This window comes from Cupressus sempervirens, chromosome 9 (genome assembly GCF_028749045.1).
Source record: "Cupressus sempervirens isolate cs-2001-9-10 chromosome 9, ASM2874904v1, whole genome shotgun sequence".
Classification (NCBI taxonomy): domain Eukaryota; kingdom Viridiplantae; phylum Streptophyta; class Pinopsida; order Cupressales; family Cupressaceae; genus Cupressus; species Cupressus sempervirens.
In genome coordinates this window covers 296998308-297133228 of record NC_143126.1, presented here as the reverse complement: position 1 = coordinate 297133228, position 134921 = coordinate 296998308, and the positions used below count along the sequence as shown (strand labels likewise).

Here is a 134921-nt window from a genome sequence, read left to right as displayed (position 1 = left end):
TGTCAAGAATAATGCAGATTTATCTGGTTTAAAGAATATTGATTTTGATAAATTGGGAAGAGATGAAAAGAGTCAAGTGGAAGAGGCATTATATGCCATGATGTCTAAATTCAAGAATACTCCACTAGAGTTTGCCAACACTATACCAAAAGGCTTATATGATATTCTTGAGCAAAAGTGGCATTATTGTTTAAATTTAGAGAAGCAAATTAGAGAAAAAACTTTAGCTCAAGTGATGCCAGGGCTAACCAAGGGTCAAATTGCTAAGGTTGTGAAGAGATATGCTATTAGGTTTACACCTAAGTATACAACCTTCAATATACTTCAAAATGATATTGAAGATGTGGTTAAGAAATCAACCCAGTTATGGAAACTAATCTACTATGTAAACCATTTTTCAGCTGACCTAAGGATAGATTATGATCTTTTGAAGATAAGGACGAATTTATATGTGGATTTCCTATGTAATTACATGCAACCAATCAGAAAATGGGAAGGTTTAAGCGACAAAATGGATGAATCCTAGCTATAGATTCATACCTAACCTTAAGTCTCCTAGTCTTCTTAAAAAGGACATAACCCTAAACTTCTTATGAGTGTGTAAGGGATTAAAGGAGAAGTATAGAGAAATTTGCATGCGAAAAATAGGGCATTCATGGAGACTTAGAAGTTATGAAGAAGGAATGAATTGCAAAATTAGTTAGAGAAGAACAAAGGATAGAGAGAAGGATACATCATTGACACATCTAATCATAAAGGATCAATTGGACTTTGTGTAGAGGTGATTCATTATCAAGCAAGAAAGTGCTAACTGTAGGATCTATGCTGAGACGTTTTCATAGGTGATTTCAGTTAAATCTCTTAACAGAGTAGTCTTAACAGATTGTATGAAATCCTTTAACAGGGTGCTTACTTAATTGTGAGTTGAAGTCCTCTAACCAGGCACACTTCTAACAAGGTATTGAAATCCTCTAGCAAGGTGGGACTTAACAGTCTTTGTAAGCCTTTAACAAGGTAGGCCTTTCATAGGGCAAACCATGATTCATGGTCAAAATATTGTAACCTTAATTGGATACACTTTACAACTGCAGTAGTGAAGATTTGTGGGTGTCATCCCCAACCTATCTGGTGTTAAGTGTGTGTGTTTGATTACATGCTTGCATAATTTAGATGTATGTGCTTTACAAATTATTTTAGTTTATCTATTTAATTCATGAGATGGATGTGTGGTGAAAGTTTTATGGGTTCATGTTGTAACTACTAATTCACCCCCCACCCCACCCTCAGAAGTTTACCTTTCCTATTTGTAATTTCAACAATCTACCTATAAACATTAAAGAGACTCTTTCAACTTTATGGGGTAAGAATCTGAGTAATTATAAAATTAAAATTAATGGTAATCAATATGGAGGATGGAAATTGAAAACCCTAGATGAAACTCCATTTTCATAACTAGAAAAGTATAATTTTAATCAATTTTTAAAAAGTAAACAGATAAATAATAAAGATAGGAAAGATAAATTAATTTGGGGAGTCTTGAAGGAAGGAAATTATAAAGTCAAACTAGGGTATGAAAATATAATAAAATCTTAACAATGGGATAAGATTGATATCCCCTTAAATCTATGTCAAGATCTGACATCTCTTCCGAAAGAAGGTATCTTCCTTTGGCCTACTCTTCAAACAAGAATTCTAACAACAAATAGATTTCCCAAAATGGGTTTTGAAGGACCATCTAGATGCCCACTGTTAGAGTAATTAGATATTTTCTAATTAACTCTATTTTTACTTAATCTAAACTCTAGGGATCTAATCATTAATTATTTTATTAATTATTATCATGCAACCTAGGTTTTACCTTTTAGGGTTTTGATCTCCTTTACAAGGATTGATCTCTTTGTAATTACGCATTGATTCACTTTGATTAATAAAAAATTATCCTTTTTCTCATCAAGAATGTCTCCTCTATGGATCTGGGAATTCCAACCTCCATAGCTTTTACTCCTCCTTTTTGTGACAAGTGTTTGCATGTAGGTGATTATTGGAAGTTGTGGGGTTGATCTTTCATCAAATTGAACATGGTGTCAAAGCTCCAAATATTCATGACCATTTTCTATTTATAAAAGGTTTGGCTTGGTTTTCAAATATGTATTTTCTCTTTTAGAGGGTTTAAGTTTTTAAAAATGTTTTGTATTGGATCTGGAGGGGACCTATTTTACAAAGTGCTTTGAGCCCAAATAGACATTAGTGTTGAGCTCAAAGCATTTGGAAACCCCTATTTCCATATAAAATAGGTTTAGTTTGGATGTTGTTGAAATCTAAGGCAATTTTTTTGGCGCTCGGGTCATATTGACCTGGGCACACTTCTTCAGGCTATGATATTGTTTTATCAAAAAGAAATATTTTTTAAGCACTCATTTGTTTTTTTGTTTCAAAAAAGTCAAACAAAAAAGAGGGAAGCACATGAGATTTTTTTCAAAAAACCTTATGTAGGAGGAGGTGCAATTTTTTGTAAGGCCTTCATTGCCCTCTTTGGTAATTGTACCAACAAAGGCAGTGGTTGAAAGATTTTTTCTAGGCCCCATGTGGGTTGTGGGAACCACCACTGTACACTACAAGATGTATCCCATCACTAGTAAGTTCCAATGAGCTCCTACTAACTCACCTCTACTTGCACTTTGAAGGAATGCATATGTTTTTGCATTTAAAAAAAGAATATTGACCCCTCCATATGTGTTTTTCCCTCCTAAGTCCACGAGACTTACCCCATCAACAAGGCTCTTTTTTGGATTTTGCATATGAAGGACAAGTCTCTACTTTAACACCTGCACCCATTATCCTTGGAATGTGCATCATGCACGGTCATTTGGGAGAAGTTATGGTATTTTGGCCAATGTGCATTGGTCCAAGGGATCCCTGCACCTTTTTGGGGATGCAACATTATTTTGGGGTCTTATAATTTTCAACATTCATGTTAGAGGGTGACGTCAGCTCCCAAATTTGTGCACGCCACCACATTTTTTACTCCTTTTAGTACACACATTTATGGTGGTTTGGAAGTCAATTACATTTAATGCACACAGATGTTTGGTTTGGGGCATCTAGTTGCCTCTTGAACACACCTTTGGAGAAATACCCCACCATGTCATCTTTTTTTATAAAATTTATGGTTATTTTTTCCACACTGTGATAAAGGGCTATATTCCTTCTATATTTTTTTTTTAGTTATTTTTGTCTTGTTTTGCCCTCTGATTCGAGCAATGTCATCTAAGGATAATCATGCAGATTACTATATTCTTGGGATTCATCATATCTTGTGCTTTATTGTACATGCACTACTAGGATTAAAGTGTTATGGGGGGTTGATGTTTTGCCTTCTTCATTTTTTTGATGAGTTTTTCTTTTGTGATATTAGCCTCATGACGTGTTTGAGATTGATCATCTCAGTACACACATATTTATTCTTTTGTGCATATTGATTGTGGTTCCTTGACATGCATTTCTTTTGGCCCACTTTTCCAATTGCCTATCACCTCACCCTTGTCTACACTGGGGGGTGGGGGAAGTGTTCTATTAGTTTTTATGCTTCCTTGGTTTTATGGAGTGATCTATGTATTTAGTACTTGTTCCTATGTACTAGGCAGATGTAGTGGCTGGGTACCTATTCATTTTCATGAGATGAATCATTTACAATATCGACACTCTTCTTTTTGTTCCTACTTTTGGTTACAACATTCCACGTTTGATTGATCAGTTCTTTGGGCTTTGGTGTTTCATGCCATTTGTATCTTTGAGTTTAGTTGTTTTCCTTTGTGTGCCTCCTAATTCAAGTAGTGTATTCTGAGAACACTCATTCAAATTACAGTCTTCTCTACTTGGTTAGGTTCTATTTTAGTGGAGGTTCTTCATATTAGTAGTTACTTTTGATAGAGCTTTACAACTTCTACATGCTCCAGTGGTGTTCTGCATGATCATCTTTTGTTCCTATCTTCTGGAACATTCCCTAGTTTGGAGGCCTCTTAAGTCCTTCACTAGTTCTTTCAACATTATTTCCATCTCTTTTTGGAATAGGGTTTTTCCCATGTGGTTTTCTCCATTTATCCTCTTTACAGAGATTTGGTTGTGCTTAGGTACCTCATTAGACTTTGTTGTTAGGACCCAAATCAACTTTCAGTAGCAGTTTCTAGGTTTTTAGCTACTCCCTAAGTTTATCTTAAGGGGGGTGTTAGAGTAATTAAATATTTTCTAATTAACTCTGTTTTAATTAAGCTAAACTTTAGGCATCTAATAATTAATTATTTTTATTGGAAATATGGCTAGGCAAGATGAGTTAGGGTTGTCATTTATGGTAACATATATTTTAGGATGTAAGGACAATATATACTGCTGAAGATTCTACAGTCAGAGATAGGAAGTTGTCTAAGTGTTAGACAATTTTACTAGTAGAACAAAGATTATTTTTGGTATATTGAAGGCTACAAAGATATTTGGCACATGTAAATTTAAGGGAAGGTATATCAAAGTGTCATGATGATGTACCTAAGTGTGCTAGTTAGTATGAACAACGTTACAAGCTAAATACCAATTAAGATAGTATGCACAACAAAACAGAGTACAATAGGAAAAGAGATATAAAGTGATAAGGAATTATTTTGGTCACAAAATAATTAATTATGTTTGTAGGGATGACATCTTAGATGTTTACCCTCAGTTAGTGTAACATGTGTTTACATTAAGCCAACTCCACAAAAGCTTTGTGAAAAGAAATAGTATAAGTAAAGAGTTACTTTATGCGAAGTGTGTGAGATGTGATATATCTACAAATGCAAAGTTTATGATATATATGTGAAATATTTATATGACATGCAAAGTTATATGATAGATTTGTGATGCAAATTTTTATGTCAAACCAGGTTATGCGGAGTATGATAGACAACCATAAAGAGGTTTTTGTATCTATCTCTTTTGTATAAAGACACTATATTGTATAATTGCATGTTAGGGTAGTGGGCTCTTCTTGCATACAGTTGTAATTATTATACCAACTCCTAACAGAGTTGATGCTTTTAATAGAGCCTAGTCCTTTAACAAGGATTGAGACACTATATGTAATTCACAGACTCCTAACAGGGTTAATATCCTTAACATGATTCTTTTATTTAGTGGATCATCTTGTGGGTACCATCCCCACCAGGGTTTTCCCTTAGCCAGGGTTTCCCTAGTTAACAAATAATGGTGTTATGAGTTCTCCTTGTGTATAGTTTTATTTATTGTTCAACATTATTGGTTTACTTTATTATGCATGTTGCAAAGTAATTAATAATAGCCAGTTGTGGGCAAATGTTTGTAGAATACTGATTCACCCCCCTCTTAGTATTATCTATTTCTAACAATTGGTATAAGAACCAAGTTACTCAGATGATGCTTAACAACTCGAGTAAGATCCCCATGAATATGGAACAGTTAAAGAGAAATCTTAAAGAAGCCCTTGAGCAAATTGATCTTCTTACAAAAGAAATAGACAACCTGAGAGAAAGGTACAAAGATGCGAATATTACATTGGTAAATTGAAAGATAAGATTGACTATCTAAAATATAGAAAGGAATCCAAGGAACAAACTAATAACAATGATGAAATAGTAACCCTTAAGAAATAAAATGAGATCTTGAAACACGAGTTGAAATTTTTTGAACTTGAGTTTGAAAAAGGATGATAGTATGATTGAATTGGATGAAATATAAGAATGCAGACCTAAGATCCCATCTGACTTAAGTAACATGTGAATTAGATTCTGTTAGAACAAAGCATGCAAAATTGGAAAAGTACAATACCATTGTGAAAGGAGAGTTAACTCAGGTAGAGCAACAGTTAGAAAAACTTTATTCCAATAGTGAGAAAATTGATGAACAACTATTTTTCTAGAGATCATCTTATGATAAGACAGGTCTTGGATATCTTATTGGAGAAAAATCAACCAAGAAAACTAAAGTTAGGAAAGAACCACATCTAGTTGTTGAAAATCTTAAACCTACAAAAACTAATCAAAATAGGATTGAACCAAGCATATCTACAAAAATATCCAAATGAGTTGAGAAAGTTAATCTATCTGAGAAACATGATGAACCAAAGAAAGAAGAGCAAGTTGAATCATCTAAGGAGGCTAGATATGAATTCCAAGCTAAATATTTTATATGTAATAAAGTTGGTCATACGAAGAGAGATTGCACAGGTAAGTCTTTTAAACCTATCACTAATTTCTATTGTTACAATTGTCATGTTTTTGGACATAAACTAGTAGATTTTAAGAAACCTAAGTTTAATAGTAATAATGGAAATAGTAGAATGTTTAGGGATACTAACCCGACAGGTAATAAAAGAAGGAGATCACAAAGTAGATCTAATGATGGAAAAAGACCTAATGGAGGAAGGAACCGGATTGTATGTTACAAATGTAACAACCTTGGACATATTGCAAGGAATTGCATAGCACCATATAATTAAAATGGAACCAATCAAGGAAGGAATACACTTGTATGTTAGTTATGCAATAAATTTGGACAGCCAATGAGATTTTGCAGAATGGATAGAAGAAATTTCAATAGGAATTGTAATTATAGAAGGAACAATAATAGATACGATAGAAGAAATGACAATGATAGCACTAACAGTCAGAAGGAAGCACTCAAAGAGCATGTTGAAGAATTCAAGGAAGTATTTGTGAGAGAAAACAATCCAGAAAGTTCACATACAACTCTAGAAGAATAATTTTTTGATGCACCTGAAGGAAGAATGAAATCAACCATATTGTATGATTCATCTTATGTGAATTAACCACCTTTTCTCAAAGACAGAGCATCAAAAAGATGGAACAAATGTAAGAAGTTGAGAAAAGAGTTACAAAGTTAACATGAAGTACAAAAGGTACTAAGGAAGCTCTAGTTAAGAGCGCAAGTCATTTGGTGATCAAATGAATGAGAACGAAGTCAAACAAGTTTATTGGTTAAGAGAGTAATAGTTTCATGAATTTTGGTAGATGTGCAATTAATGCAAAGTTTAATTTGGAGATTTGTAAGACATATTGAAGGGAGTTGAGCCCCTATTAAGGAAGACAAAAAGACACATTCTTTTGATGGGAGGAAACTATAACGAAGTAAACAGAGAGACAGAAGAAGCCATAGTCAAATATATGACTTCTGTACCAAAGGAAGTGAGCACAAGGTCAAGGGGAGCCAACCTTGTATCTGTTGAATAGAGTACTCCACCATCAGTAGCAGTAGAAGCCAATAAAACTCAAATGGAAGATCTATCTTCATAGATCTCCATTGGAAAAGACACGATGCAAATTGGTACTGCAAGTGTGACTGTAAACATCATAGAAGATCCTTTCAAGAATCTTGGGCCAAACATTGTTGGTAATATCATTGACTACTCTAGTTTTGATGAGGAGGAAGAGAAGAGGAAGATTGAGGACAAAGAGAAAAAGAGGAAAGCAGATGAAAACAAAGAAGAAGAAAGAAAGAAGAGACAAAAAGCATAAGAGAAAGAGAAGCAAGAAAAGGAAAAGAAAAGGAAAGAACAAGATGAAAAGAAGAAGGAAGAAGAAGATGTGAAGAGGAAGAAGGCAGAAGAAGAGAAGAAGAGAAAAGAAGAAGAAGAGGAAGGAGGAAGCAGAAGGAAGAAGAAGAGGAAAAAGGACAAAGAAATCAAAGGAAGATGAGAAGAAGAAAGAGGACAAGGAACAGAGGAAGAAGGAAGCATACAAGAATGAGAAGCCTAGTGTACCCAACACATGTCTCACCCTTACTGCTCTTATAGGTTCATATGATGATGATCAATCATAATTGATATCATTCCTTAGTAAAATAATCAGTAAGAACAAATAGGTAAAGAGTTTACAAAAGACTCTAATGGAAGTCATTGACAAGTTGCAGGGAGTTATGACAGGTAAAGTTCTTGATCCTAACCCTAAGGATAGAGCAAAAGCTATGATTCAAGCATTTAATGTTGAATTCACAAGTTTGTCAGAAGTTGTAGTAGCACAGTCACATACAAAGCATGATGCACAAACCTTTAACACCATTTGTTAAAACATAAGAAATGACTTATTGACCCTTGATGCTTGCATCAAGTCATTAAGAAAGTGTGAGCTTGAAGGCAAAGCTCTGTATGCGAAGTGTGCAATTTCTTTTAGCTTCAAAAAAGATATGAGCATTGAGCTTAAGGACAAATGAGAAAAAGTGGAAGTATTGACAAGTTAACTTAGTCAATGTGGTGTCCAAATTGAAGCAATTGAAGCACAAGTTAACAAGGCTTGTGATGAGATAAGTCTCATTGTAGACAAGAAATCAAGGGTAACCAAGAGGTTCTCACTTCTTAAAGAACATGTATCTATGAAGTTGAGCACAATAGAGCATCAATTGGAGGAACGTTTGTCAGTTAAGACATCTTTTGACAATTTTGTGTACTCAGATCTAAATGCAATATAGATAGGATCTTATGGTTTGTGCGCTCTGCTTAATATTTCAGAATGAGTCAATAACTCATGGGAAAAGAATATGAAGAGTCTTGCAGTCAGTTTTGGTGATTGTACTTCTCACTTGTCAGCCTAAGAAGAGGTATGGGACATTATTTTGACATGTAAATAAATTTTGACACCTTTGTCATTAATGTCAAAGGGGGAGAAGGATGTAAGAAAATTTTATACATATGTAAGGGGGAGCTTAGCTATGTATATAAGAAATAATTGTAAAAGGAGAGATAAGGAATGCTGGTAATTTGATATGTAATAATCCAAATGTGTAATGATCCATCAGACTTTAATAAAATTTTGGAGTTTTGAAGGCCAATTTTTGAGAAGTTTCTTTTTGTGTTTATTGTTTTTTGTATAACATTTTGGGACTTAGCCAATTTTCCCATATGTTGCCATCAATGCCAAAGGGGGAGATTTTTGGAAATATGGCTAGGTAAGATGAGTTAGGGTTGTCATTTATGGCAACATATATTTTAGGATGCAAGAACAATATATATACTGTTGAAGATTCTATAGTTAGAGAGAGGAAATTGTGTAGGCGTTAGACAATTTTGCTAGAAGCACATAGATTGTTTTTGGTATATCAAATGCTATAGAGATATTTGGCACATGCAAAGTTAAGGGAAGGTATATCAGAGTGTCATGATGACATACCTAAGTGCCCAGGTTGGTACAGACAATACATACAAAGTTACAAGCTAAATACCAATAAAGATAATATGCACAACAAAATAAAGTACAACAGGAAAAGAGATATAAAGTGTTAACAAATTATTTTGGTCATGAAATAATTACTTATGTTTGTAGGGATGACATCATAGATGTTTTCCCTTAGTTAGTGTAATGTATGTTTACATCAAATCGACTCCACAAGAGTTTTGTGAAAAGAAATGATATAAGTAAAGAGTTACTTTATGTGAAGTGTGTGAGATGTATGATATGTGATATATCTACAAATGAAAAGTTTATGATATATATGTGAACTATATATATGACATGCAAAGTTATATGAGATAACTGTGATGCAAATTCTGATGTCAGACTAGGCTATGCGAAGTACAACATACATTGATAAAGAGGTTTTTGTATCTATCTCTTTTTTATAAAGGCATTATATCATGTAATTGCATGTTAAGGCAGTGGGATCTTCTTGCATATAGTTGTATTTATTATACCAATTCCTAACAGGGTTGAAGCAACTTCTAATAGGGTTGAGGTTTTTATTAGGGCCTAGTCCTCTAACAAGGACTGAGACACTATATGTAATTCACAAACTCCTAATAGGGTCAATATCCTTAACATGATTCTTTTATTTAGTGGATCATCTTGTGGGTACCATCCCCACCACCATCCCCACCAAGGTTTTCCCTTGGCTGGGGTTTCCCTAGTTAACAAATAATGGTGTTATGAGTTTTCTTTGTGTATGGTTTTATTTACTATTCAACATTATTGGTTTACTTTCTTATGCATGTTGCAAAGTAATTAATAATATCCAGTTGTGGGCAAAAGTTTGTAGAATACCGATTCAACCCCCCTTCTCAGTATTATCTATTTCTAACACTTTTATTTATTATTATCATGCTTTACCTTTTAGGGTTTTGATCTCCTTAATAAGGATTGATCTCTTTGTAATTACACATTGCTTCACTTTTGATTAATAGCAATTTATTATTTTGCTCATCAAGAATGTCTCCTCTATGGATTTGAGAATTCTAGCCTCCATAGCTTTTGCTCATCTTTTCTATGACAAGTGTTTGCATGCAGGTGATTCTTGGGAGTTGTGGAGTTGATCTTTCATCAACTTCAACACTCACTTTGTGCAAAAGAATCTGAAACATTTGAATACTTGCTTTATGATTGTCCGTTTGGTAAGAATTGTTGGTATTGGTTATGTAAAAAATTAGATTGGCAAACCACATTCCTTGATAACCTATTAATTTTTTAAAAAAGTTGGTTGAAACATGGTTGTTCTAAGGTTTATAGTAATTTATAAAAAATTATCCCCTTTCACACTCCTATGGGATTTATGGAAAGAAAGGAATAAAATAATTTTCCTGTAATCAATAGATGGATCTAACATCTTTTCTAATAAATTGGAGGCTTGTATTATTGAGGTAGCTAACAATAATCTCAAAAACTCATTTAAGGAGGAAGGTTCCTTTATTTGCATAAAAAATAGTTTAAACTAATCAATCCACCAATGTAATACACAAAATTCAACAAGATCGCTAAGAAAGAATGTAAATGGGAACCTCCTCCTGTAGGATGGTCAAAAATAAATTTTGATGGGGCCTCTAGAGATAATATAGGAACAATAGGCTTGTGATGTATTATTTGTTCAGATAAAATATTATACCTAATTAAACACGTAAAAAAATTAGGAGCAATGTCTAATAACTTAGCTGAATTAGAGGCCCTGATAGAAGGCTTAACTCTATGCAGAGAGGTAAGTATTAAAAAATTAGTTATTGGAGGAGACTCACAAATTATTTTAAATGCATTAAGAGAAAGAGAGAACCCAAACTGGATCCTTAATTCTAAACTTGAATATGCCCTAGCCATTGTTGATCAATTCAAAGAAATAATCATAAAACATATTTATAGGAAAGGTAATAAAGAAGTAGATAATCTCACTAACAAAGGAGCAGATGGAGAAGATATTCTAATAAGACAAGCTAATATGATAAGTATAAGTTAGACACTTGTTCTTGAAGCAAAATTGGTTTAGAAAGTTTACTATCAAATAAAAAATGTTAAATTTAGTTGATAGCATAAAAGTTTAATGTTAATAAGTGACATATTTTTGATTATGCAATTTTTTTCCTTGTATACTATTTGATTTTAAAAATAAGTTAAATAGGAGATAAGTTTCATTTTTTATTATGAAGCATACTTCTTTTCGTTGTAACAACTTGATCGTAGCCAAGTTTAATTTTTAGATTATTTTCACAAGGAATTATCAAGAGCAAAGTTATAAATTCTTAAATCAAAACAATCACTAAAATTGGTTAAATTACTTTGAGATATTTATTTAGGGGCTACTCCAAGGATACCTATCCATCTCTAATCTTTGGTTCCCAATTGAGATGGAATCTTGGGCCTCGTAGTCTTTTACCTATCAAAAAAATAAAAATTCTTTAATGACTTAATATATATTAGATATGTAAAATATTTATTTAAAAACAAAATTATTTATATTTAGTTCATTAATTGTTTATTTAAAAAAAAATTGAACTATAGAATAATTAATGTTCAAATAGATTTACATAGTAATCATTTTTTAAAAATACAATAAAAATAAATAATAAAATCAAATATAATAAGATATGTTTAAAGTAAAAATATTATTATTAAGTCAACAGGTTTTATGTCACATCTTTGCTTTCAAAATGAAAATTTAAGTGTAGAAGTTGTTAGTCTTCTTGATTGACATTTTTTTTTTTCTTTTTCTGACTTTATTTCTATCTCTATTTTTTGGCACCTTCTCTCCATATCTTATGTGATATATATATGCACAAATTGTAGTAAATAATATAACAAAACACAGGACAAAAAAATTCCCGATCAACAAAGTTATTCATGTATGCTCAATTTGGAGAGTTGCTCACAAACCTGATTCATGTATGCTCAATTTGGAGAGTTGCTCACAAACCTTTTTATATGTTTATAAAAGCCTTTCAAAACGTGTTAATATTTTGAGTCTAGTGATCCCATTTTGTTTTAGCCTAACATGTTTATGCTCAAAATATAGTGCTCCTATCAATCCCTTTGGGTTACTTATAGCTATACCCTTAAAGGTTCATGCTTCTTATAAAGTTATTTTTGAATGGGTCATGAAAATTATACTCTTATAACAATTTGTGTTAAATTATGTTAGGATTACTCTACTAAATTCACAATCACATCTTTTGAGCTTGTATTCTATAGTGTTTTTATGGAATTAATTGACACTCATTTTGAAATTAATGTCAATTAAAACTTAGGTTTGGTTGTGTTACTTTATAAATGTGCAATTCAATTTGGGTAAGAGATTTGTTGAGAGTTTTAAGGTTTTCTTATCTTATAAGTAATTTTGATTTCACCTTTAACTTGATTGAAAATCAAATTGAAAATGTGGCATTCAATGATATTTTTCTATTGATTTAAAATCCAAATTTAGATTATGATTTTTTAAATCTTCCATAATGCACTATCAACCTTGAAATGTAGTGTACAAACAAAATAACCTCAACTCTAACTTAATATCCATGTCTTACAACCATACATAATCAAACCCTGCACGTTCCAACATACTTGTGTTCAATTTTTGCAATTGACATCAAATTGGAAGAACACCAGTCTTATTAGGAATACCATTAATTACAAGAAAATTGACAATTATATCCAACAAGTCAATATGAACTGCATGCTAAATTTGTCTCATGTAAGACATTTCTAAGCACTAAATTTTTAAAATTTCTATAAATACACTCTATTCAGTGTTTATAATTAGAAAATGAATAAATTGAAGTCTCAAATTCAATCTATGCTAAGACAATGTTGTTATTCCAAAGTATTTCAAAGTTTACACAAATTATATTATTTTGTCTCTACTTTTAGAATCAACTATATAATGAGATGTATGGCAAAAGTTCAAATTTACATGATTGTAAGAATATATCATTTAAGTTCTTTATTATATTCTATTTTACATTTAAAAATAAAATCTATCATCCTTAAAATTGTTAGTATTTAAAATATTTAAAATATAGAACTTAAATTTTAAATTCTTAAATTTTTGTATTTATTTAAGAAATTGGAACTAATAAGTACCCTATCATTTTGTTGTCAAAAATGTAAAGGTGTGGAAAGTCCCATTCTAACGATCATCCAGAGTAAATCCTTCCGATTTCGATCATTTTTTGTGGAATTTCTTGTAGCAGGGTCGATCTGCAAGCCTTCCATGAGGGACGAATAAATTTGATGTATTATGGGCGTTATCTCGTTTTACAGAGGCAACCTGCACAAAGTTCCTGATATTCCCAGGCGATGGCCCATCCCAAAGCCTTCCATTTCCCTTCACGAATTCAAAATACTCTTGGAAAATCGTAGCAGAGCCCTTGAACGCTTGCAACAGAATGCTCACGACGGTGACAACGAAGAAGCTGAGGGCATGGGCGACAATGACTGCACAAAAGAAGAAGATCCTTCGCTTATTCAAGAAAATAAGCGCAAAAGAGAAACCGCTGAGTTCGAGGATCATTCTGAGAGGGCCACAAAGTGCTCTAAACTCAATGATGCGGAAGAGGAGAAAGGGCTTGCTGATTCTCCTATGGATTGCGAGCCCCAAATTGCTTCTAAAGATGGGAGGTACGGTTCGCCTGAATTACATCCAACTTTCGCCGACTCTGCCAAATCAAAAAAATCCGATGCAGAAGAAATGGATGTGGACTCCCACAAGTCGGAGCCTTCGGCGCCTGTGCCGGAGGACAAGACTATAAAGGATGTTAAGCCTGCCCAAGTGGTATGCCTACTTTCCTTAACACATTCCAAACTTTATTTTTATTTGGAACTGAGTATGTTTTTGTTTTTTTCCCTTTCTTAAACCTCACTTGGAAAATCTGGTATCCAGTTGCGGATGCCTCGAAGCCATGTGGATTTAGATTCGATAACGTCTGTAAGGATTATATTCATAGCTAACCGTGGAAGGTAGTGTACAGTCGTTAGATCGCAACCTTATTCCATGTTTACTGGAATTATGGGCAACCTTATTGCGTAAAGCCTAAATAGCTGGTGCGTTGTTTGTTATATACCAGTTCCCTCCAGATTTTTTCTCTAATTTTTTCAATCTTGAGGTTTATCTCCAAATCTGTCCTTCGGATTTGATGTGACTGCGGGCAATTGCAAAACGAGCAGCAGAAAGAATATTCGTTAGATCACTGGCCATAGGAAAAACAGCTAAAACTTTTGAGAAATGACCAAATAGGAAATTACGGAAGTCCAATTTTATTATAACAGGGTGGTACAATTTTAGCTGTTTATCAAAGTTTGCCGCTTAAATTCTAGCAGTACAGATGGTCCTAAATGAATTTTGAATCACAATTAGGGGATAATCCAGAACATTCTCCAATAATGGTGAATCTGCCACAGTTCATTGATTGAAAATAAGCTGCAAAAAAATTACAGGGGAGTGAAAGTACGTAGCCACCGTTCATGGTTTAACACATTTCTTTACGTCTTTTATATTTTCCTCCACATTTTACCTCCAAAATTTTCCTTATTGACACAAATAAGTACACATACCTGCAATTTATTTACTCCATGTTCTATATTTAATTTTCGATTTCCGTTTAGACTTTAGTTCATTTTGCAACAATTTTTTGTTGTTGAAGTTATTATTATTGTGGGTGCTGCTCAGACATGCTTCTTCTTTACTGAGGAGACGGTTTGTTGAGAGGCATATTCTGTTGATGTAGAGTTCTTGGCTGTAAAATGTCACCCCGTGACATAGAATAGCTTTTTCCGTAGCATCAAATTTCCTTGCCAAGAATGTTTTTATTTTCATCATAAATGCTTCAAATTAGTAAAATATTCGATTCTTAGTTTAGATCTTAAGATTTTATTGGATAATGTTCTTCTCTACACAAATAAAACGTCACCTTCAAAGTTTAGTTGTTGTAAAATTCTTTTCATCGCTGATTTTGTTAGACTTAATATTTCACTGAAAGAAACATTTATCCTCTAAAATTTTAGCTGTAAAAATTGCAGTCTTATGGAAAGATGTTAACCTAATAATTTTTGGTGTAAAAAGATAACATGCATCATCCGGGTTTGGCATATTGAGTGCTTCTCTTGCCATGGAAGATGTAATGTGCTCTCTAACCTGCTGCTTGTCTCTGTGTGGTTGTTGTTAACCACTAGGGTTGCTTTTACCAAAAGATCAACCTGTTAATGCTCGATATAACCACTACACTTATAGAAGACATATGAGGCTGTTAAATCACATCATGAATCTAGCGAGGGACGCTAGCCCACTGCCACCAATCCCTCTCCCAACATTACTTGCCGCGACCCACAAGGTTTCAAACCTGTGACCAAGCTCTAATACCACTTGTGAACCACTAGAGTTGTCGTTACACCAAAATATCGACTTGTCAATACGCGTTACAACCACTGGACTTATAGAAGACACAAGAGGCTGTCAAACCATGTCGTAAATCCAGTGTGGAATGCTGGTCCACTGCCAACAATTGTACCATCTAGATTGTATTATGGTCGTGCACACACAATTTTGTTTGGGTTTTTCTTCATTACGAGTTTGTAAGCTAAATGTATATTGGGCAAGAACATTAAATTTCCATTGCTACTAGGAATTTATCCTAGGCAAATAAAAGAGGAATGATCTATGAATAATTTGTTTTTTGAAAAAAAAAAATAATGGTAAAAAGAATTACAACATAAAACAACTGCTTGAAACAAGTAGAAAAGTCATTGGAGTAATAGCTACACAAAAAACTTCTAAATTTTTTTGGCTGACTGTTAAACAAAAAAGCTAAGCAGCTGCATGGGACATTCCTCTAAGGGTGTCAATCATGTTCAATTACCCTACACCACAATAATGCACCTAAAATTAGAAGAAAACACTACAATTTTTGTGCAGTCACTGCATAATTTTTTTGTTGCTTTTTCTCTGGCCACTGGTCTAATGAATGTTCTCAGTGGTGTTCATTTCTTATTTCCACATCATATCTGAAGGAGATATTTGAAGGTAATATCTGAAATTGAAAATTTTTGAGAAAACTTTGGAGGGAAGAATATTTAACCGATAACTAAAAAGCTATAATCTGTGGTTGCTTAATTTCATCTCCTTGTCACTATCTGCATATGAAATAATCCTTCCAAAGATGTGTTCATTTCCGATTGTTAGAAGATTCCTGCATATACATTGAACTGTTACAAAAAATCATGTAGGACTATCCAAATCTTAAAAAGAGATGCAATAGTTCTGCACAGTGACCATGCCATAACATTATCTTGTATTCTAATTTTCCCACAACTCTTTGGACAATCTTTGTGCACTTTTTCAAATCCTACCAAATGTTTTCTTTGCTTGGTAAATATTTCTTGAGGTGATGTGTTATTGCAAATCTGGTATTAGGGTAAGCTTGGGCCACATGAATAAGATTTAAGGGTTGCTTTGAAATGCACCCTATTGAAATTAGGTTATACATACCGTTACAACCTCACCATACGTGCACAGAGTTATAAATTGTCCTATTGTGGTGGGAGGGACTTTAGTCTGCATCAAATTTTCATACATTCTAATCAATTGGACAATCATACCCAAATTGTCTCCTAAGATTTTTTTAAAGATCATACTACAGATTGAGTTGTAGCATGACATTGTAATGACTTTTCCTCAATTAGTGGCGAGCATAGCTTATATTAGAGGTGCCATGCCCCAAATAATTGGTTTGAATAATTTCATGGGCTGGTTAACTTTTCCAGTTAACAAGATTCAGTTCAACTCAACCAGCTTAGCTAACACTTATGCCTAGTGATGGCAATAATTCAAATTGTCATTTTTCTTGGAAATTTGATGTATCCCGTATTCATTAGTTCACAACCGTACCACATGGCTAGTTTGATTATGGGCCACCTTTTAGTGGTATGAGAAATTTAATCTCAGATCAGACTGTAAGTGTACTAACCAGCGTTATGTAACAACCTCTTGTACAACTATACTCAAATTGCCTCTGTAAAAGTTTCATCAAAGTTATTACCGTTCAACTTAGCGTCTAGAAAAGGTATTATACTTGCTTTGCACTTATTGCTGACAAATAGAGCTTCAGTTTGTGGTTTTATACCTATATTAGTAATTTCAGGAATTTGTCTTAAACAAGGTCTTGACTCTTGATAATTCTTAATTGGGCAAGAATCATCCATGACAGCTCTAGAAGGCAGGGCATGGACATGTCCATGAAAGACAGATCATAAAATGTATCCGAGGATAAATGCAGCTACAATTATCGAAATGCACTCTTGAATTATCCTGGTTTCTTTGATGGAATTCTCAACTTGAAATTCTTTTAAAATGAGAACTCTAGCTAATTGTGTGTTGGACTTTGCTTTGTGGGTAAAATTTGCTGGAAAATGTGTGTGAATAGGCACATAAGAACCCAGAGGAGATTGCCAACAAATTGAAGAGGAAACTTGAGTTGGAGTCAAAGTTGAAGGATTTGACAGAAGAGAAACATCATCTTGTTCAGATGCTCAAGCATGTTGGTCTCACCTTTAACTTGCTTCTCAAATTTTCATGTGCCTTGCCAATTCCTGCAGCTGGTTATACTATAACAAAAATTAATTACAGTGGTATTGATGCTATATGGTCTCACATTTTTTAATTTTTATTTTATTATATCCAGCTGTAGGATCTTTTCTCATTATGGACGGCTCACAGTAGTTCTTTATTATCTTCTTGCAGATTCTTAGTACTGAAGAAGAAATGAAGAAACGAAGTCAGGTGACAGTACAGACATCTGCAATGAATTTGTCCCATCCTTCCCAAGGAGAAGGTACAGTTGATATTGGCTTGCACACAAAGCAGGCTGGCCGTAGAATACGCACAGAACTGAACTGTTATGGTGATCTTGAAGAAGGAGAGCTGGAGGATGCTTGCACCCCAAGCCCACATTCACACAACCTACATGTTAGTGGTCCCACAGGTCCTTTAGGTTCTGTACCTGGGCGTCAGCCAAATAGCTTGCAACAACCAAGCCAGGTATGCATTCATTCTCGGTTCAATGAATATTGATTTACATAATGGATGGTCATTTGAAAATAGGTAATAACTGCGTGCATTTTATGGATCTGGGGGAATGCCTAATCTATAATGTGTAGGGAAAACATTACTCATTGTCAAAACGTTAATATTATATCAACAGAAAATGAATTGCTGCTGAAAGAGAAATTAATATGCTTAGGATACTGTAGATGAGTATCAAACACTTGAAAATTGGTGTCTAGTTTTTGCCATAGTGCTACAATTTGTGTTGCATTAGATGTCTTACTATTTCATTGTCATTTCTAGGGTTATTGAGGCATTTGGTAGCTCTATCTTGGTGTTTTGAATGACAATTAGTGACCTGAATGTGTACATGAAAGGTAGTAGTATCACATCAACATATTTGTTTGAACAGCTACATCTACAGAAACAACTCATGACTGATCTACACAAAAAGTTGAACCTTATGTTTGGTGTAGGTAGATTGATAAGGACAGATTTACTCTTGATATGCTCATGGGTTCAAAACCCAAGGATATAAAAGTTGAACAATGTAAAGTCAAATAGAAGGAGATCTTTTTGTAGTCTTATATTGTATAAGTTATTACCTAAGTTGCCGGTTTGGATACACATACGGATAGGGTACAAGAACCTGATATGTGGGTACATGCAAAACTTATTTTTGGGGATTAGATGCTTATTTGCAATCGAGCAATGTGTGGAAAGAATACAACAGTTCCCTCGATCAATCACTATTACAAACTTTGTCAATCTCAGATATGTGGATATCTGCTTTTCCACATTCTTATCACATTGACTTCACATTCAATCCATATCCAATCCATACAACTGCATATATCAGCTTGGTCATCCAAAACCACAACTAGGTTGGTTACAATAGAGATAAGCATTATTTACACAAGGTTGGCCACCTTAAACACATATAGTCAATGCGGTCCACCCCAGAAGATTAAGGGGACCTAAGTGCATCACAATGCGCCTCCCAGAAATGATTTGATTAAAGCAGACACAACCTATTATCCTCTAAGGTTAGTGCCAAACATAGCATATAGCAAGACATTTAGAACATGTTCAATTGTTGGCTTAAAAAAATTCTTCAATGCTCATGCCTTACTGCGGATCTCAACATGACACAGCAAGATCCATGACACCCTCTTAACTCTTCCTCCAAATCATATCTGAACCAAAGGCTCATTAATCAGATCAATATAATCCACTGAGTCCATCAGGCCTAACATAGATGATGATGCCAAACACAAAGCAACATACCTTCACCTATGAAGTGAACCAACATAAGATATTTGAGTTGGAATACTGTACAAATGTTAGGAATATGTCGATCAAACTGCAAACCCAGAAACCTCAATACGGAGCAATGTAGAGCATTGTGCGAACTAGTCTTGGCTAGACTTGACAACCAACCTCATTGTCAACAAAAAACGAAACATGACTTCAACCTCTGAACTTTTATAGACTTGAAAACAACTTAGTACAACATTCATACAACATACTTATTAGTTCCAGAACCACAAGTGACTAACTTTGTATGCAGAGAAAAATGGAGCATTGTCCCGTAAATACTTCAAATACTCTTTCTTGCATATTTCAGTTTCCCATAGCGTCACCTTCTGGATACACCATAAATTGGCTTGACATCATCACTAGCCATAAAAACAACTCGATACTGACCTCTATCAGCTTCCATAAGTCATGCATCACAACTCTTCATTAGGTTGATATCAATGCAAACAATTAGTTGACATTAATTACAAGACCGAACACATATTGCTAATAATCTCCCTCTTTGTCATTGATGGTAGCAACAATGGCAAACACTAATTGTTATCTCCCTCATAGTTATCAATATTAACATGAAAATGTCTATGAAATGCTAAGAACTCAAAACTCAAACTGGCGTGATAGTAGTGCAATGATAATGAATGATTTTCAAAGGAATGAGGCTTCTATTTATAGATTTTTGGAGAGAAGTTGGGTGATGAGGTGAGGTGGAGTTTATGTGGAAGCCACATAAGGGACACAGGCAAAGAGTTTGGTCATGCAAAAGGCAAAGTTGGTCACACATATTTCTAGCTTATTGCACCTGTTTGATATCAACGAGAACACAAAGCCGACTGCCAACAATCTCCCTCATTGTCATTGCCAACTTTCTCTAGTGTATCTCTCTCCCCTTTAACATCAAGGATAAAGGGCACAAGCCTGAAAATTTTCTAACTGCTTCTCCAAACAGCTTTTTCCCTTCTTGGTACATCTTTGACAACTATAAGATTCCTCTCAGGGATAACTCATTTTTGCAAGACTTTCCTGCAACCGAGAAACCACAACCTGGACTGCTCTCCCTGAGAGCAACAAACACATCAATCTAGGAGACAGAGATAGGCATTCAGTTTTGCTGTGGAAAGATACACCACTCTTATGCATCTAGTCTGAAATAGGGTAATAACCTCTAACTTCTCTTGGAGATACTAAAAAATATCCTTCGACAATGCCTTAGTGAAGGCATCTAAAATCTGATCATCTGTGGGCACAACTCTAATCAGATTTCCTTTTCTGCATCTTTCTCCTTCAAGAAGTGATATTGGATAGAAATGCGTTTAGTCCTTGAAGACATCACCGGATTCATTGAAATGTTAATATCACAAATTTTTGGAATTGCCTCATCACATATATTTACCAGACATTGACATCTCAAATTCCTTCTGCATTTCCTTAACAAACTTCTTGCATACATTGTCATCTCCACCCAATATAATATCATCAACATATTCAACTACTACGTAATTTAGCATCTTCAACTTTAAAAGAGAGTCCGTGGTACCTTTCTTAAATTTCTGCTAAAACAAATATCTGTCCAACCTTGTGTACCAAGTTCTCGGAGCTTGCTTGAGTTCATAAAAGATAATTGAATACCATCTGATTGCTCAATGTAAATCTCTTGTTCTAGCTCTTTAAAAAAATGCAATCTTGACATCTGTCTGATACACCTTGAAGTTTTCATGTGCAGCAGACACAAGAAGCTACCTTATTGCTTCTATTCCATCTATTGGAGCAAATGTTTCCTCAAAGTCTGTACTTTCAACTCGTGTATAATCTTTACACACCAATCTTGTGTTGTTTCTTGTGACCTCTCCATCTTCATTTAGTTTGTTCTAGAACATCCACTTTGTTCCAATCACATTCTTGTTTGCTGGTCTTTGTAGTTTTTTGGTTCACTTGCCTTGGCAAGCTTTCTTGTTTGAACACCTTTGTTTTTGTCTCCAATGATCTGATCTTTAAAGTGATGTCTCTACACATGCTTTGCTAGTGTCTTTGGTGTATTTTCCGGTTCCTTTTCATCTTCATTTGGTCCTCCTTTGTCTTCCATAGGATTCTTTCCTCTTTGTAAGGACATCAAGAACTATATCAAATTCAATCTTAAGCTCCGGAGCAACTTGACCCCATTCCTCACTTACTTGGACATTTGTGCTCTCCACAGTCTTCTTCAACCTCATGTTATAGCACTAATGTGCCTTGCTTTTTTATGGACTATACCATAAATAGTCCTTCATCTGACCTTGCATCAAACTTCCCATATTTTCCTCATCTCTCCTGATGTAGCTCAAAGATTCTAAAATATTTGACAGTAAGTACTTTTTCAAACCACAGCTCATACGGTGTCTCTACGTGATTCACTCTTACTTGTAGCCTGTTAAGAAGATAGATAACATTATGCACAAAATCTCTTCTGTACCTGTTAGGCAGGTTAGTATCTTTCAACATATTTCTAGTCATCTCAATAGCAGTCCTATTCTTTCTTTTAACAACTTCATTTTGCTGCCGAGTCTTACGAGTAGATAGTTTTCTTCTAATCCCCTGTTCTTCACAAAAACTATCAAACTCATGAGATGTAAACTCACCAGCTATATCAGACCTTAAACACTTGATCTTAGCATCTATTTGATTCCTGACTAAATTTTGAATATCACTAACCTTTGCAAACTTTTAGATTTATATATTAATGAAACCATGACATTACAGAACAGTCATATCAATGAATAACATGAACTACCTTTCACCACGTAGTCCGCATGTCCTTGTAGGTTCACTGAAATCAATATGTATTAGCTCCAAAGATCTTGTGGTTAAGCATTCCTTGGTCTTGAACTTATTTCTAGTTTTCTGTTCCATTTGACATTATTTGCACAATGATAGTAGTTTTGATAATTTTGGGCAGATCTCTTACAACATTTGAAGAATTGGAACTTCATCATATTGCCAAAATTAATGTGTCTAATCCTATTGTGGCATTGCCAATGTTCAGTACTTTGCACTTACAAACAATTGCTTCCTCTGTTTTCCTTAAGATAGTAGCCATTGTCATTTGTCCTTATGCCTTTCGGAACTAACCTTCCAAAGCCTTTTTTGATATTACATTTGGATCTATGAAAATTAAGCTTGTAACCTTTACCACACATCTCACACTCAACAGATTTTGTCATTGCCCCTTAACATAGTAAACATCTATAGTCTTATGCTTATCTTCAATGGATTTAACTCCCTCACAGTAGCTAGGTGTAGCTTCTTTACTAGCATTAATGCGAGTTTTATGACCACTTCAACATATAGGATAGAATACTTAGTATTCCAAGATGAAGCATTCAATTTCTAATCCTCTCTTGGACACAACTCAAGTTTTATGATGTGGTTTGCTAGTAACAACACAAGGACTTACAATATTCATTCAGTGGACGATCTATCAACTTTGCAAATGTGAATGATTTGGCAATAATGACTCCTTAGATACTTAAACAAATTACAAAAGACAAAGGGGTTTAGCAAGCTAATCTGATTCTAACAATGCAAGACAACATTGATGGTGAGGTGGAACTAAATTAGTCCTTACTTTGCCAAATCAACTATGCGAAGGAGGGTGCTATCTTCTAAGGATGCATGGCTGATCTTCATTTTGTCAACTCTCATTCAAATGCCCAATGAAGACACTGTTACAAAGTAATTGCAATTTTTTTGCTTCGTATTAACAATGATCAAGAGATCAATTTATACAAGAGACTGAACGATGTTTCTAGGAAACAAGCGTAAAGAATAGAAACATTCTATTCTAGAAACAAGAAACTAAATATTAGAAACATTCTAATATTTACAGGGGTTTACAATAGATAACCATTAGATACTAAACAAAAATAATAGAAACTATTTATTATAGTAATACCCTGCCTTAATGGTTAATCTATCCAGAGTACAAAGCTATCAAAAGGTGTAAAAGACAGATTTTGTCTACTTAGTGTGCTCAACACTGTCCGTTGTGGGCTAGCTTAGATAGGGAAGCTAAGCGCTTCTGACATTCAAACTTTATGTGCCCATACTTGTGGCAATAGTTGCATTGAATGTTCTTTTTCTTGGAGCCTTCTGAAGCTGGATCAAAGGACTTCTATTGAGAAGACTGCTGTAAATGAGACTTACCCTTATCCTTGTGAAAGGATTTGTCAACAAAGGCTTGCTCTGTGGAGGGGGAGTTGGAATTGCTATCGAATTGTTGTTTCCACCAATCTTGCTGAAGCAGAAGTGCATAGAGATATATGAACTTCAGGTCAACAGCAGTAGAAGTGATGTTGAGAGTCTTGACAAAATGCTCATAGGATTGGGTAAACTCCTGAGGGTTATGATCACAATGTCCTCTTCCTCCATCTTGTGTCCAATGGCAAGTAATTGATCATGAATTTCTTGAATCCTATTTAGGTGATCCTTGTGCGATTTCCGCTCATCCATGACAATGGAAAATAGAGTGTTCTTGAGAAAGAAGGCTGTGCTTTTGTTCGAAGTCTCATAAAGTGTCTTGAGATGCTCCCATATTTCGACAACTGTCTTGCGGATGGAATCCGAGGGAGCTGATCATTAGCTACAAATAATTTGAGAAGCATCACCATCTGTTGATTATGCTGATCATATGTAATTTGACTAGGACCATCTTGAGTAGGATGAGTTGTAGTACCCAAAACCACCTGATCGTTGCTGTGATAGTCGAGGATGGGTAGCATTCATTGTTTCCATGTGCCATAATTGCGACCGTTGAACTTGTAACTTCCCTCGAGCAAAATATTAGTCAGAGATGCCATATAGCACGTTTGGTGAAAAAGCGTGAAAATCTATTAAGGTATGTAGTTTAAGGTAACAAAGAGGAAGACCCATAAAAAAAGAAGAGGTACCTAGAAGAGAGCTCGAATACCCAGAAAGAATATGTTGTCGGATTTTGGATTCATTGGCTCGAAAATCAAGGCACAAAAATCAAGGCACTCAGAAAAATGAATTAGGAATAGCTTTGGTAGTATATTGGAAATAATTTATATCTCTCCCTTATTTACAAATGAGAAGGCCTTGCCTTTTATAGTTCTTCCGAGTACAATAAATGATCTCGATTGATTTAATATCAATGTCCAAGATTAATTCACCAACAACAATATCTTACATACATCTATTGAACATAAATACAATCCTAATCTAAGTTAGGTAATGTAGAAATTGTGCGACACTTGAATATCAAAAGTATTCGCCATAATAACAACAATGAATTAGGAATAATCTTGGTAGTCTCCTTTTTCACAAATGAGAAGGCCTTGTCTTTTATAGTTGTTCTAAGTAAAATAAATGGACCATATTGATTTAAGATCAATGTTCAAGATTATTCCAAGCCAAGCCCAATGTAACTACTAGCCACAAGCATTAAATACTTTTTGTTCATGTGAGTTTTGTTCCACTACAACATGCAAAACCAAATACTTAGTAGTTTGAGATGGAACACCAAATCTCCAATTCTCTCTTGAATAAGGATGCTCATATGCTAAACAGTGTAGATAAATTGTGTGAACAAGGTTCCATCTTGATTGTGTACTTTCACTTAGTAATCAATAATCTACCAAATAAAAGCTTTTACCAAGAACACTCAAAAGTTACTTTTCCCAACAAACTTCCAAGACTCCAAGAAATTCGATGACAACAATGGAGCGAGACCATATCATCATTATACATGCTACTGCTACATCGCCACAACACTTTGATCATGAAAAGATTCATTGGAGTCGGCCACAACATCACTAGTTAAGATCCAACATAAACTATTCTAAGTATTTTATTAGTGCTTTACAAAATGATCTTCAATCTATTGAAACTATGTCTTCTTGTACACCAATCAACATGTGATGGCAACAACTATCATAGTCTAGATAATGTAGACTGAACCACAACACTTGAAAGGACACTAATTTGAGCGTCCAATCAAATCATTTATCATCTGGCATTGACTGTTCAATCTGTTGCAGTGTCATCCTTCAATAGACAAATCTCACAGTCTCTCAGCTGAGTCGCATTTAAATGCAATCTTCAACACTATTGCAACACTGAATTCAACTTTGCATATACTGAAACAATGCTCCTGCTAAACTATTGATCAACATTACTTAAGTTGACATCAGTGACAGCACAATAACTAATCTATTGGGCACCAAGCTTGCACAATAGCATTCCTCAATCCAATTTTCATCAGTTACGCCAATAGGATGGACTTGATTTCTACTAGATGTAATCTTGTCAGCTACTCCACCCATCTAGTGCAAGCTTCTAAAGAATAGTCAAATGGTTTTCACATCAATATCTTCTCTTCGATCCATCAAACAAATACAACTAAAGATTGAATATCAATTGATATTCGCCATGAAAAACCAGCAATGAATTATCAATCACTTTGACCAAGTTACGGATTGACCAAGTCTCTTCTGTAGCTGACCTACTTCTATCCTAGCTTTCTAATCTAATCTTCTACCGATTGTTACAAAAGAGAAGGCCTTGGCCTTTATAGTTGTTCAATCAGAATGAAGAGCAAAGATTGATTCAAGATCAAGGACCAAGATTTATACCTACAAGCCCTAATTAGGGTTTCCATAATATCAAATAATTACACAAAGGCACCAATTCATAGGCCAATAAATTTTTTATAAAGGTTTTGATAGCGAATGAGAAAATTGAACAAATGGGATGATTTGATTGATTGTGCTTGAAATTGAATTTTTTGATTGGCAGTGCAACACCAAATTAGGGAGATGTGGGGACGAAAATTTGGGATGGGAAAAAGGGCCTCGATTTGGGTACAAGAGGGGAATGACAGGGGATTGGGGGTTGGGTGGGGTAGTGCTGCATTTTATACATCTGAAAAATGAAATGTTAGCTATGAAATGATGTTTTAGTATAACATACCAAATTGAAATACTTGCACATAGCAAAATTGCAACACGAACCAAAACCATTGAAAATTCAACATAGTAAGATAGTGCATACCTAATAGTAACATTCGTAAATCAAGATTCAAATAGAAATCCAAATTATCAACAAATATGATTTATATTAGTTCTATCAAATATCAATTATATCATAATGATAAAAATGATTACAATGAGTAGCATCATGCATCATACAAATCATGGTCAATATCAAAATGAGTACAAAATCATGTCAAAATAACAAAATGCAGTGATGGAAAGCCTCTAATCATCCCCAAGCCAAATTCCTCACAATTGGAACTACGGGACTCCTCACGCTCAAGGAACACCAACCATCCCTTCATTTGTTTCTACTGCAATCTCAGCCTCTAATCAAGTTCTGCAAAAGGAACACCAACCATCCCTTCATTTGTTTCTACTGCAATCTCAGCCTCATCAATATGACTCAGATCCTCTAACCCTACATCCCATTGTGCCACTAGACTCTCTTTGTACATGTGTGTCTTGCGATCTACAATATGCAAGACACTGTACAACTAGTTTCTTGCTCTTTAGAAGTAAGGTTGTTCCTTTTAAGAGAGTTGATATAGCACCCAATTCGAGATAAGTTTGTTCCTCTTACTAGAATGAACCAAGTACCCAAGCACCCAAGTGGTGCGGCAATGCTTTGGTAACAATGGGGGTACTTGGGTATGCAAAGTACTCGCCTTGGGACGTCCCTGCACATGGTACTCCTAGGTTTTGGGTGGGGTCGTGTCCCTGGGTTTTATTGCTGAGAAGACAACTAGGTGCCACCTTATCAACTTCATCTTGTAGATTTGATCAAATCTTCTGGTGATGGAAAAACATCTCCTGATACTCAACATTGTTAAGCTCTCCTACATGATGGCATATTCCCAAATCGCTTATCTTTTAAATCCTCTTCATCCCTTGGAAAGTTTTCATTGATGTGTCTTGATTCATTCAGACTCTTGAATTACTTGCATCTTGAACATTAAGTAGCCGTTTGCTTGAAATCTTGAGTTTGAGCAACCTCCTCGCATCCACTTGAAGCTGATCTCTATCTTCTTCTCTAATCTCTGCTTTGGCAGCAGTGGGGGTACTTGGGTACGCCAAGTACTTGTCCCGGGATGTCCTTGCACATGGTACTCTTGGGTTTTGGGTGGGGTCGCATCCCTGGGTTTCATTGCTGAGAAGACAACTAGGTGCCACCTCATCAGCCTCATCTTGTAGATTTGATCAAATCTTTTGGCGATGGAAAAACATCTTTGGATACTCAACATTGTTAAGCTCTCCCACATGACGGTATATTCCCAAATTGCTTCATTTTTTAAATCCTCTTCATCCCTTGGAAAGTTTTCTTGATGCGTTTTGATTCATTCAGACTCTTGAATTACTTGCATCTTGAACATGAAGCAGCCGCTTGCTTGAAATCTTGAGTTTGAGCAACCTCCTAGTATCCACTTAAAGCTGATCTCTATCTCCTCTAATCTCTTTGCCTCCTGAGCTTCCCATTTGGCAACTCACCTTGTAAAACAAAAGAGAAATTGCCATAAACTCACAAAGTAATCGATAACATGTCTAAGAAATCCTAAAATTTCATGAAAAGAAACTTCATCATATCAAATAAGAATGGATGAAGTTGTAAATTATCTCAAGTTGGAAGTTAGATTTTTTATTTTTGTTGCAGATTCTGAGATAAAATCTTGCTTGAAAAATCTGGAAAATCAGTAAGTTTCTCATATAGCACATACCCAAATTTGTTTTCTTGTCATCCTTCATCTTTGAATCAGAATCAGATTAATCAGAGGAATCTCAGGGTGGAAGGTTTCCTCCAATCAGAGGAATTCTGCCAAATTTGGCTCCATCTATCATTGACATCATTTGACCACCCCTTCATCTATTTTTTTTGCAGCACTTAAATATCCCTAACCGGATATTTGCTGATTTCTTCCCCAGATAACATTCAGAACACACATGTGGAGTTGCATAATAAAAGCCGGTAATAGAAATATTAGAGAGCGTCCCCAATAGTCGTATATCCAGTAATTTTCTCAAAACCAATATTCAGAACTTAAACCATAGGTAGATGTACAATGAACAATAATAGACAATCAACAGATCTTCCAATAGATATAAACCCGTCTTTTTCACAATAATGTTCAGGAATTCAAACATATAACAATGCGTACAAACTAATAATATCAAACCCAGCAAACTCTTTAACTTCTTAAAATATGTTATTGCATCATACAACAACAATACAATAACCAGCACTAACAAATCCAATCTTAAATACAGATTAATAGTCGGATTGGAATACTAGAATAAGAACCTGTAAGTGCATGTGAAATACTTGAACTGATGTCTCCCTAGACAATGGGTTTGCGTCCACTTTTTGCGAGCACAAGGGGCTATGTCCTTCAACTAGCAGAAAGCTGAAGCTTTCTAAATAACTCTCACAAGAGAGAAAAATGGAAATGAATCATAAAACAAGCATGCCCAGGAATGAGTTTCCTTCCCTTTTTAATACACAAACCGAGACTCTTCGACTCCCCCTTGGCTTTTGTCTTATTCCCCGTGGCTCTTCAACTTCTGGCTTTTCGTCTTATCTTTCCTTGTCCTCTTTAGCCCACGTCGAATATTACATTGACCTTTCATATTAAAAGTCCACGCTTTCATAGTCAATTTTAATATCATATAGATGTGTCCTTTAATATTTCTAACGTCCCAAAAAGGGGACATTACAAATTTCCCCTCCTTATAATTGCTTGTCCTCAAGCAATTAGTACCAAGATCCCATACGAGTCTGCAGGTAGCCCTATAGCCCAAACTGAAAACGATTCTGGCCACATTGCGAAGCAAGATGTCACGCTGCAATCTATCTCTCCACGTCGATCCTTGGATCCCATATAACTCTCTGAAAAAACTCTGCGCTTGTAAACTAAACAACTTTGATCATCACTGATACCACTGAATCCAACCTCAAGCTGAATAGAATTACAACAAGGTCCTCAACAAGCCAAAAATACATATGATCAATACCTAGACTCCAAACCCTGTTGTCATAATCAACCGATATGATAACATAGAAATGTATCAGTGAACTATGCATAACCCAGTAGATGATGACAACCCAACCTAAATAGATGATGTAATAAAAAAGTTGCTCAAAAACTGTGTGTAACACCCTGGGCGCAACAACTGCGAAACCGTCATCTTCAATCGAGAGAATTTTCGAGTACATAGGTACTATGAATAAGAATGAAGCTGAAAGAGCATTCCCTATGATCAATACATAACTCTCCTCAAAACTACACCAAAAACTATCCAAAGGCAGATGTAAATAATCCAACCAACTCCTATATGGTGTAAAATTAGGAATCCAATGTGGACTGATCCAATGATGCACAACTGTAGTCAAATCACCACTTCCATCTTGTGACCCATATTCCTTGCTAGGAATCGTACCAAGATTCCATATCTTGAGATCAGAATTATCTCCTTCATGATAATCAAAAGGAGTGTCCTCGTCTACCTCAAACAGGGGATTATCGGAAATCCAATCAGCATTAATTTCAAACATGGGGTTATCGATAAGCTGAAAGTGATTTGAAAATTTGGTACTTGATCACTTGGGGCAATTATCCAAAGCATACGTTTGCTGAATGCTATCAAGTTCATCAATTACCTCTACGAAAAATTCCTGCCTTTCTTTATCCTCCTGCTCCTGAGAGTGATTCGTGATCCTAATCTGATTTTTTGCTTCCTGAAGGGAAATCCGAGCTTTGTTCAATGCCTTCTGTGTTTCCTTAAGCTCTCTATTGAGTTCCTTAATCTCATTCATTTCTTTATTCAACTAATCAACATGTGTTTCAGCAACCTTAAGAATGTTATCCCTATCGGAAAGCAAATACAAATATTCTGATTTCATAGTTTCAAGGCCTGTTTTGATCACTTGCAAATAAAAAACAAGTCATTCTTCTTCCACTCCCTTTTGAACCTTCTTGTAGAGATCCTCAATCACCTTGTGAGTGCTGTCATAATGTACTACAGATGCCACAACTCTACCCTCATTAACATTCAACTGGTTCTTTAAGGTGTGCATTTCATTATTGTCATTTTGAAGCGGTTCATTGTTTTGTAGTGTCAGCTCGGTATGTTCCTCTAATTTTATGATATGGGCATCATAAATATAAGATTCATCGTACAAAAATTCCAATCTGCTATTATCTCATGTGCAACCGACCTCATCAACTTGCTTGTCAATACTAACCTCCAATTCACCAACATAAAAACTTGCACCTTGTGTAACATTTTCTACATGGTCGCTAGAAGGTTGTAAATCAATGGTAGTTGACTACTCTTCTACTTCTTCAAGAACTTCTATTCGATGATCTTGATCTGTTGGAAATTCTTCATACACATTTTTGCCCTGGCCCCTTGCAAGAAGATCCTGAACCAATTCCACATACTTCCTTTTTGCTGTATCAGACTTATTTTGCTGCTCTAGATGGAAATTCAAGTAATCATTCATTGATAAATCATTCTGAATTCGGGTAGGAAGTTCTTTATACTCTCCATAAATGTCGAGTATGTTTGTTCTTATATCGGATTCGGAACTCTGGGTTAACCTTTTTTGTCGCTTCATAATATTTTTCTTGATTCAATCTTAGCCTTGTGTTTTTCCCTTAGGTAAATTACTTGCTTGAGCAATTGAATGTTCCGAAGTGCTCACCTGCGACACCAAATGTAATCACTGAAATTATCCACTGCTTAGGAAACCTTTATTTCTTACACGAGAACCTTTCCAAGATTTCTGGTTTGCAAATCAGATTTTAACATTGCAGGTGCTGGACTTAAATCCAAATCAATGTTACTGCTGCTCATTCCAATTCCTGTTTGGTCCTCAAATGCTTTGTGACAGTGAGCCAATGACTGTTATAAGATATGCTGATGGCTGAGTTCCAATTTTTAATATGTGGAATGAGTAAATATTGAACATGCCTGTTATTCTTGGTGGGTGCTGATGGAGGAAATCTGACTGTGCTGAAGTGCCCGCAGCTGTTTGATTCCAAAATTTCTTAAATTTCTCAAATCTGGCCAGAATGATCTCTAAACTTCTGGTGATTAAGGCTCGATAAGTTTGAAACAAATCTTGTTGCTATAATCAAGCGACCAAACCTTTCTATTCAACTCAACAGGTTCCCATATTAAACACACGGCTCAGTTTAATCAACAAGGCACCACAACAATAGTTAGAAAGATTGTCCTGTAATCAGAACTTAATGTGATGATTTGCAAGCAATTTTTACAAATAACCAGTGACGTCCATCTACAGTAGACTCTGTTTTCAGTTGGACGTTGTTATATTTGACAGGAGGCTTCCAAAACCGTTACAAAACTACTTGTTACTATCAGTATACTTGTATGGGCATCTTTTAGATGAAGAACATTCTGTATGCTAATTCTGGCAGACTACTTGATCTCTTTTGTAGCCTGATGTAAAACTGTAAAACTTCCATCCTTCATTCCGTTATTCCATCTACTAACTGTGATACCCTTGATTTGGCTCATTGCTCCAGATCGTATGATACATTTTACTGTCATGCACCAAGATTTAGCGTTAAGAAGAATCAAATTCACACCTTCCTCTGTTGTTTTTCTGCTTGCATACAGACACATATAGAGTGTTTAAGTATTCAACAAAGTTAAAACATGACTGTGTGCATTATGATTCATTTAAACACAATTGTCCCCTTTTTCCTTATCTTGGAACACCTGTACTAGTCATGATTCAATAGTGCTGTGGCAATACAAAATGTTTTAATCATTTCCTATTCTCTCATTTTCAACTGCAACTCTAATTTCTTCATGTAATGTCAGGAATCGAGCACTAAAGGGAATTGCCAGATGTAGCTGTCATAATGTGAATGATGAATTAGTAGTTTGCCAACTTCCAGAAAGCAAGCAACAAACCTTACGTGCCAGCACATGTACTTTATACTGAACTGCAGCACATCTTATCTGCTAATTTGTCAGGTTGTCGTGTCTGTGTGCTCCCTTATGCATGTGTTATAATGCTTCTGTGTGCTCGAGACGGGGAGGTTTGTATCCGAAATTTTCAAAAATCTTAAGAACCTTCACTATCCCCACCGCTTGGGAGTACGGCTTAGTTGCTAGAGATGAAACGTTATTTTCATCTTGAAATCGAAAGAAGGCATCTATATTATCTTTGACTTTTGTTGTTCAGTGGAGTCACTGTGGAACAGAATCTAAGGCAGAAGAAATCTGTTACGAGCTTTTTCGTTTCACTCGAAGATGCAGCTTTGTGTTTCACGGGTATTCCAAGAACCCGTCATGGTGTCTTGTTACTCAGTAATTCTGGAGATGGCATCGACTGAACTCCTGTTCCCTTATTGACTTCTTCTTGGTTCCGGAGTCTAATGTGTGATGGTCTGGTGTATATGATCTGTCGCGGTTGCTCCTCCAGTAGTGACTGGACTGACTGATGCTTCCTATCCTTGGAGTGAAATCAAAAGAATTGATGCCTAGATTTGTTTAGACTCCTGTGGCTAATGATCCAGATCTTTACAAGGAGCTGTACAAAAAGTGGAATGCTATTCACAGGCGCAAGATACGAGCTTGGCAAATGATCTGTATTGTATCGTGGTTTGTGACTGAGGACTCAATGGAGATAGTAACTTCTATTGTACATCGATGCATTTGTAGGAATAACCTGCCTGCAGTTTGTCAATATATTGAAATCTTTGCCGTTCTGCTATTTTTAAAATTTCCATCATTGATAGTGGAGCAAATGGTTCCAATACTACATGATTACAACATGAAGCCTAAGGCACTTTCTTCGTATGTTTTCATTGCTGTCCATTTGTTGATGCACATTTCACCAACCTTACTCCAGTTGGAGCTTCTAGAGAAATTGGTACCTCCAATTTTTCCATTTTTGACTTCACATCACCACAGCTTGTGGGCCCTCTCTCAGATATTAGTTTATCAAGTACTCTGTAAATTCTTGATTGTTTTGCAATCCTGTACACGAATGGAGTTACAAAACTTGTCTTTGGAGAAGTGTTGTTTGCAATGTATAATGGTATACTTGCCGATTGTGCAAAAATAAGACTTCAATATAATGTCCCCCTTTTTATCAATATTTTGGCTGTCAAATACTAGTTTAATGGGTCGGCTCCAGAGTTCAATCAAAGCCCACTGTAAACAAAATACAGTATTGCTATTAACCAAGACATTAGTCACCAATAATAAGAAATGTGCCACATCTTTGCACAAGTCTTTTATCAACACTCATGAGTGTGAAAATATTCTAATTCTGACAATGTTATTTATTGAGGTAAACTTTTCCGCAATGATAATCTTGTAGATTTATCCAACCTGTTTGAAGAAATCATTTTGAAAAACTGAAACCTTGTTATTAACTAAACATTCTGATTGTACCTGACAGGTTTGCAGGTTCGAGGCTCTGATACCACTGAAATATCCCTAACCGGATATTTGCTGATTTCTTCCCCAGATAACATTCATAACACACATATGTGGAGTTGCATAGTAAAAGCCGGTAATATAGAAATACTAGTGAACATCCCCAATAGTTGTATATCCAGTTATTTCCTCAAAACCAATATTCAGAACTTAAACCATAGGCAAATATGCTATGAACAATAATAGATAATTAAAAGATCTTCCAATAGATATAAACCCGTCTTTTTCACAATAATGTTCAGGAATTCAAGCATATAACAATGCGTACAAACTAATAATATTAAACCCAGCAAACTCTTTAACTTCTTAAAGTACGTTATTCAATTACTACTTCTCTCACTTAGGCCCGTCAATTACCGTTCAAATCAAGGACCCAATGCTGAGTGGAACTTTGGGAAATAGAGGAATTTCTTAAGGTGAAATTCCTCTAATCAGAGGTATTCTGACCTGCCTTCTGTGGTCTCAAATTCTCTACCAACTTTTCCACTTCACCACCTTGATCCTCACAAAAATTTGCCTCTCCCAAACCTTGTGATTGCATCAAAATTCAGGACTTTAGGCTGGGCTGGGCGGAGATTCCTGAAGTCGAGGAGTTTCCCTAGTGGAATTCAGAGGAATTTTGACCAGAATTTTATCGAACACCAAAACCTTCATTCAAAACCTCAAAATTTTACTAATTTGCCCAATTTATTAGTTTGATTCTTGGTCCTTACTTAGGCAATTTTGTTTGCTATCAAAATCAAGGCCTTCTAATTGGGCGAAAATTCCTGAAATTAAGGAATTTCAATGGCAGAATTCCTCTAATCAGAGGGCCAGAATTCTTGATACCCAAAACTTTCCCCAACTTATCAGGTCATTCAAACTTCTTCAATGTTATCCCCTTGACCCCCAATCTTCACTTCTTTAGAGTCAAGGACTTGGGCTTCCTCAAGATTTTGCTAATTCACGAAGGTAGAGATTCTTGGAATACAGGAAAGCTTGAGAGTGGGATTCCTCTAATCAGATTAATTCTGACTAAAATCCTCTTCACTTAGATTGGAAACAAGACCACACATTGGGCCCTAATTAATCTTCTTTACATGCTCTTGATGAAGTCTGCTTTGGCCTTTGGTTACCCTTCTCTCATTTTGATTGTCATTCACTCTCCATGTGACCATGGGACTTCCCCACTTGAATTCTAAGATGATTGGTTTCAAGCTCCATCTCCCTGACCATAACCAACAACTACATGACCATCATGATTGGGCATACTTTTGCCAAACTTTATGCCACTGTGGTAAACACTACTTTATCTAGAGAGTTTGATAGGAGACGTTGTCGGGCGAGAGGCTAGACTGGTTATCGAGCCTATCTCTAGACCATGGACCATATCTTGATGCTATGGACTATCATTGCGGAGGCTACGCGCCACTTGGCGAAAGTTTATTGTTGTTTTGTGGCCCAGGGTTACCAAAGGGCTGGGTTGCCTAGACATGTTGGAGAGATAGTGTTTCAGACATCATTTCAGGACATTACGTCCAAGTTGCCCCTTGTGGACTTCTTAGTCAGACTGACAATTTTATATGGCTTTGTGTATGGGGGCCCTCTCTCTTGGATTCTAACTGGGCCTCAGTTGAACGGGTTCAAAATCTTCTCCTTCAATGGATCATCAAATGCCATTAGTCCACTCCACACAATGTTATTCTTGCTAAGTTTGGGGCTAGGCCAACCCACTCTTCACCTCACCCCTCCTCCCCACTGCTACTTATTCACTCCCTTCAACATTTATGAGGCGGTTGGATCCATGAGATGTAGCAGGGTGACAGAGTTAGGAAGGGTTCCAGGCGGAGTTCTTCAAGTTCGATATCTCAGTCTTGGGCTCCTTCCTCCATGTGCTCTTTAAGAGAGTGGTTTGTATCAATTTTCTAGATTCTTGGTCAAGGCATGTGGTCTATACAATCCATAAGACTAGTTTGAGCCCCGATAACTACATGATCACCATGATCGAGCATATTTTTGCCAAACTCTACGCCATTGTTCTCAACACTATTTTATCCCGAGAGCTTGACAAGAGACATTGTCAAGCGCGAGGCCATACTGGTTTCTTAATAATACAGACTATCATTGAAGAGGCTAGGCACCGCTCAACAAAAGTCTACTATTGTTTTGTGGTCCAGGGTTACCAAAGGGCTGGGTTCCCTAGCCATGTTGGAGAGATATTGTTACAAGCATCACTTTTAGAATACTATATCCAAGTTGTCCCTCCTGGACTCCTTAGTTAGACTAACAATTTAATGGCTTAGTGGTATGGGGGCCCTCTCGTGGATTTTTACTGGGCCTCAATTGAGTGGGTTCAAACTCTTCTCTTGCGATGTATTATCAGATGCCATTGGTCCACTCCATAGTGTTATTCTTGTTGAGTTTACGGCTTGACCAACCCACTCTTCACCTCACCCCTCCTCCCCATTGCCACTTATTCACTCTGTCCAACATTTATGAGGCCGTCAAATCAATGAGATGTAGTAGGGCGATATATGAGGAAGGGTTCTAGGTGGAGTTCTTCAAGCTTTGCATCTCGGTCTTGGGCTCCTTCCTCCAGGTGCTCTTTAATATAGTGGCTTGTACTGGCTTTCTAGATTCTTGGTCTCTAATATGATCTATCCGATCCATTAGACCAGGTTGGTTTCGGGCCTTGACAACTACATGACTGTCATGGTTGGGCATACTTTTGCCAAACTCTATGCCATTGTGCTGAACACTATTTAATCTAGAGAGCTTGAGAGGAGACATTGTCAGACAAGAGGCCAAGCTGGTTTTTGGGCTGATTTCCAGATCATGGACCATATCTTGACGCTTTGGACTGTTATTGAGGAGGCTAGGCATGTCTCGACATAAGTCTATTGTTGTTTTGTGGACTTTCGTAAGGTGTTTGATTATATCCCTCGAGTGGCACTTTTTTAGAGGCCTAGGGATATTGGGATTTAAGATTGTTGTGGGTTGATTCAAGACTCCAAAGGGTTTCTCCGACCCGGTCCAGAGCACCATTGGGGTGAATCAAGGCTTCCCTCTCTCCCCTACCTCATTAAGCATCTACATTGATGAGCTTGTGACCTTTCTCAAGGGTTCCTCGCTCTCTGGTGATGGTTGTTACTTGTACCAGGTCTTGATCTCCATTCTCCTCTTCATTGAAGGTGTGGTTCTTTTGACATCTTCCCTGGAGGGCGTTCGGTGACTTCTCGATGGGTTGACCTCGTTTTGTAACTTACGACAGCTTGTTGTGAACTTGGGTAAGACTCAATTTATGATCTTTAGCTGTTTGAAGACCCTGTATCTCCATTTTTACTTTCAGGTATATGAGATTGAGATTGACTCCTCATACACTTACCTCGGTGTTAAGCTCTCTGCACCATGCTTTAGTTTGATACCTGCCTTATGGCGAAGGGTTACCATAGGCCTGGGTTCCCTAGCCATGTTGGAGAGACAGTGTTTCAGACATCACTTTCATGACACTAAGTCCAAGTTGTCCTGACTCCTTGGTCGGACCAACAATGTTATATTGGGGCCTTCTCTTCTGAATTATGACTGTGTCTCAATTGAGCGGGTTCAAACTCTTCTCCTCCATCTTATTATCAAATGTTATCTGTCTACTCCAGAGTGTTATTCTTAGTGAGTTCGAGGTTTATCCCTTTAGGCTCGGGGCTATCTTTGATTTGATTTGGTTTCTTCACTGTCTCTGAGGTTTTGCAAACTCTATTGATGGTACTTCCGTCTCCAATCACACCACATCCGTGAGGCCTTGTAGTGGGTTTAGTCGATAGTGACACTCCATCTCTAGTGGTACTCAGAGATGAACCTAGGCTTGTGGTCGCCTAGATCGTACCTTTCAGTGCTGGTCTTCTTCCCATTGAGAAAAGACCTCTAGTCCTTTTTTGGGCAATTTCTTTTGCTTTCTTGCTTGCTCTTTCCTAGACACCATTTGGTGCTCTTGTTGTTGGTTGTTTCCTTGTTTGTAACCGTTCAGTCCTTTAGACCCTTTTGGTGGTCTCTTGTTGGACATTAATAAATTTATCTTATCTTACCTTATCTAAGGTTTGGGGATTCAAGGTTGCTGCCAGCTAAGATTCCTGGATCACACCACTCCTACAATTACTAAAGGAAAAAGAGGGGGGTCTCCATTTGCAATGGGGCAATGGTGTGAAAACCTCACAACACAATCCAATTATAATAAGGCACCAATTCACTTGCCAATGAAAAACTACGTTGCCTTGATGGACGAATAAAAAAATTCGTTAAGTAAAGACATCAAATACATTCCACATGTACACATGGAATAACTTGATTGGATGATGTTGGACACATGAAACTGGAATCCTCTAATTGGTTAAAGATGTGTGGGCACCACCTTAGTATGTTTTTCTTGTAAACTTTTTCAATTCATGGTAATGAAAAGATATCTCTTGATACTCAACATTATTAAGCCTTCAATCAATTGTAATGACTCATATTTCCAAATTGCTTCATTTTCGTGAATTTTCTCCATCTCATAGAAGTGATGATCTGGGAATAACTTGATCGGACGATCTTGGACATGTGGAACTAGAATCCTCTGATTGGGTGAAGATGAGTGGGCATCAACTCAATCTATTTATCTTGTAAATTTCTTCAATTCATGGTAATGAAGAGATATCTCTTAATACTCAACATTATAAGGCCCTTCAATTTATTTAAATTGTAATGACTCATATTTCCAAGTTGCTTTTCTTCATGAATTTCTCCATCTTAAGCTACTTGAATTTGTATGTTGTCTTGATCTTATAGAAGTAATGAGGTCATTCATTTAGCTGGATCATTCTAATTGATCTTGGATTTGCGGAGGAAATTCTCACTTGATTTGGATTTATTTTCAAACTCAAACCATCTTGCTAACTTGATGAATGACTTGAAAGCCATCTTACATCTTCCTATCCTCGAGATTTGCTTTTCCATTTCACCTTGTAACAAGAAAATAATTGTGTTAAATCTGTGAAATGGATATGTGAAACCCTTCATAATCCTTGCATTTACTAATTTAAATTATAAAATGCCAATTCATCAAAGATCAACTAGTTTAAATTCTATGAATGATGTAAAAAAAAATTCTTGGAATTTCATTTCCATCGTATTAAGATCAGATGTTAGTTCTAAGTTCAAACTCAACCCCCTTCTTTAGATTTCTAAACCTCGTATCAGATTTTCAATTGTCCTTCCAAATCAGAACTTAGACTACAAAACACACCCACTACTACTTGAATTTAGCAAAGTGTTGAATGAATGATTAGAACTCATCAATACCCCTTTTCTTTTCGTCAACTTCAAACTACTTTGACTTCTACGATGCTTGATATTTCATTAACTACCTAAGACTTGCAAATCATTGCCAAACAAAAATCAAGCCAACTAACCACTAGCCTACAAAACAAAAAAAATATGGGGTCCTTATTTGCAATCGGGTGATGGTATGAAAACCGCACAACTAGCAAATTTGACTGATCCTCCATCATACTTCCCAAGCTCAAGGAACTTTCCTGTCATCGACCATATGATTTGAACACCTGAGTCAATTATCCAAGGCCTATGTTCTTTTTCATGTAGGGCAGTCATCACAATTGTTGACCTTTCACTATTTTTTGCAACATTTTGACTTTTGGATCTGGGACATACATTCTCTTCAATAGCCGGAAACAATGCTTTAGTGGATCATTTCCATCTCCATCTTCTAAAGAATGGGTCTCCACTGAACAAAGACTCTTTTTGCCCTTGTATGTTCGTTATTTCTTGTATATCTATTATTCCTTCTATAACTATCCTCTTTCATTGTGATTAGACTTGTTAAAGTGATGTAGGAGCATCCTGGGGGAGTTAGCAATCCTGCATGTTGAAGGTATTTTGGCTTTGGAGTTGAGGACTCGGTCAATTCCTGGTGTCACTTGGTCGTTGAAGGTACTCGACATACATGGGGAGCTCGACTTATACTGCATGGCTCGGTTATGCCTGGTTGCAGTGTTGACCAAGTAGCTTGGTCAATGAAGGGGCTTGGTTGCTGGTGGACTTGGCACATACTAGTGCTCGACAATGTTTGTGTGAGCTCGGTTATGCTTGGTGGATTTGCTGATACTCGGAAGTGGTTCTTTTGATGCTCGTATTACAATAATAGATAAGACGTCTATTATTAGTTAATGGTTATCTTGTAAATATCTTTAGCTTTAGTTTGCTTTCGTTTTTTGCTTTCTCTGGAATAGAATATTTCTATTCTTTATGATCGTTTCCTAAGGAAACATCGTCTCTTCCTTTTGTATAAATTGACCTTTCGGTCTCTGTTATTGATAAGCAAGTATTTACCAATTACCTTGTAATATGGTATCAGAGCTAAATACTTAAAATTTTTGCGGAAAAATTTATAATTTCTTCTTGAAATTATTTGTTTAAATTTTTCCAAAATTATTTCAGCTAATTTCTCCAAAACCCACCTAGGGTTTTTCTGCTTGGAGAAATTCCCGAATTACGGGTCTGCAAATCGCGTGGAAATCGTGGCCTTTTTTTTAAGACTCGCGTTTTTGGGGTGAAAATCTGCATGTTTCTGTATCAAATCTTCATGCTCTTAGCCGTCTCAGTCTGTCATCGTGCTCTGGGAAGTAGATTCGACCATTTTTCATCAAGAAATCTGAAGTTTTTTCAAGCTTTTTTCAGCTAGGGCCGTTTTTTTTCGAAACCCTAATTTTTGGGGTCCAAAATTTTTTTGTTTACAGATTCTTGGTGGGTTTTTGGAGAGCTCAACTGGGTTGTCGTCCGTTTTTTCTGGGTGCCTTGATTTTTGTGCCTCGATTTTCGAGTCAGCGGATTCAGAAAACGACAGCAGATTCCTTCTGGGTTTTTCGAGCTCTCTTTTGGGTCATTCTCTGATTCTTCTGGGTCTTCCGTATTTTTGCCTAGAAGAACGTGCCTTCACAGATTTTCACAATTTTTCATTGAAAAACGTGCCATGGCATCTTTGATAAATATTTTGCTCGAGCATAATTCCAAATTCAATGGTCACAATTATGGAACCTGGAAGCAGCGCATCATCGCAATCTTCGAATATCGAAACACCGATCAACTTGTTCTGGGTGTTAAGCAGTGTCTGACTTCTCCGGGTCCTGATCAAGATACATGGGATCTGAACAATCGAGAGGCAGTAATGCTTCTCAAACTATCCGTAGCTGATGACCAGCTTTCTCAGATTCCATCCGGCAAGACAGCGGCCGAAATCTGGACACATCTAAAAGGTCTTCATGAGACTTCCGACAAGAGCAGAGCCTTCTTTCTAAAAAACACTATTTTCTATTGTCATGGATGAGCGCACCTCGCTCCAGGCACACCTGAATCGGATTCAGGAAATCCGTGATCAGTTACTTGCCATCGGTGATGGAGGAAGAGGATATTGTGGTAATCACTCTTCGGAGTTTACCAAATTCCTATGAGCATTTTATCGAGACTCTCAACATCACATCTACTGGTGTTGATCTAAAGTTCACTGATCTCTAACCCTGCTACTTCAGCAAGATCGGTGGAAACAACAGTTCGGTAGCAGCTCTAGTTTCACCTCCACTGAGCAAGCCTTTGCTGCGAAATCCTTTCAGAAGGATAAGGGCAAGTTTCAGCAACCATCTCAGCAGAAGTCTTCTGCTCCAGCATTCGATGGTACCAAAAAGAAGAACATTCAATGCAACTATTGCCACAAGTATGGTCACATGAAGGTTGCATGTCGGAAACGCTTAGCTGCCTAGTCTAAGCAATTAAGTTCGCAACCCAAAGCGAACAGTGCAGAGCACACTGAGCAGGTGGAATCTGCCTTTTATGCCTTCATGGCTAAAAGACCCGCAGATCATGTACAGTCATCTGCCTGGTACATTGATTCAGGTGCCTCTCGACATTTCACTCACCGCAGAGACTGGTTTACTGACTACCAGCCTTATTCAGATTCTGTTATCTTTGGTGGTGGAGAAGAGTACACGGTTGTTGGTAAAGGCAACATTCAAATTCAGCCTGTTGGGAGGAAGCTCATATTCCTTGATGTGTACTACGTTCCAGGGATGGAACTAAATCTACTCTCGGTCAGTCAGTTGCTGCGACATTCTCCACACTTGGCAGTCACCTTCAGTTCACATCAGTGCACCATCACTGATCGGGCGACTAAGTCTACTATTGCAGTTGGTCTTGAGGATCATGGTCTTTTCAGACTTACTGATTCTGGTGATTCTCAGGACTTAGCTATGGCTGCTCGGCGATCTTCCATCAGCTCACTTTGGCATCAGCGATATGGGCACTTAAATGTGCATTATCTCTCACAACTTGCTCGGGATGAGCTTGTTCTTGGTTTGCCAGAGATTCAAACCCAACACCTTGGAGTTTGTGACGCATGTTAGGCTGGGAAGCAACATCGCACACTTTTACCCAGTGGCGATTCTTGGCGAGCTTCTCAAGTACTTCAACTTGTTCATGCTGATATCTGCGGCCCTATGGCCACTCCTTCTGTTCTTGGGTACAGGTATTTTCTTTTGTTTGTAGATGATTTCAGTAGAAAAATGTGGGTGTATTTCTTTGAAAAGAAATCCGATGCATTTATTGTATTTCAGAAGTTTAAACCCTTAGTTGAAAACGAGTCTGGGAAATCTATTATTACTCTTAGATCAGACAATGGGGGGAATTTTGTTCTAATGTTTTCTCCAGCTTCTTGGATACACATGGCATCCAACGCCAGTTCACCACACCCCACACGCCACAACAGAACAGTGTAGTTGAATGTTGGTGAAGGACAATCATCGAGATGGCTCGTTCCATGCTCGAACACAGACATGTTCCGAAGCGTTTTTGGGCAGAAGCAGTTAACATTGCAGTTTATCTGTTGAACCGGTCACCCACAGTGGCGGTCAAAGGTAAAACTCCGGAAGAGGCCTGGTCAGGTTGCAAGCCCAGAATCAGTCACCTGAAGGTTTTTGGCTCTCTTGCTTTTGTTTGGATCCCTGATGCTTCACGCACCAAGTTGGATGCCAAGAGGCAGAAACTGATGCTTGCTGGATATAGCAGTCTTCACAAAGCCTACCGCCTTATTGATGTTGAGACATCTCGTCTCATATACAGTTGCGATGTAGTCTTTGATGAGCAGCGAGGACCATTCATGCCTATTTCTCCTGTTCCTGATCCAACAGACCAGCCTATGCAGGTTCATGATTTGGGAGTTCTGCTTCCATTAGGTCCACCTGATGGGAGGGCTCCAGTAGCTCCTACAGCTCCAGTCCTGCCAGTGATACCTGTACAGCCACCTCCGGCTTCTCCTGCAGGATTACCTCGTTTTGAAGATGCTTCACCTGAGTTTGATCCAGATTCTTCTGATCAGGATCCTGCTGATCAAGCATCTCCTAGTACTACTGTTGGTCATTCTCCTCTCCGGCCTAAGTGGTGGGCTAAGACACTTGCTGATCTTCATGATGATGAGCTCATTGATGGGAGAACTACTCGGAAAAAGAGCAAAACTATAGATTCTGTTAACTTTGCCCTTATGGCCAACATTCACAGTGTGTTTGAACCTCAAACATATTTCGAGGCTAAAGGAATTCTAGAGTGGGAATAGGCCATGCAATCTGAACACCAGAGCCTGCTGAAGAACAACACTTGGGTCCTTTCTGATCTTCCCCCAGGGAAGAAACCCATTAGCTGCAAATGGGTCTACAAAATCAAATACAAATCAGATGGTACTTTGGATAAGTACAAAGCTCGTTTAGTGGCAAAGGGCTTTTCTCAGCGTCAGGGCATTGATTATGAGGAGACCTTTGCTCCTACTGCAAAGATGAGCACCATTAGATTAGTCCTAGCCATGGCAGCACAGTTTGGCTGGAAGGTCCATCAGATGGACGTAAAGAGTGCTTTCCTGAATGGTGATCTCCATGAAGAGGTCTACATGACGCAGCCTCCTGGTTTCAAGGTTGCTGGTAAAGACCATCAGGTTCTCAGATTGGTAAAAGCTCTCTATGGTTTGAAGCAGGCCCCTCGGGCATGGTACATCAAGATTGATACGTACCTCAGTGATCAAGGCTTCAAGAGGAGTTCTTCAGACTCAAATTTGTACATCAAGACTACTGACAGTGACATCATCCTTCTGGTTATCTATGTGGATGATCTGATCATCACTGGCAGTTCGGCATCTTTGATTCAGGGAATCAAACGACACTTATGCCAGTCTTTTGATATGACTGATCTTGGGCTCATGCATTATTGCTTAGGTGTTGAAGTTTGGCAACAGTCTTCTGGTATATTCATCTCTCAGTCCAAATATGCCAGAGCCTTGTTAGACAAATTCCGAATGCAGGATTGCAAACTTGCATCTACACCTATGGAGAAAGGTCTCAAGTTATCAGCCAAGTTTGATTCTCCTTCTGTTGATGATACTACGTATAGACAACTAGTAGGCAGCCTCATCTACCTATCTGCTACTAGGCTTGATATCAGCTTCGCAGTCAGCTATATTTCACGCTTTATGACAGCTCCTAAGGCTGATCATTGGATGGCAGCAAAGCGTGTGCTTCGTTATGTGAAGGGCACTTCTGATTATGGACTTCTGTATTCTCGGAGTTCTAATCCTAAACTCAGTGGGTTCACAGATTCAGATTGGGCAGGCTCTGTTGATGATAAAAAGTCAACATCTGGATATGTGTTCAGTTTGGGATCCGGTGCAGTCACATGGACCAGCAAGAAGCAGCAGGCAGTTTCTTTCTCTTCTACAGAGGCTGAATATAGAGGGACTGTTAAGGCAGGATGTGAAGCTGTCTGGCTTCGTCGGATGCTTGGGGATATGCAGATGTCACCAGCAGGACCGACTACTCTGTTTGTTGATAACGAAGGCGTTATCAAGTTAGCACGGAATCCAGTCTTCCATGAACGAACCAAGCATGTGGATGTTCATTGTCATTACATACGACAGCTGGTTGAAGACGGGACTATAGATCTGCAGTATGTTCCTACCTCAGATCAGACTGCAGACATTCTCACCAAGCCTCTTGGTCCTGATAAGTTTGTCAAATTCAGAGGACAGCTTGGTGTGTTAGATAGATTAACCATTAAGGGAGGGTATTACAATAATAGATAAGACGTCTATTATTAGTTAATGGTTATCTTGTAAATATCTTTAGCTTTAGTTTGCTTTCGTTTTTTGCTTTCTCTGGAATAGAATGTTTCTATTCTTTACGATCGTTTCCTAAGGAAACATCGTCTCTTCCTTTTGTATAAATTGACCTTTCGGTCTCTGTTATTGATAAGCAAGTACTTACCAATTACCTTGTAATAGCTCGGTCAGGTCTTGATCTTGCTTTAACCAAGTTGTCTGTGATTAATTTCTAGTTTGAGCCGACCTTTGCATTTAATTTGGTTATATGTATTTAATGGTTGTTGCAAGCCAACTTTGTAGCTTTAATATGTATTTAATGTAAGGGTTTATTTAATTTGTAACTTGCTAGGCCGACTTGTGGCTTAGTTGGGTATAAGTAAGAGGTCTTGTGAAGTCTTTAGTTAGAATCATCCATCTTAGAGAAGAGGATGTGGAAGAGGAGTGAAGTTTGAGAAGAGTTAGTAGCTGAGGCGTGGGAAACAAGGAGATTGCTTGGTGGGCTTGCGAGTGCAAGTTTAGAGTTTCCTTGGAGGTTTCTACTAGAGTGTGAATTTGGACTGGCTAAGGTTTGGGTTGGATCTTGAGGATCTTGCAAAACTATTACTTGCTTGGTATTTGGCCGTAACCGAGAAGGCCTTACAGCCCGACACATTGTATGTAATCAATTATTTTATGAATAAAGAGTTGTGTTTGGTATTAGATCTGTGTGGTTAATTGTTGGGGGCTAGGACATCTCCTCTTGGGATTCTGCTGCTTTGTACTACGTCAGGTGGTATCAAAGTGAGTTTTTTTGAGTGTGTAGACAGATCGCTGAAGTGGAGGCAGTTTGAACCATGACTTGGGGTGAAGATTATCAGAGTTGAAGGTTGAATTTGGTTAATCATGTGGATTTATCGCAGAGGGTTTGCAAAGATCTTGGAAGATGCCTCCGAGATAGTTGGACCCTAGGGCGATTGAGGATCTTAGTTGAAGCTGAAACATAAGATGGAGGTTTCTAATTTCTTAGGTACTTTGAATCCCGAAGACCTGATTGATTGGTTTGGCGAATTGGAAGACTACTTTGAGCTAGAGGATAGTGGAGATCTACTCAGAGTGAGGTTGACACAGACTAAGCTTAAGGGACATGCTGCTCTTTGGTGGAAGGAATTGCAAAGAGATAGAGAAGAGCAAGGCGAAATGAAGATCACTCGTTGGAAACTGATGGTGACAAAACTGAAGGCTAAGTTCATACTTGATTATGAACTTGAGTTGTTTAAGAGTTTGTAGAATTTGAAGCAAAAGGATATGTCTGTGAAAGAATATACAGAGGAGTTTTACAAGTTGACTATTCGGTCTGGAGATAGAGAATTGTCTAAGGAGAAGGTGGCTAGATATATTAATGGTTTGAGATTCAATATTTAGGATGAGGTTGGTATGCTGAAGATTGATTTGGTTGAGGATGCTTATCAGTATGGTTTGAGAGCAGAAGAGAAGTTGAAGAGGGGAGGACATCAAGGTAATCCTCGAGGGAAGGAGAAGTAGGATTGCTAAAGATGAAGGGAAACCTGTTGAACAGAGGAAGAGGATAGACAAAGGTGCATTGAAGGTACTTGCTACGGATGTGGTGAAGGAGAACACAAAGCTTATGAATGTTGATAGAAGGCTGGTGATAGGAGAGCTGCTATTGTAAATGAAGCTGAAGATCGTATAAGTGAACCTGAGCAGGGAGATAGTTTGTTAGCTCGACGAGTATTGTTTGGTAAGAGGACACTAGAACCTTGTCAAAGGCGTAATTTGTTCATCGTTGCAAGTCTGGTGGTAAAGTTTGCAATGTAATTGTGGATGGTGGTTGTATGAAAAACCTTGTTGCTGAAGAGATGGTTAAGAAACTTGGTTTGAGGAGAATGGGACATCCTTGTCCTTATAGGATTGGCTGGTTGAAAGATGAACATGTTTTAGAAGTGAGGGAGCAATATCTTGTTGATTTTCAGATTGGGGATCAAGTGTTGTGTGATATTGTGGACATGAGTAGTTGTCACACATTGCTTGGTAGACCTTGGCAATATGATTGTAGGACCCTGCATGATTGTGTCATGAATGTGATTATTATTGAGAAAGGTGATAGGAAGCATTCTCTGGTTCTTTTGTAGAATGGACTCGGTAGGAGGAAACTGAGTATTGGTAGCCGAGTTGAGTTGTAGGATTCCGAGTGGGTTAGTGATCAACATGGAAAGAAAAACTTGTAGTGCACCGAGGATGGATGTGAAGAAGCAAAAGTGGAACAAGGGAAAGAGTGTGCAAGTTGAAGACTTGGAGGATATGTATGTGAAGAAGTTTGGGATTTATGTGTTGAATCCTAGAAGATGTTCTTCCAACTATTGAGAACATCTTTTTGCACCTAGGGTGTTTGATGCAGAGCATCCTGGGGTAGTTAGCAATCCTGCATGTTGAAGGTATTTTGGCTTTGGAGTTGGGGACTCAGTCAATTCCTGGTGGCACTTTCGTTGTAGATACTTGACATACATTGGGAGCTCGGCTTATACTGCATGGCTCGGTTATACTTGGCACATATTGGTGCTCGACAATGCTTGTGTGATCTTGGTTATGCTTGGTGGATTTGCTAATACTCAGTAGTGGTTCTTCTGATGCTCGGTCATGTTTTGGTCTTGCTTTAATTGAGTTCTCTGTGATCGGTTTCTAGTTTGAGCCGACCTTTGCATTTAATTTGGTTATATGTATTTAATGGTTATTGCGAGTCGACTTGTGGCTTAGTTGGGTATAAGTAAGGGGTCTTGTGAAGTCTTAATTCAGAACCATCCAACTTGGAGAAGAAGATGTGGAGGAGCGAAGTTAGAGAAGAGTTAGTAGTTGCGGCTTAGGAAACAAGGAGATTGCTTGGTGGGCTTGTAAGCACAAGTTTAGATTTTCTATGGAGGTTTCTACTAGAGTGTGAATTTGGACTAGCTAAGGTTTGGGTTGGATCTTTAGGATCCAACTTGGAGAAGAGGATGTGGAAGAGGAGTGAAGTTTGAGAAGAGTTAGTAGTTGTGGCTTGGGAAACAAGAAGATTGCTTGGTGGGCTTGCGAGCACAAGTTTAGATTTTCTTTGGAGGTTTCTACCAGAGTGTGAATTTGGACTAGCCAAGGTTTGGGTTGGATCTTGAGGATCTTGCAGAACTATTACTTGCTTTGTATTTGGCTGTAACTAGGAAGGCATTACAACCTGACACATTGCCTGTAATTAGTTATTTTCTGAATAAAGAGTTGTGTTTGGTATGAGATCTTGTTTTTTTGTGTTGTGTTTCCGCCATGTAGTTATTTGCTGGGGGCTAGGACATCTCCTTTAGGGATTCTCCTGCCTTGTACAACATCATAAAGTAATTTGCCTTAAAAGGGAAATTGGAAGCATGATGGCTTGTTCCTCTATAATTAAAACACTTGGAAGGGTAACTTACCTTTATACTTTCTGAATCGATTATTCAATCTTATAACAAAGCTTGCTTCTATATCATCTGGGTCATTACTTTTTTAAGAAACATCTTCAATCTTCTTTGTAGTCTTGAGTCATGTTTACATTCCTCCAGTTCAAAGATCTCAAAAGAAGAAACTGTTGGATAGATCTTATCAATATATATGTGTCCATATCATGACTGTGTTTAATGGCATATAGCAAGGGCTTGTAGAATCTTAGCATAGTCTCATTACGTTTCACACAACTTCATTGCCTTCTATAGTTCCACCAATACCTTTGATTGCATTTACAACCTCATTCAGTTTGTGGAGATAACTTACAATGTTTTCATTCTTAAACATCCTTAGTGTTTCAAGTTTATGCTTTAGGTTCTTCAGCTTGACTTGCTTGTTCTTCTTGTCTCCTTCATAGAAACTGCTCAACTTTTTGTAAACATCCTTTGTTGTTTTGCAGGGCATGATCTTTAGCAATTCTAAATTACATATTACTATGATGATAGAATTTTTAGCCTTTGCATTGTTTTTATATGGCTAGATTTCATCTGGAGTAGGAGTACTAGGTGGAGTGTATCCTTTCTTCACAATACCTCAAAACTCTAACCATCATACAATATAAATATGACTCCATCCTTGCCCTTCAAAAGGTATAATTGGTTCCATCAAAGTTTGGTACTCTGTGGCTTATTTTCATGTGCCATCTTGTATGATCCTTAAGTGGTTACACTTCTTCAAGAGGAATTCAACTCCTATACTAAGTGTTGAAGATGTCACAAGATTGAGAGGGGGAGTGAATCAGTCTTGAACAAAGCTTAAACTATTTTGCTACAAACACTCATCAATTATCTTAATCCAACTAACCGACAATGAAATATATTGAAATGACAACACAAGCATATGAACACTAGTTTTTTATGTGGAAAAGACAACGTAGGGAAAACCACAATGAAAATCACACTCACTATATGAATAAAAGATTACAATGTTTTAGGCTAGCGGGTAAGGAGCTCACAACTTTTGAAAAGGACTTGTAGATTAAGGCACATAACTTTAGGGCAAGATACAAAGGACTTGCAAAGTTGAGATGCACAATCCAAGGGCAAGATATAAGATTCCACAAGCTCTCAAGAGGACTCATTGTCTTTCAGCAGGTACAAGGAAACAAGGAATTGAAAAGATGTAGTATCTCCTGATCAATCGCTACTACAAACTATGTCAATCTCATGTACCCACACATGTTCTTCCACCTTCCACATACAAATCACATCAACTTCACATTTAATCCATACTCGATCCATATTCAATCTATACAACCATATGCCAATATGTATCTCAATTCGATCAGCCAAAACCACAACTAGGTCGGCCATGGAAGAGATACGCATTAGATACACAAGTTGGCAACCATGAACACTTCAACTCAATGTGGTCCTCCCCAGGAGATGAAGGGGACCCAAATACATCATAACAGCCTGCCACAAATGATTTGAACGAATCACTGTATGTCCCCTTTTTTTGGGACATTAGAAATGTTAAAGGCATATTAATATTAAAATTGACTTGGAGAGTGTGGATTCAAAATTATAAAAGTTCAATTTAATGTTATAAAGTGGGCAAAAGGTTAGGGAGGAATAAGACAAAATGTCAGAGGGAAGTTGAAGAGTCACAAGGGAATAGGACGAAAGCCATAGGGGAGTCGAAGAGTCTTAGTTTGTGTATTAAAAAGGGAAATATACTCATTCTTGGATATGATTGACTCATTCTAACGCACACCTGCCGTTAAACTCGTGAGCTTGAACAAATAGGTTCAAAGGACCCGTCATGTTTGGGAAGTTAATCATTACTTCACCATTTGGCAACAACCGTTACATCTTTAGATACTTCGTGTGTTACAAAAAGACAAGTGGTGTTACCTACCAATGGCTTGAACAAGATAGCACCAAGGTTGGAAACAAAAAGTCCAGTCAAGATGGGATGCTGTTGTGAGGTTTTTACACCATCGCCCCAAAACATTGGGGACCCCCTTTTTTTTTGATCGCCTCGACAATAGTTTTTGAAGTTGTCCAAAAGTTTGTTTGAGTCTTGGACGTCTTTAGGGCCAGTGGGAGAGACTTAGCTTATTTTCACCCGGTTTTTTCACCCGGTTTTTTTAGCTTGATTTTCGAGAACCACCAATTCTATCCTTAGGCCGAACAAATTTCAAAGTTAATTCCAACTTGGCAGGGTAAAATTGTGAATTTTGTACTTCGACATTTTCTTTTGAAAATTTGGATATAATTGTCTAAATTTGGATAATTTTCAAAAAATGAAATTTTTGTTAAATTTGGTCATTTGGAAAATCTTAATTATTTTTTGGTGAAGAAAAATAATTTTTGTGATGGTGAAGTCAAATTGCAAAATCAATTTTTAGGCTCTAGAGAAATAATTTTATTTGTGTTAAAATGCTAAAATTGCAAAATTTGGCTTTAATTGGATTAAAATTGCCTTGAAAGCTTTTTAGTCTTTAATGAAATTAGTAATTTAATATTGAAAAATGGCTTTTGGCTAGCCAAAATACAATTTTAATGACATATTAATTACTAAGTCTTCATTAAATGGAAATATTCAACATCTCCAAGGCATCACTTAATTTCTTTTTGCAATTTGGAGCTAATTGGCAATTTAAAAAAGACAATTTTCATCATGGCAAAATTAATTTTAGCTAAGTATTTAATTGTGGGTCATAATTTTGCATTAATTATTTGTTTTTTCTTTCTACCAGGGTCCAAGTCGGCTAGCTTGGGGGCAGTAAGAAAGTTGGGTATAAGAGGAGGCCTCTCTCCCATTTCCTCCTCACTTCTCACTTTTCCTTTTCAGGGTGCTGGCGATTTTGCAACAGCAGATCTGCACTCTTCTTGCTTGGCAAAATTTGTGGAAGGCCGAAATTTGTGGGGGCCGAATTTTGTGGGAGCCAAATTTTGTGGGAGATAAAATTCTAATTTTTGCAAGAAGTTGCAATTTTTGCCCTAGGTTGGGTAATTTTATTTGGAGGTGAATTACATGATAAATTTATGATTTGCAAGTGGATTTGAAGTTCTTGAGGTATAGTCCTAATTCTGAAAAATCGCTGTACGATTATTGAGTAAGGTGAATTTTAATCATTTAGAGTTGAAAGGGGTCCTTAAGCTGACATCCTTCATTCGTTTTAGTCTAAAGATTGCTTCCCTTGGTTCTACTTGCCTTCTGGTCCACCACTCTACCATCCTATAATAGGGCGACGAGTATGGAGGATGTTAGTGCAAGTAAGAATCCCAAGTCGACAAACACTAAGAAAGATAGAGGATATGATGCCCAAAACACCATTCTTCTTGAAAATGAAGCGAATAACCGATACCAATATCAATGCAGTGGACATGATGCAGATGAAGGACAGAGTAAAGGAAGGACAATCCCCCTTGGCTATTGGTAAATGTAATTTCAAATCATTTAGAGTTGAAAGGGGTCCTTAAGCAGATTTTTCTCTTTCCTTCTAGTCTAAGGATTGCTTCCCTTGGTTCTATTTGCCTTCTGGTCCACCACTCTACCATCCCGTAATAGGGCGACGAGTATGGAGTATGTTAGTGCAAGTAAGAATCCTAAGGGGACAAACACTAAGAAAGACAAAGAGGATATGATGCCCAAGACACCCTTCTTCTTGAAAATGAGGCGAATAACCGATACCAATGGCGGTACAATAAAAGGATATACATAAGGCAGTTGCACATCACAGCCCAAGCATCGACACTTCCATTACAACCATGATGAGCAACAACGGAGCAGCCCTTGAGTTTGAAGACATCAGAGAAGAGGATTTCAATGAGACAGATTTTGGATCGAGGTTGGATGAGTTCGGAAAGGTTGCTATCAAGAAAAAGCATTTGGGCACCCTTTCCTCTCTCAGTGCTTTTATTGGATTTGCGAAAGAATATGAGAAGGATCAAGAAAAGATGCTACAAGCAACAAGCAGCGTGGTGAAGTCAGTGGAACTTAGGGCGAAGCACACACCTTGTCCTCCTATGGAAGAGGTTAACGAAAGGCTGGCTATGTTCATTGGCTTAGCTAAGAAAATGAAAGAAAAGGGAAGATTTATATTAGAAGATCATTTGATGTATGTAATGTCCCCCACTTAGCCAGTCTGGATGTATGTTGTCGTTAGCCCATTCTTGTATGGTCCCGAGGGCTAACTAGGACTTAAAAAGGGATCCTGAGGTGATTTGGCCTAGTCAAATTTAATTACAGGCCAAACGGAGTTCGTTTGTTGGGTTTTCGAAAAGACTTACTATTCTTAGTAAGCCAACAGGAGGATGCAGTGCTTTCAATTTTAGTGATAGGATGAGATGTGTTTTGTTGGGCTCTTTCCAATGAGCTATTATATGTGGGATTCCGAGTTTATTTGGTATATTATTTTAATGTTTGAAGTTATAATGATAAAGTGACTATTTAAATTAAATATTATAATGTTTCATAAAGTCACTTTATAAAAAATCAAGATTCCCCCTTTTGAGTACATACATGGGCTTTGTATTAGAAAAAAAAGAAGTAATATTAAAACTCATGTATTATCCCACATTGGCAAGACGGAAGCGTGGAACAAGTGAGAAAGGGATTAAAAGGAAGAGGATAGCATTCATTTATTTATGCTTGGATATTATGTGAATTTGGCAATTGTGAAGATTTTCTCCTTGGGCTTGGAGGACGTAGACCCTCTGTGCTATCAATCTTGATGCCATTGAAAGACATGGTCTTGAGATTTGTGTTGGAATTTCAAGGTAATTTATATTGATATCTATTCTCTTTTTGGTTGAATTTCACTGTGCCAGGAAGAGTTCAGTTTTGGTAGTCGGGAATGAAGAGCCAAATTATAAATTTGGGTTGCTGATAGAGTTCGAAGTTCATAGTAATTCCCAGGTTGCTGTACATGTTACTGGACGTCTTTGTTGAAGGCATCATTTAGCATGGCTGGGTTTGTGGCCAAGCTACAGTGACAATGCTACAATGACACGGCTACAGTAATTGCTGCCTTGTGGAAATCAGATTTTGAGGGGCTGCAAATCAGTGCTGTGGCTGTCTAGTGACTGCATAGAGGCACAAAACCAGTACAACCAGGTCTGGAGTTTTAACATTTTTCAAAGCGATCTGCTGTTGCTATTGCTGGAGCTGTTTCTTGTGAGTAACTGTTACATTCTTGTCAAACTTGTGTGAAACTTATGTTGGTAATTACCAAGTTTGCAATGGTCTGATACTCTGATTTGAAATGCAAATTTCTGAGATAAATCTGAATGTTGGAAGCTTTAAAAAGTTGCATTGAAGTTATGTTTATGTAACTCTTGAAGTATTCAGCTTATTATTTAATTATTTATTACTGAAAGTAACTGTGAGCAATAATTTTATATCAACAAACATTTCATCCATACTGGAAAGAGACGAATCAGAAATTTCAACTACCAGATTGCTTGCAAACTGTTTGACAAAATTTCCACAAGTAGACGGATTTAAAAAACAAGTTGAAAACGGGGTGGCCTATTACAATGTAAGCCCAAGTGGCAATTTCCCTTTCTTCTAGAATAGGACAAGTGTCTATTTTTGATTGGCCACCATTTTGGTGCCTTCTCATTGGTTGCCACTTTTTGCACTTTTTTCATTGGTCCATTGAGGAGGTGGTAGCTTCTCATTGGCCAATGGGGTGGCAACCCTAATTAGGGTTTTTAGGATCCAATTTGGATCGTTGATCTCGTTTTGATCTACACCGTTCATTGTATTTTTGGCCCCTATAAAAGGCCATTTGCTCTCATTTGTAAAGTGTTGGAGAAAATGTTGCGAAGATAATACCAAAATTGCTCTCTTTTTCATTGTTGCGATTTGCATGTTGATTAAGAACATTGGGTATTATTGCATGTTTTCTACTTCCACTTAGTTAGATTTCCTTTTCAAGTTGTTAAAATTGGTTGCATTTCAAGTTGTTTAAGTGAATTTCAAGTAGATGGATAGTTGTATGGCAGCATTGGTAGATGTTTGATAGGGATCAATACTAGACCACTACCATCCTAGCGGCTGGTTGGGAAGCCTTGGGTGGTAAACTAGTTTATTATTCCTTTGAATCATTGCACTTATGGAAGTGAGGCCGCTGGTCAGCTTTCATTAGGTTCGATCCCTGTCCATTTGCTAACCTTCCATTCATAGGAGCAGGAGTAGAATAGTAACTGGGTAGTCGAAGTTTAGAGAGAGAGAAGTTAGAGAAGTAAGTTGAGCATTAGAACACGCCCATTCACCGTCCACCACCATCACTTTCCATCAACATCATTTAGCTTTCACAAACCCATTACCATCACCATCATTCCACCAAAGTCCAAGTCATCATTGAATGAATAGCGTAAGGCCGCCTACGTGATTACTAGCAAATCACATCGATAAAACTGAGCGAGTATCCACAAGACTAAGGAACATTGGAGTTATTCTCATATCCCATGAGCAATAACTTTTCAAGAGAGGAATTGTATGTTTGATACTCCGTATCGAACATTCAATTACTAATATGTTATGTAAGTGATACAAAACTCGCATCAACATTATTTGGCGCTAGAAGGCGGGCTGAATGATTTTCATTTTCGGATCAACTTGGAAATTCGGAGCGGAGATTGAGGAATGAGCTTTCAAGGTTAGATTTGAGATGAGAGATCTCTTTTAAAAATCAAAAAATTCAAAAAAATCAAAAATTTCAAAGAAGAAAGAAAGGTTTCTCAATGGATAGGCGAGTGGACGTTCATCCCATTTGGTTTGATTTGAACAAAAGGTTAGCTCCATTGAATTTATCTCAACTTGCAGCATCAAGGAAATGTAAGATACTTGATACTACGGATCATGGGGAGATGGATTATTTGGTGTTTCTCTTAAGAGTGGACATGGCATTAAGAGGAAAATTTTCTTTTTCACAAATACATGAGCCTGCGGTCTTTGTCAATTCAGAGGAAGATTTTCTTGTTTTCAAAGAAGATATCAATAAGGAACCAAAAATCATATGTGGAAAACGTTATTGGTGCCTTGCACATAGTCTTATATATTCAGAGTCTACTTGCCCATCTTGCCAAGACACCATTGACTTGGTCAAGTTTCAATTGGGTTGGTATGAGGAAATATCAGTAGGGGGTGGTCAAAATTTCTTTCAGCGTTCAAGTTGGACACCAAAGAATGAAGAAGATAAGATTTATCAAGAGGATATGGTTGATTCTGATATTCAATATAACCGAGTGGATGAACCTTCACACATTATATCAGGAGGTGGAGAGGTTGAAAAGAAAATCAAGGAAACAATTGAATTTATTCCAAAGAGAGAAAGGATGGTAGGCAAAGATCAACAGATGAAGACACACGAAGAACTACAAATGGAACATCGAAACGTGGACGAAGAGAAAATCTTTGGTGGGCCTTCACGCATAATTCAAGGGGTGACTCTTGAGGATGGCTTGCAAGAAGTTCCAAATATCCTTAAAGAGGAAGACAATCAAGTGGGAAAGTTGAACAAGGAATTACAAGATATCACAAGAGAGTTCAAGTATGAGGAAAGTATTGATAAACCAATGCAAGGCGCTATCTCCACTACATTCTTTAGGGGGATGCTTGAAAATCCTATAGAAGAAATACAAAAGGAGTCATTGCCCAAAGCCTTTCAAGGTGATCAAGTTGTTGCAGGTGGCATGATTCACCATCAGCTTCAACCTCTAGAAATTTTGCCACTTGAAATGGAAGTTGATGGGCGACTTACAAAGATGTATGATGGTTCTCCTACCAGTCTTGAAGGTGCTATGTTTAGTGAGAGTCTATAAAGAATTGCAAGATGTTCCTAAAGAGAGTTCAAAGGAAAATTACATGCTAGATGATGGAGCTTCTATTTATGAGGATATGCAAGGATTGTTGAGTGATGATCAAGTTGCTCCCATGGAAAAGGAAAACAAAGAACAGTTGGGGTTGATGCTACAGTTGGATATTGTGGCCGAGCAACTTGGAGAGGTGTTTGATGAGAAAAATATCTAAGAATCCTTGATTTTTGAGGATACACTTCAGGAGATTCACAAGGATTCATGGTTCATTGTTCACAGGGACAAGCCCCCAAAGACGATATTTCATGAGGATGATTCCAAGATTGATCTTGCCTGGGCTACCAATGAGTTTGATGTTGATGCTATTGGGATGGTTCACCACCAACTTCGACCTCCTAAGGCCATGGAGAATTTGCAGGTTCCACTTGAATTTGAGTCATGCCAGGTTGTTTCTTTCCGTGCTCTTAACGATGAAAGGTTTGAAAGTTTTTATTTTGATTATGGAAATTCTGGAGAAACAACTTGTATTTGGATTAATCATGGACCCTATGAGTTGCCTCAATTGTTGATCTTGCATGATAATTTTCTAGAGTTTGAGTTTAGGGTGACCAATTTTTTTTCAGAGTATAAGGATGAGTTTGTGAGATTGAGAACTATCACCCAAACCTTGTTACTTTTGAACATCTTGAGAAACCATGTTAGAGCCAGTGTATATAATAGATTAGTTAGTATTGTCCCTTTAGAGTCTTGTACATAGTTAGGGTAGTTTTGTCTTGGACCATTTGGTTTGGGAGAGTAGTTTAAGTTTCCTTTCAGTTGGGTAGATCAAAGTTTCCCTTTTAGTTGTTTAGAATAGTTATCTTTTCAGTTCTTTAGAGTAGTTTTCTTTTAGTTGTTTAGTTTAGAGTTGGTTAGAATAGTTTTCTTCCAGTTGCTTAGTTTAGATGTTGTGAGGGAGCTCGAATTAGGTTTGCATCAAGTCATTTGACTTGGAATCTTTTAGCTTCCCTTAGTTAGAGAGCAGCTTTGGTTTTGGGCCTTTACAAGTGTAAAGGGGGGTCCATGTTATCACTTGTGGGCGAGGTGTGTAGATTTTACGTTTTTGGTGACAAAACGGAGTCTGTCTTGTTCATTTCTCGAATACATTTGACAAGGTTCAGAGATTTAAGGATGTGCTTAGTCGTTGGTCTATGGTAGGACTTGTACTAAATTTGGGTTAGACCTGATAGAGGTTCCTAAGTTATCTTTGGCATGGTTACAACATTCTACTCACACTTAATTGCTTTGAGTTCTTGGTATTTTGAAGTGAAATTGACTTAGTAAAACTCATACACCTGCTTCAGTGCCATTGTGGTCTTCCAAACCCTCCGCAAGCTTCATTCCTTGCAAACCAAACAAAAGATTGAAGAGAAAAGAAAAAGAGAAAATATCATGAGAAAAGAGAAAAGTAGTATCAAAGTGAAAATAAAAGATGAAATTTGGTTCAAGGGTGTGCAATCATCTCTACCGGTGCTACAAAAATAATCACTAAAGGTAGAACTGTGATTGTGGTGCCACAACGATAACTCCGTCGGGGCTATAGATGCTGACTAGTAGCGGGGCTCTATCTAGGTTGCTTTTGAAGTAAGGATACTATAATAGCTAAGTTTGATGAATCTGAGAAATTATCAAGTTCTTGTTGAGCGGGGAATAAATCATTTGCACACACGTGAGTAACTTATGGTCAGAGTGCTTAGGTTCAACTTGAGAGTTCTTTCCCTTGTTGAGTGCTTGCCCTTAAGTAGATTTTCGGATAGGCCATCCTGAGATTTTTGTTCTAAGTTACTTATTTCTTGTAATGTTCAGGAATATTTCTTTGGGTTGATGCTAGATGTTGTTAGGTTTTTACACCATTGCCCCAAAACTTTGGGGACCCCCTTTTTTTTAATCGCCTCGACAATAGTTTTTGAAGTTTTCCAAAAGTTTTTTTGAGTTTTGAAATTTTTTTGAGTCTTGGAAGTCTTTAATGCCAATGGGAGAGACTTAGCTTATTTTCACCCAGTTTTTTTAGCTTGATTTTCAAGAGCCACCAATTCTATCCTTAGGCTGAACAAATTTCAAAGTTAATTCCAACTTGGCAGTGTAAAATTGTGAATTTTGTACTTAAAGATTTTCTTTTGAAAATTTGGATATTATTGTATATATTTGGATAATTTTCAAAAAATGAAATTTTTGTTAAATTTGGTCTTCTGGAAAATCTTAATTATTTTTTTGGTGAGGAAAATTAATTTTTGTGATGGTGAAGTCAAATTGCAAAACCAATTTTTAGGCTCTAGAGAAATAATTTTATTTGTGTTAAAATGCTAAAATTGCTTAGCAAAATCGATTTGAATTAAAGTTGCAAAATTTGGCTTTAATTGGATTAAAATTGCTTTGAAAACTTTTTAGTCTTTAATGAAATTAGTAATTTAATATTGAAAAATGGCTTTTTGCTAGCCAAAATACAATTTTAATGACGTATTAATTACTAAATCTTCGTTAAATGGAAATATTTAACATCTCCAAGGCATCACTTAATTTCTTTTTGCAATTTAGAGCTAATTGGCAATTTAAAAAAGACAATTTTCATCATGGCAAAATTAATTTTAGCTAAGTATTTAATTGTGGGTCATATTTTTGCATTAATTATTTGTTTTTTCTTTCTCCTAGGGTCCAAGTCGGCTAGCTTGGGGGGAGTAAGAAAGTTGGGTATAGGAGGAGGCCTCTCTCCCATTTCCTCTTCACTTCTCACTTCTCCTTCTCAGGGTGTTGGCGATTTTGCAAGAGGAGATCTGCACTCTTCTTGCTTGGCGAAATTTGTGGAAGGCTGAAATTTGTGGGAGCCTAATTTTGTGGGAGATAAAATTCTGATTTTTGCAAGAAGTTGCGATTTTTGCCCTAGGTTGGGTAATTTAATTTGGAGGTGAATTACATGATAAATTTATGATTTCCAAGTGAATTTGAAGTTCTTGAGGTCTAGTCCTAATTTTGAAAAGTCGCTGTACGATTATTGGTTAAGGTGAACTTTTCGAAAAGTCGGCTAGCTTGGGGGGAGTAAGAAAGTTGGGTATAAAAGGAGGCCTCTCTACCATTTCCTCCTCACTTCTCACTTCTCCTTCTCAAGGTGTTGGCGATTTTGCAAGAGGAGATTTGCACTTTTCTTGCTTGATGAAATTTGTGGAAGGCCGAAATTTGTAGGAGCCAAATTTTGTGGGAGATAAAATTCTGAATTTTGCAAGAAGCTGCAAATTTTGCCCTAGGTTGGGTAATTTTATTTGGAGGTGAATTACATGATAAATTTATGATTTGCAAGTGAATTTGAAGTTCTTGAGGTCTAGTCCTAATTTCGAAAAGTCGCTGTACGATTATTGGTTAAGGTGAATTTTAATCATTTAGAGTTGAAAGGGGTCCTTAAGCTGACATCCTTCATTCGTTTTAGTCTAAAGATTGCTTCCCTTGGTTCTACTTGCCTTCTGGTCCACCACTCTACCATCCTGTAATAGGGCGACGAGTATGGAGGATGTTAGTGCAAGTAAGAATCCCAAGTGGACAAACACTAAGAAAGACAGAGGATATGATGCCCAAAACACCCTTCTTCTTGAAAATGAAGCGAATAACCGATACCAATATCAATGCAGTGGACATGATGCAGATGAAGGACAGACTAAAGGAAGGACAATCCCCCTTGGCTATTGGTAAATGTAATTTCAAATCATTTAGAGTTGAAAGGGGTCCTTAAGCAGATTTTTCTCTTTCATTCTAGTCTAAGGATTGTTTCCCTTGGTTCTATTTGCCTTTTGGTCCACCACTCTACCATCCCGTAATAGGGCGACGAGTATGGAGGATGTTAGTGCAAGTAAGAATCCTAAGGGGACAAACACTAAGAAAGACAAAGAGGATATGATGCCCAAAACACCCTTCTTCTTGAAAATGAGGCGAATAACCGATACCAATGGCGGTACAATAAAAGGATATACATAAGGCAGTTGCACATCACAGCCCAAGCATCGACACTTCCATTACAACCATGATGAGCAACAACGGAGCAGCCCTTGAGTTTGAAGACATCAGAGAAGAGGATTTCAATGAGACAGATTTTGGATCGAGGTTGGATGAGTTCGGAAAGGTTGCTATCAAGAAAAAGCATTTGGGCACCCTTTCCTCTCTCAGTGCTTTTATTGGATTTGCGAAAGAATATGAGAAGGATCAAGAAAAGATGCTACAAGCAACAAGCAGCGTGGTGAAGTCAGTGGAACTTAGGGCGAAGCACACACCTTGTCCTCCTATGGAAGAAGTTAACGAAAGGCTGGCTATGTTCATTGGCTTAGCTAAGAAAATGAAAGAAAAGGGAAGATTTATATTAGAAGATCATTTGATGTAAGCCCAAGTGGCAATTTCCCTTTTTTCTAGAATAGGACAAGTGTCTATTTCTGATTGGCCACCATTTTGGTGCCTTCTCATTGGTTGCCACTTTTTGCACTTTTTTCATTGGTCCATTGATGAGGTGGCAGCTTTTTATTGGCCAATGGGGTGGCAACCTTAATTAGGGTTTTTAGGATCCAATTTGGATCGTTGATCTCGTTTTGATCTCTACTGTCCGTTGTATTTTTGGCCCCTATAAAAGGCCATTTGCTCTCATTTGTAAAGTGTTGGAGAAATTGTTGCGAAGATAATGCCAAAATTGCTCTCTTTTTCATTGTTGCGATTTGCATGTTGATTAAGAACATTGGGTATATTGCATGTTTTCTACTTCCACTTAGATTTCCTTTTCAAGTTGTTAAAGTTGGTTGCATTTCAAGTTGTTTAAGTGAAGTTCAAGTAGATGGATAGTTGTATGGCAGCATTGGTAGATGTTTGATAGGGATCAATACTAGACCACTAGCATCCTAGTGGCTGGTTGGGAAGCCTTGTGTGGTAAACGAGTTTATTATTCCTTTGAATCATCGCACCTGTGGATGTGAGGCCGCTGGTCAGCTTTCATTAGGTTCGATCCCCATCCATTTGCTAACCTTCCATTCATAGGAGTAGGAGTAGAATAATAATTGGGTAGTCGAATTTTAGAGAGAGAGAAGTTAGAGAAGTAAGTTGAGCATCAGAACACACCCATTCACCCTCCACCGCCATCACTTTCCATCAACATCATTTAGCTTTCACAAACCCATCACCATCAGCATCATTCCAGCAAAGTCCAATTCATCCTTGAATGAATAGCGTAAGGCCACCTATGTGATTACCAACAAATCACATCGATAGAACTGAGCGAGTATCCACAAGAGTAAGGAACATTGGAGTTATTCTCATATACCATGAGCAAAAACTTTCAAGAGAGGAATTGTATGTTTGATACTTCGTATCGAATATTCAATTACTAATATGTTATGTAAGTGATACAAAACTCGTATCAACAGACGCTAGGTGGAAAGCTACATGGAGTTTGAGGGATCGAAAAGTTGACAGGAGACATTTGTTGCATTTCGCCAAAGGACAGCTTGATAGGCATTTTTAGAACCTTATTTAATCTGACCACTTGCTTGAATAGGCTAAGTAAGAACAGTTTAGCTAACAAGTGGTCTCCACTATTTGACACAGGATTTATAAACCTATTCGGTCTTTCATTGATATTACCATAACAAAATATATCTCCCCATGAAAGTAGATTCTGCATATATAAACAGTGACAGTGATTTGTTACCCTTCATATTTCAGTGTAGTCAAAGTGTTCAGGAAGATTGCATTGATTCTTTTCAACTCTTTGACGAAGATGATTGGAGATGCTTTGAGACCACATTTTTCTAGACTGCAATCAGTATTTGTAAAATCGTTGCAAGATGAAAGCAGTAATCGTGTTAGAATTGCTGCTTTAAAAGCAGCTGGATCTTTTGTGGAGTACACTCAAACTGATAATGAAGTTCTGATATTCCGGGAACTTATACCAAGCATATTAATGTATCACGACAATGTCTAGCTAATGGAGATGAATAGGTAGCTGCTATTGCCTTTGAAATGTTAGATGACTTGGTAGAATCTCCAACGCTTGTACTTGGGTTATCTATACTGCCCATTGTTCGGTTTGCTCTTGAAGTGTGCTTAAGGAAAGATCTTGAAGCAAGTACTCGTCATCAGGCAATACAAATGATCTCATGGCCAGCTAAGTTCAAACCTAAAGTTTCATTATTTTCAGTGGTATTCGGGTCGGAATATGTTTTCGTGCTCCTATTTGTGTTAAGTGGAGTCCAAGAGAAAACAAGTTTGATGTTGGAAGTGGAACTGCATATATATAATGTTCTAAATTCAGTCTGCATAAAATTGTGAAATTAATATTGTGAACAGCTTTGGAAAGGTGTAATGCATTAAGCATTAGGGGTCTCGCAAAGATCCGGTTGACAACCCTTCAAATATGAGATTAAGCAGTGGTGGTGATGAAGATTTCAGTCAAGTTAGTGGCTAGCATTCAAACTGAAATAGTTGTGCAGGAGATTGTCACAAATCCTAATATCCGACATGGAGACTTAGGCATCTATTTATAATTGTCAAAGATTTATGCTGTTGTAAACAGTGTGTCACAATGTGATTGCTATTCGGGGGTAGCCTATAAATAGGATAACAACATTCAGCAATGGGAAAGGATTTGGATAAGATCAAGAAGGGTACTATGAACCCACATGAGCAGTTAGCCCAGAATTCCGAATCTGATATAAGATCAGAAATACTCGGCATTTATGGAGAGTACAAAGAACTTCCTAACCGGGTTCAAAATGACTTACCGTTCAGCGATTACTTGGAGTTTCATCTAGAGCAGCAAAATAAGACAGATATGGCAAAAAGACGGTACTTTGAATTGGTTCATGACATCCTTGAAAATGACTAGTGCAAAGGTTTGTACGAAGAATTTCTAGCAGGCCAAAATCATTTATGGAGGATCTTGAAAAAGAAGAACTATCAACCGCCTTGTTATACAGCCTTCTCATAATCCAACAGATGATATTACCAGGGTGTAAGTTTCTATGTTGGTGAATGGGAGGTTAGTGTTCAAAGGGAGATTGATGAGATAGGTTGCACACGAGGTAATATTCTCGATGCCCATGACATGGAATTGGAGGAACAAACTGAGATGACACTGCGAGACGATGAACCACGTCAGCATGACAACAATGAAAGCATACCTTAATGAACCAGTTCAAGGTTAGTGAAGACATGGTTATGGCCTCTTTGGTACGTTATGACAACACTCACAAAAAGGTTGAAGATCTCCACAAGATGGCTCAAAGGGGAGGGGAAGGAGATTGGCTTGTTGCTGATTTGCAGGTGATCAAAATAGCTCTTGGGACTATGAAATCAGATTATTTGTATATACTTTCCGATAGGGATAACATTCTTAGAGTTGCTGAAATACATGTTGATCAGCTAGATAAAGAAAGGAATGAGATTATGGAGCTCAATAGGGAGCTTAAGGTACTCATGAGGCATTAGATGATGCTCGGTTTTCCCTTCAGGAAGTAGAAAGTCAATTTAGGATCACAAATCACTCTCGGAAACATGAGGATGAAGAGAGGCAGGAATTTTTTCTAGAGGTAATTGATGAACTTGATAGCATTCAACAGATGTATGATTTGGATAGTTGCCCCAAGCGACCAAGTTCCAAAACTTCAGATCACATTCAACTTATAGACAACCCCTTGTTTGAGGTAGATGTTGTTTGGTTTTCCGATAACCCACTTTTTGAGCTAAAGGAGAGAGTTCCTCTTGATTGCCATGAAGAGGATGATTTTGATTTCAGAATTTTGGAATTGAGTACAACTCCTAACAACGAATCTTGGTTATAGGATGGGAGTGGTGATTTGACTACGGTTGTGTGTCATTGGATCATTTCAAATAGGATTCTTGATTTCGCACCATAGAGGAGTTGGTTGGCTTACATACATCAGCCTTTGGATAGATTTTGGTTTATTATTGATGGGAGTTATGTTTCAATCTCAAGGAATGTTTTTTCAGCTTCATTCTTATTCATAGTACCTATGTACCCAGAAGTTCTCTAGATTGATGATGACAATATGGTATTTGATGTGCCCAAGGTGTTACTTTCAATTTTTGAGTGACTTGTTTATTACATCGTCTATTTAGGTCGAGTTGTCACCATCTATTGGTTCATGCATAGTCCATTGAAACATCTCTACCTTGTCATATCGATTGGTTATGACAATAGGGTTTGGGATTTGGGTGTTGACAGTATGCATCTGTGGTTTATTGAGGAGTTGGTTACAGTTCTGCTTAGTTTGAGATTGGACGCGAGGATAAGTAGAGTTGTGCAATCTACAAGTGCAGTGTTATTTCATAGTTTTATATGGGATTTGGGAATCCGGGTGATGGATGGGTTGTAGAGTGACACCTTGCTTTGCAGTGTGGCTAGAATTGTTTACAGATTGGGTTTCAGGGCTACTTGTAGATTCGTATGAGATCTTGGTATTGATTGCTTGAGGACAAGCAATTTTAAGGAGGGAAGATTTGTAATGTCCCCTTTTTTTGGGACATTAGAAATGTTAAAGGCGTATTACATAATATTAAAATTGACTTGGAGAGCGTGGACTCAAAATTATAAAAGGTCAATTTAATGTTATAAAGTGGGCAAAAGGTTAAGGAAGAATAAGACGAAATGCTAGAGGGAAGTTGAAGAGTCACAAGGAAATAGGATGAAAGCCAGAGGGGAGTCGAAGAGTCTTAGTTTGTGTATTATAAAGGGAAAGAGGCTTATTCTTGGATATGCTTGATTTATTTTTCCAGATTTCAGTTCTCTCTTGTGAGAGTATTTGGAAAGCTTTAGCTTTCAGCTAGTATGAGGACGTAGCCCCTTGTGCCGGTAGACAATGGACACAAACCCATTGTCCGGGAGACATTGATTCAAGTATTTCATATGTGCTTATAGGTGTTCTTATTCTAGTATTCCAATCTGACTGATAAACTGTATTTAAGATTGGATTCATTAGTGCTGGTTATTGTATTGCTGTTGTATAATGCAATAACATATTTTAAGGAGTTAAGGAGTTTGCTGGTTTTTATATTACTGGTTTGTAACACATGGCTATAGGCTCGAATCTTGAATGTTATTTTGGAAAGAACTGGTTATTATCTTGTGGAGAATCTTCTGGTTTTATTGTCGTATCATTTTACATTTGCCTACATTTGAATTTGAATATTATAATCAAGAAGCAGCTGGTTAAACATCTGTTGGATTTTCTACCGGTTCGATTGTGCTCGCAATACATCTGCATGTGTTTAGTTCTAAATATAGTTAGAAAAGGGAAAAACGAGTAAATATCTAGTTAGGGATATTTCAATCACACAGAACCCAACATCCTCCAAGTTGGCATGAAACATAATGTGTAGCAAGACATTAAAATATGTTCACCGCTTGGCCTGAAAACATTCTCCAATGCTCATAACTCAGTGCAGATTTCAACATGTCATGACAAGATTCTTAACAACCTCTTAACTCTTTCTCCAAAGCATATCCAAAGGTTCATTAATTAAATCATCATAATCCACTAAGTCAACCAGAGACCAACACAGATGTGATGCAAAACATAGAGCAACATATTTGCGCTCATGGAGCAAATTAACATAATATTTCTGAAGTGGAATACTGCAGAAATGGTGAAAACATGCCAACCTAATTGCAAACCCAAAAACCTCAATTCAAAGCTTTTAATGAAAAAAAAACCAAATGTGACGACAACCTCTGAATTTCTTTGAACCTGAAAACAAGTTAGTGCACATTTACAGACCATAGATATTAATTCCTGAACTGCATGCCACCAACTTCTTATGCGGAGAAATGTGGAGCATTCTCCCATGAAGACTTCAACTACTCTTTCCTGCATATTTTCAGTTTCCCATCCCATCACCTTCTGGATGCACCACATACTAACTAGACATCATCACCAGTCATCACAACAACTCAATATCTAACCTTATCGGCTTCTATATGTCACACAACACAACTCTTCATTAGATTGATATCAGTGCAAATACCTAGTTGTCATCAATCACAACATTGAACACATATTGCTACATTATCATTGATGGCAATATCAATGGTAAACACTAATTGATCTCTTTTTCATGGTCATCAACATCAACAAGTTTGACATCAATGATGAAACAAAGCCAATTGCCAAAAGGCTATGAAGAAAAGCCAAGAAGGCAAAGAAGTAAGGTGGATCCAAAACAATCACATGGTTTTCAAATGTTCATGAGCTCCACTCATGAAACATTTCTTCTTACCTTGGGTGTTTGATGTAGGAGCACCCAGGTGCATTTGCAATCATATGAACCCATCAAGTATGCAATATTAAGGCTAAGAAGGAAACCCAAGAAGGAAAAGAAGTAAGGTGGATCCAACACAAGCACATGGCTTTCAAATGTTCATGAACTCCACTCATGAAATATTTCTTCTTACCTTGGGTGTTTGACATAGGAGCACTCAGGTGCATTGGCAATCATGCATAATTGAAAACAATTGCCTCTTTATTTAATTCCCTTTTTGTTGTGTTTTTAAATTGTTCAAATCCTTATAACTCCCTAGGTGCCAAAATGAAGTCAGTTTATGAAAATGACTTAAACTTACTCTAACCCTCTTTATGTCCTTGTATCATAAAGTTGTTTAATACTAATAAAGTTAACACTGATTTAATTTTAATGATTTAACTTAAATCATTAAACCCTTGATAATTGCTAATACCAACTCATGTGAATAATCCATTCACTTACTTGAGGTAGATATAGTATGAGCAAAACATCAAAGTGACTTGCTAAATAGTAAGTGTATATCAAAGTGTCCTGTGTATGAATTGTGGATGGCACACCACAAATAAACTACACTGAGTGGAAGAATACTGAGTAGCACCAAAAGGTTAGTTAAAGAGCCATTGGCATTAACTATGGTTCTTGGACTTGGCCCCAGTGTGCACTCAACAAGGTTGACCCGACTTAGAAATTGACAAAAATTTGGCCACCTCAGAAACTCACTATTAGTAGCAAGTATGAGCAAAACATCTAAGTGACTTACTAAATATAGTTAAGTGTGAATCAAAGTGTCTTGAATGATCTGGTGGAAGGCACACTGCAAATAAACTAGGACGTTGAGCTGAAGAATACTGAAAGAACCACCAATAGGCTAGCTAAAGAGCCATTAACCATAGTTCTTGGACTTGGACTTGGTATGCACTCGGCAACACTGAACTTGACTTAGAACATGGCAAAACATGTGCAAGACTAGACAAAAAACAGTTTCTAGCGAGTCTTTCTTAGAGTGACTTTGTGGAGAGTCCCAGGTCTGTGGGACTTTGCTAGGGTCACTCGAATCAGGACTCGCCAAGACTCCGAGAGTCCCGAAGAGTCCAGAAACTATGCATAGAACACCATTAGGAGGGTCCCCTAATCCCCATGTTAGCCTGCAAGCACTTGAATTGTAAAGGCTAATTCGTTAGTAAGGGGGCTAATATCTATGTAAAAATCACTATGTTTTAGCTAACAATATTGGATATTCTACTGCATACCTAAATTAGTAAACCAAGTGGATTAAAGGGGTCTAGTTTATATGGCTGAGATGCACTCTTTATATGATCTTCAAGTATGGAAGTGGTAACATTATATTAGCATGGCATCTTCTTTATATCTGCCTTGGCAATAAAGAGCTAGTCAAAATTGACTTTGTTGAAACTTTAGGTTGCAAAGCATAGGAGATTTTTTTTTTTTGATTGGTAACATTATTGGTATTGTATTGATAATTAAAGAGAGTTACATTATAAGTGGTATGACCAAATACCTCACTGCCATAACTACCCATTTCCTGGCCATACCTATGCCATTACACAAAATTTCAGAATATGAACACTTTGGCATAGGAGAAATTTATCACTTACAGAATGAAGAGGTATAAAATATAGTTTAGGAGGGGATTATTGTCTGCGTTTTGGTTGCTATGATTACTTCTTAGCTGAATTTTTGGTTTCCTTGTGCACTCACTTGTATTCATGAAAGCAGCCTTCTGCTTGACCAAACTGGCAAGAAACTAAAAAGAACAGTATAATGAAAAAAAAAAATGTGGTTAATGTGTCTTGTTTTTTAGCACTATTATTATCAGCTTAACACCTGAAACATAAACCATACGTTCTTGAAAAGCAATGCAGCAAAACAAGGTTGCTGGCCCTATATAGCAAGCCACGGGCAAAGAAGCTGAGAAAAGACACTAGTAACAGAGTAACATTGTCAGCAGGCCGACAACCTCAGCAAGAAATCAAGAGCACATTAACTATTACAGATCACCCTAGCACTAGTATCCAAAACAAAATCAGCTGAACCGTAACTAGTAAATAGCATATCAACCAGTGTAGTAGCCAACTTCATATCATAAAGAATAAAAAAAACCGGAGTCTATCTATCATAGTATCCATCACAGGTAAACCAAACAACATAAAAGTAGTAGTTCTAGACATTGTCCAGACGAAAATAATCAGGCAAAATAGAATAAGCCCAGTAATATTGTCTTTAACCCAATAAACATGACAGGGCCATGGAAACCCAGAAACCACCAAAAACCTGAGACTCGTAAAGAGCCCTAATTGTATGCGCTCCTCCATTCGGAGGTCAGCATTAACGAGGTCCAATCCTTGATGAGGAATTGAAACAGTTCCTTATATTCCTCCACTCTTCCTTGTCTTTCTCGTCTGCAGTCTGCATCAGACAGAGAAGTTGCTCACTTTAATTGCAAACCTGCAAACAATATACAATTTAACATCCAAATTTTCCATTTTCCTGTGCAATCTTGGCCATTAAGGCGTTTAGAGTGGTGAGGGGTGTTGGTCTCTTCAGTAATATTTCCACAACTGAGTCCACATTTAGTTTAACCCTTTTGAGACATTTAGGCTTAGTTGGGGGGGGGGGGGGGGCGGTGGTAACACATTTCAAATTCTTTTCTTTTTTGCACTTGGCTTCATTCTGAAGGAATTACACCTTGCTTTTAGGAGGGTGTTTTGCACTTTGGCTAGGACTAGGGGTGTCCTCATTACGGCTAGGACACTGAGAGTTGGCTGGGCTTGCCAAGGTCGGGGAGGACTAAGTAACCTCTTCCACAAAGATCTGGCAAGGGGGACAAAGGGCGAGATGGAAGTAATAAAGGTGGAAGATTAGGACTTGGCGGAGGTTGGTAATTTTTTTTTCTGCATTCTTAGCCTCACTAACCTCCTTATTCTAGCAATATGTTTTATATCTGTCTCCAACTAATCAGAAGCTCAAAACAGGTTAAAGTATGACTTGAAACCTTAGTTACCGATCCGTATGTAGATCTGGAACTGGATATGGGAAGAAGGTGCGCTGATCATGAAATTTATTTTTGGGAGATGTGGATGCATATACACACACACACAGTTATACTATGTATATGCAAAGAAATGAAGAAATATACAAAATTAAAACATTTGATAGCTTGTAACTTCACCAATACATGAATGTTCAATTCAAAAGAATTCCAAGGCTAACAACAGTATATATTTCTTCCCAAAAATTACTGCAATCAAAATATATTCAGACCACCTTATTCAAAACATCTTCAATTCAAATGAATTCCAAGGCTAACAGCAGTATATGTTTCTTCCCAAAAATTACTGCAATCAAAATACATTCAAACCACCTTATTCAAAACATCCTTTATTTTAAGTCACTCGCCATATCAATGTTAGGATGAATGGGAATATATGAGTTTATAAATTGATTCAACCAAAATTTGGTTGCAATGTACTCCAACTGTCCGTAAACTGTCGCAATTGGTTGTATAAGGGAATTCGATATAAGTCTTGTAAGCACCAAATAAGACAAATTATGAATTAATGAATTGACGCATTAGGCATATGTTTGACGTGTAACGAACTTTCATTAGTTTGACAATCCAACAAACTTCCTTTATATTTATTAATTAAAATAATCATTCACACTTCCCACAACCAATCCAAACTGATGCGATCATATGTATCTGAAAAATCTGGAAGATGCTATTGATTATGAATAGATTGTTGTTATAGTTTTGCACAGATGTCTTTATTCAACCATATTTTATTATTATTTTCATTATCATTTCCATGCGTTATCACCACTGGAGGACGTTCATCCTGATATCGTCAGTCATCTCCCATACAATCTGACAAATCTTTATGTTTTTGTTATAAACCGGAATGCGATATTTGCACCTGTTTGAATTTCATGAGGCAATAGTGGTGGCTTCCAGCTGGCTGGGAGTGGCTTCTGGACGCATCTGCACTGGATTCCACTTCCACTAGCTTCTGCCTCTCTCTAGTCTGCAGACAGACATATCGGTATCCAAGTGTGAAACCTAAGTTACTGATTCAGGTGCAGATGTGGATGTGGGCATGAGAATCAGATGTGTGGATGCGCAATTTTTTTTTTTCGGGTGGTGGCTTTGGATGCATTTATATATATACACAAAAAATGCAAGAAATATTCATAATTTAAATCATTTGATAGTATCTCTTTGCACATTCTCATCCCAGTCACTTAAAGCGAGTACATTTGATGCCAACATAGCTAGTCAAGTGATGCGAATTTCTGCACATCTTTATCTTTCAATGGGCTTTATACATTCTCCTGTATATAACTCTAATGTTTGTCTCAGGGATCCAAGTTGGCCATTCTTAGATAACTATTATTTAAAGAAAAACACAGAGAGGGAAAAATGCTACATCTCAGAAAATTCTGTGAGATTAACAATCAGTAGAAGAAATTTCACCTAACAAAACTGAGAAAATTGTGTCCTCTTAAATTAGTTATATTTCACAGTACAACTTACTAGGACTTGTAAGTGGAGCTTATTGACATTTATTAGATAGCAATGTGCAATGTTGACATTTATTCATTTCTATGATTATAAAATATAACTTATGATACAACAATGCCTTCCAGCATTTTATATGATATGAAAACTATTGCATTAAATGATATTTGTGTCATCAACTGAACATATCCCTCACTCATCTTTTTAACCTCTGTTACAAACACCACATAACTTCTCTATTGAACCATGATTTGACAAATCTGATTGATAGTATGGATAAGTTAGCACATGTCTAAGGTGAAAAATGTTTTTTTTTTGCTTTTGGGCTTTTTTTTGACATCCTACGCCCCAGATGCTCGGGGATGCTGGAGGATATCCATAGGAGCAGCCACAGGGTGCTGCAGCACTTCCTGTGGCCACCAAGACATCACCCATCTCCGCATCAGCACCCAGATGCATCCGCATCTGCATCGGGGAGGTGGCAGAGAGCATCTGGTAACGTAGTTTGAAACATCTGAAGTCATGTATTGAAACAATTTTCATCCAAAAGCTCCATAATGCATTTTGGGAACTTGAAGTCTGATCTTTCCTGGCTTGTTTCGAAGTCTCTAGAGGCCTAGCTTATTTCTTGAAGATGAAATTAATGTAACCTAGCTATGCCATTCACTACTTTTTGTTGTATGTTGAGGTGGCCTTTTGGGATTCAATATTGATGTAGAAGTGCTGAAATGGGAAAACTATCCGCTATTTAATTGACAAAAAATTGTATAAAAAATTGGAAGAAAATCTCAGAAGTAATGTGTAATGTAGCAATACCTGAAACTGAGAGACAAGACCCACAAACTGGATGGTTTATTAACCGTAATTATAAAAACACCAAAAATGACACGATAATGATTTCTGGCCATTGGCCCTGGCCTGTAGAGCTTCTAAAGTTTCCCTTTCGTACTCATGGTCCATTCAGTTGCCTGATGCAAGTGAGAGCTCAGCTTGTGTTCATCCTCAGATATTATTTATATGGGATCAACCTCAGGCTGACAGTAATGTTTTAGACTGGTAATGCTTTTGCAAGGTACTTGAGGGTCATGCAGTTTAAGAGATTAGCTGGACACTTTGAAAAAGAATAATCTTAATAAAAAACAAGGCCTGGGAAGAACCAAGGAGTTGAGAATCTTTGGGTCCCTGCAAGGCATGTGATTCAATATAAATTGTTTTCCTGGTAGTTATTTGAGAAATATGATGAAGTACAATCTCCCTTTTTATTGAAAGGTTTGTATCGACTCTTTGATATAGGAAGGTGCTCGGATTATACTTTGATATTTAACAGAAAATTTGCTGCTTCATCATACCTATGAATGAATTTAGATTGTGTACTTCATATTCTAGAGCTTTAATGCAAATTTAATCTTTTTTATACAAAAGTTCCCATTGATTCTGTTACTTCATGATACTCATCGTTTTGCAAGAGTCCAAGGGCTTAATTTGATATCATATGAAGCATGGAACCTACTGCACGGATTTATTGATGCTTTTTAATAAACTAGAAATATACCAGACCAGTGAGAGTTTAGATTAAATATTTAGCCTTGGATGATGTTTGTTGATCAAAACACTACAAAACTATTAGCCCAGCAAAAACTAAAAGGGATCAAATATTCAACTTTCATGAAGTAATGTGCATGGATGGTTTATTGTCATTTTCTCTATTGAAACTGACACAATGGGTCTATGCAGTTATCCCAACAGTTGAAGACCAGCTTATCGGCTTCTTGTCATTCTCAACATAATACAACTTCATCATCAGGCCTCATGCCTAGTCCGTCATTGCTTGGAGCACATGGATCCCACACACAAAATATACATATCCCACCTGTATCAGTTTCTGCCGCTCAGATTGGAGTCTCTTCACCGTCTCCAGCAACATCAAGTGGCACATCTATCTTTCGGGATACACGTCGGACAAGTCCATCATGGAATCAGAGATAATTACGATTAATAGGTGCTTACTGCTTACATTGGGAAGTAGATTTTATAAGCTATATGTGTCATAAATATTGTAGTGTATTTTGGCATTTCTTCAGAAACTTAAACCAGAAAAGAACTCTTCAATTGTAAAAGACTTGTCCAAGGAACACCTTTTTAAATGCGAAGATGAATGGATCATTTGTTAAAATAATAAGTATATACAAATAACTAGAGATGGATAAATACTGGCATGTTTATGACTGCTGCAATTATATGTATCTATTTACTTCTACAATTATAAAGAATTTTTTTATCTGTGGATGTGGATGAGAATTTGTGTCTCAAATTTGTAAATGTAGTCATCTAGATCAATATGGGGATATTGTTCGTTTGCCATGCATAAATTTGTGTATAGGGTAACATTTTTAATCTGTTTTTGAGTGCAGTTTACTCTAGACAATTATTACTGAATACTAGCACGTAATGATAAAATGATATTGAGGTGGTGAATGATCAACTGGGCCAATTTTTGAGGTCAGCATTTCACATGGCCTTATAGATAATAAGGGCCAATGTCATGATGTTAGAGTTAGTGCAATGAAATGAAAATTTAACATTGATGAAAAATTATGTGGTTTTTTGGTTGTAAATACAGAACCACCTAATTGACTTGTTCCACCATCTTAACATAATTATCTGCTCCTCGTTTTTGAGTTTCTGAAAACCCAAACAAGAGTCAAGTCCATTGGGGCTTCGGGTGGCTCCTCGGAGGACACTGCTAGCTCAGACTCAGGGGAAGTGCGCGTTGTGAAATCTGTCAAGTCTGAAACCCCAAAAGCCAAACCCTCTCCCCGCTTCCCTAGCAGGAAGAGCCCCAGGTGCCCTCCCCCTAACCCCCCTACCCCTCATCCTAAGGAGTCTAGTGAGGAGTCGGATACGGAGTCGGAGGAGGCAGATTCGGTGGCAGAGAAGGAAAGTGAGTTGGAAGACGACAAGGAAAAAGATAATGACAAGGAGGCGACCCCCTTGGTTACCTAGGTTAACCCCAAGAAAATAAAATTGGACCAAACCCCAACCCATGATCATCTCAGTGTTAACGCTGATTTGCCCCCCAGCCCTACTACGCCCACCTCCCCCCTGGAGGTCCCCATTTCGCCCCCAGAAGAGATGATAGAAATTATGGTTGAAAAGGGAGGGGAGGCCATTAGGAAAAATAAGAGAAGAGCCTGGCGAAATTTCAATATGGATAGTGTTAGTATGGGCATTGTTAGAGAACCTGCTAAAATCCAGGTGTTGGGGGATCTCGACAGTAGCACCCACTATGACGAGCTCCTTGACCCGACTCTTCTGGTTCTCTCTGACAATGTCCAAGAAACGGGTTTCAACTTCCTCAACAATGCAAAGAACAGCTTGATTGACAATTTCCGCTCCATTAAGTTGTTTTTTCAAGAAATTGAGACTCTGAAGGACAAGTCCAACCAGACCAACAACAGGGGGGAAGTCAAGGATCATGAGGCCAAAGGCAGTAAAGACCAGGTGGGCAGCCAGGAAAAAGACAGAAGCAAGGACCCCAGTGACAATCAGGAGGACAGAATCACCCGGCTTGAGTAGAAGGTCCAAAGGCTGGATTCCGATCCACCAGGTTGTGACTAAACAGATTGTGGATACCCTCCATACCTTGAATGAAAACATTGTTAATCTAGGGGACTATCTGACCAATGCCGGTCTTGTGGGGAACGTGGTGCAGAGTACAGAGCACGGAATCAGCCGGGAGGATCCTCAGAATGAGACTAGAATCCAGGAAAGCCAGGGGGACCAGATACATTTCCCCCCCACGATCCAGGAGGAAGAGGCCATCCAGAAGGAAAGTGACACTGCAGATATCCTGCAGGCAATGGAGAAGAAGGGACACTAGTCTGCCCGCTAGGCTCTGTTCCTAGCCTTTGTTTCCCAGGCTTCGGGCCTTTCTGTTTCGGGCCTTCTGAGGCAGTTTTTGTTTTTTCTGACTATTATGCTTTAAGTGGTTTAATGCTGTAAAGCTTTGGGTTTCAGGATCCCTGTAAAACCTGTTTTCCGAATCAAAAACATAATTATCTGCATGTCTGGTAACTTCATTATGTAAAATTTGAAGCATTATATAATTTTGTTCATGAAAAATTAGGAGTAAGTTCATGTTGCATAAACGAACCTGATCCTGCTTATTCTCTTGCATTCTATTTTTTTTGAACAGACTGCTAATCTATGATGCTGTCCAAAGAGTTTTATATTTCTGGGAGTCCAAATGTAAGTTCTTATGGCTGCAGATCAAGCTTTAAGACATTTACTTATCTGTATTGTGTGAAGAATACTTATTTTCATTGCATGCCTTGGAAAGTTTTCATTGAATGCTAGATCATGGCATGTTAATTCAAACTTTTGTTTTCAAGTTAAATAGTGTTGAGGTTCTGGAGTGCCTTTAGATACCTTGTTATGGTGTGTTCTAAAATAATGTTGGAAAAATAACGAGTATGGTTATGTATATCAACTGGTCTAGTGTTATTGCAGTCAGTTTGCAAACTCTCCACGTACTTCCCAAGTTGCTGAGTACTCTATTTTTTTGCTGGGTGAGGAGTGCTCACAAGTTTAACTCGTGCATTTTTGTAGACACAAAAAATATGGGTAAAAATGTAAATGCACTAAATGCTAGTTAAAATGTGTTTTTCATGTGTTAAAACCAAATAACCAAAACTTTGAAATTGGCTCAGAATCGGCAAGGCATACTCAACTTGTGAATTGGCTGTGAATTGCCCATGAGTTGACAAAGTGAAAAAACCTTTGAAATTTATAGATTTTAACGATTTGAAACTTATTTCAGGCACCTTTATTGAATATAACTTTAACACACTACAACATAATCAAATAGAAGTTAACATGTATAAACAAGGAACATAAATGATAAACCCATCACATACATAAAATGTGCTTGAAGGAATTAAATAACATAATCATATGACATAGAAATTATAGAATTATCAATGTTGTCAAATCATAATTGTAAGTAAAATCCATGAAACCAATGACATCAAATGTTCCATGAAACATGTATATGTAACAGTGAAGTGTAAAATTGTAAATAGTAACACTGTAACTGTAGTTCCTAGAGCATGAATACACTGAAAATTAATGACTGCAATTTTTATTGCTTTGATAATATGAATAATCATATATCTAATCTAATGATAGGTTTTAAATGCCACATATGATTGAAAGAGGTTAAGGAGGATCTAATCAATCTTGTAAGAATATTGGAGTTCAGGTATGTTCAGTCAAGGAAGGTATTCTCGAAGTTATTTGTAAGTATATATATTATGTGCTTCTAAAACACCAATATTTTCTGATTGAACAATAAAAAATCTTAATAATCAGAAATCATATTTGAGATGCAACCAACCAATTTTTTTTTGAAAACTTTTTTTTTTTTTGCTGAATCGCTAGGCAAAAATTGCCCAAAATTGCTTAACTCAGCGATTCATGGCGATTTATAGCAAAAAAAAAAGTGAGTTGATTCAACGAGTTAGAAAAAATTGGCAAGCTCAAGCCGAATCATTGAATTGTCTAAATCAAACGAATCACGAGAATTCTTGTTACCTTGGTTAGAACCATGCATTTTCTTTTTCAAGGTGTCAATTTTTGAACTTAATACATTTTGTAATTGAATTTAAGAGATTTTAATTTTTGCTTCTTTCTAAGTTGCCAAATTTTGCAAACTATGATTGTGGTGTTATTTTGTAATATACACATCCTCAAACTTTTGATGATTATTGTCCATAAGCACAACTTCTTGTTTCCTTGATTCTTCCATGACCTTGGTTAAGTATGCTTTAATGATTTCCGAGAAAGATTGAGAGAAGTTGGTAGGGAAACCATCTAGTCCTAGAGCTTTGTTTTCCTCCAGCTAAAAGGTAGCATTTTCTAACTTTTCCAATAGTGACATTGTAGAATATCTTGGATTACGCTTATGAGATCAATTTGGGGATGCAAGCAACAATCTCCCTAGATTGATCATCACATCCTCCTACTTTATTGATCAATTTTTTGAAGAAGTTTGCAACTTGCATCTCAATCTTGACTTCAAAAAATACCTCCGTCCTATGCTGTGAGAGTATGTCATTGATCCCATTGCATTTTTTTAAAATTTGGGGAAGAACTTTGTGCTTTTGTTTGCATCCTTAAACAAAGTCTCTCTTGGCCATCACCTCTAACAAACCTCCTCTCTAGCCAAGATCTTTTTCCTTGTCAATATCTTCCACATTTGTCTCCATCTCTACCATCTTTCTATTCATCTACTATTTTTAGGTTTGTAGAGTTTGTTTAATTCATCACTTCTTCGAGTTCTCCCACCCATCCTTTCATGCCTTCCTCCTTATTACCTTACTTTGGGAAATTTTTATTGCTGCTTCCTCAATTTGATCTTGTCTATCTAGTTGATTGGAGCCTTATGCTAATTCCTATGTTGATGTTCACTAGAATAATTAGTTTTCTTTGGTACTTGCATTTGATTGTTAGAGTTTCTTGGATCTCTCCTTGCTACAAGCATTCATCCTCTTTAGAATGACTATGATAGTGGATGAATTTAGCCTATTACTGGGTCCTTGTAGGCTAATATTGGTCATTAGAGGACCTAGTTGAGGGTTATGACTTTGTTTGGTGGGACTTACTAGTAATAAGTCAATGGATGGTTTTGATGAAATCAAATGAGTTAGAGGAGTTGAATGATGTTCTTAGTTTTTATTTTTGGCTTCTGGTTTGGGTTTCGAGAATCTTGGAAGGAGTGTCTATTTTTAGTAAGTTGCCCTGTTGGGTTCATTTATTGTTCCTTATCAATCATATACTGTCAATTTTTGATTCTGACACTTCTTTAATTATTTTTACAAAATGAGTGAATTATGATTATTATTTAATTAAATACATTAAGATTGATATTTTTGTCGGTATTGTAATTGGTCACCATAGTGTCATAGCTCATTGGAACTGGGTTGAAAGGTTTTAAATATTGGGCACATGGAACAATGACCTTGTGTGTCAAAGTATCATGATATTGATGAAAAGGGCATTTCTACAGTCAAAATGAGTTATTACATTATATTATTGAAAATGTGCCTAAAGAAAAGTGCATTAAAATGAAAGTGTCTTTATGAAGCTAACTGTTGGAGTGATAAGGAACATTTGTTTTATTATTATAAAAGCAATTGTTTGTTGCAAATTAAATCATTCTTGGATATCTTTTGTTTACATTTTTTTGGAGAAGTTGGTTGTAAGGGTTTTGAAGAAATTCCATGGTTGGCCGCTATGTCTTTGCTTGCATTTTGAGCCATTTTTGATAAGGGTGAATCATGCCAGGACTGTTGGGAGATGATATGACAAATTTTCTGCAATAAATTTGATATAAATAATTGTTGGGCATTGGGAAATTGATCAACTATCATTGGAGATCTTGGTTCTATTGTCATAGGTGGTGTTTGGAGTTATTATAGACAAAGGAAGAGGCTGCCATCATATTTGTTGTAGTAGTGTTAGAATTTTTTCGAGTGTGTTTTATTCTAAGGAGCAACGTTTCATGTTTATGGGCTGCGATTTGGGTTGTGGTGGTAGCGTTTGAGTAAAGGGAGATTGTATTCGTGATTTCAAGCATCATCAAAGGCTCCATGTTGAAGAACTACATTTGCTAAGTTCCCTAATTTGATAACTTTATGCATTTAGTTTGGCATTCGCAAATTTGCAAAGTCAATCAGAGAAAATAAGCTTGGCGTTGACGATGTTGAATTGTAATTATTTCCTTGCATTTTCAAGCATTGTTATGTATTTTGAAAAAACCAAAAAGACATAAAATTTTAAAATACAAAAAAAGAACTCTACATCATAGATTCAAAGTAAACTAATAGGGCTCATTACAATGGTATCAGAGCAGTTTTTTGCCATCACACGGGTTGGAAATTTTGAGTTCCCACGCTTGATTTATGAGTGATTAGCAATCTTGTAGGTTATTTTAGTCGTGGACAAATTCAGGAAATTCAATAAATATGAAAACCGGTCGAGTAGTGTGTCATGCTTCAGGAAATAAATAGATGCCCTAATTAATTAAATGGAGAAATTGATTCAAACACAAAAAAGGCCAAATGCAAGAGTTTTAGATCCGACGGTAGTTCACCAGGAAGTTAGGTTCATGATATCCTTTTTCGATAAATCCTCTTTACAGAGAATGCATGAAAAGAAACTAGAGATTTTCATAGAGGAGACATCCATGAGTCATCACAATGAGTTTTTAGTAGATAGTGATGATGCTAAATGTGATCCTATGCTCAGTGGGTCAACTACTAGTCATATCTACAGTTGTGATGTTGGAAACTACAATTGGAACAATTGTTATGTTGCCATTGATGCCAAACCTTATTGGTGGGATAGCTGCTACCTGAGTATAGTGCCATATCAAGATGATTGATGAAGAGGAGATAACAAAAGAACCTAGAAGAAAGGTTGAGTTATGTGGAATTACAATGGGCACTTGATCAGTTGACTTTGGCAAGATAATGTGTTGTTTAATCATAACACTATGTGGAGAAGATAATTGTGATAAAGCTTAGAAGAGATGATAAATAAAGAACAAAGACTTAGGCTTAGCCGAGCTTAAGAGAAGAAGATTAAGGAACTAGAAGTTTAGGCCAAGTGATGCTAGTGTTGACCGAGTGATAGTATAAGCCGAGCAAAATATAGTGTTGACCGAGCATTAGTATTGACCAAGTATTTGAAAATGTGCCAAACAGAACAATTAGTATCGACTGGGTAATTTAGTGATGATCAAGTGTTAGAATACAGTGTTGGCCAAGTGACAACATTTCTCAATTTGTGAAGGAATCTCAATTCTTGGCCGACAGAGTTGAATTCTAGGAGTATGGAAAGTGTGTTGAAGATAAGGATGGATGACTTGGAGCATTTACTTCAAGGGAGATTGTTTTTGAGAATTTATATGCATGGATTCAAAGAGAAGTTTGGAGAAGTTTCTAGAAGAGGAAGAAAGAAACACAAATATGGAAGGATTCGATGAATTCGATCAAACCCTAAGATCTATCATAGTGTTTAAGTAGGAAAAGATCAAGCTACCTATTTAAGGAGGCATAAGGGTAAAGGTTGACAAGTAGATGTTTGTTGATGTTATTGATTGACAAATTTAAGTAGAAGGCTGAGAAGAGTTGTGATGAGTAGAAGTGTGATTGCTTGAAAGATTGCCAACCAGATTAGAGACATAGATGATAATGGAGGTCATTTAGTGGATCAACATATCAGCTACATTGTGATCTGTATTTGCAAAGTGAGTTGTATTTATTAGATCAACTTGCTGTTACTTTCTAACCATTTTATCAGTTTAAAATCCTTTAATCAAGGTTGACCTAACAATCATTTGTAAATCCTTTAATCAAGGTGACATTCTAATAAAATATTCTTAAGCCATTTAACAAGGCCACTCCTAACGGGGTGATTAAATCCTTTAATGGGGTCAAACCTAATAGTGTGTATTGTAACCTTTAACAAGGATGACTCCTAATAGAGCTCACTTTAGAAGAGTGAAAAATTGGTGACATGTTGGTGGTTTTTCCCAAATTGGGTTTCCACGTTAAATCCTGGTCTCATGCTTGTGTGGATGTTATTTGAGATGTTTTACTATTAATGTTTTACATTTTGCAAGTTTTTTATTATTGGGAGAGTGAACTTCAAGCTTATGTTACTAATTATTTGCTATAGAGATGGAGCTACTTAAGGGTTAGATTTGAAGTATTGAAAGTGTTTAAAAGTTTAATTGGTACATATTGACATGAGGGTAGCTGATTCAACCCCCTTTTAGTTATTCTAAATCATTCTAACAAAGGATTCCAGACATGGACATGTGGATATGTCCATTTCATTAGAGGATAACACTGAGTTCGAATAGTTTGAGGATTATAGAGTTAGTGATTCATAAAATGTTGAGGATATGCTAAGTCCATTTGATTGTAGTCTTACATTAGTTGGTAGTAGTGGGGATATAGGTAATATAGGGTCTAATTTTAAGGATAGTAGTCCCTTATGTCAGTGTGTTGGTGATGTTGTAGATAATGCAAGTGTAAAAGATGCAATTGATACCATTGGTACTCTAGATGATGAGAGTGTTGTTTTTGATGACTAGGAGGAGGATATAAGTATTGGCAATTCTAATTTTTATGGAAGTAATCGTAGTTTTGGGTCAGTACATGGGATGAGTCTTCTCATGTGTAGAAGACTAAGCCATTAAGTCACTTGGCGATATCACCCATGATTTGAGTGTTGAGGAAGAGTTACACAATGTAGATCCATGCCATAGTGATGTTGATCTAGATGTTGACATTGAGTCATGTATGTAGCAACATGAGAAAGTGAAGGAGTCTCAATTAGATGATGTGGATACTTGTATTATGGACACCTCTTGTGATTTGTATGAGGATGCTTCATGCTACAAGAAGTCTAGATTGTCATGTCAGACACTGAGTGATGACTCAAAGTTGTCATGAGATGATGATAGCTCCCAGGATCATGTTTTACGAGGACTTACAATTGAGGAGGAAATAGAGATTTGTGAGAAGTTTAACAACAACTTCCACTTCAAATGAGTTGTTTGCAGAGGTAGCCATGTGCAAGGTTGAACACATGATATTAGTGTGGTGGGTAGTGAGGATACATTTCCTATCACAATGTCATTAGTGAGTCAGGGAGCTTATGTAGGAGCCAAGGTATGCAGAGACATCGTGTGACCAGACAACATAAGGTGATATTTTTCATCTCTTAAGCATTATGATACTATCCAAAATATGTTAGCTGTATTTGATTGGGGTTCTATCAGATGAGTAAAATGGTAGTTGCCTTTCCCTAGTAGAGATTCATTCACTTTGAGAGGCTGTTAGGATCTTGAAGCATAATTATTTGCAGTTGGTAGCTTACATAGATTGCCTTCTTGAATGAACAACACTTGTTATGAGGAATATTTTTCACTTAATAGTAAAAATAGGTTTTGAAGGGATCCCATAACCCACTACACAAAAAGGGGGAGAAGAAAACCCCACAACAAGATTAAAGCTACCATTGGAAGACATTTCACATCTAGTAGCCCCAAAAAAGAATAACCAAGGATTGCCTAGGATAACTCCATCCTAGACCAAAATTACAAAGATGGTAAAAAAGGATAAGCTCCGAGTCCAATTTTTCCTAGAGGGTTAATCAACCCATAAACAACAAAAAAAGGAAAAGCTAAGTTTTCCCTTTACCTCCCTTCTTTTGGGATCAAAGGGTCATATCTAGATGAGGAGGAGACTTCTTTGAGTGCTTTGGAAGTATTGGAATGCACCCCTCCTCAACCATAGCTTCTTTGTTTTGCCACACATGTTTTCCAAGAATAGGAAAACAAGTTCCAATGCAATTTTGAGAACCCACTTCAGTAACAACACAAGAATCACCTACCAAAAAACTATTTTGGACAGGGCCATCAATCATGTAATTGCAACAAGATTCGCAACACGCTAATTAGAACCAACAACATCAGAACTCCACTTAACAGCTACAACAAAACTAGTCACCATTATTTCTTGAAGATCCACACCCATTGCAATAACAGAGCTATCAATCTTCTGAGAACTAGGCGTATCATTGTCTTTTCTTTTCCAATGTAAAACCAACAATAGGGGACTCACCCGCAAGCCAAACAACCTATATTTGATCTATTCCACTTGATTCATGATTCTCATTAGCATGAATTACTCCATCTCGAGATATATTTTTAATAACCTTGTAATGTTGTGATAAATATCCCGTCCACCATGAGGAGGGCCTCTTATATCTAACTCTGACAATGTCACACATAGCTTCCAAATGACCAATTTTGAAACATTTTTTAAATCTATAAGGATGCCCTCATAATATAGAGATTGAATCCAAGATCCCTTTGGAGTAAAAAGTTTGATCTTGGTTGAAAAACCTTTGGAAGCTTCAATGTCAACAAGAATCTGAGCATAGGTAGAGTGTAACAAATAAGAAGAGACATAATCTACCATTAAAAAATCTCCTAAAGCTTCACTTACTTCCTCAAGAGAAAAATCCATCCAAAGATGAAGGAGATGGTTAGGAAGATGAAATCATATAAGCATCTTAAAAAAATCTTCAGAAGAAGGATTAAAACTCTGATGCTGGGGCTTAATCATTAAGGGAAAATGGTTCTCCTAGGTATAAAAGTGGTCACAAATAATGATCTTTCTATTCTTTGAGTTATTGAATCTTGCAACAAAGAAACCTTTATCCAAATGGTGGACCTACTCTAAATTAATGATATGTCATTTCCATTACTTAGAAATCCAAGGATGGAGCTCCCCAAGAGCGTAGGCCAAAGACCCCTAAATTGACAGATAACATCCTTCTTAGTGAGAGCATCTGTCTGATGCTCAATATCCAAAACTATTTCTTCATCTAGAGTCAATAATAGAGATTGAAAAATAGGAAAGAGTTTAGATTAAACCCTTCTAACAACTTTCAAACCCCCACTAGTGATAGTTAGGGCATAAGAGGATCTGATGTTACTAGCATGCTTTCTTGCATTATCTCCAGAATTGTTCATGGACTTGGCTGTAGCAGGGGACACGTGACCAACATGGAGCCCTAAATCAATAATGGTTAACCCAAAAATCATAATAGGAGCAATAGAAGTTTCGATGATACCAAGAAATCTTCCAACATTTGCACCAAAACTACTCCCAGCCTTGGGCACAATGGGAATCACCTTAGGCAAGCCCTTCTTAGCCTCACCTAAAGTAGAGAAAGCAGAGCCCTTCACCATAGCCAAGTCAAGCACATGACCTCCCATGTTGGCTGAAAGTAGTGAATCCTGCACAACCATAGAAGAAGGCTTTGAAGAGTGACCAACAATGAACCCCAACCTAACCATAGTTGTACCATCACTAGTCATAGTAGGAGACAAGTCTCCCATGAAAATATCTAACGCACTAGTAGAAGATGGAGAAGGGTCCTTACACAGAACACCTCCAACGTTCACTTGATGCAAAGTCTCTGCAATATTAACCCTAATGCATGTTGCATGCATAAGTAATCTCTGTTATTACTTTTTATCTTTAGATGACTATTATGAGGCATTGCTAGAGAAAGAGGAGGAGGTATTTTGGATCACCCATAAGCTTAAGGAAACTTTTGGGGTGTTGGAGAACACCCAATTAGCTCTCTAGGAGTCACAATTGCAGTTGAGAAAGGTGGTCCTAAAGTTGGAGAACTGTAGAGAGCTTCCTATTGTACCAAGTCTCCCAATAGTTGGCACACTGATAGATGATACAAAAAAGGTTATTGAGAGTCTTGATGTGAAAGTGGTGGATTCTTTAGAGAGTTGTGTACTAGTTCCTTATACTACCTCTTCTTCACATGATTTGGGTAGGGTATCATCTGATTTGGAGACAAGCTCTCATGGGGATTTGTTTCCTTTTGCTAGAATAAATTCTATTACTTCATCTCATACAACTAATAGTGATAAACAATTGAAAGTGCCATAATTTCAGAGGGATCATTTGAGGCTTGTAGGGGATTAGGTTAATGCTTCTTTATATAATTTCTATTACATGAAGTCATTTATTGAGTACCTTCTTGAGAGTTTCGAGCTTCAGAAGGCACCCTTGAGAGTCATCGAGGCTACTCTCATCTGAGGTTCTAACAACATTTGATGTTTAGTGTGAGCAATTGTAGAAAATTTGACTACAATGCTTCCCCATAGGGATTTTATGGTTGGGTTTTTTGAGAGTGTTGACATCCAATTCAACTAGTTGCTCAAAGACAGAGATTGGAACCACACCATGGTTCTTAGTTTGATAATGATGAGCATTTGACAAAGATCAAAGAATTTTATTGCAACTACATAGTGAGGAGTGCTCATAAATTATCTTTTGACCCACAGGTAGAGCAATTGGTTTTGTATAGGTGTGGGTTGGCTCTAGGTTGATACCATCTTTTATGGAACTGGTTTGCACCATTTGTAGTTAATAGGCTTAGTTGTTGCAAGTTAGCATGAGGCTACTTGTAGAGTCAACAATGTCCATGATAGTTTTGTAGAGGATAGATATTTGGGTTATGGTACAAATGCGTTTGGGAGTACTAGTTCTTGTGGCACAAATAGACTTTTTACTCATGGCATATTAGTAAGGTAAGAAGAGTAGTTGATGGGGTTAGTTGTTGCAAGTTAGAAGGAGGGTAAATGGCAATGACAATTTTGTAGAGGATGGATATCTGGTTCTGGTATAGATGCTTTTGGGTGTACTGGTTCCTTTTGCAAAGATAGACTTCATACTCATGGTAGATTAGTAGGGTGTGTATGGAGTTTCGATGTAGCAGATGATATTGGATATCCATTTTTCCTTCTTATGGATGGATATGATTTTTGTTTCTACTGGGATCTAGGTGGAGACATGATTAGTACCGCAAATTGGGTGAGTCACCATTATTGGTATGGTGATAATATGTTCAAGATAGTTGTTTGGATAGTGTTATCATCACAAGTGTAATATCCCCATTTTAGCATGAACATGATAGTGAATGGATTTAGCATATTACTAGGTCCTTGTAGGCTAATACTAGTGATTAGAGGACCATGTCGAGGGTTGTGGCTTTGTTTGGTGGAACTTACTATTTGAAGTAAGTCAATAGATGGTTTCCAATGAGTTTAGATGAGTTTTTATTTTTGGCTCCAAGAATCTTGGATATAGAATCTTTTAGTAAGTCACCATGTTAATTTAATTCATCATCTTTCTCCATTAGGATCACTGATGTGTTGTTAGATTTTGATTTGAATGCTTCTTTAGTCATTTTTGCAAGATGAGTGAATTGCAATTATTATTTAATTAAATATGCCAAGGTTGTTATTTTTACTAGTGTTGTATATTAGTCATCTTAGTGACATAGCTTGTTTGAACTAAGTTGATTTTCTTAAAATCTTGGGCACAAGAAATAATGACCTTCTATGTCGAAATATCATGATATTGTTGAAAAGGGGATTTTTTGAGCCAAAGGGAGTTAATAAATTATATTATTAAAAATGCACCAACTATAAAGCAAAGGGCATTTAACTAAAAAAGGGTCTTCATGAAGCTAATTTTTGGAGTGATAAGGAAGATTTGTTTTATTATGATTATAAAAGAAATGACTTATTGCAAATGAAATCATTCTTGGATATTAGTTATTTTCATTTTTGTAGAGAAGTTGGTCTTGAGGGTTTTGAAGAAATTCCATCGCTGGACGCCATGTCTTTGCTTGGACTTTGAGCTATGTTTGATAATGGTGAATTATGCCATTACTATTGGGAGATTATCCACAATTTGATAGGATGATTGGGCATTTTTTTCTACAAGGAATTGTATATACCTAATTGCTAAGATTTGGGAAATTGAGTAACTATCATTGGAGACATTGGTTCTACTATGATAGGTGGTGTTTGGAGCTATTATAGGCAAAAGGAAGATGCTACGATCATATATACTATAACAATATTATAAATTACTCAAGCTATGATATATTCCTAGGAGCAACATTTCATGTTTATGGGTTGTGATTTGGGTTGTAGTGGAAACATTTGAGTAGAGGGAGATTGTATTCATGATTTCAAGCATCATCAGAGGCTCCATGTTGAAAAATTACATTTTTTAGGTTCCCTAATTTCATAAGTTTATGCATTTAGTTTGGCATTTGTTAAGAGAATTATATCAAATTTAGTTGGTGATGAGTTGTAATTATTTCCTTGCATTTCCAAGAATTTTTATATATTCTAAAAAAACCAAAAAAAAACATAAACTTCCAAAATACAAAAAAGAAATGTACAACATATATTTGGAGTGAGCCAGTAGAGCTCATTCCATCCTTGGTACTTGCATTGGTTGTTAGAGTTTCCTAGATCTCTTCTTGCTGCAAGTATTCACCCTCTCCATGTCTATTCATTTTTTTCCATTATTTAAATTTGACCCTCTTTCCACTTTTTTTTGCCATCCACAAATTTTGTCGCAATGTCTAGTTCTACTGAGATGTGTAGGGGATTGACTTGTTAGGTTTTTATTGGCCTTCAAAAATGAAATTAAGTTATGGTTTGCTTTTATGTTGGTAGTTCATTGGCAATTCTTTAGTTATGATTTTTTTTGATAGGTAAAATGCATGTTGGCCAAATAGTGCTATAGTGATGTCTTTATACTTGAGTTATGATTTTCATTTATTATGTTATTTTGTAAATAAACATTTCCAAGAATTTTGACTTTTTGTTGTTGTAGTGTGAGAGTACTGTCTTTCTTTCCATTTTAGATTCTAGATTAATTCTAGCCTATCTTTGATTAGACACTGAAATTTTCAATGGTATTGAGTGTGATCTTGGGAAGTTGAAGATGGATGATATTTGGAAAGAAAGAGATATATAGGCTGCTATTTTTGATAAAATAAAAAGTACATTTTGAAAGGGCTCTAAAACCCTTTAAAAGAAGGTCATAATAGATAATGAAATAAATCTCACTACATGAAACAAACTAAGATTAAATAAAGGGTTTAGACATTAGGCTCCTCGAACTTGGGACTAACACAACATGGAAAAAATAACATGCCAACAATAATGATTAATATTTTCCTTTACCCCCCTTTCTTGTGGGATCTATATGTCATGACAAAAGAGGAGAAATATCTCTTAGAATGTTTTAGCTTTCACCATAAGCTGACTCTCTACCATTATCGCATTTGCATTTTTCCAATCTTAAGAATCCATCTCAAAGGACTTGACTATGGAGGCACATTGAGAAAAGCTAGATATAGGACCAAAATCTTCCAAAGACATAGAGATAACAACTTCAAAGGAGACACAACCATCAATAGAGGTAGTAGAGAAAGCATTCACCTTGGAGATAGGGCCAACAACTGCTAGAGGGACAACATCAACAACACAATCACCAAAATGAGCTCTATGAAAATATGTCTAAGACACCATCGAGTTAGAACTAGCAACCAATACATTTCTAGAATCCATAACAAAGGAGTGCATATTTGCATCAATAGAAGGCATAGGTAGCTCATCCACAACCACAAAAAGAAAAGCTCCTCTAAGAGAAATTCTTGAAAGATGTGTAATGCTGGGCACATGGATTTTTACATCATGAAGTGGCCCTTTTAGATTTTTCCATTTACATTTAGCCACTACATGACCATTTCTAAAATACCTCTCGCACCTGAAGGGAATCCCTTCATATTCCAAAGGTTAAATCCAACAACCCTTAGGATCGATAAGTTTAATCTCTCTCAGAAGCCCTTTAGAAACATCCAAGTCCACCAAATTCCTAGAAAAAGTAAAGTGGTAAATATGATAGGAATTCTCATCCATCATCAAAAAGTCCCCAAGGGCTTCACCCACTTTGGAAAGAAGAGAATCCACCCGAAGATGAAGGGGAATGTAGGGAAGTCTAACTTCTTCCGACATCCTATTGAAGGTGTTTGAAGAAGGATAAAAATTCAGATGCTAAGGTTTAACCATCAACATGAAGCAATCTTTCTAACTAAAGAAATGATTACATAAGACCTTATTTCCATTGACAACATAGTCAAAATTGACAATAGAAAATACTTTAGCCAAATGGATAGTATGGACTGTACCAGTAATAATGGGCTCCTACTCTTGAGAGATCCAAGTGTGTAAGTTTGAGATATTAGGCCAAAACTCTTGAATATGCAAACAATCCTTGAGAAGAAAGGTCTAAAGTGTCCTGATAAATTTTAGCCATTGTTTCATCTTTCAACAAAATAACAATAGACTTGAAGACAAGGAAGGGTTTTGTCTCCACCAACTTCTTTTTAAAACTAGGCCCTACAACATCCTTATCCCTAGGTAGGAAAGTCCTATTAGTCCTATGAGATTAGATTACTAAAAGAGGGGTGATTTAGTAATCAACTAATTAAAGAAATTTTTAACTACGAAAAAATTTAAGAAATCCTCTCCCTAGAAAAAGTGTAAAATCAAGGCAAACCCTAAATTATTTTGGGCCAAAAAAATTAATTTGCATTGATGATTTTTTTAAACTTGAAAGAAAAAATATTTTGTAGTGGTAAATGTTGTCACAAAAGTTTGCACCCTTGTCCAAAGTTTTTACCTAAGGACAACCTTGTGAAACATGGAAACAACCTCCAAGCTGTGGGACTTGAACTATGAGGTTGAGTCTTCGGAGAAGGCTGGCTTCCTTTTCTATCAAGATGCACCTAACTACTCTTGGAGAATAAAAGGGAGAAGAAATGCATTGAATAAAACTACCTAATCTAATCTAAGGAGGTGATGCACCAGAATAGAGTGTTTGATCTTATCTCTGCCCATAAATGCACAATTAACTAGTTATAACCTCAAAGAATATAGATTCAAACTTTTCTTAATTCAACAACCACATGTAGATCAGACAACAAAAGAATGATATAGGAAGAAACTTCACTTAATATCATTCAAATGCCATAAGCAGATACAATCATGCAAATTGCAGAATATAGACAAGAACATTAACCAAAGGCAAATAAATCTTGCATAGTGTGTTAATGGCTAAAAGAGACTCAATAGAGGATTACAATGGCTCAGAGGCATGAGAAATTACTATAGTATGCATAGAAGTAATATTAGATAATAAGAGAAAGATCAACAACCTTTTACAAAAATTACAAATTCTGCCTTGCTCAAGCATAACTAAGATATTTTTCTGCCCTAAACCAAATGCAACCATTACACCCAACAATTACTGCAAATCTAGAAGAAATCTAATCATGGAGCAACCCTAGACACAACATAATCATTAAAACCCTAGTTGGAAGGACCTTGGAAATGACAAAAATAACGTCATTCAATGCAAAAAACCCAAAAATGGGTAATCAGATAGTGGGATGAGTGTCCTCCGTGTCATTTTTGGCCTTGCATTTATTTGGAAGTAGTTGGGATTGATCAAGAAGATTAGATTGCACAAGAAAACCTAATTCTGTTTATTTTTGGCATATGAATAAGCAAGGTCAATAGGTCAACCTAGTCAAGAAACCAAAAACCTCCACGTGGACCAACCATATTATTTATTTTTTCCACCTCATGGAGTCTTCACACATTTGACCACATCATTTAACTAACTGTGCCACTCTTTAAAACTTGACCACGATAGCTTACAATATTGTTAATTTTAACTAGGATGTCAACTTAACTGTACTTGCCAAACTGGGCCCATCGGGACATGTGGAAAATCCTTGCTATGTCGCTATAACTAAAGATCGATCATTTTCCTATAATGACATAACGAGAGACATTGATCTACCATCATCTAATGGAGAAAGCAAAAACTAAGAACATGCGGCCCACCAAACTAACCATGTCAGAGACTTGGCTAGTGAAATGCCCACCGTACACCAGTTCAATCTGACTCATCACATTGTCACATTATGGCCCACACAATACATCCTGGTCCACACATACACGTGGTGCAATGTCACTTTTTCTCATGAAATAAAGAATGAGCACTTCTACAAAGTGACAAAGTGATGGTTGTGGATCAGGAAAAGATCCGACAGTGGTGAAATACTGGTGTGCAAAGTTATTAAATCACACAAACACTTAGGAAAAAAGGTGATCACCTAAGTTTAATATAAGTATTTTTGTGCTCCATATTTAAATATTTGAATATTATGAACGTTAACTCGGTTTGAATTCCAATATGGCAATTTTGGCGAGAAGGCACAAATGACCAACAAATTTGGTAACTCAAGGGGGACACAAGCCAGTTGTGCATATACTAGTAGCCTAGGCATCCAATGGGAAACAAAGTCATAGAAATCATGAAGATCCACCCAAAAAAAATCCTAAAATTATAGAAAACATGCCTAGGAACCTTAAAATTTCCTCTCTACAACTGAAACCAAGAACCAAAATTCTTTGCAACCTTTGCAAAAAACACATGTGCCTGTGCACTTCTTGGAAAACAAGAAACCATAGGAAGGAAGCTAACCTAACCATATACATGAAATACTCATCTTTTATTAGAAGCAAGACTTTAGATATATTCCATTAACTAGAATAGGTAGAATTTCACCATTAGACCTTCTTAATTGAAAAACATTGGCCTATTTGCAATTGATGACCACATAGGGACCACTCCATAGTGCATCAAATTTTGAGTGCCTCCCTAGTTTTACCCTATCTGCATCCCACTTGAGCACAAGGTCACCCTTTCCAAAAATTCTAACCTTAGCCTTCTTATCAAAGCTCTTTTTCATCTGTTGCTGATGTGCTTCTAGGGTTTACGTAGCTTGGTTTCTTTTCTCTTCTAGCTCCATCAACTCTACCATTCTTACTGTCATGGCATCATTTCCATTAGTTCCAATTGATGAGCTAATTTTAGAGATAAGAATTTTAATGAAATTGGAAGCCTTGCTTCCTTTCCATATACCAACATAAAGGGTGAATTTCTAATTTCCCTCTTAGGTGTTATTCTATCATCCCATAGTGTCATCTTCAACTTTTGATGCCAACACCTCTGCTTATCCTCTATAGTCCTTTTCATAATTTTGATTGGATTTTTGCTAGATGACTTAGCCAATCCATTGCCTTGAGGATAGTAGTTTGAAGATGTGCTCAAGTAGATATTATGATCAACTCCCCATGCATAAATCTGAGCTCCTACAAAATATTTTGCATTATCTAAAATAATGATCGAAGGGGCACCAAACCTAGTCACAATTCCATCAAGGAATTCAACAACTGAAGATTCTGTGGCATCCTTCAATGAAACTACCTCTGTCCATTTGGTGAAGTAATCTATAGTTGCTAGGATCCATTTATGACTAGAGCTAGAAGGTGGATTGATAGGGCCTATGAAGTCTAATCCCCATTGAGTAAAAGGTTGATCTACCTAAATGGGATGAAGTGGAAGAGTTTCAAGCCTCTGCTTACCTAAAAAGAAAGCACATTTTTCATATTTCCTCACATACTTATGATAATCATGGAATAAGGATGGCTAGTAGTAACCAACTCTCATGATCTTCATTGTAGTTGTCCTTGCTAAAAAGTGGCCACCACCAGGACCATCATGAAGCTCTTTGATCATTCCTTTAGCTTTTTATGTATCAATACATCTCAATAGGGATCCATTGAAATGCCTCCTAAAAATGATACCATCAACTATGGCATAAGGAATTGACTGCAACTTATATTGTCTCCTTTTAGTTCTATCCAATCCTTGAGGATATCCATTTCCTGACAAGAAGGTCATCATGTAATCCATCCAACACTTTGGATTATCATTTTTTGCTTCTTTCTATTATATTAATACCACAGTGACTTCCTCATCTGATTCCTGAGATGAGATCATCTATTTGCACAATCCTTTTCCCCTTACCAACTTGGTAATCTGAATGTCTACATCATACTTCATTACCTTAGTGATCCATCTAGCTCTCTTCTCACTAATATGTTTTCTGAAAAGAAAGTCCTTCACACTAGCACAAAGTACTAACAAGTGCATCTTGTTATGAGACATAAGGTGTTTGAATTTCTTCAAAGCTCTTATAACTGCAAGGGTTTTCTTTTCTACATAACTGTATTTGTCTTCATATTCCTTAAGCCCTTTACTAAAGAAGGCAATAGGTTGTTCTTCATTCTTATCATTTATTTGAGTTAAGACAACATAAATGCTTGACTCACTACCTAAGGTATAAAAAATGAAATCCTTCTCAAAATTTGAATTGATGAGAGTAGGGGCTGAGGCTATGGCTGATTTGATCTCTTCAAAACTTAACTTCCCTTCCTTGGTACATGCAAAGACCATATTCTTCTTAAGCATGGCTGCAAGAGGTTTCACCATGGTAGCTAAATTAGGGATAAATATACTCACAAAATTTATTCTACCAAGAAAACTTTGCAGACCTTTCTTATGACTAGGAAGGGAGAGAGAAAGTATTGCCTTTGTTCTTTCTAGATCAATGGCTAAACCATCCTTTGATACATTGTGTCATAATAATTTTCCTTGATTGATGGCAATGACACACTTGCTTGGTTAAGGGACACCCCAAACTCTCTACATCTTAGGAATACTTGTCTGAGATGGCCAAAATGACCTATCACACTCTTGGAATATACTATAATATCATCAAGATAGACAAATACAAAATTTTCAATCATATTCTTGAGGGCCATCTCCATTGCCTTTTGAGATATGGCACTTGTATTTGTTAGCCCAAAGGGCATTTTACTATAGCATAGGTGCCCCATTTGGTGGTGAATGCAGTCTTGTATCTGTCAGACTCCTTGACTAACACCTAATTGTAACCAAAGAACCCATCCAAGAAAGAGAACCCCTTTGAACCATTGACCTTAGACAATATTTGTTCCATGGAAGGGAGAGGGTGATGATATTTAAGGAAAGCTTGATTAAGATCCCTAAAGTCCACACACAATCTAATTTCTTCATACTTCTTCCTGACAAGGACAATGTTTTCTACCCATGATGTATGCTTGATAGGGAAAATTATATAAGCCTCAATCAACTTGGATAACTCTTTTCTCATCAATGGTTCAATCTTAGGTTTCACTAGCCTCTGCTTTTGTCTTACTGCTTTGACATTTTCTACTAGATCTATGGTATGCTAAAATAAGCTTGGGTCAAAACCTTGTAGATCATCATATGTCAATGCAAACACATCACTAAATTCTTGACATAGATGAATAAAATTTTCTTTCTCAATTTCAGAACATTCCTTTCCCATGTTTAAGGAATTTCCATCAGCAATCACAACTGGTGTATAATTATCTTTGTCAGTAGCTAGGTTCATGCTTTTGTCTCTTGCTTGGTCATCAGGGTTGAAGACACTCTCTAAGGTAATAAGACCCTTAGGCAACATGTTGGAACCGAGATTGGTGATTTGATCCCCATACTAGACATGCAACCTAGATTGGTTTCTCTCTAAGAATTCTGTTTCATTCTACAAGAAACTTGCAATTTGTGCATTAAATTTAATGACTGTCTAATTAGTGTTATGGTTAGGAATTGCAGGTCTAACTACCACTCTGATCTCCTCCTCCTCAAGATTCCCTAGCACATCATAAGATGCACCAATGGCTACAAATCTATCGACATATCTATTCTCTTTCCTAGGGATTCTTTGAATATTAAATGCATTGAAACCTTCAAGAAAATCCCACACTCTATGTTTATAAGACTTGAGCAAACCATTCTTAGTGATATTCTAATTTCTCACCTGATTGACCTCCAAATCGCTATCCCCATATACACTTAATGCTTGAATTCCTCTTTTTTGAGCAAGTAGAAGACCTTGGATCTAGGATTCATACTCGACCACATTATTGGTACAATTGAATTGGAGCCTAAGGGAGAAGTAGTACCTTTCTAGTGTAGGAGAAGTCAACATCACACCTACCCTTGATCCATTTTTATTTCTTGATCCATGAAAAAGAATACTCCATATCCCACCTATATCTTCTTTGGTCTTCATAAGGTTGGGGACAAGAACATCCTTTTTTGATATGAAATATGTACCAGTGCCTGTCTCTAGGGTTTCTGATATAGAATCAAATTGGTATGCATTAGCCCATTCATGTAAGAGAAAATTAGGTGTCCTTGCTAAGGAAATAGCAGGCTCATTTACAATATCATTTTCATCTATCTCTAAGATAGTACAATTCATATTGATGAGATTAGGAGTGTAGGGCTCAATATGATGGAGGGCTAGAGGTTCTACTCTAATTGAAGCCTTGGTTCCATATCTTATTCTAAAAAACATTTATGACCAATTAGAGGATATGTGGCCACCTATTTGGGCAGTGAAGTCTCTTGAAAGACAGATGGCAAAGTGTGGCTTAACCTTAGCAACTGATATATCTTGAGTTACAATACAACCAGGCCATGCATGTAGGGCCATTTCAAAATTCCTAAGGATCCCTATAGTCTTGACAATACTGCGATCCAACTATAATACATCCCTAACAATGGGCTCATATTTCATTTCTAAAGCATCAACAATACACCTAGGCATCACTGAACTACTAGCCCCTGAATCAATCATGCAATTGTGGACTAGCTTATCCCCTATAATCATAGAAACATAAAATGGAGGAGGTCTAACCTTTTTACTTGTTTCTACCTCCCTTGATGGTTGTACCAAACTTGTGGCACTTTCTTCTCTTGATGGCTGATCCCTTAGTTCAATGCTCTCCAATTCTTGTTGCAGTTATCTCTTCTGCATAGGTATATTAGCAACAAAATCCCACATAGAAATATTCACATTTGTCTTCATCATCTTCTCTACCACACTGAATGAGGCATTAGGTGCTTTCATAGAAGATTTGGGAGCTGTATTTATGGGAGATTGAGATGGAATAACTTGGGGACTATTCACATCTCCTTTGTTACTATTCCATCTTTGTTGTTGAGGAGCATTGGGTTGATCATTTGCTACTTGCACCCAAGGAAATTGTATTTGACATTGAGGCCTGATTGGGAGGAGGAGAGGTAGCATCTTCAAAAGCTCTTCTTTTGATCCTATTGTTATGAGCAATGGAATCCTGGTTTACATTACAATATTCCTCCACCTGATGATTCATGAAGGAGCAATCACCTTGTCTTTGCATAGGTGGGGCATCTTTGGGTTGGTTCTCATTATATGACTATCCTGCTATAGGCTCCTAAGTGGTCAAAGCCAAATAAGGTTCAACCTTTTGACACATACAATAGGCCTAGGAGTAATTGTAGGAGGGGCAAAAATCTTGGTCTTGAGCCATATTATTTTGAGGGACTATGGCCCTACTTTGATTTGTACTTGAAGTAGAGGCATGATTGTTCTACCTACTTTGATAAAAAGAAGTATTTCCATAATTGTGATTTGGGGGCCTACCATTATTTAGAGTTTGATATTGCAATTAAGGAGCCTTATTACCTTGAGCTTGTTATCTCTCCAAAGTCACCACTTTGTTGCTCACTTTCTACATCACAGAGAAGCTATCTTCCAACTTCTTCCCTTGACCTTGCAATCTTTTATCTATGTTCAACATCATAAACTGCATCATCTCCTTGATTTCATCCATTCGATTCAAAGATGTGGAAGCTTGAGGGGCTAGAACAAGGGGTTGTGATGTGGAAGTTGTGGGAATAGGGTCCATTGTTGGTTGGTGATTTGGGATATCAGGGAAGAAAGGCATAGGAGGCCTTGAAACTAACTTTCCTCCTTGTATCAATATGTTTTTGCCCTTATTGCTATTTCATAAGCATCAGGTAAGGTATCTCCTCCCATGGTTTGGATTGTAGTGGCAATGTCACTGTTAAAAGCTCTAAGATAATGCAATAAAGTATTACTAGGGGTAGGCTTCACTGAAGTAGGTATTTTGTCCCATGTCTTTTGAAATCTATAGTTGAAATCAGTCATACATTCATGAGGGGCTCTTTTTATGGTAGTTAGCTGCTCTATTAGTGTCAAATAGTCACTTTTGTCCTCAAAATGTTTACATAGCCTTGCTCCTAACCCATCCAAATCCATTATAGAATCATGAGGCAACCCCCTATACCATTGTAATTCTTTTCCTTTCAAGGATGAAGCTAAGAGCCTAACTGCTACATCATCTTCAATATTCCATGTATATTACACACATTTGGAACCTCTTGAATATGTTCTAAGGGGGAAATAGAAGTTTCACCAATAAAATTAGGTATACTTTTAAGAGCTAATACTGGTATGTCATGTCTTTGGGATAATAAGAGGACTTCCACCATTAAAGGTGGAAAAAGCATGAGCTCTAGCAATATAGACAAGTGGTCTATTAATATGAGCTGATGACTTTCTAGGCTGAGATCTTAGAATGGGAGGAGTGGAGATTGATCTTACAGGGGTATGTATTTCCTTTGTACTCATAACTGGTGATAAAGATACTCTAGTCTTTCTTCTTCTAGGATTTGAAAATGAAAGCTCTTGATACCGAAAATTACCTCTAGAGGATGCCCTTGTTTTAGCTTTGGGTATGAATCACAACAACTTTGGTATGGAACCAGATATGAAGGGTGTAAACTCACCAAGTGTTTTGTGGAAATGAGCATCTTGAAGGCCTAAAATATTGAGAGCAACACTATCTTCTCAGTGTCAACTTGAAATTATTCTCTTTTGACACCAGTAGGCTTTGAAATATTTTAAATATAAGTCCCATTGGGTGTGCCAAAAACTATTGTCACAGAATTTTTCACCCTTGTCCAATTTTTTTTACTTAAGGACAACCTTGTGAAACAATCTCCAAGCCATGGGACTTGAATTGTGAGGTTGAGTCTCCGAAGAAGGTCAAATTCTTTTACTATTAGGATGCACCTAATTACTCTTAGAGAGGAAAAGGGAGAAGGAATGCATATAAGAAAACCACCTAATCTAATCTAAGGAGGTGATGCACCAAAATAGAGTGTTTGATCTTATCTCTACCCATAAATGCAGAGTTAACCAGTTATAACCTCAATGAATACAGATTTGGACTTTTCTTAATTCAACAACCACATGTAGATCAGACAAAAAAAGAATGCTATAGGAAGAAACTTCACTTAATATAATTCAAATGCCATAAGTAGATACAATCATTAAAATTGTAGAATATAGACAAGAACATTAACCAGAGGCAAACAAATCTTGCATAGTTTCTTAATAGCTAAAAGAGACTCAGCAGAGGATTACAATGGCTTAAAGGCATGAGAAACTACTGTAGTATGCATAGAAGCAATACTAGATAATCAAAGAAAGATCAACAACGTTTTACAAAAATTACAAAATTTTCCTTTATAGCTCAGGCATAACTGAGATATTTTTCCACCCCAAACCAAACATAACCATTACACCCAACAATTACTACAAATCCAAAAGAAATCTGATCATGGAGCAACTCTAGACACAACATAATTATTAAAAGCCTAGCTAGAAGGACCCTATAAATGAAAAAAATGATGTCATTCAAGGCAAAAACCCAAAAATGGGTAATCAAACAGTAGGAGTGTCCTTCATGTCATTTTTGGCCTTGCATTTATTTGGAAGTAGTTGGGATTGATCAAGAAGATCAGATCATGCAAGAAAACCCAATTCCCTTCATTTTTGGCTTATGAATTAGCAAAGTCAACAGGTCAACCCAATGAAGCAACCAGAAACGTCCACGTGGACCAACCATATTATTTGTTTTTGCCACCATGTGGAGTCTTCATGCGTTTGACTGCATCATTTAATCAATTATGCCGCCCTTTAAAAGTTGATTGCGATGACTTACAATATTGTTAATTTTAACCATGATGTCAACCTAACTACACTTGCCAAACAAGGCCTGTCGAGACACGTGGAAAATCCTTGTTATGTCACTATAACTAAAGATTGATCATTTTCTTATAGCAACATAATGAGAGACATTGATCTACCATCATCTAACAGGGAAAGCAAAAACTACGAACATGCGGCCCACCAAACTGACCATGTCAGAGACTCAGTCTTGCCCACCATACGCTGACTCAGTCTAACTCATCACCTTGTCACATTGCAGCCCACACAACATGACCTAGCCTACACATACATGCGGCGCGATGTCACTTTGTGGCATGAAATAAAGAACGAGCACTTCTACAAAGTGACAAAGCGATGGCCATGGATCACGAAAAAATCTAATGGTGGGTTAAATACGCGCCCACAAAGATATTAAATCACGAAAACATTCAGGAAAGAAGTTGATAACCCAAGTTTAATATAAGTATTTTTGTGCCCCATATTTGATTATTTGAATCTTATTCAGTCTTATTCAATCTTAAATCTTATTTAATCATATGAAAATTCCATACAATTGTAGCTAATCTTTTATTATAGAGCCTAACAAATTATCATACTTGATGGTTGATTTTTGCCCACTTTTATCACTATAATTTCCCTCCAATTTATTGAGTGGAGGTTTTGGGGAAATGCTCCAAAGTAGGATCACATGTCTTATTTAGATTTATATCATCTAACATATACCATCTTTATTTTTTGTAACTATTGGATGACCCTCTATCAGGGGCTTAAATTTTATTTTGGGCTAAAATTTTAAAGGACACAAGGTTTTGCATAAAATATCCAAAATAGAGACTTGTGTCCATTGTTAAATGTATTTTGTGCCAAAGTTTAAAAGGGAAAAAGGTTGCATAAAAACTCTACAGAATAGAGTCATGTTTAATATATAAATATATACACATACATACATACATATACTTGTTCCCTAACCTTAAATCTTGACCATATATTGGAAAATATGGTCATTGATTAAGACAAGCTTTGAAATTATAGCTGAAAATATTTAATTTACTCAGTGGAAAGATTAGAATCTATTGGCAAAGTCATCACTAAAATATGAATAATTTCATATCACTATCTTTGATTGACCTATGTGTGGGAACCAATTTTTATAAAGTGTGAGTGACATGGGCACCTCAAAAGTGCACATTTTTTTGCCAAATTCTAGGTCCCTGATGAGTAAAATTTGCTAATTGACAAATATTGACCACTAAGTTATCATTTTTTTGACCACTCAAGCCCTTTTCTTATTATAATATTTTAATACTATCAAATGAAAGCATTAAACATATTAGCACATCCATAAAATAATGCAACACTTGACATATATATCTTGGTCTTGTGAAAACCCAACTTGGGTGAAAACCATAGAAATTAGTACCTGCAAATTGTGCACTCTGTTGAAGTACACCCTTTTAGGAGTTACAAAGATATTGTTAAGTGTCACCCGGTCAAGGGATGTACCTCTAGCCATGTTAGGATCTTTTCCCTATCATAAGTAGGTTCGTTAGAAGACTTAAAACACTAGTTAAAGTAACACCTTGTTAAAGGATTTATAATAAACGACTTGTTAGGATCCATGTGGTTCAGGGATTTCACTAATGCAATTATTAGGGACCCAATATATGTAGAATTATTTTCTAAAAACTACCTCCTTTTCTTGATTAGATCCAATGTAGTGTACATAAACACTTCTCTTTATTACAAACTATCCTCTAGCTTCCTCACACCTTCATACTTATGACCACACCATGATCAACACACAATTATTTTTCCTTCATCAAATATATAATGTTTCATAAAGCCCTCAACCTTCCACTACCTTTAAATTACCCTATTATGTTTCACTTTGAATTTCAAATTCATCGATCACGGATAATTTTAAGAAACCTCCTCCCCCAAAAAATTATAAAATGTTGGTGAATCCATAATTTTTTTCAAAGGAAAAAATTAGTTTCGCTTGGTGGTTTTTTTTCAACATACAAAAATTTAATTTTATTGGCTATTTTTTCCAATGTGGAAGAATTTCATAAATTGAGGCGATTAATTCAATTTTTTTGGTGAAATACATAATTTAGGAAGTAATTTTTTCCTCTCGAATGGAAAGAATGTTTAAATTATGAGGCAATGTTTTCCCATTTGATGGAAAAAAATACATAATGTACGAGGCAATTTTTCCCCTTTGACGAAAAGGGTACATAATTAATGAGGCAATTTGGTTTCTTTTAATGCACACAAATGTAATGAATTGGCAAATGTTGTACAACTTGTTTTCAAAGCATGTGAAACATGACAATTAATTTCCTTTTGGCATTAAATGCATGCTTTATAAAACTAAGTTACTAGCAAAAATGTGAGTATATACTTAGAGCGCAAGATTTTCTCTAGATTAACAAGTACAGTTGGGAAAGTTGATGAGCATGGGACTTCCTATTCAGGAGCATCCAACATGACATGCACCAAACCCTATAGTGCATCTAGGGTAGGTTAGGTCTGAAGAAGACTAGTATGATATTATTAGTTGCATGATGAACGTCGTGTGGGATCTCTAGATAAGTTATCCCAGCTTTATCAATGATCAACATGAGCTGGAGCAAGAGGCAAAAAGAGAGGATTTGGAGCAGGCAATTCATGATTTGCAATGACAAAAGAGGCTTAATCCACATGCAATAAACATATAACACATTGATAATTTATTGGCAATGTTTCAAGCTATGAGACAGGCACTTTATTAGTTTTCTTGTTTCCCAAATCATTTTCTAAAATTATTGGAAATTTTTTGCAAATTAGTTATTAGTTACCAAAGAGTATGAAGCTTGTATCCACCAGTTCATTTTCTATAAGGAGTACTAGGACTCTTTGGGAGGTATTTAAAGGATATACAACATATAATAGGTATACTTATAAGTTATTGTACTTTGTTGAATGTTCATAGAACATAATTTTGTATAGGTCTTATAAGGTTGTGCAACTATTTCAATTTTCTAGCTCAATTGTACTCATATTTTTCATTAATATAAATCCAAACTATTTTATGCCTCACTAGATGATTGTTGATCAATGTATTTTTTGCCTCAAGACTTTATCTTGAAAGTCCCTCATTGTTTGAAAAAGTACATATTAAAATGTGTTACGTAACAACTGGCAAATGGAAATTGGTAATAAATACAAAACAATGGAGTTGTATCAAAAAATAATGTATCATTCAATGATTATATATCAACGGTGGAGGTTTTATTTTAGGTTGAATGACTGGAATGAAACATCAATCTAATTTTAATTTCTGTAATGGTGACAAGTGTCCACTTTTTTCGCTACTACCTCCACTTGGCACTTGCAATGTGAGTTGACATTAATTAGATGTCTCATCACTATCAGTTACATTCCCTCTACCATCCTCTTTGCATGCTTCACTTTTTCTTTGGTACTGAAGAAAAATTATAAACTTTAATCTTGCATATGTGGGAAATATTTGCATAGATTTTCTACTAATAGAATTTAACTTTAAGGACTAAGGGATACAAAAGGCTAAATGAATGCCATGACAATCGACCTTATTAAGTTATTGGTAGGCACTTTTTTTGTCATTTATCAATTTATTTTTTGAAGTGACTATGGTAGTGTTTGGTAGTGATAATTTTGTCTAGTTTAGGAAAAATATGTTTAGTTTATGTGAATTCCCCCCGTGTCTAGTGTTGGTGGTGCAAATTGTTTGGTGTAGGTAAATTGTCTACAATGGACACTCTAATAAGATTGAGATACAAATTGGAAGAACCACAAAGGGAATTTATAGGCTATTTTCCTAATTAAAACCTAAATGAAATTTGAAATAATGTAGGTCCTTTTGTCTTTGAGGCTGTAAAAATGGTGCTCGACTGCGAGGTTTTGGAGAATGGAAATAGGTACCGTGTCAACATAGATTTTATTTCCCAATTTCTAGTGTCTCCTTGATCTCAGAGAATGAAAGGCGAACATACTTATGCTATTGAGGCAGATGTTCAAAGAAGTGTATTTGGATGATAACATTAATGTAATCACACATGCAGAATTAGGGGTGAGCATCCCTTTGGGTTGTTAATTGTGCAAGATTTTACAACTGGCCAAAATTTGGCAATGCAACCTTTTCTGCTAGACCTCATTTTCGGGAAGATGAGGTGCCACAGGAAATGGGTGTAATATGGAAGATACTTTTTAAGAAAATGGTTTTATCTAGATGTTTAGATTATGAATGACCCTGCATGGAAAACGTATCTTGATGAATTTACAGATTTAATCCTCACTCGACAATTCTACATTGATGATTGGAACTAATATTAGGGTCTCCTAGGGTTGATGAATCATATCTGTTGTATTTTGGGTTCTATTTTGTTTTAATAAGTTAAAAGAAAATATGCATCATTACTTGTGAATATTGTAATTACCATTTAAATATTAATGAAAATATGCAGTTTCATTTCAATTTTCTTTTAATTGATTATGGACTTGCAGACTCCTTAAAAGATTTGCAAATGTGTTTTTAAAGTTAAATATGGTTAGGATTTCATCTTTAAAAGTTTTGCATACGTAATGAAGTTAATCCCTTTAAAAGTTTTTGTTGTTGTCCCCTGCAAAGAAGACACACACCCAGTCTACTCAAACAAAAAATTACATTATTATTATTATTAATACTAATACAAACATCAATTAATATTTTTGCTTATGAACTTAAATGCCATAAACAATGAACATTCATTTCCTTTTTGTTCGATTTAAAAAATAAATCAAAGGCTCAAATCGTATGACAAAAGAAAATTTAGAGTTAGGATTCATTTTTTTTAGTTGTCCCCTACAAGAAAGACACATGTCCATGTTTATTTGAGATAGTTTGACATTATGTATCTCTTCTTAAGGTTTCTTTTCTTTTTGACCAATCACATTTACTCTTCCTTGTTACATCTCTCCCTAGATGGCATCTTTACCAAGAATATCATTGTACAATATACATCTTTTTTTCTTTCTTGTTAGGGGTAGTACTTTTTAGAAATTTTTCTCATTGATTAGATTGTATTCCTTTATGGAATTTATATTGATAGGTTGGCAAGCTTCCCTTCACCTATTTATCTCGAGGGTTGGATTTCTAGACCCCACTCTTCTTCAATGGATAGTTCGATCAAGCTTTCTCGCCCCTCCCCACTCATGGCTTTCAATAGATTGATCAAAACAAAGCGCATTATGAAAATTATAAAAGTTAAGAACAAGGTCATTTGGTAGGCTATCCTATGATGCTTAGGGACCCAATTTGTTAACATTCCTAATAGATTCTGGTCCAACCTAGATATTGTATCCATGTTCATTGCAGTTGCTCGCTATTTTTATGCGGACCATGATCTCATAGCTGCCTTATATAGGGAATTGTTTGAAGATGTTATTCTTGGACATAACCCTTAGGGATGCTATTGAGGACCTTCAAGAGGCCTTTAGAGTGGACTAGTGACCATCTTGTACTTTTTGTTTTAAATTAATCTATAGAGCTCGTTGAAACTCAAGCTCTAAAACTCTCGTTATATATATTTATACTTTACTCCTAATACTTATTTAAATATTAACATTATTGTTAATCTACTAGTATAGAAAATTTTAAATAATTATGTTGACTATGGAATCATGGATGGTTTTATTGGAAGTTTTTTTTGAGTCATTGCCAAGTATAATGATGAACAATGATCTTTGTTATGATTTTCTTGAAACTTTTTTTATTTAAGGGCTTTTATATCAGTAAAGTTTAGGTGAAATCCCTAAATGGTATTTACTCATGTGAAAACTATAGCAATTGTTTAGGTTTGTTATACTCTAACCCTATTCGATGTTATTTTGGCATGGTAGTTGCTCTTTGCTATGGCAGGTGGATTGAAGGAAGATAGAGGGTTACCATCAAGGTGTCACTTCAACATTGCATTGGGTCTCTTTTAAAAGTAAATGTCATTTGTAAATAACCTTTAACGAACCATTCTCATTCTCATGAAATTCACTGTAATAGGGGGTATGCTCCCTAATATTTCTTGTAAAAGAGGGGATTTCCTCTTCAAGTCCTATTTAGGGAAAATGTATGTATATAGGACTTCGGTCTTAGGCTATACCAAGGGTTTTCTTTACCCCATTCTTTTTTCCTCAGTGCCTGCACTTTGAGCGGGGTTATATGGAAATATTTTGATATTAATAAAATGGGCATTTTTGGGTAAGTTCCCGAGGACTAAATGGCTTACAAATCACTGTACTGTAACTATAGACTGTAAAATTTAGGGTTTAATTTTGAATCATGCATGTAACTCTGTAAACCTTAATCATTAGTAGTGAGTAGTTATTGGTTAAATTCAACAATTATAGCTAAATTGCAAAGTAAATTATAGAATTGCTTAATTTACTTTAAATTTGTAAAGGCTAAACTATCAATATCTATGAAACAAATATGTTAATGATTGGTAGCTTCTGTCAAATAACTCTATGGTTATTCATATGATTATATATGCAATATATTATTATTTCACACACACACACACACACACACACACACACACACACACACACACACAACATAATTAAGTTTGTATTATTATTTATCTACTTATTAAATAGACATGTCTATTCAATCACCCATGCTCAATATAAATGAGAGGATGTTGCATATGGAAAACATATACCTGATTACAAGGCAATGCCATTACATTTGTAGCAGATCCAAAAAAATTAACATGGTATCAGAGCCAACTACAAATGTATCAAAGAGTAGATTGTAAATAAAAGTTATCAATCGGTCATTCAACTATTTAATTATTGCATATCCAAAGATTAATAAAAAAATGGCACAAAAAGGAGAAGAAGACCTTAATGACTTCTTTTATTCATTGGAGAAGCTAATGATTTGCATGTGGGACTTGCAAACTGACTTGACTAGAAAGATTATTGCCTACGAAGAAGACCCACAGAATGATGGTGATAACTTTGCATATAAGATTTACCTTTTAAAAACAAAACTAGATTCTCTATGGCTGGGGTATGATGATTTTGGACACCAATTGGATAGCTATATGGAAGAAAGAATAGAGAGGCATAGGGCGAGACTTATAAGAAAAGTTATTGAAGATCTAGTAGGCAAACACGTTTTAGACAATGAAGTGAATGATAATTTTATGTGTGCAATTTGTTTATCAAATTTGGAAGTGACATAAGAGACAATGCCAAAGTGAAAGGAACCATCAATTATATTAGACATAGAAACTTACTTAGAATTCCAGAAGTATATTGACTTATTAGAATTGTAAAGTGGAAGTTGTTTTCACGATACAAAGGTTATTCTAAGGGCAACAATCCAATTGCTATCAGAAATTATAAAACAATATTACAACACCTCTCTAATTTCCAAATGGGCTACCATCATACAACGTGGAAGTAGTGAATGTGTGTAGTAGAGGCTGATCCATTGAACAAATACATCTCACCTGCGATTCGTTCACCTCTACGATAGAGATTGACCCTAAATTGTTCAAATGTTTGAGCAAAAACAACTGCCTTGTGAACAATGGGAAACAACAATGAAGTAAAGAGCATTGAATAAATCCAATACAATCAATTGGAATAAAAGAAACAAGTGACCATTATATCCAACAATGACAAGAAATGAGTCAAATTATTTTCCACATTGATCTACCAGTGGAACCATGTGAGGTTTGAACTAAGAAACACACATTTAAAATAAGTGTTAAAGCGTCGAGAATTTTGAGAAGATCTGAGGTATGAATCCCTTATTTTTACTATGTAGTAACAATTAGAATATGTTATGATATATTCTATATATCCAAGAGTTCTTTGATTATTTTGTATTTATGATATGAGAAAATTATGTTTTATATATAATAAGAGCATTATGAATTCTCATTTTTATAAATGTGAAATCACTTTCTCATGATTGTAGATTATTAAATATAAATTGATATAAAGTATAATTTTATGAATTTATACAACTGAGAATTATAATGAAAATCATGATAATATTAATGAGATATATATTGTTGTTAGTATCAAGAATAAGTGAAAATTGCTAACATTCTTATTTGATTTTTCTATGAGATATTTGCCTTGATTTTTTTCTTTGAGAATGTTCTTACAGTAAAAAGAGAGAGATTAAGATTCAGAGGGAGAAGACTAAGGATACTATTTAGTTAACCTTCAGTGAACTTGATCTTATTGATTAAGAGGGAGTAAACCATGCTGAGATGGTTTCTATAATGATCTATAAGTTGTCTCGGTCAAGAGGACTGTGACCATGTGACTTTTATATGGGCTTACCCCCTGTGTACATCATGAGGAAGTGACGACTTCCAAATGATGTCACTTGCATTTGGGACAAGTTGTTGTAGGGTGACGATCTTACAATCAACTTGTATTATGAGATCTAATAAATTGAGTAAATGGTGAATGTCTTGTATCTCAACATTCTGGGAGGCCATTACTCTTAGAGTACTTGGTGAATATCATTGATATTCTGGGAGGCCAATACTCTTGATATCAAATGTGGTATCTAAAATATTTTGAGTAAGTGGTGAATATCATTGATATTTTGGGAGGCCAATACTCTTGATATCAAATGTGATATCTAAACATTTGAGTAAGTAGTGAATATCATTGATATTCTAGAAGGTCAATACTCTTGATATCAAATGTGATATCTAAATATTTGAGTAAGTGGTAAATACCCTTAATATTATGGGAGGCCAACACTCTTGATATCAAATGTGATATCTAAACCTTGTTTTGAGTACTTGATGAATATCGGATGTCGATATTCTGGGAGATCAAGACTCTTGATATCAAATGTGATATCTAAACCTTGTTTTGAGTACTTGATGAATATCAGATGTCGATATTCTAGGAGATCAAGAATCTTGATATCAAATGTGATATCTAAACTTTTTTTTGAGTATTTGATGAATATCGGATGTCGATATTCTAGGAGATCAAGACTCTTGATATTAAATGTGATATCATACCCTAGTTTGAGTAATTGATGAATATCATATGTTGATATTGTGGAGATCAATACTCTTGATATCATATGTGATATTAATGGTGGAAAAATTTTGAGATATCCTTAAATTCCTAATATTACCAATGGTGTAATATTTGTCTTGTGTTTATCCTCCCTCGCTAAGAGGGAGTATTAATGATTGCTAGCTTCTGTTAGATAACTCTATGGTTATTCATATGATTATATATGAGATATATTATTATTTGAGACATATATATAAATATAAATAAATAAATAAATAAATAAATAAATAAATAAATAAATAAATAAATATAAAACATAATTAAGTTTGTATTATTATTTATCTGTTTATTGAATAGACATGTCTATTCAATCTCCCATGCTCAATATAAATGAGAGGATGTTGCATATGGAAAACATATACCTGATTACAAGGCAATGCCATTACATTTGCAGTAGATCTGAATAACTTAACAAAATATAAAACTATCACCACTAACCCATCAATATAACTTACTTTTTATAGTGGTCCACTTTTGTAACAAGTAGTTTTCAGGAAGGAAGGGGAAACATGGCCAAAAATTTACCAAAGGCTCCCGCAATGATGACACATGGATTTTTAGATGTCTCACTGCAAGGAAATAGGGATTAACATCATCGTGGCCTTACATCAACCATTAGATCACAAAAGATCAACAATGTAATGTGTATTTTGGGCAAAAAGGGGAAACGATGCTAAAAATTTACCAAAGGCTCCTGTAGTGATGACACATGGACTGTTAGACATGTCACCACAAGGCAATTAGGATTAACATCATTGCGACCTTATATTGATTGTTATATCACAAAAGATCAATGATGTGAGGTGTATTTGTACTGAAAGGGTGACATACACTAGATTTTAAAATAACATCCCTGTAATGATGACACATGTCCACTCTATCACATCACTACGTGTTGTGTTTCAATAAAAGACTAAGAGTACAAGATTAAGCTCTTAGCTGTAGTATGTATGATCAAGATTGTATGTACTAACAAAAATAAATACCCAATACATGTCATGAACCAAAAATTATGTCTTTGTGTAAAGTTGTTTCCACTTGTGCTTTCATCGATCAATAATAGTTTTGAAATTCTAAACTTCTAGGAACAGTAATTTAGAATTTGAATTGTAGAAAGGCTTCTTGGTTGAGGAATGTAACACAGTCTGTCAACTCTTTCACCACTTTCAATCTTTTTTATTCTCTTCTCAAATTCAATTTTTGGGTAAGATCTTGAGAACTAAATGGTTTACAAATCATGTACTATAACTATAGATTGTAGAATTTACAATTTAATTTTAAATTATGCATGCAACTTTGTTAGCCAAAATCGTTAGTAGTGAGTAGGTATTGGTTAAATTTTAGAATTCTAGCTAATTTGCAAAGTAAATTATAGAAATATTTAATTTACTTTAAATTTATAAAGGCCAAAAGGAGTTAGGGTTTACTTTCAATTACCCCTGTAAATTGTATTTTGCAACTATGAATAGTTATTCAAATTTTGCAACCAGTTCATAATGACCAAAAGAAACATGAAGAGTGTGTTATAAATGTTTAGAATAATTGAGAAGTTGGGGGGGGGGGGGGGAGGGTGGGGGTGAATCAGTTAGTCAAGGTCCATAGCTACCATTTGAACAATTAAACTTAAAACTCTTACTGTTCTTCTTATCTTACTATTGCTTGATCTCTACTATATTGATAAACCAAAATTATTAATCCGAACATAACACACTTTGCTGAATATAAAATGTAAAACATATAAAACAATCAACCCAAGTTTGACACTAGGATTTTACGTGGAAACCCAATTTGGGAAAAACCACTAGCAACATGTCACCACTTTTTCACTCTTTCAAAGTGAGCTCTGTTAGGAGGAAACCCTATTAAAGGTTACAATACACACTTTTAAATGTGACCTGGTTAGAGGATTTAATCACTATGTTAAGAGTGACCTTGTCAGAAAACTTTGATCATTCCATTTAGAATGTTACCTTATTAAAGGATTTACACAGGCTATTAAGTCCTTCAAATGACTATTAGGTCAACCTCTGTTAGAAGGATTTCAATACAAATAGTTTACAATGATTAAAAAGAAAACAATATGATTTTTATCTATGTGATTAAAACTCACTTTGCAAGTTTAGATCCCTATTTGGTTCATGTATTGATGCACTGATGAGATCTCCACTATCATCTCTGTTCTTGATTCAGTTAGCAACCCTTCAAGCAATTAGTCTTCCCCCTCCAACAACACTTAAGCCTTCATACTTAGATTCCACTTATCAATATCAACAATATTTGCGTATGTAGTCTCCTTTAGCTTCACATTCACTCTCACACTTGTGTTCCTTTGATCAACCTTCTTCTATACTTTCCTCACACACACTTGTACATGCACTGATACTGGAACTCACACCTTTTCATTTAGCTCTATACCTCTTTATATAGGAAAATCTTACTTTACCATTTTCCATGATCACTGTAGATCTTAGGGTTTAGGATAAGGTTCAACATGATTCATTATATCTGTCTATCTTCTTGATCTTCCTTTAGAAAATTCTCTAATTTTTTTTATTAGGTCTTAACCTAATCCTAACCTTGAATTTAATGATCTAACTCATCAATCTTATCTTCATCACTATTTACATCTCCCAAGAAATCAACTGAGTAAGCTGGGAATCATGAATTCCTCAAACTCATTCTCAATAATATTACTTGGAAATCACTAAGTTTTGACACTCTATCATCACTTACCACTCAGTCACTATAAATATTTTTGGCTTGGTATCAACTATCTTGCTCAGTTGATATTGATGCTCAATCAATACTAGATTTTCTTGGCACTTACTATGGCTCGGTTGACACTAGCATCACTTGACATTCCTTAACAATCTACTCTATTTCTCGACTTAGCTTAACTTTCTTCATAAAAATAATCACTTTGTCTCATCAAAGTCTAACTTATCAAATGTCCATTGTAGCTTTCTTTCATAACTCAACCTTTCCTCTAGGTGTTATTGTCATGAGCAATTTATCAAATCCTCTTCATCAATCAAATAATTGTGACATTTAGATTAGGTAGAAATATGTCTTATCAATAGATTTGAAATCAATGACAAAGCAACAATTGTTCCAATTGTAAGTTTCCAACAAAGTGCAACACAAAAAAAAGGGGAAACAAAAAGATTCAAAAAACTTCTTTGAACTGCTTAAAACTCAACATTTCATTGATGAATTTCATGATATTTATGATCCTATTATATATGGGAAAAATATCATGGAAGTTACGTTTTCACTTGAAAATAAGTGGAAAAATTAAAAAAGAATGAAAAGTATTCTAAGTATAATGCTAGTGTAGGGACCATAACATATAAATTGGCAACGTGGCCTACTGGAATAGCCCATTTGGTATTTCCTCCAGTATTCCCTTGTCTAGAACTTGTCATGCTCTATGCCGAAAACTATGATGAAAATAGAAAGGAAATTGTTAATAAAAATACTTAGGAGTTAATTTTGTCCTTAACAGAGACTGAATTTGCTAATCTATTGGGAGGAATGTGGGTAGCACAAAACTCAAATGTGCACATTGACCTGGAAAACCTAGTAGAGTCATATGAGAGATTACCAACAAATATAAAAGATTCCTATGTCAGAGGACTAATGTTATCCCCATCCAATGTTCAAAGTGATAATAAGACTCCTTATAAATTTGATATTTTTTCAATGGATTTAGGATACTATATCCTTTCTCTATCATTTTTTTTGGGGTTGGAAAGTACAAGGAAGTGGGTGCCAACATTTAGGAAATTATTTATAATATTCATTGTCAAGCAGTACCAATGCGATATAATTTTATTAGGCACATTGTTCATAGCATGCAAGAACAATTGTTAATGATTAAAAGTGGTTCCTAGAAGACATTTAGATTAAGCTTAAGCTATCTTCTGCTATCAAAGAATTATCAAATATTTCAAAGTAACCAGCTTAAGCTTAATGCTCAAGATCAAGTATACCAATGGCCACCTATTATAAGGATAAGTGATAGCATAAGAAACTAAAAGGATTTTGTTAACTTCTTCTTGGCACCCATGTGTCATATAATTATAGACACTTCAATGCTCAGATTTCTCGAGTCTTATAGAAATTGCATTCAACTAGGAAGTCAAATACAATTGGCTGATGGGTACTTCACAGAGGACTACACTGTGTTAAGGTTTTACGGTTTAATGGTAGAACCCTTCAAATTTCCAATATATGTGATATATGGTTTTTGCATTGGAATATGTACAATAGATAGAGAGCGTAGATGTACTATTTCATGATTAGTAAAAGAAAAGCCACACTTTTTCCTTTCCTTCTTATGTGAAGGGTTCACATTTGACAGATCAAAATTCCAAGTGGCACACCGATTTTTAACAATGTTTAATTTTGATGTTGATGCTTACTGGCAGTATGATCTAGTAAACGTAATTGGATCAAAGCTTGTATAGTATGGGTACAAACCAACCAAGTGTGTACATGAGAGTATCCCATTGATTGAAAGATTTAGAAAGATGGACTCTTGGGAATTCGTTACAATAGAGATGGAGAAATGCGTCACTAAAAGCAATATTTCAATTTATGAATTGTCAGCACAAATTAGAGAATTGCACAACCATAAAAGAAAACCAGAGCCCATCATATCCTACAATTTCTACCAAAAAGTGGATAACCCAAATAAAATGCCTATTCCAAGAGAAATAGAGACTAAATGTGACTTTTAGGGTTGTATTGAAACAAAAATTAGAGAGTTTTGGACAATGAGGAAGAATATTAGTGAGCCAAAGACCTCTACATAGTTTGATTCTTTGGACAAGGATAAAATGTTTAGCTGATTGTGGGATGAAGAACATCTAGAAGAAATAAAACCACTACCTAGGGATGGGTCTAAAGATGATAAGATTGAGTCTTCTATGGATCCCGAAGCTACTCCAAGTACAAGTATAGTCTCACTCTTTTCATCATTTGTTGTACTCAATATAGAGAGAATGGAAACTTACAACAGTGGGGCTAACTTGATACAAAAGATGGATGATTCAGGGATTGGTGGGTTGGGACCAAGTAGTGAAGGAATTTTGTTTCCACCTCAAACATCAACTCCACCAAAATGTGTTGGTGCTCAAGTCCTTGGGGGTGAATCATCTCTATCAAGTTTCTCCATAAGTGGTAGTGTCATTCCTAATTTTCTTAGTTTTGTCTCACGTTCAATTCAAACTCCACCTGCTACTACCACTATTTCTAGTGGTGTAAAAAGGACATTACAAGTGGATATGAATCAAGTTCAACTAGACAAGAAGAAGAAGAAAAAGGTTATGCCAACAATTTTCATTACCAATCCAATGCTGATATTGACAACTATCATTAATACAATTCCTTCATGACAAAACCCTCAGAGTAGTCCAAAAACTTCACTAACTTATGATAATGGGACATGATTAGGAATGGATCAAAGTGAAATAATTCGAACATTGGGCATAGGTGGAACTGGAAACAACTACATTAGTACAAGTGCTATTTCTCCTTTCAAACATCATTTTATGTCTGCAAGCCTAGATTTTAGTTTCAATGATTTTGCTACAAATTGTCAATAGACCAAAATCAACAATAGAAAAAATAAAAAGGTATTGAAGAAGGAATCAATTTTTGCATCTTGTGATGAAGAACCTACATTGCTCGGGTGTCGATATATGATTGAAAAGATCATTTGAGTAAGAGAATTGTTGAATATGTGTTTTCAATCATTGTTTTGTCACTGATGTGAAACCTGCCATATGCTGGTAAGACAATTGCTTATATGTTTCAAGCACTATCACTTAGTTGATTGATGAGGAGGATTTGACCAACAAGATGTAACAAAAGTACCTAGAGGAAAGGTTGAGTTATGATTATGTGTTGAAGTGTAAGAATCAATTAAGACAATGATAACATAATGTATTGATGATCTACTTTGAGGTTACAAAATGATTGGCTACACTAAGAAAGTTTAGAAGGAAAAGATTGGACAAAGCTCATTTGCTAAGCCTGACCAAGTTGATAGAAGGTGCTGAGAAAAGTTAGTGCAATCTGAGCAAAAAGTCAGTTGGAGCCGAGTGAAAGCAATTTCTAGTGGATGCCAAGAAAACTAATAGGTACTGAGCAAGTTAGTAGATGTCAAGTAAAATCTAGTTGATGTCGAGTGATTTTATAGTAGATGTCGAGTAACACAGGTCGTGTCAAGCATCAATAAATTGATAATGACGAGCTGCTGCATTATGAAAAAGATCAAAGATTCACAAAATAAAAGATGACAAGTTTTTTTCTTGGAACTTGTGAATCAGGAGGACTATAAGATTGATGAGCTGGAGGAATAGAATCTTATATAAACTATTTTGGAGGAAAATTTAAGTGAATTCTAGGAGAAGTTTCTAGAGAAGATAAGATATGGGGTAGATACATTATATCTTACCCAATCCATCGAAAACCCTAATTTTTTAAATGGATAATGAGTGGGAAAAGAGTTCTAATTTCCTATATGTAGGGATGTCTAGTCATGAAGCAATGTTGGATTGAGGTCAGAGAGTTTTGGAAACAAAAATATGACAAGGAGAAGGAAGAGAGTTTGCTTCATCAGGTGACCCAAGAGAAGAAGTCTGCAATGGTGAGCTAAGCAAGAAGGCTTAAAAAGGATGAATGCTTGAAGGGTGAACAAGCTGTCAGAGCTGCAAAGATCGAAAGCCAAGCAGAGATGAGGACTGAATAGTGATATATAATCTGCAAGTAAGGTTGTAAGTTGTATCAGATCAAAGCTCTACTATTATTTTCTAACAATTGTATTAGATTAAAGTAAATCCTTTGGAGAAAGGTTGACTTAGCAATCATTGGAAAATCCTTTAACAGGGTGGCATTCCAAGTGAATGGCCTAAAATCTTCTAACAAGGCTTACTTTTAATAGGGTGATTGAAATCCCTTAACCAGGTCACATTTAACAGTGTGTGTTGTAACCTTTAATAGGGTTGGCCTTTAACAAGGCATCACTTCAGAAGAGTGAAAAAGGAGTAGCATGTTACTGGTGGTTTTTCTCAAATTGGGTTTCCATGTTAAATCATTGTGTCAAGTGTACTGATGGATATGTTGTGTTTTATGTTTTATACTTCTATATGTTTATGTCACAGTAACATATCAGTTTAGATTAACACACAATGAATGCATGCATGATTGAAAAAGTTTTAAGGGTTCACTAAATTGTGTAAATTTTTATTTTGTACATCTAGATCTTGAATAACTGATTCAACCCCCCCCCCCCCCCCCCTCTAAGTTATTCTAAAAGAATTCCAACACCAGGATATTTCCATCTTATGACCCAAATAAAGATCTGATGGATTTCATAGTTGTTGTGCTTCCACAGATAGGTAATAATCCATTGGAGAGCCAGATAGATCCATCATAATTACAAGTTAGCACCCTATCAATGAATTTCTCCAAAGTAAAAATGTGAAAATTTTTAGTGTGGCCAAAAAGATGAACAATGTGGTCTACACTTCACTGTTCAAGTTGGAGAGAGAAAAAGAAGCTAGAGAAGACTATTGAAAAATTAAAAGTAGACCTTGGAAACCAAAAGGCATTGGAGAAAGTAGTGGCTAATAAGTGTAGAGAATTAGAGAAATTGATAAAAGATGATTCCTTCAAAAAAGAAATTGAATAGAAAAATAAATGGAGAAGAACTGAAAATTGTAGAGAAACAATTGGAAGAAAGCAAGCAAAATGAAAAAGTCTGGTGATGTAAACATGCATGAAGTAGAAGAACTAAAAAAGGTGAGAGAAAAATCGAAAGAAAAAAATAAAAAATGGAGAAATAAAAATATTCCAAGGTAAGTTTTATCAAATAGGTGGAGTCTTCAGCATAAATAAACAAAAAATTAAGTGAGGATTTGGAGAATGAGAGGGAAGAAGAAAGATAGTGGGAAGACAAAGCATATGGAATAAGGAAACAAGGTGAATATGATTTGTCAAAATTATAGTGAGAGCTAAATGAGGCAAATAAAACAATAAGAAACTACAAAAATAGCTTGAATCAATCAATGGTCAAAATGAAAATATAGCGAAGGAAATAAAAGAAACCATTTGGGGAGAAATTAAAGAAAATGGTGATAAGTTGTGTGATTGGTTTGAATTGTATGATAGTCTTGATGTTGTTTATCAGAAGATCAAAGAGCATGTTAAGAAGAGCATTGATATTTTTCAAAAGGAGATCACTACAAGAAATATTGTAAAATAAATCATCACAAATAGTGACAGGTATTTGGAAAGTAACAAAATTCATGACCATGTTAATTCAACATTGTAGGAAAGTTGTACATTCAAAACTATCAAAAATTGAGGGAAGCAGATGAATATTTGACATCATTTCAGAGAAATCTCAGAAGATGACTGATAAAACAAAATACATGAAGGGTCTTGATTTTCTAAATCAATCTGCAGCTACAAATTCAACCCAATTCATTGGAAGGGAAGCTTATCCAAAAGAGTTGGAGGACACAATGAGGTCTGAAGTAGTCAAGTTTCCAAGGGACACAATTCCTCAAGGCATTTTGGATTGCATCAAAAAATTGGAAAATCTAAGGGCACTATTGGATGCTTTCTTACATTCAAATGTATCTTCCAAATATGAAATTCTGACAAAGCTGTCGGTCATTTACCATAACATAACAAGCGTCCAACTTCCAACAGAAGTAGAATAGGACATCCTAAAAAAGATAGCAAAATCATCTCATAGTTGATTGCTCATAGTATGTGAAAGTTATTTTAATAATTTATTAATTTCTATAGTGTCGTACAATATACTTTATTTCTATTTGTAATGGTTAGATAGGAGTTTCAAGTGTGTACTTTGTTTCTTGAACAGGATAAATGTAGCATAATGTAGATGGTAACATGCTGAATATGCCTCTCAAAGGAAAAAGAGACTCTAAATCATAATACCAAATTTAATGCTACTCTTCCCATCAGGAAAAATCAACATGACGTTTCTATTTCTCCCTTCTTACTATAAAAGGAAATCCAGGGTCAATTGCTATTACTAAGGTTTATAGGTTACGACTATGTAAAATGAACTCATTGAACTGTATCAATTATCACATTATATCATATGAACTACAATTTGCTAATGCTATATTTTCAAAAAATTAATGAAACTCTTCATGCATTATACCATAACAAGTTAACATTGTATGATAATGAAACAATTTTGTGTGACTCTTCACATGAGGTAAACAAAAATAGTAAATCAATTACTATTGACTTGCCACTTGAATTGCACTACCACCATTAGTATTTTGAAATTTAGAATCGACTATTGCAAAAAAGAAATTACATTCATGTGCAACACTATAAGAATTGTCTCATATAAATTGCTATATATTCAAAAAATTAATGAAAATCTCAAACAATATAATTGATAATGAATATTAATTATAAAAGAAGTTTTGCATTCAATATCATCAAGTTATCAAGTTATAACCACAATGCTTAATAATCATGCACATTTGATATGCATGATTAGTAAAAAAAGAGAGTAGTAATAAGTTTAATTACTAATAAATACCTATGGCTTGCTACTGCTAAGTGCTAAATCACATCAAGTTTTGACATCTTCTCATCCTTGACATCTTCATGTTTAGAATCTTTAGATTCCTTGCTATCAACTAACTCATAGTTTCCTTCATTATCCTCATAGTTTCCTTCATTAGTCCCTATGTTATCTTCACCCTGAGTCTGCATCTCAAGCTCATCAGTAGAATTACTAGTCCGTCGACTTCCACTACAACTACCAACACTAGTGCATGAGTTAGTGCAAGTGGTATTCTTCTTGGCACAACATTCCCACTTCGGTTAGAAATATTGCCCATCCCTCTTCTTTAACATTTCTTCCTCCATATTTTGACTGCCCCGTCATAAGGAAAAATGTGGACATCATACCTAGAATTGTACATCCTCAAGCAAGTATCCAAATTATTATCGAATTTGTTTCTTATATTTGACTTTATGAACCCCGAAGCAATGAAAAAAATCTCATCCTCCACCGAAACCAATATCATGGTGAGACATAGTTCAATAAGCTTGAAATATTCTGACATTGAATCTCTCAACATTTCTCTTTGACCTAGATAGTCCTGAATTTTTGTTACTGATCCCTATTTGTGGGGGTTCTCCATAGAAGCATACTATTCCCTCATTGTATGTGAAAAAAGATCTAATTTATCTCTCAAAAGAGATTCCTCTAGAATTCCATTTATAGTTACTTTATTGATTACTTAGTTTTGCAATATTGCTTTATTAGAGTCAGTAGCCCATCTCAAAAATCACTCAAGCTGTTAAGACTCCAATATTGAGGAAACACAATAGACATGGATTCAAGAGGGAATCTCATTCTAAATTTTGAGCAAAGATCAAAGGTAATAAATATTGTAGAAGCAATTACAGACTCAATGATCTTGTTGAAATCTTCCATTGTAATACCTACAACTCCCCTCTCAGGGCTCCTTTCTAGTTGCTCCTCATTTGTCTCCAACCCACCATTATAGTGCATTAGTATGTCAATTTGAGGTACACTGGCACATAAATCCTCGTATGCATTGATACGTAGATAGTTATCAGGACTATCCAAGTCTGTGATTTTCTAGCACTTAATCAAATTTGGTATTAGATAATATTCTATCATAATGATAGAGATTATCGAGGGTTAAGCATGTTATTTTATGCATGCTAGAATATTTTGCAATAAATATAGCCCTTTTCTCAACCTTTTTCATTATATCCCCCATCTCCTCTAGCATGGGTAGAAGAGCTACTAAAGTTAAGAGTGTCTCTACATCTATTAACTTTGAATAAAGGGCTATAAATTTAAATTTTTTCAACTTGTTCTTCTTGGAGTTAATGAGTCCAAGCAATGATGGATATTATTAAAAAAGATGATGGGCAAGTCTGTCCAAAGAGATCCATCTTGTATCATTATCCTTAAGAAGCTTGTTCCCACCAATTAGTCCATCGAAAAATACTTTTAAATTCCCTAAATCATTTAGGACTTTGATAGGAATATTGGTACACCTCCTTGATTAAAGTTTCAACCCTCTACTTGAGCATTTGAGCTCACAACTCAAAAAGATAGATTCATTCTATGGGACATGCAATGAATTCCAATAATGTAGGGTGCAGAATAACTTTTTATCTTTGTGCAAAGACCATTTGTATTACCTTGCATTACTAAAGCTCCATCACCTCCAATACACACTAAGTTTTTGGCAATCATCATATTTTCCAGACCTCCATATTCAATTAGATTTTTCTTGAATAGTTCATATATATATATATATATTTTGCATTTGCACTTCACACCATTTTAGAATTAGATAGTAGTAGAGGTTGGTAGACAAGATTGTGTACAATATAAACATGCATGCATATCTAGGAAGTATTATTAACTATTATAAATTTGTCTAATGACATTGCAATGAAAGTTGACTCTTTTATTTTTTTCTTTACGTCTTCTTTTTCAACCTCAGCAAGAAAAATTGCCCATTACCATCCATTGTTCGATGACCAGTAATTGTTGGGATAGTTACAAAGTTTCAAAAAGTTCAACAAAGTACTCATTGATTGGTAGTCTGTCATAGGACATCCTCTTTTCAAAATATAAAAGACCACTTAACTAAACAACTTTTCGCATTTGTTCACTTTCTAGTAATCTTCCAAGATAAGATTCAAAAGAACCTTTAACTTCAGCAGGCTTTGTCTGCATTTTCTCCTGATAATTATATATTTTAGAATTTTTAACATGCTGAAATTTATCCACCGTTTTCCAAACCATCACAAGTTTTTCAACTCCATCTATCTTTTCTCTTTTGTAAAATTTACCAATATGCTTTTCTATGGTGTCAAGTTTTAAGTATAACCTCTTTTCCTTCTTATTTATCGTGGTGCAAATCTTGCATCTACATTCTATCAGAGGCTCACCTTCAATCAAATTGGCCACTGGTTCTATGAATAGATACTTTGAGGCCCAATCTAATTTAAAATTTCTTGATAGATCCCACCTATGATATTTTTTTGGATTGGCTTTTCTTTTCCCCTTCTATGTAGTATTATCATCTAAATCTGTAAGATTCTCACCCAACTCTAGGTCCATTATATCATTGTGGCTACTCTAGGTATCTTCATGTACTTGTAAAATATCTTCAAGTTCATCATCATTTGAAATGGTTCACCTACTTCTTCAATATGTCTTGTGGGCTGTAAATCTTGTAACTATGGTTGATATTGTGATGATGTGCCTTCTTCAGTAAACCATGATGATGAAACTTGTCGATGTTCAACACCAAAGTATGATGATAAGGTTTTCCTTTTTGCATGCCTCTCTTGGATTTCCCCACATTCAGGGGTCTTACCCTTCTTCTTGTTTGGCATCTTTAACCAAATAAAGGTTTCCAAAAAAGGATTGAACTTACTGATGAGGAAGGAAGGACACATACTAAAATCAATGCAATTTTTTTCATACTAAGATGATATTTCCTCAAAATTTGCATTTGATTTCTAAGTTCTCATACATGTTTTAGGATTCCAAGGCTTCTCTAGGGACTCCTACACATGGTTGGTAGTGATGTAGTGTGTCTTTTCCCAATTAGGGATGCAATACATCCTTGCCAAACCAATCAAGGACATAGTATATCCTTGCATGGGTCTCATTTTGGGTCTTACTCATTGGATCCTTCCTTGAGGTTTGATCCAGAACTTGGTCTTTGAGTTCGGTTGGCTTGTAGGAGTAAGTTAATCTAGAATTCTTTATAAAAACCCTTCATTACTTTATTTAGCATATGGTATGAGGATATGTGAGCACACCCAACCAATCAAGAAAGATCAAGAAAGCAAGCACACACATACTTCATGTGGAAAAGTCATTGTGGACATCCAAATTTGTCCTAGTACATTTGTAAGGTGAAATCAAGGAGGCTTAGAAGCATCCTTTGAAACAAGAGATTTCTTCATCTTCTCCTTCCATTCTATCATTGAAGATTTCAAGATTCAATCATGGAGTAACAAATATGGAATCTGCATATGGCTTAGAGTACTTTATCCTTGAGGTCTTGGTATGCTTTCTAGGTTATTTTTAAATCTATGCATTATTGCCTCATCATCATTCAAGCACAAACATTATGCTAGGGTTTGGATCCAAGGATTTAGATTTTGAATTTATATTCAAAGCTCACACAAAAGAATCATACAAATTAAAATTGACATAACAACTATCCATGGATGTCAAAATCAACAAAACAAAAGGTTAACTAAGGAAAACCCCTACATAGATACCCAAAATATCCCATTTCATATATTAGCAGATCCTGGAAGGCGAAAGTAGTTGCATATTTGAGTACTCTTTCATTATTTATAGAACTATGAAATAAAAATAAAAGGTCAGACATAGTTGATTAGGGATGTAGTTCTCCCCTTCTTTAGGAGAAATTTGACATTGCACCCATAAGTTGACCTTGCTAGATCATCCAACAATTTTTTGGTTTTGCAATTTTGATGGTTTCAGGCCCCAATCTAGCTTTGTTTTTCCACGAGAACAACACAAAACATATAAATTTAGGTTCAAATATTGGATTCCCCTTTGGGATAATTTATTTACCCTCTTTTATCAATTCAACACTTTATGCCTTCTACTTTACAATGTATATATTGCATAGATCTAGAAGAAAGTAATTAGGTTCTCAACAAAAAAGTGTATTCTTTTACTTATCTTCATAATCATTAGATCTTAGTTTGAGTTGAGGATCCACTATCATTTGGATTGCATTGACCTACTATGGTTTAATAACTTTGAGGATTGGTTGGAAAATAATCCCTTTTCTTGAACTCTTCCTCTTGAGGTGTGAGACTATGTGATGAACGTAAGGTTGATTCCCTTGATTCATGTTCCCCCCTACACATACTTTGGTGACCCCTCTTGCAAAAATTCTTTCTTTCATGGTATTAGATTTCAATATGGAATTTCATAGTTTAGCTTTGAATAGAAAGAAAATAGAGCATAATAGAAAATAGGAAGAGAGAATACCAATTAAGCCTAATAAAAGATCTAATGGATCCTAGGAGACTAGATGAGAATGCACCTCTTGCCCCCTAGTCCAAAGACAAGAGGAAAATAAATCTTTATTATATCAGCAGGAGGGATATCCCCTATATCAAAATTATGAAGGAATTGTAAAACTGCACGAGAGGAATATAATTCTTAAAGCAACTCGTTAACAAACATACAATTTAAAAGGTCTACAATAAACAAGTAAGTGCATATTACAATAATTAAAAGGACATTTGTAATTAGATAAGGACTCTTTTGGTATAAGTTTAAAGATTTCTTTTTTGGAATCATTAGTTCAACATATACCTATTTAGCCACCTCTTGATGAATATCAGAGTTATCCAAGGTAGGTGTAGGGAGAAGTCTATAAAGAAGAGGATAGTGAGTAACATCAGCTTCCTTGACTTGAGATTTCAAACAACCAACACCATACAAATCCTATTTAGAGGGTATATGAACTAGATACTTAATAACATGTTCATTAAGTCCAAGCCCTAAACCTTTATAACCTTGTTTAGTTATCATATTATATCCTATAGTCTATATATCATGTAAAGATTCTACAAGAGGTGATTGTTTATCATTTTCATGAGAAAAATTTGTATAAGATGGAATAATAGGTTTTGAAGAAGTGTCTGTACCCTTTCCTTTACTATCATCATGAATTAGAGGAGAAGGTAAATCAAAGAAGTCTTGCACATCTGCACCCTGAACTATAGCTTGAATTCCATTATAAGTAGAACGAGAATTAATAGATGGAGAATTAGACATCGGATTAAGAATAATAGGATTCATATTATGAAGATGAGGAGATGATGTATCATCTACCAAATCATTCATATAATCCAAATGAACAATAATTCTACCACATGAATCTTTAACACAATTTTTAAATGTAGAAAGACTAGTATCAATTAAATTCACAAAAGCATAAGCAAGAATTAAATGAAAGATCATGAACATAATAAAATGAATGATACTCTCATAAACCTCATAATTATGGTAAAGAGATGCTAAAAGAAGGATAATAAGGAACATAACCACACAACAAAGCATCTTCATAATCTTCATAGTAAATGAAATGCAAGAAATATTTTTGTATTTTATTGAATATATAGATTTTTTGTACTTTTTTTGTATTTTTGTATTTAAAATGCAAGAGCATAAACTAAATCTAATATTATTGCAAGAGAAGACCTAACAAATATGAAATTAAACATAACACCACAAAAGACAATAGGGTATCTAATTCCACAAAAGATAGGGGGTAAGCATGTTGGGTTCACCAAAATGAATAGAAAGAAAATAAGGTTTCCTTTCTTAATCCTAATTTCCAAAAGGAATGATCCAAGTTGATTAAGCACAATAAAGTGATCAATGCAAAAATGGATCATGTGATGGAGAATAGGGAGAAAGGAGGTTAAATGTTCTTTCTATTATGAGGGGTATGTGCTTAAATCTTGAAATAGATAAAAGAAAAATACTAACCTTGAATTTGGAAAATGTTGATTTCTAATGTTTGTGTACAGTTTTGGGGAATTCTAAACCTGTTCCTGACTAGAAATGTTGAGATAGAGAAAATCCAAAAATATTTTGTCTTTTTGAAGGGAGGTCGACCTTGACCCTAATAGTGGGGCACAATCTTACCCTAGGGCACAATTGTACAATGAAAAGTTGATCTTGACCTACACTAGTCTGACAAAATTTATGTTCGCAAATCCTATAAGTTCAACAAAAAAGGTATCCAAATATGATCTTCAATTCATTCTTCCATGCCTGTATCTACAAGAAAAATAGTTTTGTTGTTTGGATTAGGGGTTTTCCTTGGTCAAACCCCGATTTGGATTCAACCTCAATAATAGAATTGAAATAGAGAATGCTAACAAGTGGTAGAAGTAAATCTAAAAATGAAGCTATGACACTCAATAGATATGTGATTGTATTTGAAATGCAAACAACTATATTGATATGAAAGCTTGAACATAACATTAACAAATGTAAATAAAAACCTCCATGATTGTATGCTTAGAATCCACTTTAATAAAATAATGAATGAATCTTGAAGATGAACAAAGGATCTTGAAGGAAGATCGCACCACTATGATGGCTAGATCTAGGATTTAAATGATGAATCTTGAATTCTTAAACCAAATCCCTTCAAAGGCTTGAATGCTTCAATCCTTGATCTTCAATGGAGAACTTAAATGCTTGGATGATAGAATGCTTGCTCACTTGAAAAGTAGGTAGTTTCTTATAGATAGTAGCCATTTATAGATCATCTGGTATCTTAATGTGTCTTTGTATGTGTTCTTAGGTAAGAGAAAATAAGAGGAAAAAGCTTCCATATATAGCAATCTAGGGCACTAACTCCTAGAGAATGCCAACATGGGAGTATTAAATTTCAATTAATCTTAACCCCTAGAAGTGGACCTAGATTAAATTTAATTTAAGAGTCTACCATTCTAAAACCCAAAATAGCTAACTCGGATGTGGGAAAAGAAACTTTTCAAAGCCCAAGATCCCAAAACTCCCAGAAATTGAAAATGAGACATAGGGTTAGGGGCAAGGTCAACCCTACCCTAGGTTAGGGTTGAGGTAGTCCTTGACCTAGTTTAGGGTTGGGGTCGTCCTTGACCTAGGTCAAGGTTGTCCTTGACTTAAAAGTCAAAGTCCTAAATTTCACAGAGTAGGTTGTCAAAAATAGTTTGGAAATAGAAAGAGAAGCAAAATAGGGGGAAAACTACTAGATCCATAAAAAACCCATTCAAGGCACTTGGCATGACCCCAAACCACTTACTTGGAGGGCTAAACACTCTTAACATGGAAATGCTTCCATTTTAAGATGATATAGGCTTATCATTGCATGCATATCATATTTCATCTTTCCTATGTTCTTCCATTTCCTTATTTAAACAATAAATAAATCATTGCATTACATTTAGTTTTCTTTCAAGATGTTAGATTTATTTTATAAATACTTTGATGATATCTTCTTTGTTTATAGGGATAGTACTCTATATAGAGATATTTCTTATAGGGAGGATGTGTTGAATGAGGTTTGTCATGATCCTATTCCAATATCTCATGCATCTTTTTCTATCAATTTATGATAACTTGTGTGCATGGATTCATTTTCTCCAACTATTTGTTCAATTGATGTACCTCACACATGCAATGAAAAACCTTTAGTGATTGTTAAGGGCTATCCTAAGGTTACTAAGGGTAAACTTATGGACCCTTTGAACTAATTTTTTGATCTAGAGTCTATTTCTCATTCTTATTGCACTTGGTTTAATTCCCAACCTACTATTCCAATTTATTTACCACCTTATCAACTTGTGATTCCTCAAGCACCTCAATTTCCAATTATGTATTTAAAGGAGTATGACTTGGTTGAGCGATTAAGAGCTACTCCTGCTAAGATTTGTCTTTGGGAACTGCTTCAAAATTACCTACCTACCATGAATCTTCCTAAAAGGCTTTATCTACTCTTTTTGTTCTTCTACCTAATGCATATACTATTAATTCCTTTTTTGATTATATGTATATTTTGCCATCCAATCCTCCTATTATCTTCATTGAAGATGATCTTCCTCATATTGAAGTTTAGAATAGGTCTAATGCTCTTATGGTTACTGCATCTTTTAATAGGAACACCATATGATGTACTCTAATTGATAATGATTTGGGATTGAATATTTGTAGCATGGACATGCTAAAATTTATACAAGTTGATCTTCCCATTATTCAACTTGATAACATTCCTATTTGTGGATTTGATTACATTTCTAAACACACTCCAAGCATCGTTACATTACTCGTTAAGGTGTTGAATAGTGAAGGCCAACAGACACGTGTGTTTTTCCCTCCCTTTTATTATGTCTCTTCAGCTGATCATTTGTGGTCTATAAATGCTGATGACTTGTATTATAAACTCATTCTTTTTCTCATCAATATAATTCCTCTGCTTAGTGCATGGACGTAGCCATGATTTGTGGTGAACCACAATAAACTACTGTGTTTATGCATCTTGCTGTTCTGTATTTTCTTTTTGCATTCTTAGTTGATTTACAATTGGTATCAAAGCCTACAATCGATTTTCAGTGATCAAATTTCGAAGTCATGGAGGAAACAAGAGTGCAAAAATTCTCGGAGAAGAATTTCAGTTTGTGGAAGGTACAGATGTGATCACTTTTGGTCAAGCATGATCTTGCAATAGCAATTGAAGGTAAAGCAAAGAAGCCTACCGCCATGTCAGATGAAGATTGGACTAAAATTGATGAGAAGGCAATGGCAAAGATTTTTCTTTCACTATCTCCGAATGTGTTGTTCAATGTGAACAATGAAATGCCAACAAAGGACATATGGGACAAATTTCATAGTATGTATCAAATAGTATCTGCTGCAAACAAAATTTTTATCATGAAGAAGCTTTACAAGTTGAAGATGAAGGATGGAACAACGATGTCGAATCACATAAATGAGTTGAATGCTCTTTTATGTCAAGCACACTCCATTGGTATGCCTCAAGATGACAAAAATAAGGTAGTCATCTTATTATGTTCCTTACCAGACAGCAGGGATGGTGTGGTAACAACTATTAGCACTTTCGTAACCGGAAAAAACAAGCTAGTCTACGATGAGGTGGCTTCTATGTTGCTTAGTGAAGACATGAGGAGAATTAATAAAGAGTCTTCATTCGGTGATGCACTAACGATGGTTAGTACGGAAAATAGAGGAAGAACTCAACATAGAGGCAACAATAATAACAACCGAAGGTCACAATTAGTTAGAAGATCGCAGTCCCAAGGTAGATAAAATGGTTGTTGGTTTTGTGGAAAGGCTAGTCATGTTAAAAAGGACTGCAAAAAATATAAAAAAACTCAAGAAAAAGTTTTGGACAGCGGAGCAAACATCATTCATGATCACGGTGATGGTGTTTTGGTTCTTGCAACAAGTGACACAACTTCAAATTCATGGGTAATTGACTCTGGGGCTTCATTTCATGCATCTTCTTGCAGCAAAGCCTTCACAAACTACAAGGAAGGTAAATTTGGGAATGTTTATTTGGCTGATAACAAGCCTTGTGAAATTGTAGGAAAGGGTGATATTTTGTTATCAATAGAAGGAGGTGCTCAATTATTGCTTCAAGATGTTAAGCATGTTCCCAAATTGAAAAGAAATTTAATTTCCATCACTCAGTTATATGCTCAAGATTTTCTTACACTCCTCACAGACACATAGAAAATTACCAAGGGTTCCATGATTATTTTCAGAGGAGATAAAGTTGGCAATTTATATGTTGTAGAAACTAATAATGAGGTGGGAGCTGTGATGACTGTTGCAGACAGTGATGCCACACTTTGGCATCAACTATTAGGCCACATGAGCAAAAAGGGGTTAGAGGTTATGCTTAATCGAGAGCAACTTCGAGGTCTCCAATCAGCAGATTTAGAATTCTGTGAGCATTGTCTTCATGAGAAACAAAAATGTGTCAATTTTTTGAAGCATGGTCATGACAAGAAGACAACACCATTGGAGTTAGTGCACTCGGATGTCTTCGGTCCGACAGAGGTAACCTCTCATGGAGGCGCAAATTTCTTTGTTTCCTTTCTTGATGATTGTACTAGAAACGTTTGGGTTTATATGGTGTCGAGAAAGTTTGAAGTTTTCTCAAAATTTAAATTTTTTAAAGCTCTTGTTGAAAATCAAAGCGGGTACAAAATCAAATGTTTAAAATCAAATAATGGAGGTGAATTTTGTTCGTTGGAGTTTGATAACTTTTGTGCAGATCATGGTATTCGATGGGTGAAAGTTGTGCCATTCACCCCTCAAGAAAACAGGGTAGTGGAAAGACTAAATCGAACTACACTTGAGAAAGTTCGATGCATGCAATCTAATGCTGGTTTAGGCAAAGAATTCTGGGCGGAGGCCTGTAATACAATAGTTTACTTGAATAATTGAAGTCCTTCATCTCGTTTGGACTTTGGAATTCCAGAGGAGGAATGGCTGGGTAGAAGGATTTCCTACTCACATCTTCATGTACACAGGTGTCAAGCATTTGTTCATGTTCCTAAAGAAAAAAGGAGCAAGCTGGATTCAAAATCTCAGCAGTGTATCTTCATGGGTTATGGAGAAGATCAATATGGATTCCGATTATGGGATCCTGTTGCAAAGAAGATTGTACGGAATAGAGATGTGGTATTTAATGAGACAAAGTTTCCAGCGCTTCAATCGGTGCCACAGGAAAGAGTTGTTGAATATTTTATTCCTATGCCTTTATTTAGTGAGAATAATTCTTCATTAAACTCAGAGTCACAGTCTCAGCCTACAATTTCCACCCCAGAGTCACAGTCTCAGCCTACAATTTCCACCCCTACCTCTGTTTTAGCTCCATTTCCTAGTGTTAGTAGTGATTTAGAATCTTCTTCTCATACTCTGCCATCATCACATTAGACAGAGCATGAAAGAAGGGGGGTCTCTGACCATGTTGGGCAGTTGGGACAGTTTTTAAGTGGTGTTGCTGCTGTAAGAAGACAGGAAGAGATCGATGGTGATGGCACATACAGGACAACACATACTAGGTCGCAGTCCACTCTCCCACGCAGGAGGAATGATGCTCTGACTCACGGTGATGAGCAAGGTGTTTGCTCTGCTCAAAGGGTCGGGGACTCCAGTTTTGAGCACCATGATCTGCAGGGGACTGACACCACATATCCACGTCCTCCACAATGCAGTCAACAGTATACCAGTGGCGATGTTGATGGTAGAGAACATGGGTTTTGGGCTGCACAGAAGTCTAGGACTCACACTAGACTCCACGACCCTGAAGCAGGACACGGGATACCGCAAGCAAACAGTGGCAGTTGGTGTCAAAGCCCTCTTCACCAAACAGCGACAGAGCTTCACAGCAATCGGGCAGAGGGTCAATTACAAGGTCACTGTTATGATACGCAGGGTGTAGGAGATGGTTTTGGACATTGGCATGATGCACAATCCACACAGCAAGATGATGCTCCTGTCATAGTAAGACAAGAAACCTCTCGTTTACATGGCATCCTCCCATTGCGTGAGACGCACAATAGTATGGATCCCAGTTTAACAGAGCACGAGAGGTATGACAAACAAATTCGGGTGCAAGCAGAAACCAATGCAGACTTTGTTCCATCTTCCGCCCACATAAGCCGCGTGCACAAACATAGCCATCGTGGTAATGATAGTCACTGCCCGTTAGGTGAAACATTAGCTACAGCTCCTCCAATATATGATAGGAATTGTGCAGAACATTGTATAAGGACCGCTAGAAGGATAGAAGACTCTAATGTAAGTCATTCCGGACTTACATTTTGGATGCCTCTATGCATGTTATGCCTAGCCCATTGAATCACAACTTCTTTTAGGAAGACCTTGGATGCATTCTATGCATTCTACTCCTCCTACCCTTAATCAAAAGGTGCATTTTTTTCACAAAAATGTCATGCATACACTTCATGCAAATGATGCACCTAATGCTTGTTTAAATACATGATACAATCAAACTTCTTCTACACAAGAACCTACCACATCTAAAACTAAAGAAGAACTTATAAAAAAATGAGAATCTTTCTTCTCTTTTTAAGGATGATTGAGGTAATCTATATTTTAATGCTATATTTATTAGGGAATACAAAGTGACAGATTTAAAATCTAGGAAAAAACAAGATTAACTTGAAAGGAAAGTATTTACTCCACTTTCGGGTGAGTTGAAAAATACATTTGTGCCTACTTCTACTAAAGAAAATATGGAGACTATCAAGCCTGATTGACATACATAATTATGAAGAACCTTTAACTCTTGAGAACATGACTGATTGTTATGGTCCTGGATACACTTTACTAAAGAAAAATGGATGTAATGGTAAGAGTTGTGGAAATTTTGAACAAGGTATACAAGTAACTTTGGATAGTGGATTTCCTAAACATACATATGGATTAGTATTTCATCCTTATAAGAAACCTTCACTATTCCATTTGAATGTTAATCACATTTGCAGTAGACCTTTAAAACCGATTAACTTAGATCTTTTAGATTTTTTGTACAAAAATTGGAATGGATCTTTTTCCTCATGATGAAACTATATTAATGGACTTTCTAGGAGTCTATGATAATCTTCCCTATTTTCATCATAAGAAGTGATGACCATAATGCTTAAGTGTTGATGATTACTTTGGGGAAAACATGACATATGATGACAATTTATAAATTGAAGATTCTACAAAGAGTAATTTTCTTATAACACAAATTGTTGATGTTCAAATGGATTCGGTTGATAACGAGAAAGTGATTAAAATTAGAAAATACTTCATTCCAGAAGAACATGAAAAATTTAGTAATCTCTTGATTGAATTCAATGATATCTTTGCATTTTCTTATTCGGATATGCCTAACATTGATCCTAAGACCGTGAAGCATAATATTGTTCTTACATGAAATGCTAAATCTATTAAGAAGAAGATTCATAAGATGAAACTGAGCATTTATCTTCTTGTTAAAGAAGAGATTGAAAAGCTCTTGGATTTCAGTATCGAATAGTGTTGTTTCTAAAGGAGAAAACAAGATTCAAATGTGCACAAACTTTTGAGATTTAAATAAATTTTCCTTGAAGGATGATTTCCCATTGTCTAATATTGACATGACAGTGGATTCTACAACTATACATTATTTATTGTCTTTCATGGATGGATTATCTGGTTATAATCAAATATTTATTCCCCTATAAGACTAATATGAGACTACATTTATAACACCTTGGGGAAAATTTTGTTGGATAATGAATCATGATGCCCTTTGGATTAAGTAATATAAGTAGAACTTATCAGTTCTCTATGAATATTATATTAATTGGTTATATGCATAAGATCCTTAAGGACTATGTCGATGATAATCTTGCTAAATCAGTCAAATATGAAGATCATATTGTTATCCTTCAAAAGATCTTTGAGTAGACACAAAGCTACAATATGTTATTGAATCCTTGCAATCGTGCCTTTGTGGTAGATAGTTGGAAATCATTTGGTTTTATTATTTATAATTGTGATATTGAAGAAAATAATGAAAAGATAGAGGCTATTGTAAATATGCCTTCACCTAAGAATATATCTCCAAACGTGTGAAGTCTTAATCTTATTCAACATGATCATCATGGTAAAGAGCATCTTGTCTACTACATTAGTCATACCTTCATTGATTATGAAACATGATATACACATCTAGAGAAGCAATGACTTGCCTTAGTTTTTGCATCTTAGAAACTTTGACATCATCTCCTTAATGCAAAAGTCAATGTAATAGTGAAATTTGATCCTTTGAAACATCTATTTTGTAAAACTGATTTATCTAGACAATTTGAAAAATGGGGAATGCTTTTGGCATATTTTTACTTGAAATGTATAACTCAAAAATCAATTAAAGAGGAAGCCTTGATTGATCACTTAGTTGAGACTCCCTCTTCACATATAATTATCACTTCTATTGATCTTCCTAATGTAGAAATATTATTTGCAAGTGAAGATGATGGTTGGGAAATGTATTTTGATGGATCTAGGTGTAAAACTAGTGCTAGTGAGGGTGTGATCCTTGTTCCTCCTAAGAAATTGATTCCCCTATCATATAGACTCACTTTTCAAAATTGCACAAATACTAAATATGAGGCTATTATTTCTGAATTATGAGTGACCTTATCCCTTGAAATTAACCACTTGAATATTCTCGTGATTCACAATTGATTGTGCAACAAATGAAAGGTTTATATTAGACTAAGAATGATAAAATGACAAGATATCAAGAATTAGCTCTTGATTTCCTTTCCAAAATTTCATTTTAAGATATTTAGTTGGTTCCTAAAAAGAATAATAGATAGACTGATGCTATCGCTAGTTTTGCATCGCTATTGTGTCTTTATAATAATAAATATTTTTGATTCACTATTTATACTCTTATAGAACCCACTCTTGCTAAGAATGGTCTCAGAGTTGTCTAGTGTTGTAGTTTATATTCAAATGACTGGTCTTCTAATATCTTCCAATTGTAGGACTAGAAAATAGGTTAAAACCTAGCATACTATGAGCAACCACAAAATCAAATACATATGCTAAACCATTCTAATCTACCATGATAACTAATGAAAGTAAAGGAATTAAAACAAGTAAAACCCCCTTTTTAAATTGTAGTTCCCACGTTATTATTTCATCTCCATTGTTGATGTAGCTCCAATTGCCTATAGTGCACACACAATTGAAAGAAAAAGGCTAATGAAAAATGAATGGGATGAATGCTATGGAGAATACTAAAAGCATGGTTTGAGCATAATGTGTTCTTAAGGATGGGTTGTTAAGGTGAAAATGAGTGCAAGATGACTCAATTTATAGACAAAGTGCAAGAGGTGAGACATGAATGAGGAGATGGACATTTTTCAATTCAAGTGTGAAATTAGGTAGAATATTCCTTGGAATATATATGATACATATGATGCAATATGCCAAATGTAGGATTCCATGATATATACAAGTCAAGATGACTAAAAGTGGAAGAGAATCTATGACAAGCTTATGACACATCAAAGCTACTTGTCGATAAGAATTTATGGCTAATGCAACTTATTATAGTCATGCACAAGGAATGATATATGCCCAATACAACACATATTAGCCAAGTGTAGAAAGATGATCTATGATGTATTATGGACATGTGTCAGGACTAGGTGGAATATTTTAATTAAAAAATCATAATTCCACACAAATAGAAATTAGAAATAGGAAAATAGGACTTAGGAAATTAATAATTACCATAGTTTGCAAAGATGGACCAATTAATTAACAATTATTAATTAATTGAGAATGTTAGTTAGTAAGAATAATTAGTAAAGCAAGATGAAAACTGATTTGAAATGACATAGGAATAGATTATGGGTTATCTAATCTTATATGAAAGATTAGTAAATGATTGACCAATTTGATGAAATAAATGTGGGATTAATCATTTGATAAAATGCGATGATTATGTAGATCGACTAGGATGATGGTGGGTAGATCAAATCCATGATCAAATTGTTTGAGTGATTAGAAGTGATAATATGCCAAGGACATATGACATGGATTAAGGGCATGTGACATTTAACAGACATTGTAAATGCCATAGGATCAATGTTGATTGATAATATTGATCATAGTAACATCAAAAAATGTTGTCAATGTTATTAAATTGGTTGGATAAGGTCATGATCAAATTCCAAGGGACTCGACAATATTGATGATCATATGAAAATGGTGAAAGATCAACCTAGTGCAGAGGAAAATGGAAGTGCTAAGGTCATATTTGATAGGTTTGATAGATTGACAAGGCATTGAGGGACATGAAAATTCCTAGGGTTGGATAAATAATGATTGATTAGGGATGTTTGACATGTTTTAAATCATTTAGGGTTGAATGAAAATGCCTAGGGTTGGAAAAACAATGATTGATTAGGGATGTTTTACATGTTTCAGATCCTTCATGATTGAACAACAATACCTAGGGTTGGATAAATGATGATTGATTAGGGATGTTTGACATGTTTTAGATTGTTCAAGGTTGATTTAGGAATCTTTTGGGTTGATTAGAAAGGATTATGATGATATTGAAATGATTTAGGGTTGATTAGACGAGATTCTAATGATGTTGAAATGATACAGAGTCGATTATGAAAAGTTCAAGTAGAACCAAACCCAATTCTAAAATGATTTGTAGTTGATTTGAAAGGGGTATGTGAATGATGAGGGATATTGTCAAAATATGCTCGAATGATAATCAAGTTGGATAAAAGATCAAGTATGAAAATGTGATCAAATAGTAGGTGTGAACCATTTCTGAGCATCTATATTTTTCCCCTCTTTGATACAATGTGATTTAGAGCACTATGTCAAAGAATAATTGATGAAAAAGCCATTAAAACATGCCCCAATATGAATGGTATATATGGGTTCCCCTTCAAGAAATTGACCAAAAAATGCATATGATAGGTCAATTTTTTGACAATGACGAGATGAGGCCATAGCAAGTGATGGATAAAAAATTGGAGCTCAAATGCAAGAGTTGTGGGGTTCGGAGTGCAAAACACATCATGACCAACATAGAAAATGCCTCTTACATGTTTGTGTAGGCATAAAAAGGGCTATAAAAGGGCTTGGAGAGGGGTTTGGAGGTTATTTTCACCCTCTCATTTGGAAGAAAAGAGCTTTTGAGCAAGGAAGATGGATAGGCTATCCAGGGAGCAACATTGTAGAGAATGAGTGCATACCTACCAATGATGGGAAGATGCATGACCACTAGTGAGTACATCGAGGCCCCTCTATGCATCTTATTCATTTCATGCCTTTCTAGGATAGGTAGGGGTCAAATAGGGGTTAGACAAGACCCCAAGGCTGGTTTCAAGCATCCAACTCCTTAACTGCATATGAAACACACCCAAGTGTGCCCAGGACACACTTGGCATGAACAACTACACCATGGACACACTTGGCATGACCAAGTGCACCATGGGCACAGTTGGTAAGCCCAATTGCACCTTAAGATGTTCAAGAGGATAAAAATAGTATAAATGAACCTAGAATGACCCAAAACTTGGTGTGCATACCGAAAACCCTAGAAAGAGTTCAAAACATAGGTCAACTCATTCAAACATGGTCAAATATAGTAAAACTTGGTCAAACTTAGGTCAAACTTGGTAGAAAGCCACAAAAGGTTGATAGATAGTGTATGATTATACAAGAAGACCTTCCCTTATTGTAGATGAGGGGACATAGGCCCTAAAGCCTATCATTGTGTCAAATGATGACCAACAATGAGTGGGAGATATTAGAAGGACTTGGGCTATACTACAATACTTTCATGCCTAATATTAGGGGTAACATGGGCTTGCTT

The 134921-nt window shown here is 36.0% G+C and overlaps 1 protein-coding gene across 2 annotated transcripts; it reads left to right on the top strand.

Moving 5' to 3' along the window:
- Positions 1-13341: 13341 nt before the first annotated feature.
- On the top strand, positions 13342-73686 carry LOC149538581 (tRNA (Ile)-lysidine synthase). Of its 2 annotated transcripts, XM_089799886.1 has the most exons (4): positions 13342-14034; positions 17678-17791; positions 17995-18291; positions 73141-73686. In XM_089799886.1, the coding sequence occupies exons 1-4, from the start codon at positions 13501-13503 to the stop codon at positions 73390-73392; spliced, it is 1197 nt and encodes a 398-aa protein (XP_089656012.1). In that variant the 5' UTR covers positions 13342-13500; the 3' UTR covers positions 73393-73686. The 2 variants fall into 2 exon arrangements, with proteins under 2 accessions (XP_089656012.1, XP_089656013.1); XM_089799887.1 differs by lacking the exon at positions 17678-17791.
- The last annotated feature ends 61235 nt before the right edge of the window (positions 73687-134921 follow it).

Coding starts and splice junctions, on each gene's coding strand:
- LOC149538581 (XM_089799886.1), top strand. CDS start 13,501: ATGGGCGTTATCTCGTTTTACAGAGGCAACCTGCACAAAGTTCCTGAT. Junction 17,792..17,994: donor TTGTTCAGATGCTCAAGCAT/GTTGGTCTCACC, acceptor ATCTTCTTGCAG/ATTCTTAGTACTGAAGAAGA. Junction 18,292..73,140: donor GCTTGCAACAACCAAGCCAG/GTATGCATTCAT, acceptor GGGTCTATGCAG/TTATCCCAACAGTTGAAGAC.